Source organism: Danio rerio, chromosome 1 (genome assembly GCF_049306965.1).
Source record: "Danio rerio strain Tuebingen ecotype United States chromosome 1, GRCz12tu, whole genome shotgun sequence".
NCBI lineage: Eukaryota > Metazoa > Chordata > Actinopteri > Cypriniformes > Danionidae > Danio > Danio rerio.
Genome location: NC_133176.1, coordinates 26,056,509 through 26,200,687, shown reverse-complemented (window position 1 = coordinate 26,200,687; position 144,179 = coordinate 26,056,509). Strand labels below are relative to the sequence as shown.

The 144,179-nt window shown below is 34.8% G+C and overlaps 4 protein-coding genes and 1 long non-coding RNA gene across 16 annotated transcripts in view; 2 read left to right on the top strand and 3 right to left on the bottom strand.

The window, feature by feature from the left end:
* Nucleotides 1-26,033: 26,033 nt before the first annotated feature.
* On the bottom strand, nt 26,034-36,535 carry LOC137490662 (uncharacterized). Of its 3 annotated transcripts, XR_012383617.1 has the most exons (11): nt 35,985-36,129; nt 34,712-34,879; nt 34,366-34,500; nt 33,246-33,322; nt 32,831-32,906; nt 32,417-32,494; nt 32,013-32,096; nt 28,611-28,701; nt 28,432-28,483; nt 28,145-28,222; nt 26,034-26,821 (listed from the first exon to the last, which is right to left on the bottom strand). It is a non-coding gene; the product is annotated as an uncharacterized lncRNA (long non-coding RNA). The 3 variants fall into 3 exon arrangements; XR_012383615.1 differs by lacking the exons at nt 26,034-26,821; nt 28,145-28,222; nt 28,432-28,483; nt 28,611-28,701 and adding exons at nt 31,275-31,685; nt 36,423-36,535 and having other exon boundaries at nt 34,366-34,427; nt 35,985-36,152; XR_012383614.1 differs by lacking the exons at nt 26,034-26,821; nt 28,145-28,222; nt 28,432-28,483; nt 28,611-28,701 and adding exons at nt 31,275-31,685; nt 36,423-36,535 and having other exon boundaries at nt 34,366-34,427; nt 35,985-36,148.
* A 10,214-nt stretch (nt 36,536-46,749) lies between these two features.
* Nucleotides 46,750-48,086, bottom strand: dctpp1 (dCTP pyrophosphatase 1). The gene is given in 1 exon segment (NM_200771.1): nt 46,750-48,086. A coding segment is annotated over 1 exon segment (492 nt). The 5' UTR covers nt 47,971-48,086; the 3' UTR covers nt 46,750-47,478.
* Nucleotides 48,087-48,232: 146 nt separating this feature from the next.
* gatb (glutamyl-tRNA(Gln) amidotransferase, subunit B) lies at nt 48,233-82,713 on the top strand. Its single transcript, NM_001013446.3, is given in 13 exon segments — nt 48,233-48,406; nt 51,606-51,756; nt 54,190-54,303; nt 62,123-62,321; nt 62,398-62,520; nt 67,024-67,137; nt 71,096-71,180; nt 75,929-75,973; nt 76,788-76,980; nt 79,095-79,228; nt 79,716-79,794; nt 79,902-80,036; nt 82,134-82,713. Coding segments are annotated over 13 exon segments (1,662 nt in total). The 5' UTR covers nt 48,233-48,242; the 3' UTR covers nt 82,260-82,713.
* Nucleotides 82,714-90,132: 7,419 nt separating this feature from the next.
* On the bottom strand, nt 90,133-133,680 carry fhip1aa (FHF complex subunit HOOK interacting protein 1Aa). 6 transcript variants are annotated; one of them, XM_073951454.1, is made up of 15 exons: nt 126,532-126,635; nt 124,349-124,433; nt 122,509-122,626; nt 120,205-120,332; nt 115,960-116,167; nt 113,563-114,255; nt 111,603-111,761; nt 109,359-109,445; nt 109,115-109,282; nt 107,004-107,083; nt 106,583-106,782; nt 101,382-102,323; nt 99,295-99,473; nt 95,000-95,114; nt 90,133-91,686 (listed from the first exon to the last, which is right to left on the bottom strand). In XM_073951454.1, the coding sequence occupies exons 5-15, from the start codon at nt 116,062-116,064 to the stop codon at nt 91,490-91,492; spliced, it is 2,925 nt and encodes a 974-aa protein (XP_073807555.1). In that variant the 5' UTR covers nt 116,065-116,167; nt 120,205-120,332; nt 122,509-122,626; nt 124,349-124,433; nt 126,532-126,635; the 3' UTR covers nt 90,133-91,489. The 6 variants fall into 6 exon arrangements, with proteins under 6 accessions (XP_073807555.1, XP_073807551.1, XP_073807540.1 ...); XM_073951450.1 differs by lacking the exons at nt 124,349-124,433; nt 126,532-126,635 and adding an exon at nt 133,450-133,680; XM_073951439.1 differs by lacking the exons at nt 124,349-124,433; nt 126,532-126,635 and adding an exon at nt 133,450-133,680 and having other exon boundaries at nt 115,960-116,147.
* Nucleotides 133,681-140,194: 6,514 nt separating this feature from the next.
* sh3d19 (SH3 domain containing 19) overlaps nt 140,195-144,179 on the top strand; it is a 39,492-nt gene continuing 35,507 nt past the window's right edge. For 4 of the 5 annotated variants that reach the window (XR_012400996.1, XM_073944492.1, XM_073944478.1 and 1 more), the window contains exon 1: nt 140,195-140,466. Coding sequence is in view for 4 of the 5 variants with exons in the window: in XM_073944492.1 (XP_073800593.1) it covers nt 140,391-140,466 (76 nt within the window). In the remaining variant the exon portion in view is untranslated. 5 annotated transcript variants of the gene reach the window in all.

The following is a 144,179-nucleotide window of genomic DNA, read 5'->3' as shown; positions in this document are numbered from 1 at the left end:
CAGGAGCCAAACAGGTGCTCAGCACATACAGGTCTTTGATGACAAAAACACTATAAAATGTGTCTTCAGAGGGAACTGTGAGGTTAGTTCTTCAAAACCACATTGGTAAGATGACAGTGAGAGGAATATTCTCATCAAAGAGGGATTTATAAATTTAGCTAGACGCATGAAGGATTATTTTCAGACACTTGCATTTTGCAGTGATGGAGGTTTATCTGATGGATTAGAATTCTCAGTGTTTACATCATTTCTCTAAGGGAATTTACCCACTGATTCAACTTATTAGTAGAACACGTATTTATCCATAAATTGTTGGTAACTGTACAGTTTATGTTTGAAACTATTGATTTTTATTATAAACATTTACTACTGTTACTTCTTAAAATGTTTACCTACTTAAAGTTTGCAAGAAAAATCACAAAAGAAGTGCAGAATAAGTCAAGCCTAAAAAAAGTAATACCACAATGCTGAAAGTCCATGTGTGGGTTTTTGTTTGTTCTCTTGAGATTACTTTCTCCTTTCCAAATCAGAGAGCCTGCAAAACAAGACAATGTGTCAAGAGTGTTCCCAAATTGTGTGTTTGTCTGTTTCTATTCTCATGTAGTTGGATGAAATGTCCTATTTTTAACTGCGCATTCACATCTCAACCACAAATAAAAATTCTTATACAGCCTTTTTCTTTTCTTTATTAACTACTGCAGCATGTTTTAGTAAGTATTATTTTATTGTGTTTTCTGTTGTTTCTATTGTTGCTTTCTATTGTATATTTCCATTGTTAAATACCACAGAACAATCTTTAAATCTGTTTAAATATGGAAAGATAACTGTGTTGGTAAATCCTTAATCTAATTCATTTAGCATTACGTGGCATTTAGAGGTCTTCATGCTGAAAAAAGCTAAAAAATAAAAATAAAAAAGCTGCTGTCCCAGCTAAGGAATTGACCAAAACTCATTTAAACCAGCTAAAACCAGCCTGAATTATCAGCTAAGACCATCCTGGCCAGTTTAGGTTGATTTAAGTAGTTTTTAAGCAGGATGATTTAAGAAACAGCTTAGTCAGTCTAGTGTAAGATTGTGAAGGATAATTTTAATAATTTTTACAATTTTAAAATTAATAATTTTAATAATTTTAATATTGGATAATAATATTTTAAATGAATTTCGATCAGGTTTTTGATCAGGGTAAATTACGATCACAGCTGCTATGTCAACTACAAAGGATATTATTACATGCTTAGATAATAAACAGTAATGCACTTCTTTATTTGTTGATCTCTCTAAAGACTTTGATTCTGTAGACCATAAAATCTTATTGCAGATACTTAGTTGTATGGGTTTTAGTAACAAATAGGGTCCCACTTTATATTAAGTGGCCTTAACTAATATGTACTTACACAGGAATTAATAGTTTGTTACAATGTACTTATTGTGTAAATACATTTATTTACTGTGTACTTATGCTTGATTAAATACATGTATGTAATTACATCTGTAATTAACTTTTGTAATCACATTTGTAAATACACTGTTGACCATCCCTTACACCTTAACCCACCCTTAAAACTACCCTTGCCACCAAACCTGTCCATAACCCAACCTCTATCTCAACTCAAAAACACCACATGTTCTCAAATACATACATTATAAACACAGTAAGTACATTGTATTTATTTTTTTATGTAAGTACATATAGTACTTAAGGACACTTAATATAAAGTGGGACGAAAATTTGTATAAACTGGAACAATAACTATGTGACTGACAGAGTACAGTGTGTCTCCGTTGAAAATGTTACCTCTGCATAATTGAAAACAAATAAAGTTATTTATTTTAGCTCCAATTTTAATTTCATTTTATTTAACTGACTTAGATCAAGAGAGTTCAAGAGTTCAAACACAGTTAAAATTCATTTACATGCCGACGACACTGTTATTGATACAGTTGCACAATCTATGAATCAAGCCATAGAGATGTTACAAGACTCGTTTAAAGCAACTTTCACTGCTGAAATTGAAGTTGGTTTTAAAAGCAAAAAAAGTAAATATATGGTTTTTAATTGCAATCGTACAAAAATGAATCTTAATCCTGGAGAGGGAATGTATTGAAAGAGTAAACAGTTACAAATATTTGGGCAGATGGCTTGATGAACGGTTTGGTTTTAATATATTTATATTGAAAATCTCGTAAAGAAGCTCGGGCCTAAATTGGGTTTTCCCAGCATCAAAGGAGAAAAATGGATATGCTTATGCTTCTATTCACCACTAGGGCATTAATGGGTAAATTGCCATCTTACATTTGTAACCTTTTATCATATTATACTTGTAGTTATAGTACACAAAATTCCTATTAATTACATTTAACTGTTCCTAGAGTACAGAGTTTGGTAAAACTTTGACCCTACATTATGAATAAAATGCAGAGTGTTATCATGTTAGAAACAATTCCATCTCAATTTTTTTTTTTTTTTTTTATCTTTTGAAGTCTAACCTGGAAAAATCATGTGAATGTTTTGTGTAAATTTTAATTCAGACCCCCTGGTAAAAGAGGTGCTTATCTCAATGGGAAATTCCTGGTAAAATAAAGGTAAAATAAATTAATTAATAAATATGTTCATTGTTTTTTTTATGTTGCCAAAACAGCAAAAACTACAGTGGCAGAGAAAGCTTAACGCGTTGCAATTTCAAAAAGCACTTGCAATTACAAAAAACACCAGCAGTACAGAAACGATCTTGTACACGTGTTGCAAATTGGACACAACACAAACAATTGAAGAAACACGGTGCAAATTGGTCACAACACTTGCAAATATCCACGTAACATAACGGAAATGTTTCTAGAGGACCCAAAAACATGACGGACCTTGCTGAGATATGCATGTGTTGTTATATTGTGTAATCAGGCTATTAAAATAAATGAAAAACTACTCACCTTTCAAAGACCACCAAACACTTCAGTCAGCAACAGTCACGGCATAATAAACCATCCATATCTCAGCAGGGTTCGTCATGTTTTTGGATGTTACGTTATGTTACGTGGATGTTTGCAAGTGTTGTAACCAATTTGCTGCAAGTTTCTTCACTTGTTTGTGTTTTGACCAATTTCGTGTGCTCTTAAATTGATGAAGATTGTTTCTTTATTTGCTAGTGTGTTTTTTAATGGCATATGCTTTCTTAAATTGCAGCACGTTAAGCTCTCTCGCATAAAACAGCTAAACTGTGGTAAATGATTGCAAAATGCACCAATGAATGAGCACAGAAAGCTAGAACATAAATTCAAACAAGAGGTCAAAATGAAATCATTATAGTTAAATGTCTCATCAGATTAATTGTGATCACATGACCAAATCAGGCTCTTTGTCTCTGTGTCCTTCTACTGGTTGGATGCGCTTCTTTCATCGCCTTTGTTTCCTAATTCAGTATTTGAATTATAGATGGAGGTCATGTTTTGTTCTGTTTAATCAGAACGCCATTACAGTCTCCATGGTTTCCAGTGAAGTGGGGTAGTGTGTGTATGTGTAAGTGTGTGTTTTGTGTGGGGCGAGGGGTGGAGGCTGATAAACAAGCTTCATGTGTGAGGACAGCACTTTAGTGCACTCCGCTTTTTTCTGACTGTCCAGCGCGCTCTTTTCTACCCCTTTTTTTTCTCTGAGTCCTTTGAACATGGAGGCCTTGGATTTGTGAAGAGTTGTGGGAACAGCAGGCTTCTGAATAGGTGGCCTTCACTCTCTGGTGCTCTGAGCAGCCCTTTTCCACAGGGAGCGAAGCCAAAAAAAAGTGCTTTGAGCTTTCACTATGACTCTGAATGAAAGACCGAAAACAGATCCCACGAACAAGAGAGGACCCATCTATGGGGCCCTACTGTAATTAGTTATCTTTTTACCTGGCAACCCTCTTGCTCACACTGCACTTTCTATTGAGAGCAGTTCAGATGTGGCATAGAGATTCAGGGTTGAATCTCACTAACTCTCCTCTTATTTGTACCGCCGGGGCCCCTCTGAGAGATCAGCAAAGACCCTTGATGGGCTGATTTGTGTCTTAATGAGGCAGGATTTAATTGCTATTTAGAGCACTGACAGTTATCGGGATCATGAGTGTCATGCACCCCCAAGTGGATGCCCCACTGTATTACATTCTGTGCAATTCACCAAGGAGCTTAATGCTTTGCTGGTTAATATGGCTTAATTAGCAGCTTTTGCCAAATGTTATTTATGTAATCTCTATTCTACACAAAAAGAAAGAGAAAACGCTTAAAGCAGTGTCGAAACAACATATTAGTATTAGTAACAAAATAAAATATAACACTTTTTTTTTTTACTTTTTTTTTCCATTTACATGGAGCTCAATCATCAATTTTGATATTGACAAATCTTGTGTTTCTACCTTCTAACGTACAGGTTTTCTCCTTATATGTACTTTATGTATCTCATGACGTAATATTTATTTGTACTTTTTTAACTTTTCCTCTTAATCATGTACTTACTGCAGTAAATTATTCAACAAATCTTAAAATCAAACCTATTACTAAGCCTGTATAGAAAATACTTTCACTTTTTTTGATGGTCCGACTGTTGAATTTAAGTTACATTGCATTTACATGCCAACTAAATCTCCTTAGATTATAAGTAGACATTTATGTTGGGGTTAGAGTTAGGGTTAGTGTAAGTTGACATGTACTTGCAAAGTTTCTTATATTCAGTTAAATGTCTGTTGAAAGAGCAAAATCAACAGATACTAGCCAGGCGGTCTACTAATACTCAAATGAACCATCAAAATAAAGTGTTAATGAAAATACACAATGTGAATAATTTTTTTTTTTAAGTGGAGATAAAGTAGTTGCCATATGGTAACACTTTACAATAAGGTTCATTAGTTAATGCATTTACTAACATGAACTAATCACGAACAACACATGTACAGCATTTATTAATCATAATTGAACATTTACTAATGCATTATTAACATCCAAGTCCATGCTTGTTAACATTAGTTAATGCACCATGAGTTAACGTGAACTAACAATGAACTTCTGTATTTTCATTAACTAACGTTAACTAACATGAACAAATACAGTAGTAAATGTTTTGTTCATTGTTTGTTCATGTTAGTAAAGGCATTAATTAACATTAACTAATGAACCTTATTGTAAAGCGTGACCTATTATATTTATAATTGTATGGTAACATAGACACTGTAACATAGGCAAAGTATTGCTTAATAAAAAAGACATAGCCTATAGCTAAATGTAAAAGGTACACTTTGTTAAAGGTGACATCTTCCACCATTCCTCCAAATGGTTATAGTTTACTCAATAAAGTGGTTCGAAAACTTTATGAGTTTCTTTCTTTTGTTGAACACAAACTAAGATATTTTGTAGAAAGCTGAAAACCTGTAATTAATTATTTCCATGGGAAAAATGTTTACAGATTTCAGGCTATCTTCAAAATATCAAAAAGAAAGAAACTCAAAAGGGTTTGGAAAAAGTAAAAGGTGATTAAAATGTTGACAGCATTTTCAGTTTGAGGAGAACAATCCCTTTATTGGCTAAAGAAGTTTGAAATTCACATCAAATTCATGTAACCACTGGAAAAACTTTCAATTATGATTACAAATGTCATAATAGCAAACGCTGTTTATTTAAGTTGTATAATTTCACTCACTTAACCTATAGCTTCTGCATCTAATGAATGGAATTGCTGAATAAAATCCTGAATTATAAGCTCTGGTTTTCCCCACAGTCCAAAGACATGCGCTATATGTGAATTGAATATACTAAATTGGCTGTAGTGTGTGGAAGAGCATCCACTGCTTAAAACATTTGCTGGATAAGATGGGGGTTCATTCCACTGTGGTGACCCCTGATTAATGAAGGGACCAAGCCAAAAAAAATGAATGAATGAATGAATTAAGTAATTAACTAATTAATTAATTATAACCTTTACATTTAAAAATAGTAATGTAACAGCATTACAGTCAAGGCCTTCTCATTCAAATGTTTTTACATCAATCAATTTATCATTATCAATTTACTTTATCTTGTGTATGTTGATATTTTAATGAAATCATAAAAGTAAAATGAGCATAAGTATTTATTAAATGTGTTGAGATTAAATTTTTTGTGCCATATGATAAAAAAGAAGGTTGTTGTGAGGTTGTACCCTAGGGAATGTGTTGAATATTTTCCTATTTCCTTTGGAAACATGAAATATGATGAAAAGTGTTGAGGCTCAAGAGATTTGGTGAGCGTCAGAAACTTTTACTGCTGAAATAGACTGGCCTGCAGAAAAACAGAAACTGTGAGGAATGAATAATACAAACTATGACAAGCTAATGACAAAATCAACAGCCCAAATGTACTCTTACATAAGCTTAAATAGTCAAGGGCCCTTTATCAAAGCAGTATTTCTAAATGATGCAACTTTTAAAAGTTATTAATTACAGTTCTGAAATGGTTGGATCTAATATATTGCCACAATTCATTTAAAATGACTAAATATCACTGGAAGATTTCACTAATTCCTAATTTCCAACTTTCACAAATGGCATGCCACAGACAAGCTATTTCCTTTATGAATGCGTTATTCTTCAGCTTGACTGTCCAAACTACTTTACTAAGAACAAACAAACTTCAGACAGAATAGCCTGTTAAGTGAGCGAAAGATCAACTGAGACCAGCAACGCTCATCAAAAATTCCTTTTCCACAGATGAAATGACTAATGGTCCAGAAGGCTGGGGAGAGATGGTAAATGAATGAAAACAACCTTGCAGCAAGAGGAATGTGCTGGTGGATCTTGTATTAAGCAGAATGGGAATGTAAAGCAAGCATGAAATGAAGGCGGGCAAGCAGCAGTCAGTCCCATGCATGGAAAGTAGGTCAAATATGCTCAGAGAGACTCATTTTAGGATTTAATTTGCTGTTAATCCATCTTCTCCCATTTCCATATGTAAACATCAGTAGTTAAACACCTAAGGGGGAAGTGAAATGAAAAACTATTTGTTGCTAACAGATACCCCAAACCAAATAGATTAGACATTGAAACTTTACTAAAATGTGACCGGCTCAACCAATCTGCAGTGTTGAAAGAGTTAAAGGGATGGTTTAGTTGTAACGAATATGGCCCATCACACACATAATTATTTTGCTTTTATTAAAAAAATAACGGTGCCTGAACATATATATATATATATATATATATATATATATATATATATATATATATATATATATCATTATAATTGATCCATATAAATATATATTTATAATAAGTTTATAGTAAACATCAATTCCTATTTTATTTATTTGAATTGTATTAATATATATATATATTTTTAATATCATTTGTTTATTAGCATAAATGCAAGATTTGCATTATGCCATTAACATTACATTAGCTTACTACTAACCTGTGGAAAGGCTGTCATCAAAATCAGGAGCACCTTTTTTCTGGGTTTGGGGCTTGTGACTACTTTTACATGGACATCAGGGATCTAATGATTTGCCTTAATCTGAATAAGACAATATCATGATTCAGGTGTTTACATGAGTTGCTTTTTGAATTTTACATTCATGATTCCCAGTTACATATTATAGCACATAGATCCATCAACGTCATTGCGTCACCAGCCTATAAATGTTTCCTCCGCAGTTTGTGTCTGTGGTTCTTTAAGATATTAAAAATTCACTGTTAACGTGGTAGACTCTTGATTAGAGTATTGTCTTAATCATATTAAAATCAGAGTATTGGTGTCCATGTAAATGTGCCCAGATAATGTGTCAGATGATGTCACAAGCTGTCAGAGATAGTCCATTTCTCACCTTTAAGGTGATTCCATGAGCCCTCACATGTTATAAGTTTAACGTGTTTCTCCCTTACACGCAACTTTTGTAACATCTGCTGCATGTTGGTGTGTCAGAATCCTTGATTTTAAAATATAGCCATACTGTAGAATGCTTAGTTTAAGCAAATTAGCTGAACACGATCAAGCATGTTGATGAAGTTAGTCGCTTGCCGTATGCGGTGTATTGTGCGTTTTGCCTTCTATAAGCTACAATAACAAACGCCTAACACCGCTGACATCTGTATCCCTCAAAGCTGTTTAGAATTAAACATTTAGAGATACGCACCAGACGTGCACATTCGAATGTTATTTAAAATAAAAACTATTCACATGGCGCTCTGTGGCATGGCAGAAATATGAACAGTCATGACAGTGGACAGCCGCTGACTTGCGAATTCTAAAATGCATGGCTCTACGCTTCGCCGAAAGGTGCTTCCAGTGCACGACCTTTTTTACGTTCTTGTTACAGCACCAAAATTAGGCACCGAAATTCATATGCTGTTTTGATCCGGTGCATACCGGTTCCAAAGGTACCGGTGCCATAATAGCACCGAGTTTCGGTACCCAACCCTAATGTTCAGGGAGTAATTAGATTCCAAGGTATTTATGACACAAAGAAATACGCTCAGAAGTAGACACACAGAGAACCTCTACAAGCTCCTTGCTTAGGACTGATGCTTTTAATGTAAACTTTTATTCTCTTTATGTGTAATCAGGTGTGTAGTAAACTTCGTTGTTGTGTGGGAAGAAGAAGACAGGGTCAGCGATATAAGGTCAGTAAAAGTTTCTTTATTTTATATATGCACAACACGCGTGCAGCTATGTGTGTGTGTGTGCCCTCCTCTCCCAACTGCTCCTCTCGTTCTCCTTAAGAAGGGAGTCTCTCCGGCCCAATCACTAGAAAGACAGGAGTTATTTATCATTTCTGATTGACCTGCTGATTAGCTGCCGGGCTCCAAGCATGCTCTCCCGTCTTTTTGGGTATTCAATCACGCTTACCTATGCACATACAAGCCCCCCAGCCCCCAGTCCCCGATCGGACGCATCCGTCTGTAAAACAAAGAAGAGCACAAAGTCAGCTGCGTGCAATAGCGGCCCCCTGCAAAGTATAGACTTTACCTTCAAGAAGGCCTGTTAGCACTGCTCCGACCATTGGACAGTATCCGGTCCCTCCTTTTTAGTGAGCTGTCAATGAGCTGACGAGGGCCGAATAATTAGACGCCTATAATATCCTGCCAGCCCCAAAAACTGTCTCACCTCCTTTTTGGTCTTAGGTCTCGGACAGGTTGCAATAGCTGCAGTCTTTTCAATTTGGGGCTGCACCTGCCCATGACCTAAGTGGAAGCCCAGATACCTTACCTCCACTTGCCCAATTGCGCACTTCCGTGGGTTGGCCGTGAGCCCAGCCTGTCACAGCTCCGACAATACTGCCCTCAGATGTTGCATATGCCGCTGCCAGTCATTACTGTAAATGATGATGTCATCTAAATTAGCAGCGGCATATGCTGCGTGAGGGTACAGTATTTTATCCATCAGACGCTGAAACGTCGACAGTGCCCCGAACAGCCCGAACGAAAGTGTCACAAATAGGTGAAAATCCGAACGGCGTAGTGAAGGCTGTTTTTTCGTAGGATATAGGAGATAAAGGGATCTGCCATTATCCCTTTGTTAAATCCAATGTCGAGTAATACCGAGCAGCACCTAACCGGTCGAGCAACTCGTCAATATGCGGTCTAAATATGCATCAATATTTGACACTGTCGACCGCTGTCGGCCGGTGCTCTCTGGCCTCAGGTCATCCTCTTTTGTAACCAACGTAGCCAGCATCACCTCCTCCGGCTCCCTCCACTGCTTTAGCAGATTAATCTAACGTGAACCAGCCCTATCTGAATGAAATACCTCATAATCGAGATCGCTGACTTGTCATGTGACCACAACTGGCCCTTGCCACTTGGCGAGTAATTTGGCGCTGGAAGCAGGTAGTAGTACAAGGACTTAATTCTCTGTGAAAATTTACGTAGTTTAGTGCCCCTATCATAACGCCGGCACTGGTCATCCTGGACCTTGAGCAAATTCTCAGTAGAGAGCCACCCCAGTGTGCGGAGTTTTGCTCGTAGGTCCAGGATATATTGAATTTCATTTTTGATCTGCGAAGGTTCGTCCTCCCAAGATTCTGGCTTGGGGAACCTCCCGCACAGCGAATAATAAGGGCTCCAACCACCAATTTACAGATCATTGATTTAAGCGTGCGATTAAACCTTTCCATCACCCCGTCTTTTTGTGGGTGATAGACGCGAGTGCGAATAGATTTAACGCCCAATAATCTGTAAAGTTCGCACAATGTGCGTGACATGAACGCAGTGCCTTGATCAGTGAGAATCTCCTTGGGGATTTCCCACTCAGGTGATTATACGAAACAGAGCCTCCGCAACACTCTTTGCTGAGATGTTACGGAGCGCTACGACTTCCGGGTATCGGGTTGCATAATCCACTGGGACTAATGCAAACCGGTGCCCGTGTGCGGATCACTCTAATGGCCCGATGAGATTCATGCCAATTCTCTCGAAGAGGATCTCCATAATTGGTAATGGGCGCAATGGCGCTTTTGGGGTGGCCGGTGGATTTACCAGCTGACATTTATGAGTTCATGAATCGGTTCATGAGGCGATTTAGTGTGGCTGCCTGACCTAAATTTTCGGCCATAGGATTAGAATGAGCCGCCTGAAAAGCATTTCCCGACGGCTCTTTAGTACTTATAATTGGGTTGTATCTTCTTTTGTCTGAGCGTCTTGGGTCACTCAATACACCCTGTCATTAATGATCGCAAAATAGAGATAGGAGAGGGGCCGATCGAGCTGGAGGTTTTGCCAATCTATATCCTGCACTCTTTCGAGTGCATGTCTTGGCATGTCATCACACGATTGTTCCAGGGGAAAGTCTTTACACCGGGACATTCCCAGCCCTTCCCGAATCAGTGCGTGACGTCACTGCTTGGTATTCCCTCAGCTTAGCGACACGCCCCTCTATCCGCCGATTCCTTTTTCCAAGAAACAACCGCACATAAGAACCCTAATAATCTATTAAATCTAGGCCAATTGGTTCCAAGAATTAGCGGGTGTTTGAGGTGCTGGTTAACCGCTACCTCTTCTTTTTACCCCAAAATTGAATATCCATTGCCGTTAGCGGGTAGTGAATTACATCCCTGTGCACACACCTTACCCTTACCGTGCGGCTCGTATATGCTGGGTCTTGAAGCAGGCTTTGGTGAATGGAGGTCTGGTTACACCCTGAATCCACCAAAGCTTGATATGTACCCCCTTTAATACTCACAGGTATCCGGTATAGCCCGTCTCAACCGGGGGCGATGACTGGCGTGCCGGGGACGCTGTTCTAACGATGACTGGTGGAGGAGGGTGATGAACTGTTCCAGTACCACAGCATCCACCAGCTGGGAGGTGGTCCGGCCATCCTGTACCAGCCATCTGCGGCAGGCGTCACAGAGCTGCTGGGTGAACACAAAGGTCCGTGGTACTCCCTGCTGGAGAATCGCTCGCTTCAGGTAAGCGTACTCCAGGAGATTCTGGGCCGGTAGCTGCTGGGCAGCGATCTGGGCTTCGCCCGAGAGCAGAGGGATGACTCGTACCAGTCACTTTGTCCGCGGACAGCCACACGCATCTGCCATCTTCTCAAAGAGATTGAGGAATGCTTCCGGGTCATCCCCCGATGCCATTTTCTGTAAGGTGATGGGAGGGTGGGTGGCAGATGTAAAAGCAGGCTGGATCTCCAGGGACAGCAGCGCATCATGTTGTTGCTGGTGGAGGACCATGAGGGCATGGATGGCTTCCGCAAATGGCAGTCTTGACGCAGTTTCTCCGGCCCAATCACTAGAAAGACAGGTGTTATTTATCATTTCTGATTGACCTGCTGATTAGCCGTCGGGCTCCGAGCCTGCTCTCTCCCCTTATTGGGTGTTCGATCACGCTCAACTCTCCACAAGGTGTTTTGCAACAAGTCTTTTGCTCATGTATTATTATTATGATTTTAATACTTCTGCAATCAATGTTTAACTCTACCACAGCTAAACAAGATCATAGATGGTTCATGTTTGATGTTCCTGCTAAGCTAATTTAGTGTACTAAACGATTGTTTACATTTTACGTTAATAGGTGTGCAACATGTTAACACTTGAAGAAGCTTTGAACATTTCTGAACATCAGTTTACACACAGAATATTTATGCAAATCACTGCGCTTTGGAACAAAGACTATAAAACGTGCCCTGGGAGAGTTAACTTCTCCTTGGTCAACTTGGCTCTGGAGGGTGGGTACAAAATCATTCTTATAAAAGCTTGTGCCTAAGGCCTCTGCCCAGACCAGAGAAAGACTTGAACCTAGAACTAAAACCCAGACCAGAATCCAGAAGAATCCAGGAGAACCCCAGAAGGACTCTAGGGATTAACCGCAGAGCTCAGACATTCTTTCGTTCTATATCTTTCTTTCTTTTTTGTCAAGATTCTAGTTAAGTTTAGTGCACCACAAAACCAGTAGTCATCACGTCTAGCCCCCTTGCCGCTTCAAAACTTAAAATGATCAACTCTACCCCACTCCAAGCCTCACGGGGACAAAAAACTGGCGACCACCTAACTATGTGCTCAACAGAAGGAGTTCTTCACATCCAAAAGGGAACGCAAGTAACACTTCCAGATTAGCACTAAACTGGTGTAAACTAAATGCAACTCCAAAAAGACGGGTTAAATTGATTATTTTTGGTTCACTTGGTTTGGTCTGATAAAATCCAAGGTTTTTCCCTTATTTCACTCACTCAAACTCTTATTTTTCAACTGTATGAATGTGTGTTTGTGTTAGGTGTTTGTTAGATTAGCCAATGAAGTTTCATTTTGTATAAAAAAGTTGCCTGTGCATGTTTATAAATCTATTGTCTTAAACTTCGATCTTGCTACCCTGCTTAAACATAAATGGGTTTTTATTTTAGATAACAATAGCCGTAATTGAAGACAACTGTTCATTTGAACGATCGCTGGATGATTTGTTTGTTCAGATTTAAAGAGTCAATTCTTTTGAAGTTTTCAACTTCGAAATATCTTCTATTGTGTTCAACAGCAGAAAAACAAAGTAATAAATGTTCGGAACCACTTGAGGGTGAGTAATTTTTTATGTCTTTTATCTCTTAAAAGAATGAATTTGTTACACTGACACCAGTGTTCCACACAATTGCTTCATGTTGTCTTAAAACAAATTAAGTTAACTGACTTAAAATGAAATTAACTGACTTAACTGTTGTTACAAATTTAAGTTAATTGAACATAAAGCCATTAAGTTATCCCACAAAAACCCTCAAGAATTGTGTTGATTCAACTCATTATAAATACATAGTTTAAAAAAGCAGCAAAAACTTTTTTGAGTGTTTGGCATGCTTAATAAATGTTCAGATACCGATTTGATAATTAATTTACTCATTAAAAACAAATCCACTTACTAATTATGACTAAATCAGTAGCAAATGTACATTTTATTTAGAGATTAATATATGAATTGTTATTAGTTAAATGTGCCCTAATATTTCAGCAATTACATATATTATTACCTAATTGCATCAACTTATGTTAAATTACACAATAGGTCAATGCCAATTCAACTTCAAGTTGTCTGCTTTAATTAATCTTTAGCTAATGATTTGCAAACATCAAGTTTAATTGTTGAAGAACATCATGACTTAGCAATTCAAAATCCATTACCACAGTGACATATTACTTATGAATTGATAAAACTTGCCTCCACGTGTAATAACACAGTGAGATACCTTTGCAAATCATTAGCTAATTATTAATTGAAGCAGACAAAAGGAAGTACATTGGTTGGCCATTAATTAACATGTGGATGTTTCTTATTAGTTAATATAATATGATTTTAAGGAATTAATACATCATGACACATTTGACAATTTCATAATTTATTCATTACACAATCTATTAATAATACAAATGGCTATTTTTTTGCAGATGCATTTATTAATAATAAATTGTTCAGTTCTTCACACATTAACTCAATGATTATCTGTGCATTAAATATACATTGTTTAGTGCAAACTAGTGCACCCATATTATAAACGATTACCAATTTTGTTTTTTTAAAAATGTACTCTATTTCACAGCCCTAACAAAAAAAGTGAAGAGATCTGAAGCTTCTCAGCATGCCAATAAAATATGCAACAGACATGCCCCTTGCCACAGGCGCCATACATAATCTATGACCTCACACACATAAACCAGTGCCCAGCCATGACTCCATCATAGCTGCTTGACGCCATGCTGGATAAGAACTGCATGTGCTACAGCTGGCATGGATGGCGCCTTACATTGCACTGGGCCAAGTTTCCCCTCAGTAGTGTTCACATTTTGAGGACCACTGGCTGTTAAAAGTAAATTCCGTGTACAAAAGAATGACAATATATTTTCTGATCATGTAAAATGGTATATGGCAAAAATGCCAAGTATAAAAAACTGGCTAACTTGTATATTGAATTAAATTGGTCACACCATTGAAAATTAAACTGGCAATCAGAAAGAGAAATATACTCAATGAAAGTTGACAAAGATGATATATTCTTTATAACTGCAGTGTTATTATTGTTACTAGAACTAAAGCTATTATGCAATATCGTCACCTTAGAATTATAAGGTTCTGCTTATTCTCTTGATACTAACATTTGACAGTCCTTCAACAGACATTTAACTAACTATAAGAAACTTTGCAAGTACATGTCAACTTACACTAACCCTAACCTTAACCCCAACCCCAACCTAACAGTCTACTTATAATCTAATGAGAATTAGTTGGCATGTAGATTCAATGTAACTTAAATTCAACCATAAAAATAAATTCTGGGCAGCTATTTTCTATAGGTGGCACTTCAGTCACATGTATCCACCTATTAGGTCTTTAACTTTTCGTTTTAGTGTGAAAGTATTTTTGCTATTTTTATTTATTTATATATTTGTTTCTTAAAAGAATTACATTACAATTACAGTTAAACACTGTAAAAGCATATTTTAAAAAATTGTCATGATAAAGACATTTGAATTTTAGTCCATTTTAATCATACTTCTTTTTCCATTAATTCACGTTCAAACTGGAATATAGCATTTTATTTTTTACCCTTACACTTCAAAGATGTTCTTTTGAAACAACCATGGGAATACACAGCTCTGCAGAGGCAGCTTCAGAGAACCTGTTGCATTTTTTCCACAGAGACTTTAGCAGCTTGATTTAATAAAGCTTTGTGCCCTCTTAATTATTCAGTACATGCTACAATTTGATTAATTGCAATTAGCAAAAATCTGTTGCCTTAGCCATGATTGGCCCCACTCTTTATTAGTGTTGTTTAGAATCCATCAGATTCCAATGCCTACTTCTGAATTTAATTTCATTCTGAGAGTCAAATCCTCACTGCTGTTGAGTTTCTTTTGCAATTCTTTATACTCATAGCTAACAAATAACCTAACAGGGAAACACAGTCAAGCATGTAACATTTGTTGATTGCATAATGCACTAGTTTGAACAACTGTCAGTTAGAAACAGCTAACTCTACACTAAAATACAACAGTGAAATAAGAGCATGCAGTTTATCTGTCAATCAGATGTGTGTAGGCTTTCTGCACTATTCAAAAGAAAAATAAAGCAGACTTTTATGTAAAACAATGTAATCTTTTCATGCATTTAGAGTGGAGCTCAAAACCTTGCTTTTGGATTATAATACAGTTTTCACTATGTAAAGCATGCCATTTGAAATGCATCATTTGTGTATAAAAGTCTGAACCAGGTATAGAAATAAAGTAAAAAAATATATATATTATTATTAACTTTAGTAAATAATCATCAATAACCATATATAGAGTCTATTTGGATATTGCAGCAAGACATATCATCATAACCAGCTGATTAGCAATATGCAATGGTAGTGAATCACAGATATGGTATTTAAATCAACTCACTGAAGTGAACCAACCAAATCTGTTTTGTGGAAAGTCCATTATTAGCAAGTGACATCTGATCAATCCTACAAAGACACAATATTAATTAGTTATTTTACAGATTAAATGATTCAGAATCGATTCTCCTTATGGAATCGATTCTGAAATCGACTTTCAATTTGATTCTTTTTGGAAATGCCTCCCAGCCCTACGCTTTAGTGTCTGCAGATAAAGTTCCTCAGTGAAAGTTACTGTCACGCTCTACTCGCTTTCCCATTTCATCAGCAAACTCAGTGAATCCCTCAAACGCCAGCTTCTCAAGTTAAGCTGTTCTCATCTAGTGGAGTGGCCACATCACCAGAAAATATTTGGAAGTTTTAATGCCACTATCACAAATAAATTGATAAGGAGCCTCTTATCACTGGCATTCCTCACCGTCCCAAGAGGAATTGCACAAGCTGTGGTGAGAGGGCATTATCACAAAGAGATATCCAGCTTAATTAGCCAGTATGTTAACCTGCATATAGCAGATAAATTCACTCTGACAAATTAAGAAGTGCTTGTCTATTGAAATTCAAATAGTATAATGAATTGATAGGCTGCATTAATTAGCCAAACCATAACTGGGGACTTCCCAAGGCAACGTTGTAAGAAGAATGGTACAGTATCTACACTTAAGCTTGTTTGTCTGTCTCTCCCTTTTCCAGAGGTTAACATATTCACTTGGATCTAGTCCATATTCTGCTAAGATAGTTGACTTGTACTGAGGACGATCACAACACAATCATTCAAGATCAGGGGGAGCTGTTCTTTAGCAAACATGTTGATGACTGGACAAGTCCTTAAATCATATCCCTATGGACATCTTGAACGCACCCTGTCCAGGATTCCTGAGACCTGTACCTTAAACAAGTTTGACACTGATTGCCCTCAATGTCACTGATGTCCTTCACTTCTGACGTCTATATTTGTTTGCTTAGAGGACAACTGGTCAATCAACTGAGGATGGTTAATAGGGGGAGCTTTGTTCTGTTTTGTTTGTTTCTACTGACATTTGGCTTGTCTAATTGTGTTCGAAGGAGCTGCCCTACACTGAATCAAACACTCTCTCAGAAATAAAGGTACTAAATTTGTCACTGGGGTGGGACTTTTTCAAAAGGTACATTTTTGTACCATACAGGTGGACATTAGTACCTTTAAAAGCTTACTTTTGTACCTTTAAGGTACTGTACTGTGAGATACACATTTGTACTTTTTAGGTATTAATATGTAGGGGAAAGCAGGGTAAGTTGTCACAACTTTCATATTGTCTAGCTTTTACCAAGCACCATACATTACAATGTAATAAATCACATACCAAATAAAGGAAGGAAGTCTTGGCACATATTTTGTATTCTTTACATTTTCATATCTTAGCTCATTATGGAGTTATAGACTGTTGAATGGAGAATGTGCACTTCTGACAATTTGTCCTATTGGCAGGTAAGTTGTAACCAGATTATCTAAAAATTAGAAGACAACTACTTAATTGTGATTATTGATTTTAATTGTTAAATTTAAAAAAAAAAACTTGAAATGTAAACAATCATGCCTAGAGGATTTTAAAAAATATATTTCAATCAATTATCATTTAAATCAAAACATGTTAACTGGCTAAACAACTTTACTTTGAACTTTAAACTCAAATATTCTCTGGCATAGATCCATGATAACTGAATGGAATGCTGCAGACAACTTGCATAACTTAACATCTGTTAACATCTGTGTCTGATTAAGGACAGAGTTGTTGCTGGGGCCTGGCAGGGTAGAGTTGGTGCTGAGGCTGGCAGTGCAGAGTTGGTTCTGGGACCTGGCAGGCCAGGGTTCTGAATAGGGTGATCTGTGATGTAGGAGGGTGCAAATTGGGTTTCCAGAAATACGTTTCTTGATACATTTCTCTTGTAAAGTTAAATTCCAGCCACCATAAAGCAGCCTGATTTTTTGGGGGGGTTGCAGCCCAAGGACAGGCAATTGTCATAATCCCAGGAATTCACTTGGTAAAACTTGAGACAACTTTCTGCAAACTGACATGTGTGCTAATTTTGGCTAAATGTCAGGGTTATAGCTCAACATAGCATCTGTTTTGCGCAAAATAATATATATTTTTTTACATCTATACCTAAAAATGTTGTACTGAATACAATTTAAAGTGATTTGTTTATATTTAGGCAAAAATATAAAAAATAAGAAAAGTGTGCTAACCTTAGATTAGAACAATCTTGGAGGTTGACTATAAGAGATAGAAGAAGACTATAGAAGAGTCACTCAAAGTGGCTATTTGATTTGTAAGATAGCACCTTTAGAGTTGGAGTTATGAATAGTGTGACAACATACCCAACTCACCCTACCTTTTAGGATCTGTTTGGAACAACAATGTTACTTTTTAAAAGATTTTGCACCTTTATTTCTGATAGTATGCTTACAACAACACATACAACAAAAGATTTGTTTCAATATCTTAAAACGAAAAAAATCTTTTCAATATTCACAAAAAAGAAGGATAAATCTCTTATGCAAATAGGGTGCATTTCCATCAAGGTTTTAGAGTGTCTGGCTGTAGTACTGACAATCAACAGTAAACAAGGCACGCATAATGAATACAGGTAAAGTTTGTGTAATGTTCGCAGTGGTGGAAAGAGTACTGAAATATCATACTCAAGTATAAGTACCATTGCTTGCTTAAAAAAAGTACTGCAAGTAGAGTAAAAGTATAAAGTGGTGACTACAGGTTGAATAAAATTAGCACAGTAAAAGTACAGATACAGAACTGAAAAATATAATCAAGTAAAACACATTTTTAAACTACTTAGTACAATTCCTTAGAAAAAAAAATCGATTACAGTGATTCAAGTATTTGTAACTTGTTATTGAAGACCAGTGCTTCTCAACCACGTTCCTGGAGGACCACCAGCACTGTATGTTTTGGATGTTTCCTTTGTCTGTTACACCCATTACAGGTATTTAAGTGTCTGCTAATGAGCCGATGATTGGAACCAGGTGTGTTTGGTTAAGAAGACATGGAAAAAATGTGTTGGTGGTCCTCCAGGAATGTGGTTGAGAAACACAACTTTAGACTATTGAATGTTGGCTACATCTGAGTTTATTTATTAGGCAGATTCATCTACCTTCATTAATTACGTTAAGCCTTTTCCATACAAGTCCAAAACCACCCCAAGCAAGCTTTTAAACTTTTTTGTGAATATGAATTTTTTATTTAAAATTTACTTTCCATCATTCTTTTCTCATGTGATAGCCTACTTTAAAATGTGCATAAACACAGGGTGATAGAAACCCAGCTGACATTTAAATTGAACTGAATTGAATCATCAAAAACAAAACCAGCATTCTGTGGAACAAAATCTGCCTTTTGAACTGATCTTCATTTGCACTGATAAATCTTCACACCGGATATTGTTCTTTTTACTGCTTTGTTTTCATATCATTTCCATTAAATAAAGACTCTAAATACAAATGTCTATTGCCATTCCTTGACAGTTCATGTCTGGAAGAGGAGGTGTGAGGTTTCCTGGCCCTGAATGGTATGAGCAATGACCTGTCAGATCTGGAGAAAATGCAGCGGCTGGGAAATGATGTGGCTAGGGAAAAAAATAAAGCACGGAGGTGTGATACGACAGACAGAGAGGAGGACAAAATAGCTGAGAAGACTCCTCTATGAATTGCGACAGATTTGAGTTTTTTTTTTTTTTTTTTGAGAAAATATTGTTTTGTTATTTGGTTTTAAATGTCTTGTTGCTAAGGGTATACACATATTAGGTACCAATTAAATGTTTAAAACATAAAACTAAAATGTAAATCATTTTGGTCTCAGAAGCTTAACAATCAAATGTTAACCATGTTTTGTGACAGCTATGAATATTAAAATGTATGTTTTCCTCTTCTGTTCAGATCTTCTGTTTTGCAGGAAGTTGCATTCTGTCAGTGACTCAGCACACAAACTGTTACAGGCCCAGTTTGGGTCTTGAATATTAATGATATTCAATTAAATATGTGAAGTCTGTGATTTACTGAAAGATGTTGGGGGGTATATGTAACTAGCCTACCATTGAAGGGGCATTTAAATTTTTCTTAAATAAATATGCAACAAGACTTGCAAGACCAACAACAATTTTTGAAGGAATATTTTTCCTTAGTTATAGGTTTCAATGCAAAAAGATTATAATAAAGTGTTTCTACTGCATTACCATACTGACATGATTGACAAATACTGTACATCTGTGCTGCATACATACTTTGATATCGATCACTTCAGGCACATGAACTGCTGTGCTACAGTGTATTTATTGTGAGGGTGTCAATTTTTCATCTGTATTCAGCTTTAGTCTCGAGCAACATAAATACTGCCTTCAGGCCGTGCTACCTGAAAGTTCTGAAAATTCACATGGCGCGCACACACACACACACAGACACACACATACTTGTTTTTGTGCATTGTGGGGGTCACCTGTCACGGTGGTTACGTAATGGGGACCGCCCTTTCTGATGATGTTAGAGACATAAAAAAAATAGTTTGCCACACAAAAACACAAACTATTTCATGAAATCACTTCAGATTTTGGATATTCCGCAAATTTTTTTTTAGACCTGACACAGTGGTCACTTGTGGGGACATTTCAGGTTTTGTGTAGAAGTGGGGTCCGCCACATACACAACCGATTTTTAGACAAAGTGGGGACCAATTCTACACACACATTACTGGTTTTGAGTCAAAGTAAGGACCAGGTCTACACACACATTACCGGTATTGAGTCAAAGTAAGGACCAGGTCTACACACACATTACCGGTATTGAGTCAAAGTAAGGACCAGGTCTACACACACATTACCGGTATTGAGTCAAAGTAAGGACCAGGTCTACACACACATTACCGGTATTGAGTCAAAGTAAGGACCAGGTCTACACACACATTACCGGTATTGAGTCAAAGTAAGGACCAGGTCTACACACACATTACCGGTATTGAGTCAAAGTAAGGACCAGGTCTACACACACATTACCGGTATTGAGTCAAAGTAAGGACCAGGTCTACACACACATTACTGGTATTGAGTCAAAGTAAGGACCAGGTCTACACACACATTACCGGTATTGAGTCAAAGTAAGGACCAGGTCTAAACACACATTACCGGTATTGAGTCAAAGTAAGGACCAGGTCTACACACACATTACCGGTTTTTAGGCAACGTGGGGATCAGATCAGCACCCTTACTAATATTAAATTTTAAACCTCAATCAAGTAATTTGACAGTAAACTGCTTTAGAATTTTCATTTGAAGAGCAGGTCAGTTTATAAAAAATGTAATTTGAATACAGAAGGAACCTCAAGATCCAAACAGGAAATGGTCCAGAATAGATTTAATAAATGTTATATTTATTATAAATAATTTCCACAAAACCTTTAAACACAAAAAACAGTAAACACAAAATCCATGAAACTCTCTTGCATGTCTAAAAGCAGTTCTCATTGGGTATAACAAGCTTCCACATAACTCTTCCATGTCTGTATACACATTTAGTTAAGTGCAATAGCAAACAATATTAAACGGTTAGTTCACCTCAAAATGAAGATTCTGTTATTAATTCCTCTCCTTCATATTTTTTCAATCCCTTGCTGTCTAAGGAGGATGAGGAGTTCTTGCACTTTATCTAAGTTATCTTTCTTTGAGTCTGAAGATGAATGAAGTTCTCAGGGGATTAGAGTGAGATGAGGGCAAGTAATTAATAATATAATGTGCATTTGGGTAAACTCTTAAAACCCACCAGTATGTTCTATTTCTGTTTCGGTCGTATTTTAACTATTTGAAAAAAAAAACATTAAAAATATTTAAAAATGTATTTATAAAGAACTGAACCCCACAAATGCAGAGACCTTCATCATATAACCAAGCCACCAAAACTCCAAATAGATATCATTTGTTAAGCATTAACTCTACATTAATAGTAAGCAGTTTATAAACACAGCTAGATGCTCTATTGTTGACTTATAAGCATGTGTTATGTGCTCAATTTTTGTGTTTTCATACTTTGTTTATAATTCATTTTTCATTACTAAATGAAGTCTTGCATTATTTACAAACTAGTTGTCTAAGAATGGTTGGTGTTTTTTAAGATCATTAAGAATGAGTAAATGATTAAAAAACTATGTGAATGAACATTTATACATTTACTATTCAGGCATATAATCAGGGCAAAAAATAAATAAAAAATACAATCGGTTCACTCTAAGCAGAATTTATATTTTTTCGGTTCTGTTCTTGCGTTGTTTAATAGACAAAATATTCCGAAAACAGTTTTCTAGAAAAAAAAAAAAAAAAAAACTTTATTTAATTACAAAGTATTGCAGGGCTCTAGAGTGCTCTGTTTTTTTAATGGTGCAACTAAAAAATCTATACGAGGGGTAAGATTAAATGAATTTTCAATAAGTATCATTAAAGACATATTTATAATATGAACTTGCTTTTGGTTATTGATTGACACGCTGTTTAAAGGTGCTACACACAGCCCCACTCCTTGGTATCGAGCGCAGGCCCGGCGCTACATTTAGATGTTGTATAATATGAAATAGCAATAAAAATTATGAAAATTGTTATGAAATAGTTTTTCAGTTATGTAGCCTAATAAAAATATTTAGTACACTGCAAAGTGCAATTAATATTTAAATGTATTATATCCATTATTATTAATATTAGTAAAATTGACAAAACACAGAACTCTTTTGAACGTTTGCTTTCATTTTGACATGCTAAAGCGCACTTTTACAGTTTTGTAAAGAAACATCCCATTATGCAGCAGCAGTCAAGTTAGGACACTTAAAAATGCCTTTTGCACTTAAAGATGAACGGCCTGCGAAGTCAAGTTTACATGGTTATAAATTAAATAGATATAGCCTAATGTGTAAGTGAATTTGCTGCAGATCCATGTCTCACATGTGCTGTAGGTAGGGTAAATGATAATCTTTTTAAAAAATTTACTTTAGGCTATACTGCTATTTGCTCATGCAAAATTAAACACCAGAAAATATATCGTAGGCCTATATTAAGAGCTAAATTACAGTTAGCATCATAATTAGTTCAATTATGTGCTGTAGGCTATTGATTGACCAACACCCCCTGTATACAGTTTACCCACTGCAGGTCTACAGTTCTGATGTGTATTTTAAATTACTTGTTTTAAATGTTGTTTTTAATGGCCTATTGGCAGCGTATAGCCGTTAAGCTTATAGTCTAAGCATGTCATTTTATTATTATTAACATAAATTACAAAGTAGCATCCTTATGATTTTATTTTGTTTCTGTATATTTTTATCAAATGAAAAATGCAATGAGTTATACTTTGGTTTTAATTTTATTAGAAATTTAATAGCCGTTTAGGCAACACTACTTCTACATGTCATTGGCTCTGATTGCGTTTTTTTACAGATAACCTATTTACAAAGATTTTTATTAAACAAGTGCACTACCACAAGATATTTTTGTAGGTGTAAAAATCTAAAAAGTATCATTATTCATTATTTATTATATCATTATTCTTGCCTTATTCATCTTTAATATAAATATTAAATTTAACACATTCATTCATTAAACTAGGGATGCTAACGATTACTCGATTGATTTATTGTCGGTAACCCTTTAAAACCGATAGACCTTATCGATGACCGATTAAGCATGGGCATTTAATAAGTTATGCTTTGCTCTTTGAGATGCGTCCACGATTTCACACATTACATAATCAAGTGTGCGCTACGTTACCCTATGGAGTCGTGCACTCTCTTGACTTTGCATATTGGTTATGCACATACTGGTCATTATGCTCAGATCTCGTTTATCCACTGGTGCTGCCATTAATCCGCTGGTCAAGTAATCAAAAAGTAGGCTGCATGACGTTTAATTATGGGCAGGTTATTAAGACCAAACATTGGTTGTGCAAACTGTATTACGTTCTCTAAAATTTTAAAGTGTTTTAAGCTACATTATCTTTTTATAGACTGGCATAGGCCTAAATACGCATCACGACATTTATAGTTTATATAAAAACGAGCGTCACCGTCGCATTTGTTCACATGCTTTAAATTAATGCTTTTTGTCTCCCAAATTCATATAATAAAGAGAACGATAAAGTAACATTATTAACCGTTTAACTGTAAACATTTCTGTTCAGAACGATTAAAGTTGATCTTTTTTTTCGGTTTTCGTTTCTGTTCCTAAAAAATGTCATTTGATTCTGTTTTTCGTTTCCGTTCCTTGAACCGGTTTGGAGCCCTGCATATAATACGTTTTTCTGCATGTTAAATAATGCTTTATTAACTCAACTTCATGCAGTTTTGTGATCTAATCTAAAGTGAGGAATATTGATGCTTTATAAATCCCTTATAAATGACAATTAAAAGCTCAGAATCATTCATTTATTCATTTATTTTCATTTTAGTTTTCTCTCTTTATTAATCCGGGGTCGCAACAGCGGATTGAACCACCAACTTATCTAGCACGTTTTTATGCAGCGGATGCCCTTCCAGCTGCAACCCATCCCTGGGACACATCCATACACATACACACTCAATCACGCTCAATTACTACGGACCACTTTAGGCTACCCAATTCACCTGTACCGCATGTAGGAGCACCCACACCAACACAGGGAGAACATGCAAACTTTACACAGAAATGCCAACTGACCCAGCCAGGGCTCAAACCAGCGACCTTCTTGCTGTGAGGTGACAGCACTACCTACTGTGTATCAAATAAACAATAAGTAATTGCAATCGTACCTAAACAAATACAATTACTGTAAATTTTAAACATTGCTGAATAACAGGAGTGTCGAAATACAACATCATTTGATAAAACAACAATATAATAATTTAACAATACATTACGTGTTAAGCAATTTTATATTTAGACAAGATTGCAATGATTTACTTTTCATTTGATACAGTTTCATTTGAGCATCTTTTAATAAGTAGAAATTAATAGTCATTTTTTTCCTGTATATAATGTAACTGAGCCTTATATTGTCATTTATAATGGATTTATAAAGCATGAATAGCCCTCGCTTTAGATTAGATCACAAAACTGCATGAAGTTGAGTTCATAAAGCATTTATTAACATACTAAACAACTTATTATATGCCTAAATAATAAGAATTATCAATGTTATTTTGAATAGTTTATTAATCATTTACTTGCACATTCTGAATTATCTAAAAAAAAACACCAACTACTTTTAAATATCTGGTTTGTTAATGATGTATTTTTCATTACTAAATTAAGTATTGCATTATTTACCAAGTATGAAAACAATCATTAAGCACATTATAATTGTGCTTATAAGTCAATAATATTTGTAATTTATATTTATAAATATAATTTATAAACTGCTTACTAATGTCTATTAATGTAGCGTTAATGCTTAACAAACGTTCAACTAACTATTTGCTAATGTTTCATAAATAATTCATTGTGTGCAGTTATTATAGTGTTACCCAACATTTATATATCTTATTAATCAGGCATATAGTAATGGTTACTCTGTCTAATAATAAATGCTTTATAAACTCAACTTCATGCAGTTTTGTGAGCTAATGTAAAGTGAGGACTATTCATGCTTTATAAATCCCTTATAAATGACAATTAAAATCTCAGCTATATTCTACACAGAAAAAAAGAAATAAATTAAAAGGGGGAGTGATTTATAGCTTTATATATATATATATATATATATATATATATATATATATATATATATATATATATATATATATATATATATATATATATATATATATATATATATATATGGTGAAGCAGTGGCGCGGTAGGTAGTGCTGTCGCCTCACAGCAAGAAGGTCACTGGTTTGAACCTTGGTTCAGTTGGCATTTCTGTGAGAAGTTTGCATGTTCTCCCTGCATTCGTGTGGGTTTCCTCCGGGTGCAAAGGCACAGTCCAAAGACATGCTACAGGTGAATTGGGAAGGCTAAATTGTCCCTAGTGTATGAGTGTGACAGGCCCATATGATAGGCTGGCCGGAAGGTGTAAAAAAGTCGTTATCATATGGACAAGTCTAAAACTGAAGGACTTGTTCCAAAAAGAGCCGACCCCGCAATCATATGGGACTAAGGCCAAAGAAGATATATATATATATATTTTTTTTTTTCATTCATTTCAAGATACACAAATGAAACTATCTAATGAAAAGTAAATCTTTGCAATCTTATCAAAATATAAAATTACTGTACAGTGCAAACATCACAGAAACACTGAAATGAATATTGTCATGTTGTTAATTGTTGTTTTGAAATGATGTTGTATTTTTATTTTGCAATGTTTAAACTTTACAGAATTTTTTTAATAAGATTGCAAAGATTTATTGTTCATTAGATACTGAGCCTTAAATTGTCATTTATAAGGGATTTATCAACTATAAACAGTCCTTAGGTCACAAAACTGCATGAAGTTGTGTTATTATAGCATTTACTAACACACATGGTTACAATTACTATATGCCTGAATATAACATGTATAAATGTTCATTTGAATAGTTTATTAATCATTTAATAACTCATTCTGAATTATCTTAAAAACCACCAACTACTCTTATATACAAATAGTTTGTAAATAATGCAATACATAATGTAGTAATGAAAAATGAATCAGTAACAAAGCATGAAAATACAATTAAGTCAAGTCAAGAATACAGCGTTTGAAGCTGTATTTATAAACTGCTTCCTAAAGTCTATTAATGTAGAGTTAGTGCTAAACTAATGATGTATAGTGTATACTTACTATAAAAGTGTTATTCAGATTTTTTATCTAAAGAGCCGAGATTCAGTTTTTAATATAAACAATCCAAAGCTGACCAATCTCTGGTTTTTAGAGCCAATGGTTCAGCTTTCACCACAGCATGTTCTTCCTGTTTGCTCCAGGATCTTCTCTTTATGGGACCTATGGGTGGTTAAAATATAAAAAAGTGGTTTTAGTTGCATAAATGTTCAGTCATTTTTACAACATGTGCTGTTATGTTAGTTTAATATTGTGATAGAAATTGCTAGAAAAATATGTCTTGCCTATTATTAAAAATACTTAAGATGGAGATGGATTAAAAAATACTTCCTATTAACTTCAAATCTGGTTTATGGGGTTACACTTTATTCCATAGTCCAGTTTAGACATTCTTCTAACTATGCGTAACTCTGCAACTACGTTAATTATCTCACCGTAAAGTATTATGTATTAGAGTATTTGCATACTGTTAGAATGTTCAATAAGACTAACGCTCATCTGATTATCAGTAGAGTATTAGCAGACTGTTAGCTCAAGTTTAGCTCAAAACACTACACTGTAACACATATCTGTTCATTACCAGTTCCTGTATTTTGTGATTTACAAGTGGGGTTTTTTTTGTGTGTGGTGGTGAATTGCATTATGGGATGTTGATCTCTGCTCTGTGAACTTTTGATGTTGAAAATTCAACTCTACAGTTTAACAAAGTGACTTTTACTGACATTTTAGTAGTTTGAAATAATATAATGTATAAGAAATAATATATAGAGATAAATAAGTCTTTAGAATAACAGAAAATGTACCGGCAGTTTATTACAAGGTTTCTGTAGCATAATATACAACAACAACCCAAACAAAAAGTCACTTTTTTTTACTTTTTAAGATTAAAAGTTGTTGGAAGAAAGATCAAGATCCCATAATGCAATTCAAGAGCAGAAACAAACAGATTTCATAAAAACAAATTATGAAAAACTGCTAATTTAATTATTATTACTTATTTTTATTAATTTTAGAGTGTAGAGTATTAGCTGACAGTTAAGGTTACCTCAATAAAACTGACTCTCATTGGTCTCAGTAAATAGTACAGCAGACTGTTAGGTTACGCTCAAAATTTGTACAATATGACTAACTCTTTATAAATTTAGTAGAGCATTAGCAGTGTTGATTCTAACAGACAGTCTAATGGCTGTTAGTTGACAAGTAGTTGCAGTTACTTGTAGTTAGTAGTAGTAGTAGTAGTAGTAGTAGTAAAGTAAATTATCAAAATAAAGTGTAACCAGATATGCAATTAGTATATTTTTCCAAAGTATTTAGCAATATTGTTTAACTAACATGAAATGAGACATCAAGTGCAACTGTACTGAAATCATCATAGAAGTAATGTGCTTCTGTCCTGTTTTAACCTACATGTTATGTAAATGAGCTTGTGCATTTGGACTTGTACAATAACACAAGTCAGTCACAAATTAACTTTAATGATCATACCTCTCTTTTTTGTGAATGCTGGGTCTGCTTCACTATCTTCACAGACACTGTACCATGGTGATGATACTTGAGGGGACTCTGAAAGTAAAAATCAAGTCTGAGAGTTGACTTCTCTGCATAAAGCTTACCAAAATATTTATTTGATTTTGTGTTGTTCTTTTTAATGGGTAAAAGCGTGTGATGGTAGCTTAAAAATAGTTTTCAAACATAGCACATACATATCATGATAAAAATAAACATTCTGAAAAAAGAAAAATTCTGATCAGAAAAATAAATAATATTTTTACCTTTTAGACTGGACTTCACCTCCTCCAAAATCACAATCCACTGTAACTTTCTCTGAATGTAAAAACCCACACAAAAATATATCATTTAAAACAATATGATAAATATGTTTGCAAATACAAATGTGTATATAACATCCAGAAAATCTTGCACTGTATTACATGTTTGTGTGTAAACCCACGATTTGATCAAGATTCCACCCTTTAAAATCTTCTGAGCGTCTGTTTTCAAGTCCCAGAAAAACTGAGTTGTGGGAACAGAGCAGTTCTCTTCTGCAGTCATACAGTCATAACACACATACATATGAAGAGTTAGGTTGCAAAATGCGATAAACGGCATTTTTTGACATTTGGATTTTATTATTGGAAATCACTGTTCAGATGTACCTTAATCTATGTGTGAATTGCTGCCATTAATAACATTTAAGAATGCACATTTTAGGCCAAGTACAAAACGTATTTTTTTTCACAAAACGCAATATCCGTCAGACCAGTTTCTTTACAAAGTGCGATATAACAGTTAAGAGAGCGTTCAGGATGCGGCGCGAGCTCAGCATCCCCTGGGAAGAGAGTCATCGCCGGTGAAGTGCTCAGAGTTTGCTCATTGATTTAGCGATAGAAGATGAAGTCTTCAACTTCACAAAAAATTATAAAAAGGCCACAAAAATGGACCAGAATAAGATACTTCTGCGTCAACAATACACAAATGCAGCAGGGAACGAGTCTCCGCTGATGTCAAGAGAAGGCCTAGGAGCGCCTTTTTTCCTACTCCCCATCACAAGATACCTGTCTGCAAGTGTCCTTTATAAGTTTATTTTTTAAATAATTTCTTACATGTAGCTGAGTAGCCTATCTGAAGATTTATTTATGCGGTTGCACCTATTATTTAAAATTAATTCTTGTTGTTGTTGATTTATTACAAAGGAACTTAAAGGGCACATGTTGTTATGGAGAAAACGGTTTAGCTTTTTCACAACCAAATAAATAAGCTATTATTATTATTACAGTGAAATAATTCATTAAATATGACATAGCGAGGCAAGTTTGTGTCACGGACTCAGCTCCGCCCGCTCTAATCATACAGGTTTGGTTTTCTGCAGCGGTGTGGAAGGAGCCGCCCCCCACTCTTTCTGTACCAAGCTAAAGGTCATTTATCTAACTAACTTAATCTTACTTATCAAACAAAACATTGATTCACTAGCTTTTGGTAATGGTATTAATGTAGTATAATATAGCCTAAGGTGGATGTAGCGTTTTGCAAAAAAAAAAAAAAAAAAAAGTTATGTTATGTTATGTTGTGTACATTCTGGCCAAATCTAACTTAGAATCTTATTATTATTAATCAATCTTTGCATATATTATTCCATGTTTGACAATGTGGGTTGGATTAATATGTAGCATTTTGGCATGTTTTTTTTACTTAATTATAGACATAAAATTAAATAAAAAATATCCTGGATTTGAAAATATTGTGTTCCTGGCCTTCACTGAGCTCAAGTTATAGTTTAATGTACAGAAATTGTGAATGAACTTGACTGTTGATGTCCTGAAAAATAATGTCAAAATTACCAACATTTTTTTAAATGGATATATCTCGTTCTGCAATGAAACTCTTTATATACAGTTGAAGTCAGAATTATTAGCCCCCCTGAATTATTAGACAGCTTGTTTATTATTTCCCCAATTTCTGTTTAACGGAGAGAAGATTTTTTTCAACACATTTCTAAACATAATAGTTTTAATAACTATTTCTAATAATCATTTCTAATAATGGACTTATTTTCTCTTTGCCATGACGACAGTAAATAATATTAGACTAGATATTCTTTAAGACACTTCTGTACAGCTTAAAGTGAAATTTAAAGGCTTCACTAGGGTAGTTAGGTTAACTAGGCAGGTTAGGGTAATTAGTCAAGTTATTGTATAACGATGGTTTGTTCTGTAGATTATCGAGAAAAAAATATAGCTTAAAGAGGCTAATAATTTTGTCCCTTAAATGGTGTTTAAAAAAATGTAAACTGTTTTTATTCTAGTCAAAATAAAACAAATAAGACTTTCTCCAGAAGAAAAAATATTATCAGACACACTGTGAAAATTTCCTTGCTCTGTTAAACATCGTTTAGGAAATATTTAAAAAAGAAGAGAAAAATTCCAAGGGGTCTAATAATTCTGACTTCAACTGTATATATATATATATATATATATATATATATATATATATATATATATATATATATATATATATATATATATATATATATATAGTTTAATGTACAGATATATATGAAAGTATATACAGTTGAAGTCAGCCCACCTTTTTAAAACTTTTTTACAAATATTTCCCAAATGATGTGTAACAGAGCAGGAAATTTTTTCATAGTATGTCTGATAATATTTTTTTCTTCTGGAGAAAGTCTTATTTGTTTTATTTCAGCTAGAATAAAAGCAATTTTAATTTTTTATGAACCATTTTAAGGTCAATATTATTATCCCTCCAATAACTTGCCTAGTTACCCTAATTAATTTAGTGAAGCCTTTAAATGTCACTTTAAGCTGAATAGAAGTGTCTTGAAAAATATCTAGTCAAATAATATTTACTGTCATCATGGCAAAGAGAAAATAAATCAGTTATTAGAGATGAGTTATTAACACTGTTATGATTAGAAATGTGTTTAAAAAATATGCTTTCCATTAAACAGAAATTTAGTACAAGAAATAAACAAGGGGGCTAATAATTCTGACTTCAACTGTATATAATTAAAAATATATATTTATATATAATTTTATAAATACTTTATATAAAATTATTTTATATATTTTTATATATAATTTTTTATTTTTATTTTGAAATATATAATTTAGACAGTAGTACTCAAGGGTCCAGGGGTCTGTTCTTCGGACCTCGCTAAAATAATCTAAGAATATATTACAGATCCTGGATCTTTTAATCTTGATAACTCATCTTAGGCTAATTTGGTTCTTCAAAAAAGTTTGCGAATCAGATTAAACTGATCTGAGAGGTGTTGTGACTGTGTGTCGTGACAGATCTATCGATCCTCAAAATCATTATCAGCAATGCAACGATTGGCTGACGGCACAGCAGCGTGATGACATCTGATTAATGGACAGTTATCAAAATTACATGAAATCCGTAGTAAACGGTTCGTTAAATCTGATATGCAATAACAGAGTTATGAGTCACTAGCTGGAGCAGAGCAGTTCTCTTCCCCTGTCATATGGTCATCCTTCAATATAAGCTGTATATAAAAAAAATATATATTAGTTAGACAGCAGTACTCAAGGGTCGCGGTCCCCACTATGTCAGACCTTACTGTGTGTGTATTGAGGACTAAGTGTCTTTCACAGCTTCTCTAACATGCCTCTGGTCCCCACAATGTTCACCAATTAGGACACACACTCTGTTTCATTTCTATATTTTGATTAAGTTAAATAATTACAATTAAATACACCACTACTACAACAACCACTACTATTACTACTACAACTAATAATATTAATAATAATAATAATAATAATAATAATAATAATAATAATAATTGTTATTATTATTATTATAAACACACCTCATCAGAGTTGTGGGTCTCCTACTGGAGCAGAGCAGTTCTCTTCCTCTGTCATATGGTCATCCTTCCATCCTTCAATAAAAGCTGAATAAAAAAAATATATATATATATATTAGTTAGACAGCAGTACTTAAGGGTCCCGGTCCCCACTACGTCAGACCTTACTGTGTGTGTGTTCAGGACTAAGTGTGTTTCACAGTTTCTCTAACATGCCTCTGGTCCCCACAATGTTACACTAGTGCATACATTCATACATTAGGACACACACTCTGTTTCATTTCTATATTTTGATTAAGTTAAATAATTACAATTAAATGCACTACTACTACTACAACAACAACTATTACTACTACTACTACTACTACTACTACTAATAAAAATAATAACAACAACATTAAACACACCTCATCAGAGAGTTGTGGGTCACGTACTGGAGCAGAGCAGTTCTCTTCCTCTGTCATATGGTCATCCTTCAATCAAAGCTGAATAAAAAAAATAAAAAAATATATATTAGTTAGACAGCAGTACTCAAGGGTCGCGGTCCCCACTATGTCAGACCTTACTGTGTGTGTATTCAGGACTAAGTGTCTTTCACAGCTTCTCTAACATGCCTCTGGTCCCCACAATGTCAGTGCATATGTTCACAAATTAGGACACACACTCTGTTTCATTTCTATATTTTGATTAAGTTAAATAATTACAATTAAATACACCACTACTACAACAACAACTACTATCACTACTACAACTAATAATAATAATTATAATAATAATAATAATAATATAAATAATTGTTATTATTATTATTATAAACACACCTCATCAGAGTTGTGAGTCACGTGCTGGAGCAGAGCAGTTCTCTTCCTCTGTCATATGGTCATCCTTCAATATAAGCTGAAAATAAAAAAAATATATATTAGTTAGACAGCAGTACTCAAGGGTCGCGGTCCCCACTATGTCAGACCGTACTGTGTGTGTATTCAGGACTAAGTGTGTTTTACAGCTTCTCTAACATGCCTCTGGTCCCCACAATGTCAGTGCATATGTTCACCAATTAGGACACACACTCTGTTTCATTTCTATATTTTGATTAAGTTAAATAATTACAATTAAATACACCACTACTACAACAACAACTACTACTACTACTACTACAACAACTAGTAATAATAATAATAATAATAATAATAATAATAATAACAACAACAACAACAACAATATTAATAAACACACCTCATCAGAGAGTTGTGGGTCTCGTACTGGAGCAGAGCTGTTCTCTCCTTCTGTCATATGGTCATACTTCAGCAAACCTGAATATAAAAATATATATAGTTAGACAGCAGTACTCAAGGGTTCCAGTCCCCACTATGTCAGACCGTACTGTGTGTGTGTTCAGGACTAAGTGTGTTTCACAGCTTCTCTAACATGCCTCTGGTCCCCACAATGTTACACTAGTGCATATGTTCATACATTAGGACACACACTCTGTTTCATTTCTAGATTTTGATTAAGTTAAATAATTACAATTAAATGCACTACTACTACAACAACAACTACTACTACTACTATTACTAATAATAATAATAACAACAACAATAATAAACACACCTCATCAGAGTTGTGAGTCTCGTACTGGAGCAGAGCAGTTCTCTTCCTCTGTCATATGGTCAACTTTCAATATAAGCTGAATATAAAAAAAATTATATTAGTTAGACAGCAGTACTCAAGGGTTCCGGTCCCCACTATGTCAGACCGTACTGTGTGTGTATTCAGGACTAAGTGTGTTTCACAGCTTCTCTAACATGCCTCTGGTCCCCACAATGTTACACTATTGCATACATTCACCAATTAGGACACACACTCTGTTTCATTTCTATATTTTGATTAAGTTAAATAATTATAATTAAATGCACTACTACTACAACAACAACAACTATTACTACTTCTACTACTACTACTACTAATAATTATTATTATTATTAAATTTAAACACACCTCATCAGAGGGTTGTGGGTCTCCTACTGGAGCAGAGCAGTTCTCTTCTTCTCGTCATATGATCATACTTCAATGAAAGCTGAATATAAAAAACAAAAAATAATAATTAGACAGTAGTACTCAGGGCTCCTGGTCCCCACTATGTCAGACCGTACTGTGTGTGTATTCAGGACTAAGTGTGTTTCACAGCTTCTCTAACATGCCTCTGGTCCCCACAATGTTACACTATTGCATATGTTCATAAATTAGGACACACACTAAGTTAAATAATTACAATTAAATGCACTACTACAGCAACAACATCTACTACTACTACTACTACTAATAATAATAATAATACTAATACTAATAAACATACCTCATCAGAGAGTTGTCGGAGCAGTTCTCTTCTGCAGTCATATGGGCATCCTTCAATGAAAGCTATTTAAAAACAGCTTTGTTATATAAGTCATGTCATGACTATAAAGCTTTCATGACAGTCTTATGAACCCCCCTTTAAAGTAAAGCATTACCCAATTAATTAAACTTTTTTACCCATTAAGACAAGAAGAAGATATTAAGAGATTGATTTCATTATCTCTTATGGATGATGCAAACTCTATATTTTTTAACAGATTTACCCTTTATCTATATTAACATTAAAAAACTCTTAGCTTTGCTGAATGTATTAAGGATTAAAGTATTAAGTGATCAAAATGTCAAACCTTTCTCCAAGGCCAATCACATGCGCCATAGTCAAATGTTATTTCCTCTCCAAAGAAAATATCCCTGATTGCAAAATGGCACAAATGAGGTTTTCTCTGAACAACGATCTTATTGACAGTGCAGTTAGGGTGCAGATCGTCCTCATGATCGGCATCAATGCTGCAAAACTAAGAGAAAAGAGCAAGCAACATTTTAATTATGCCCTCTCATAGCAATAAAAAGCTAAACTATGGCATGAATACAAACAGAATGAATATAATATATACATGTACATTTGAATGGGGAAAACACTTAACCACCTGTTCTTGTTTTACCATATAAAGTCAAACATAAAGACAGTATTTTTATTATTATCTCATCTATGCTTTGCTTCCACAAGCTCTATCATTTGTACTCAACCACAAAACTTCCTTTAATAAATGTGGACAACGCAAACTCTGACCTAAAAGTTTTAATGAAACGTGTAGGGTTAAAAAACTACAAAAACCTCACATTAGCATCCTCTCTGTGTGTGAATTATAAATACAGTAAACCTTTTGAAGTGGATCAGAACCTTTCAACAATGTTGTTCTAATACTATTGAACACCTGTTCTTCTTTCTTAGGACAGTTTTAAAGAACTTTTTTTCCACTTCAATTGTTTACAGGTCACACTTTACAATCAGGTTTTATTAGTTAATGTACTTACTAACATGACCTAGTAATGAACAATGCATGTACAGCATTTATTAATCAGTTTAACATTTACTAATTACTAATGCATTATTCAAATCTAAATTCATGCTTGTACCAGTAATAATGCATTGCAATAATTAATGCATTGTGCGTGTTCAACTAGTAATGAACAACTTTTTTTTCATCAACTAAAGTTAACAAACATGAACAAATACTGTAATAAAGTATTATTTATTGTTCATGTTAGTAAATGCATTAACCAGCATTAACTAATTTAACCTTATTGTAAAAGGCTACTAGTTGACAGCAAATAAATAAATAAAACACACACAGTGATCATTTATGTACTTTTATATATGTTTTACACTAAGTTGGAGTTTATTATAATTATTTATCTAAAATAAAACGTTTCTACACGTCATAGAACAATAAATTAAGTACATTTCTAGGACCAGATAGCCCCACATTTTAATTATAACCTCTATATTACTACATTAACGTATAAATAGTATATAATAGTGTTATTTCAGGATTAACGTTAAATGTTTAAAGCAATTAACCATTTAAAAAGTACGATACAAGAACTATGAAAACATACCTTAGTAACCTTCTATATATTCGGTTTCCAGTGAATGGGTCTTGTCAGTGGAGCTGGTGATGTGTTTCTCCGCATCTTTTAATGGTTTTATCCTCCGTCGATCCATTTAGCCGCCCGGTGATTGGTGACTGTCTGACCGCGGCTCATGCACTCCACCCCGGCCTCTGACTCACGTAGCACCGGGCAGTTAGCACGTTAGCACATTAGCGCGAGTAACTTTTACTCGTGTAAACAAGTTAAATTACATACCGAACTGTAGTTTGTGTCTTATCAGTGTTATATTAATACGTAATTTGAAACAACCTCGATTAAAACACCCAGGAAATTCGTTAAAACATTTAATTAACTATACCTGATAACTGTCAAAATATGCAACATAAGTATTTGTCATATAACCTATTTTATTACATTATGATGGTGAAAAACATTCTAACTTACCCAAAAATTCGAATAATTTGATGATAGATCTTAATTAAGTTTATTAAAGTCGGATTCATTTATGAGATTGCGCATGTGCAGTAGGCAGAGTGTGTGAATAGCGCCAAGTGTGTGTCAGGGTGCAGTACCGACATCCGACTACAGGACCGCTATAGAGCAGTGCGCCGACACACACTTACACACTCAATTCAGGTAAATGGTCAAGGTGGGGATCAGTGAAAAAAACTGCACTAGGCATATCAGCAACGCCCCCTGAGTCTTTTAAAGGCAAAACATAGTGGGGACCGGGCCATCGGTCCCCACTATGTTTTTGGTCCCCACTTTGTGAGTGTGCTATCATGCTGAGGTCCCCACCATGTAATAAAAACAAACACACACACACACACATACACACAAATACACACACACACACACACACACACACACACACACACACACACAAATGCTTGATCAGGAGCCCATCTGTTTTTGACAGCTGCAGTTTTAAAGTGATAATGACATTGTAAAGGTTGCCTCTCTGGAGCAACAGACTATTTAACACACACAATGTTCAAATTCAGTCCAAACCACTGGGTCTGTGTGCCATGCTCTATAGAAGAAATTAGCACAGTCTTTTGTTTAGAATGGAAAACCACACCATCTGTGATTCAGCAGCTTTGCCTTTGATACAGTACACTTTTACTGACAAGATTACAGTGCCATAGACAGCTGAAATAACAGGTTTTACCTCTTGGTTGGTCTAATGTGTGTGATAGATCACTGCAAAATGAGGTATTTGTATGAGTATGATTACATTCATTCAGGTCTGCACTGTGCAACATGAGAAAGATCAGGTTTTTCTTTTAGCGCATGCTGCACAACTTTCTGTCAAGGCCATTGTCATTTTAAGCTTGGAATATCCTCCTGACTATAAAAAAAATGTTTGTATATAAATATAAATAATTTAGGAGGAAAGTCTTTACCTCAGGTGGAGGAGTTAAAGTATCTTGGGGGTTTGTTTACGAGTGAGGGAAGGACGGAGCGTGAGATTGACAGGCGGATTGGTGCAGCAGCAGCAGTAATGCGGTCGATGTACCGGTCCGTTGTGGAGCTGAGCCGAAAAAAAAAATCTACGTTCCTACTCTCACCTATGGTCATGAGCTTTGGGTCATGACGGAAAGGACAAGATCTTGGATACAAGCGGCCGAAATGAGTTTCCTTCGAAGGTTGGCAGGGCGCACTCGTACGGATAGGGTAAGGAGCACCTGGGAAGAGGGTGACACCCGGGAAGACACCCGAGAAGAGCTCGGAGCAAAGCTACTGCTCCTCAACATCAAGAGACGTCAGCTGAAATGGCTAGGGCATCTGTTTTGGATGCCTCCTGGATGCCTACCTATGTCCCAGAGGATGGAGGCCTTAGGGAAGACCCAGGATACGCTGGAGGGACTATGTCTCTCGGCTGGCCTGGAAACGCCTCAGGATCCCCCTGGAAAACAAAATGAATTGTGAATGAATGAATACTTTATTTCCCAAGTTCCTAACTATTTCCTAATTACTTAAGAAAACATGAAAATTCAGTGCATGTAAATTTTTTTTACAGAAAGTAAATCCAAAGAACATAGCAAAGTTAACAAAAAAAATAATAATTAAGTATTTTAAGTGTGTTATAGAAATTGAATATTTTACAAAGTTTTGCAGAGGCACACAAAATTGTTAAAAAATGTGTTAGGCCTGCTCATTCTGAACACTTAAGAACAGCTGCTCTCAGTCAAACTGTTCATTAAATATTTGCCAATATTAAAAAAAAAAAAAAACTATTCCTATATATACACACACACACACACACACACACACACACACACACACACACACACATATATATATATATATATATATATATATATATATATATATATATATATATATATATATATATATATATATATATATAGGTTTAACTATCCCATTTGAATAACTAATGGGTCATTTACAAAAAGGGCATGACTACAAACACTTACATGAATTTAAACCATAAGTCTCAAACTCAATTCCTGGATGGCTGCGCTCAGCACAGTTTTTTCTTTAACTCTATCAAACACAGCTGATCCAAATAATCGAGGTGTTCTAAAAAGTCATGAACACATTCATAAGTTGGATCAGTGTTTGATCCAATAGTATGGATGCAGCCTTTATGATGCAAGCTGAGACTGCATCTCTCAGTGATTCAGCGTCCGACACAATGCACTCAATGGAACTAGTGACGTTACTGTGAGGGGTATGGTTAGGGGTGGGATTAGGTGAACCCATTAAAAAGCATTGGATGTAGCTCAGATTGCACTGCACCAAGTCTGCATCCTGACCCCTCTTGTTTGATCAGGGTTAGAGCAAAACTCAAATCTTTTCTAAATCCAGCACATTTGACATAATATAATTGTAAAGATCAACCCATAGCTGGTAAAAAAGTTGAAAATGTCTCAAAAACTCTGTTTTCTCAGTTCTAAATTACCTGAAATTGCAAATTAGATATATGACAAATTTGTTCATCTGTAGCAAATGTTAATGTAGCACATTGAAACTTAGATTTTTTTCTGATTTATGATCAATAATATTTCTGAAAGGATCTTTTAAACACAATGGATTTGCTATCACTCAGTAGACATCACATGAGTTTTGTTTTTAAAACCAGATTTACGACACCTTGATGCATGTGCTTTGTACACAATCTCAAAATTCTCACTTTTCATCAAAAATTTACATATATTATTTCGCCTCTAGCAGTGAATGCCTTCCTGCTCAATAGAAAGAATTGAGAAAAGGTAATAAACTTATAGTGGCAATAAAGTAAATAAAATATAATATTGCAATACATTACAAAGTTAATCAATCTTTTGAAGATTCATAAACAAATGTCAACATGTCAAGAAAACAAATTGCTCAATAAAAATTATTAGGCACTTACTTTTCATTTTCCCATATACTTGTGGTGATAGATGGCATAATTTTCTAAGGAGGAAAAAAATGTTGCTTAACCCCACCTCTATAAGTCCTAAATGCCATCTTTACAGCAGGAGGTGGGAGATATTCAAGTTTGCATATGCCCTCTAGAGAGGACAAGTTTGAACTGCTAGTAGTCGGGAACATGAACATTATAGAATCATTTGAAAATAAAAAAACTCCCTATTCTGGCTTTTATTATCTAAAAATCGTTGAAACTTTGTATTTCATTTTACCTCTTTATGGCAAATCGCTTGTTGTATCCCTCACTTGAAAGTCACTTTGAATAAAAGCATCTTTTAAATGCATAAATTTAATGTAAATGCAATGTAAATGACTCTGTTTGTGTATTCAAATAAGTCTCTTAATGTATAAATGTAATAATCACACAAGCCAAGAAAATATCTCCAAACTAATTGCGTTTACATGAATCTACATGTATCACAAACTCAAACTTGATTCATTTCAGTCATATATTCCAAGCAATGCACCGCATGTGAAAAATGCCCTCTAGTGGCAACTTTCAGGCAACCGGTGGTCCGTTCTGATTGCTAGTACAGCAAGTCAATTGGAATCTCTTCCATAGCAACAATCCTACATGGCAACAACTATCTTGAATACAAGATTGCCATTATGGTCTGCCGCCCTCTCAAGAGAGACGTCAGTTGGAGTCTTTCATCCTGAGAGGGAAACTACAGAGCTACAGCAGCAACAGCTAGATAAAAAGACACTCTCTGTGTGCATCACTCAAAAGTATGAATAATTAGAATCTGTTATTAAATTCTAATTTAAACTTATAGTATATAGATAGATGGAAACATGAGAAAATAAGAAAAAAGCAGATTTGGTTGGTAATTAAGTCAAAGTAAATGAGTAGAAAATAATAAATAAACAGCAAATGATTGAGTAACATAATTTTGTTTTAGAAGGAAACTAAAACGCACAAGTAATGTTTGTTTCTAGAGCACCTCCCAAGAAAATGCATAAAGTGCTTTACAATTAAATTGTAAAATTAATACTAAAAACATGACAGTTTTTTCTTTTTAAAAAACTTGAAATTGTCTTTAAAATGGTTTTGAATGAAAGGTTTTGTTGATATTGTTAAAATTATTTTATTAAGAACTTTGACAAGGTTTTTTCCTCAATTTTATAAATGTTTTATTATCATTTATTTTATTTTATTTATTTATTTATTTATTTATTTATTTATTTATTTATTTATTTATTTATTTATTTATTTATTTATTTATTTATTTATTTATTTATTTATTTATTTATTTATTAGTTTTAACCATAAAACTATTTCCAGAGTGAAATATCTTAAATTAGAGTTTTTCTCAATCGCTTTGGTATACAATTCTCAGATCAGAATTGAAATTTTGCAAAACAACACATAAAAATAGCAAAACACCATGGAGAACCTGCAAAAGCCAGTCTCTTGCTCAAAATGAATTGAGATAGATAGATAGATAGATAGATAGATAGATAGATAGATAGATAGATAGATAGATAGATAGATAGATAGATAGATAGATAGATAGATAGATAGATAGATAGATAGATAGATAGATAGATAGATAGATAGATAGATAGATAGATAGATAGATAGATAGATATTTTGAAACAGGGACTCTGTAAATATTACTATAATCTCTAATTAAATTGTTGCTGTGTAGTACACTTTTACTTCATCTTTGATCCTGTTCTTACACACCTTTGATGGATTTGTGAGAAATAAGTGATGGAATCTGAGTTGCGTTTGCCCCATGCTTTGGTCCACTTATATTGAGACTGAAGTCATCAGAGCCATTACTGAAAATGTGCTGATGTTATTGCTCTGGGAACGTGTGCCACTTTAGTGTCATTGTGAGAAATTCACTAACTGCTCTTTCCCCATACAGGGCTGTTCCATCTCCACAGTACAACGCTTTGATTTGACTGACTGGATGTTACAAAGTGCACTCTTGCCTTTCATTTTCATCCTGTGGGAAAAGGTTGTTCTGTTGGATCTATACGGACGACACCTCAGAACAACAGATTCAGAGCTGCAGGGGGATTAGTTTGGATCCGAAAGGAGGCATGGAGCTGAATATAATAAGCAGTTAGCTGACAAAAAAAAATAAAAATAAAAAAAAAAATATATATATATATATATATATATATATATATATATATATATATATATATATATATATATATATATATATATATTAAAGACAATTAAAGTTTGAAGTTCAATCTAGAGTCAAGTTTTTCTGTTAGATTTTACAATATTGTGGCTTTCTTGAAATTACAACCTGTTTATTGGTGCAAAACAAAAATTTTTAATACAATCCGTTTGTTAAGTCGTGATGTATGGAATACTGTTTCTGGGTCCAAGCCGCTACTCATTTGAATTGATGAAAATCGTGATTAAGAAAATATTCGTTTATTTCCAATTTTTATTCCTACTACACATTAAAGTGAATTTTATATAACAGCATAGTGTACACATCAATCTCCGGGCTTGCTGCATCACAAAAACAAATATTTTAACAATTTATAAAAAATGTATCACTTGCAGGCCATCGGATATTAGGGATATATATATATATATATATATATATATATATATATATATATATATATATATATATATATATATATATATATTATTTTTTTATTTTTTTTTTTTTTTCGCTTTGTAAAAGTTTATTATTAACATTTGTTGAGTCTCCCCATACAGTTTGATAGAGCGCTTAGACCCAGAAGCCGCTTTGCGGGACATCACACTTAACAAGCGGATAGAAAAAAAAAAAAAATTGTTTACACAAAGTGCTGTTTAAGTATGTTTTTTTTATATATATATATATAGCGAAGTGAATGAACTTACTAATAAAAAAGGGTTCTTTAAAACTGTACAGGGCTTGACTAGAAACACCTTTCCAACTGCTGGTTAATGCAAATTTCTAATCAGCCAATCACATGGCAGCAAGTCAATGCATTTAGGCATGTAGACATGGTCAAGATGATCTGCTACAGTTCAAACCAAGCATCAGAATGGGGAAGAAAGGGTATTTAGGTGACTTTGAATGTGGCATGTTTATTGGTGACAGATGTATTTCAGAAACTGCTGATATACTGGGATTTTCACATACAACCATCTCTAGGGTTTGCAGAGAATGGTCCGAAAAAGAGAAAATATCCACTGAGCGGCAGTTCTGTGGACGCAAATGCCTGTTGATCCCAGAGGAAAGAGAAAGGCTAGACTGGTTTGAGCTGACAGAAAGGCAACAGTAACTCAAATACTCGTTACAACCGAGGTATGCAGAAGAGCATTTCTGAATGCACAACACGTCCATCCTTGAGGGCTACAGCAGCAGAAGACCACACTCCTGTCAGCTAAGAACAGAAAACTGAGGCTATAATTCGCACGGGCTCACCAAAATTGGACAATAGAAGATTGGAAAAACGTTGCCTGGTCTGATGACTCTCGATTTCTGCTGCAACATTTAGATGGTAGGGCCAGAATTTGGTGTCAACAACATGACAGCATGGATCCATCTTGCCTTGTATCAACAGTTCAGGCTTGTGGTGGTGGTGTAATCGTGTGCGGGATATTTTCTTGGCACACTTTGGGCCCATTGGTACCAATTGAGCATTGCGTCAACACCACAGCCTACCCGAGTATTATTGCTGACCATGTCCATCCATTTATGACCACAGTGTACCCATCATCATTGTCCTCAAATGGCTTCCACATTCAACAGATCTCAATCCAATAGAGCATCTTTGGGATGTGGTGGAATGGAATCGAGAGATTCACATCTTGGATGTGCAGTCGAACAAATTTGCAGCAACTGTGTGATGCTATCATGTCAATATGAACCAAATTCTCAGAGGATTATTTCCAGTACCTTTTTAAATCTATGTCACAAAGGATTAAGGCAGTTCTGAAGGCAAAAGGGGGTCAACCTGGTACTAGTAAGGAGTACCTAATAAAGTGGCCGATGAGTGTACATATTGATAGATTGTCTCTTTATGGGAGTTTAGTCCTCTGGCACAGTTTGTTGGTTCCTTACTAGTGAAATAGAGTAAGGTTGTTGTATCCATGAAAAAAAAAGAATAAATGGATTCAAAACCAGACAATTGTTTCTGTCTTACAGTATATTATATTCTGCTGCTGTGGCCCTCTAAATTTGACCTCTTTTTTATATGCAATTCTGAATAGCACTATTGTAATCTTGACATTTCAGTCAAATTTCAGAGGAATTCCATGTTTATATGTCTTGTGGTGAACTGAATACAAATAACAAATACAAATCTTATCAAAAATCAGTCTGTTTTGTGGTATCTCCGTTAGAATGAGTGTAATTAGGGGAAATTAGGAGAAATGGGATGAAATGAGAAGCCTGTGAAAAGGGCAAGAGAAGTTGGTGTTTTCATTCCCTGTGGACTTCTCTTTCAGGGAATAAATAAGACTTGATGATACGACTCAAAAGAAAATAGCCCCATTCAAAGAAACCGGTTATTGTGGATTTGGAAAAACGCCTATCAACTCTTAAGAATAGGCCAAAATAAGCTTTTTAAAAGCACTATTTCAAGATTTTTAATTCTGAGAATGCTTTCAGCTGTCAAGAGAGAAGAAAGAGCATGTTGGATTTTGACATTTGTGTACAGAACTGAAAGAGTGACAAAGACTGTGGCAGGCCTTCCATAGTCAGCTCTGAATGACATCAAATGAAAAACAGATGCTGGGAAAATCACTGTCTGGCTACTAAAGTCTGAGTGGCATGAAAAATCACAGAGCGAGGGAGAAAGCAGCAGTACTGCGTCCCCTATGGTGCAAGATGCTGACAGCTCACTCTGCCCCCCACCATGGTGGACCCATAGAGAGAGAGATACACACAATAGATCAACGGTGTCTGGGAGATGCAAGTTCTTAGCATCATTTGGATTATGCTGTTGTTGCTTTGAAACTGCAATAAAAACAGCTTCATTTGCTGAGGGCTTATCTAACAGTCTGCTCATCTGATAAAACAGATGAATCTTTTAAATCCAGTCAGAATGGAATGCTGATGATTGCCCTCTTCGACCGGCAGCAGAGAGCTGGAAGAAGATCAAATCTATTGATCACACCCTGCTCTGATGTGTGATCAGTAACAGGGCAGTGAGAAAATGCAGTTCTGTAAAGAAAAGGCTCTGGGAAAAAAAATTAATTATGAAAATGAACATTTAAATAATCTAATGATGAACTTGAATATGCTATACATGCACCGAAATCATCTGTGCCACAATGGCCAGCTTTGCCTTTGTCAAATGGTTCATCTAACAGTCTTCAATCTTAATGTTGCTCCTGAGTGCATGAGCATCTTAATAATGTGACACTCAGCTCAGGAGACCAAACATCTACTATTGAGCCGTTTTAATTATGTGTCCAGAACTTAACTTTGCTAGTTAGAGTTCCATATCCATCTTTTCCCAAAGTAACCAGTGAGAGCTGTCATGATGGATTTTAGCTTCCATATGAATGTTGACATGTTTTGTTCTCAACAACAGGTTAAGAGTGACCCAATTTGAACCAAAATACTAAAATATGAAAGAAGTGTAGGGTTAAAGTAGTAGTTCATCTAAAATAGAGAATTCTGGCATTATTTACTTTATTATTTATTTTTTAAAAACAGGAAAATGTTTTAAATCGACAATAACCATTGGCTTTCATAGTATATGCTTTTCCTGCTTAAAAAAAGTCAATGTTTACAGGTTTCTAACTTTCTTCAAAATATCTTTGCTAGCGTTCAACAGAAATTAAAAAAAAAAAACTCAAACGTTTGGAACCAATTAAGGGCGAGTAAATTGTCAACTTTCAAATTATTTCAATCAGGAGTTCACTAGCGAAAACAGATTAGCTAGTCGATAATTAGCTGATAACCGATATACCAACTTCAGGCTGCTTCATGTAATCAGCACTTGTTAACCTTTCACATGTGAAACACTGAATAAAAAGGGTCAATGCAACACTGTGATGAAATATGGAGCCATGTGCTGTTTGGTAAACTATTTTTACAGGTTGATGTTGCATTATCTCCTATATGCTAATTTAAAATACAACTCTTGCTTTACAGGTCCCTGATCCCCGCAGTTTTATGAAGATTTTTTTTTGTTTGTTTATTGTACAAATTATTGTACAGAAAACAGATATTTATTGTGAAACATTACATTGTGTAGCCTAATTTTAGCTTTTTACTCCACATTATTTAGTCCAGGGGGTGTTCAATCTCGGTCCTGGAGGGCCAGTGTCCTGGAGAGTTTAGCTCAAACCCCAATCGAACACATCTGAAGCAGCTAATCAAGCTCTTACTAGATATACTATTCTTCCAGGCAGGTGTGTTGAAGCAAGTTTGAGCTAAACTCAGCAGGTCACCAGCCCTCCAGGACTCAGTTTGGACACCCCTGGTTTACAGTTACTAAAAGCAGTGCAGATTATCATATTGAACAAAAGGTTTAGTCATTCTGCCATAACACAAAAGGCAAAGTCCTATTCAGCTTTTGTTGAGGCAACAAGTCATGCTAACTTTCAGGTTACATAATAAGCACAGTACTGCATTAGTTGTGATTGTGTAAGTGAAGTATGCAAGTGGACAACAAGGTAACAGTCATTATGAACTAATATATTCAGTATTAAGAAATGCATTTCTGAATATCTCTTAAATGTGTACTTTCACAAAATATTTGTTCTTACACAAAATTGTGTTGGCTTATTTGGTTTTAACTATAAAAGACATAAAAAATAAAAATTACTATACAAACTTTTTTGACAGGAAATTGGATCTTTTAAAAAACATTTACCCAAGTTAAAATATATTACTAGGCTGCACGGTGGCACAGTGGGTAGCACGTTCGCCTCACAGCAAAAAGGCTGCTGGTTCGAGTCTTGGCTGGGTCAGTTGGTGTTTCTGTATGAAGTTTGCTTGTTCTCCCTGTGTTGGTGTGGGTTTCCACCTGGTGCTCCATTTCCCCCCAAAGTCCAAAGACATGCGCTATAGGTGAATTTGGTAAGCTAAATTGTTAGCAGTGTGTGTGTGTGTGTGTATGGATGTTTTTGTTGTCCAGTGATGGGTTACAGCTGGAAGGGCATCTGCTGTGTAAAACATACGCTGGATAAGGTTGGTGTTCATTCCACTGTAAAAACCCCAGAAAAGAAAAGGAATGAAAATATTACTAACTTTCAAAAAAAAAAAAATATATATATATATATTTTTTTTTAATTAAAAAAAAAGCTGTTCTAGCAGTACTTTGGGAGCTCTGCCTAACTTTAATGCTGAGGCCAAATTAAATTGCATACAAATGCACTACTGGTACAGAGATTTCCTCCTTTAAAGTGTTTTTTTTTTTTTATTACCAACCACATAACCGATGACATGTCTTTGCGGAAACAGTTTAATCAATAAAGACAGATTGTTAGAATAAAGTTTAACTGCAATCCTGATCATAATCGCACATGCAGTTTATATATATATATATATATATATATATATATATATATATATATATATATATATATATATATATATATATATAGACTTGAGTGCAGGTTCAAATCTTCTGCCAGAATAGGAAGCATCTTGAGGGACCATATATTAAGATGCTATACTGTTAAGGGTTCATGCACATCCAAAACACTGAACACTTAGAGAGCCAACGTATCTAGCTGTTATAACAAAAACATTCCAGTTTCCAGAGTAAATATCTGCAAACAGACCATGTGTGTTGCAAAACACTTTACTGTCATGCAAAAACACTACACAGTACAAAGTAACGTTGTCCAGAACAGCTTTGGTAAAATAATTTGGAAAATAAAAGAAAACAACTATAAAACTTTAGCTGCTTACAGTAGGAAAATGTGCAAACAAGTTTCTTGCATTCAGATTTTTAAAAGATCAACCTAAAACAGAGTAGAGTGTCCACCTGTAGATTAAACGAAGAAAACTAGGACCTTTAGGAGCACGGTGATTTTAGGGGGGTTTTAAGGAACTCGGTATCAGCTCCATCTGTTATAAACTATTCAGTAACGATCGTCTTTGTCTAAAATACATCATCCACATCAGTCCTTGTATTCAGTGTATTTCTTAGCTGATCCGTGAACTTTGCTAGCTGGGTACTTGAGTCGGTTTAATGCCATTTTGCGCAGGACAGCTCGAGGTAAATCAACGTGGCATTTCTCGGCCAGTTCAACCAGATAGATCAAAACGTCGCTGAGTTCCTGGGCCAGATGCTCCCGCTCCGGTTCGGTCCAGTCAGGTAGACCCTCCGCCACCTCCCCACGCCACTGGAATAGCTCCGACACCTCGCCGACCTCTCCTACCAGAGCCAGAAGCAGGTTCCGCGGCTGGTGAAACTGGTTCCAGTTCCTCTCGTCCGTGAACTCAGCCTGCATGCGGCGGATGTCTTCAAGTGTTGGTTCGGAGGTGAAAGTGAACCGATCAGCGTGTTCGTGCTCGGCTTCTTCCTTTCCGTTTGTAGAGGGGTGATGATCGCTAGTTTCGCCGTTGTGTTTGGCCAGTTTGGAAGCGGTGCCGTTGTGCTGCAGTGCCATTGTTATTGAAATAAAAAGTTCTGACGATATAGAAGTGCCAAAAACTGATCGTTCACGTGCAGTACCGTGCGTGAATCTCCCGCCACCAGCTGCCCCTCAGTTATGTATTCGCGGATCGTGAATGCCGTCATAAGTAACCGCCGGAAACTCCGCCGTTGCGCTTGTGGCATTGTGGGAGTTGAGTTTTTTCCTTATCATTCAGCAGCAGAGTTGCGAGTTTCTGAATGCTCCGTAAAACTACATGTCCCAGCTGCCCTCACATAAACACAAGCATGGCAGCCTCCACTTCAGGATACAGCGGTGTACTCTTCAGGCTGAGGAAATATGCTAATAAATCACAAAGTTTATGCCATATTGGTAATTCTAACTTCATAATAAGGACAACATGGACAACCGGATGCAAACATCAACATCAGCTAAATACACAGACTGAAAGGTAGGCATCAAGTGTCCTGCAAAGTGCTCTGTAGGTAGGACAATCACTCCAATGTGACCCGTATGTAAGCAGTCTTTCTCGGCTCTGATAAAATAAATCACTGGACTGCACGTGTGTTATCAGACTGTGTGTACAGTACATCCACACTTTAATACTGACCTTGACTTTTTGTGTGCCCTGTTAATGTACATGTTACTGTGTCATTAATGCCACAATTGCTGGCTAATGTGCTTGTTGAAAAAATATGTAAAGCTTTATGTGCCTTAAAACAAAATATATGATTATATTCCTTTAAATTATTAAATAAATGATGAATGAATTTAAATGATGGATGAATTTAAATGATGGATGAATTTAAATGATTAAATAAATTTATCACAGTTCGTTGATAAAAGTACATTCTAATATTTAAAGGGAAGAATGTCATTGTTAGTTTGCCGTCTTTTATAATATATATATATATATATATATATATATATATATATATATATATATATATATATATATATATATATATATATATATATATATATATAAAGAATAAAGTATATTCCGTGAACTGTGAACTTTGCTAGCTGGGTACTTATATATAAGTACACAGCAAGCATTTACCCAGCCAGCTTTTATTCTTTATATGTATATATATATATATATATATATATATATATATATATATATATATATATATATATATATATATATATATAAAGAATAAAAGACTGCAAACTAACATTGCCATTCTGCCCTTTAAATATATTTGAATGTACTTTTATTAACGAACTGTGATAAATTTCATTTAAAGGAATATAATCATATATTTTGTTTTAAGGCAGATAAAGCTTTAAATATTTTTTTCAACAAGCACATTATTAGCCAGCAATTGTGGTATTAATGACACAGTATAATGTACATTAACAAGGCACACAAAAAGTCAAGGTCAGTAATCAAGTGTGGATGTACTGTACACACAGTCTGATAACACACGTGCAGTCCAGTAATTTATTTTATATACATGTATATATGGGAGTAGGGGGTGTGGACTCAATCAGAAAGAAAGGGGTTAAGCTGAAGAGTTTGGCCATTTTTTGCGAAGGGGTTCTCACAGTTTAATGAAAATAGTTTAGATGAATAATTGCCTAGCCAGAAGGGTTAAGAAGGCTACAAACTCTAGCAAATGAGAGGGTAAAGTGTGCCCGGGTAGGATAACCCGAAATAAACCAATAATTGGACAAGGTGGAATTTGAACAGTGGTAATAGCAGACAACAAGAGTAAAGGACAGGACCAAAACATATGGATAAGAGTAGCTGAACCAGTATGACACCTGTCGCACTCAGGGTCAATAGACAGGTTGATGCAAGCTAGCCTGCTCTTGGACCAATGAGCTATATGCACTACCATGTATTGTATGGACATGTGCCGTGCACAGAGGAAGAATTAACCCTGTTCGAGACCGCTTTCCTTGTCGCTCGTTAATGTCAACTCCAATGTCTCGAGACCAGATGGACCAGTAGTTATCAGAAGAAAATTGCAGATTAACAATTATATTAAATAATTTAGAAATTGAACATTTAGCACAGGGATCTATGCCCAGTATGGTGTCCAGATCTGAAGCAATTATTTTTTGCGCACAGAATCTTGAATTTGTAAATATCTGAAAAAATTAGCTTTAGGGACATTAAATTGAGAGGCCATCTGACCAAAAGAGACAACAACAACAACATCAATGCAATTTGCTTCTCTTCTTGTCGTACATGTCTAATTTGATGAGTAGTTTACATTTTTTTCTGTGTATAAATTGTCTTTTGATGGCTAATGTCAAAAACCTGACTGTGATGTTGATGCTAATTTTGATGCTAAGACATAAGCTATAATGATTTGTTGTAGACTATACTTTAAAGTTATTCATATGTGAAAGAAATCCACTTTTCCACTTGAGTTTTTTTTTTTTTTTTTTTTTACAAGAGTTATGCTTAAGAAAATTCTTAAGAACTCCTCAGAGTTTATCTTAATACGTGAAATTAAAAATTGGATGTGCCAAAATTTTCTTCAGTTAAACAAAGAGAAAACTGAAGTCATTGCGTTTGGGAACAGAGATGAGGTTCTCAAGGTGAATGCGTGCCTTGGCTCTAAAGGTCAAACGACAAAAAATAAGGTCAAGAATCTTGGTGTGACTCTGGAGTCAGATCTGAGTTTCAACAGTCATGTCAAAGCAGTCAGTAAATCAGCATACTATCATCTGAAAAATATTGCAAGAATCAGATGCTTTGTTTCTAGTGAAGACTTAGAGAAACTTGTTCATGCTTTTATCAGTAGCAGGGTGGATTACTGTAATGGACTCCTCACTGGCCTTCCCAAAAAGACAGTCAGACACTTGCAGCTCATCCAGAATGCTGCAGCCAGAATTCTGACCAGAAGCAGGAAATCAGAGCACATCACACCTGTCCTCAGGTCTCTACACTGGCTGCCAGTTACATTCAGAATAGATTTTAAAGTATTATTACTGGTCTATAAATCACTAAATGGCCAAGGACCTCAATACATTACAGATATGCTCACTGAATACAAACCTAACAGATGACTCAGATCTTTAGGATCATATAAACTAGAAGTTCCAAGAGTTCAGTCAAAGCAGGGTGAATCTGCCTTCAGTCACTATGTTCCTCACTGCTGGAATCAGCTTCCAGAAATGATTAGATGTGCTCCAACATTAGGCACATTCAAATCAAGACTGAAAACACATCTGTTTAGCTGTGCTTTTACTGAATGAGCACTGTGCTGCGTCCGACAGATCACACTATTATGTTTTTCGTTTTCTTTTTCATTCTTTTATAACCTATTTTAACTCATTTTAATTTGTTTTTATCTGTTTTTAATAATTTTTATTGTCTGCATTTTATGTTAATAAACTTGTCTTTTTTATTCCTGTTTATGTAAAGCACTTTGAATTGCCACTGTGTATGAAATGTGCTATATAAATAAACTTGCCTTGCCTTACTTGCCTTAATATATTTCTTAACGTACCTCTGTTGAAGGTTTTAGTGAATCTTGCCCCTGGTCTCACCAAAATTAAATCCTTATGAAACCAGCATTTAGCTTTATAATTTATTTAATCATTTTATAATATTCTCGAAATGCCTTAATTATGAAAGAAACTTTCAGGTTTGACCTCCTCATCATTAATTTTTCTATGTTTTCTAGTCTTCCTCAGATGGTCGGTGTTGTGGGTCTAGAAATCCATGCTCAGATTCACTCCAAATCAAAGCTCTTTTCTGGATCTCATGTTAGTTTCTCTGATCCACCAAACTCACTTGTCTCTCATTTTGATGCTTCATTACCAGGGACACTGCCAGTAAGTGAATCAATAAAATAAACATATTTGTTTGTATATACAGTGCATCTGGAAAGTGTTCATAGCGCTTCACTTTTTCCACATTTTTAATGTTACAGCCTTCTACTAAAATGGATTAAATTCATTTATTTTCTTAACATTCTACACACAATACCCTATAATGACAATGTGATTTTTTTTTAATTGTTGCAGTTTTATTAAAAATAAAAACTGAATAATTACATGTACTGTATAGAAGTATTCACAGCCTTTGCTTAATACTTTGTTAATGCACCTTTAGCAGCAATTACAGCCACAAGTTTTTTTGAATTTGATGCCACAAGCTTGGCACACCTGTCTTTGAGAATTTTTGCCCATTGCAGAACCACTCAAGCTCTTTCAGGTTGGATGGGAAGTGACGGTGTTGTCAGGGTTCTGCCACTCTGGTCTTGTAAATTCTTGTTTTGGTGGCAGAGTCCGGACACTAGCTCTGTCTTGTCCTGTTTCTGTCGTTGTGCGTGTGTCTCTGTGTGTACACACCGTCGGAGGTGTCGAAGCTCTGCGTGCCTCGGACGCGCGCTCTTGTACTCGTGTTTGTGTTTTGTTCTGTCGGCATCGTGCTGTTTCATTCTCAGCATCTTTGTCTAGTTGGTTTCGGTTTTGGTTGACGCTGAGATGAGACATATGTGTGAGCGCACGGTAAGGTGTTCATCTATCGTGTGCTCGTGTCTTGCGTCTAAGCACATGGCTCTGTGTTTACATTGTGACCACGTGCTTCAGTCTTGTCCTGTTATTGTGAACGCGTGGTTAATGAGTTCTCTCATTGGCTGTTTGTTCTTGTCCTGTTTTATGTGAGCACATGGCTTGTGTTGTCTCTGTGTCATGTGCTCTCCCGTCTATTGTCTAATCCCACCCTCCTTGTTAACCCATTATTAGTTAATTATGTTCATCTGTTTGTGTTAATTTGCTTCTGTTTATATTCTCCTCATGTCTGCTGTCCTGTGCCAGTTTGTCTTCTATACTCCCGCTGTGTTCCTGCTCCTGCTCCAGTCTTGTCTTGCCAGCCCAGCCAAGTTTGTTTGTGTTATAGTAATGTTTTCCCCCTCGGGGTAGTTTGTTTAGCCTTTTTGTTTTATTTGTATTTTATCATTAATAAAACCCATATCATTTTCTGCAATTGAGTCCACGCTCCTTTTTCCCAACCACAACAGTGACAGGTGTACAGTCATTTTTAGATCTCTCCACAGATGTTCAATAGGATTTAGGTCTGGGCTCTGGCTGGGCCACTCAAGGACATTCACCAAGTTGTTGTGAAGCCACTCCATTGATATTTTGGTGGTATGCTTTGGGTCATTGTCCTGCTGGAAGATTAACCATCGCCGCAGTCTGAGGTCAAGAGCACTCTGAAGCAAGTTTTCATTCAGGATGTCTTTACATTGCTGAATTCCTCTTGCCCTCTATCCTAACTAGTCTTCTAGTTCCTGCTGCTGAAAAACACCACCACCATGCTTTACAGTAGGCATGGTATTAGCCTGGTGATGAGCGGTGCTTGGTTTTCTCCAAACGTAACGCCTGGCATTCACTCCAAAGAGTTCAATTTTAGTCAATTTCATCAGACCAAAGATTTTTTGGTGGCTTCCAGGTGGCTGTGGTGTCCATCTGGCCACTCTACCGTACAGACCTGATTGGTGGATTGCTGCACAGATGGTTGTCCTACTGTAAGGTTCTCCTCTCTTCACAGAAGAGCGCTGGAGCTCAGACAGAGTGACCATCGAGTTATTGATCACCTTTCTGTTTAAGGACCTTCTCCCCCGATCACACAGCTTAGATGGCTGGCCAGCTCTAGGAAGAGTCCTTGTGGTTACAAACATCTTCCACTTACGGATGATAGAGACCACTGTGCTTATTGGAACTTTCAGAGCAGCAAAAACTTTCTGTAACCTTCCACAGCCTTGTGCCTCGGGACAATCTTGTCTCGGAGGTCTACAGACAATTCCTTTGTCTTCATGCTTGGTTTGTGCTTTGACATGCACCGTCAACCCTGGGACCTTATATAGAGAGGTGTATGCCTTTTCCAATCATGTCCAATCAACTGAATTTACCACAGGTGAACTCCAATTAATTAATTAATGATCAGTGGAAACAGAATGTGCCTGAGCTCAATTTAAAGCTTTACGACAAAGGCTGTGAATACTTATATCCTTGAGATTTTTCAGGTTTTTATTTTTAATAAATTTGCAACAATTTAAAAAAAAACTTTTTTCACATTGTCATTATGGGGTATTGTGTGTAGAATTTTAAGGAAATAAATTAAATGAATCAATTTTGTAATAAGGCTGTAACATAGAAATATGTGGGAAAAGTGAAGTGCTATCAATAATTTCCGAATGCACTGTATAATGTATTTTTGCATTTATAGAGGTTGTTCTATGTCTTACCACTACATTTCCTAAGGTGCTGAACAGAAGATGTGTGGAGGCTGCTGTATTAACAGGCCTTGCTCTCAACTGCACCATAAACAAGAAGTCACTGTTCGATAGGAAGCATTACTTCTATGCAGACATGCCTGTGAGTTGTCCTAACTGCACACATGTGGGTGTTTAATAAATTGGTCAGCACTTCTTCATTTTATCTTCCTTTTCCTAAGCATAGAAGTGCTGATGACACAAATGCAATAGACAAGAACATCTTTCTTATACTTCCCAGTCTGTGTGGTTGTTATTTTTGATTAGCTGCTTTATTAATCCATCGTTTGTCAAACAGACACACACGCGCGTATATTCAGTACATCACATTCTCTTTCTTCGAGCTTTAATAAAGAAGTGATGGCAATCCATGCTGAACAGGCAAGAAACAGAATAGCTGCCACTAATGTAGATGAATGAACAGTCAGTTCTTAAAAGCTTAAAACAGTCAAGTTCTGGTATTGGTTTTCTCGATCTGTATAGTATTCATGCAGAAAAAAAAATTAATTTTTATTTTTGACAAGAACTTTTTCCCAGTTTTTTCCACTTGTAGCCTGATTATATTTTTAATGTATGTGAGTGCTCAGAAAGTTTAACCTGGTGCTATAAAATGAATGTGCTGCATCTGGCGCTATTGCTTTAATATATATATTTAATATATTGTCTTTAATATAACGTAATCACCCTATGGGTTGCAAAAAAAAAGATAGAAAGGCTGATGGCTTTTTATTTGCATGTTGTTTTTTAATAGTTATCATTAACATTTTAACAATGTTACTATTAACTACTATTTTGTTCTTCAATAGGTTATGGATAAATATGCTAATTCTAATAGTTTAATAAAAGGAATTAGATTTTTGGAAATTGCCAAGCGACCCTCCCTCATTGTCCTGTGAAACCCCCCTTGGGAACCACTGGTCTACCGAAAAAAAACAATGACTTGCCTAATTACCCTGGATTAACTAATCAAACTAATTAACCTAGTTAGGCCTTTAAATCGCAATTTAAGTGGAATACTCGTGTCCTGAAAAATATCTAGTGAAATATTATGTACTGTCATCATGGCAAATATAAAAGAGATCAGTTATTAGAAATTAGCTATTAAAATTCATATGTTTAGAAATGTGTTGAAAAAAGGTTGTGCTTCAGCCTACATTTTTGTTAAACAAAAAAAAACTTATTTATATTAACATACATTTAACTGCAGTTTCTAGGTAAAATGAACGCAACAGGGCAACAACTTCTGTTTCTTTTCACACTAATAATATTTACAGGCTTATATTATTGATGAATAAAGGATTATTTTCATGCAGTTCTTTAAACAACACCAAATAAATACCACAAAACAACTTTTGTCTATCGATGCACTGATTTTAGATTTTGTTTGTACGATTAAAGTCTGAAAAATAATCATGGCTTCACGGTTATCATAAATATTAGGCATTCATTTATTTTTAAAACACTACTAGTTTAGAAAATCATGTGAAAACTCTTTAAATTTTAAAGTGTTATTTATTGCTGCTCAGTAACCAATTAATACAGCACAAAACAATAAATACATTTTAAAAAGAAATAGTTAATTTCTCTTTTTTGACTTAAAAATAAGTGAAAAGTTTTTGGCATTTCAACATAAGTAATACTTTTACAGTGAAAATAAATGACAGAACAATGAATAAATAATTACATTAATTAATTAATAAAAAAATACGAATAAAAAACAAAATGTAATTGTCTAATGTAAATCTAAGCTATTAGCAAAATATTTCCCTTTTAAAGAGAACAAATAGTGAAATACTGCTGAACCTCTGTCTGAAAGACACTTATGATATAACAACTACATTACAAAAATGTTTGGTATTTTTCTTTTGTATTTTTTTTCTCTTTAGAGTAGAAATGTGTATACTGTATGTATTCCATACAAAGTGTGAAGCTAAAGTCAGTTCTTGTCATAGGACTCACGGTGCGCTCACTGCGTTCTTTTAACTAGGTGTACCTGAATAACACTTGAGCATCATGGTACTCATTCCTTGTTTGGAATTAACAAACTTGCGCTTACGAAAGATGGGATAGGCCCTTAGTTAATAGCCTCGGCCATAGTTTAAATTACCCTTTAATCCTGTTTGCATGTGTATTAGCCTTAGTGTACAAGCTCGGAACTTTAAACTAATTGGCATAACTTTGTTTAATTGCAGCAGTTTTGTTCCGTGCAGAAATGCAGTGTTGAGAAGCCTTTACAATTAATTAACCATGACGAATTAAAGCACGATTAATAGTGAAATTGGTTAATCATTGCATCCCTACTTGTGTTTATAATCTGTAATCTATTATGTTTGCCTCACCTTTCTCTATATGGACATTATCTCTGGTATCAGTTTGCTCAGTAGTTCACTTTTTGTCATGTACTTGTGATACAAAGTACTCTGGTGAAACATGGTTTAATAAAAGAGGGGGGAAAATGGTAAAACTATGTGGTCGTACTAAAGAAACCACGTTATGTTTACTTTTGAAAACAATATTGGTTGGGTTTAGAAAAGGGTTTGAGTCATTGGTTCGCCTGTCTTGGTGATCTATACAACGATCCTTGACTTCTTTTGAATGTGTACAAGGGACAAGTACATGAATCTTACAACAATATGTACCATATATAATATTCATATTCGAATAATGTAGACAGGGCCCTCTAGTGGATTTTTCATCTGAAACATGCAACAAAATGCACACAGACAACATTATTAACATGGAGAGGCACGTATTTCCGATTAGCCAGGGCTGGTTTTATGGCCAGCTTAACTGAAATTTTGTGACTGCACAAATTCTCATTTAGCTATGGTTTATTAACTATACTGTTAATAAAGGTGAAAAAATGGCATTCAGAGAAATGACTCGCATAGACTGACCTTTTTGCATACTGTATTTATTTGCTGGAGTTTTTCAAAAATGATTGGAGGAGAGTATTTAAATGAGCCATGCATGCAACTGAGGTTTGCAGTTGCCAATTTACCAGTAATTGCATCATTATTAAACTCCAAAAAAGCATGTCTGAATTAATTTTACCCATGCCATGATGTGATAGCTGCCGGAGTAGAAGCTAGAAGGTTTTTCTTTACTGTATTTGGTTTGCAAATGAAGATTAATGTTTATAATTTTTGCTGCTTTTGGTTAGATTGTGCTGCACTTTATGGAAAGGAGCTGCTGCCTCTCTGGTTTCAAATTTTGCGGATTGTGAGTAGTTACTCACAGTATTTTAAACTCCCATCTATGCTTATAGGGGATTGTGTTCTCACACTAATTTGCTCTTTTTATTTAATATGGTACTTAATAAGTTTGGAAATCATTTTGAATAACTAAATAAACACAGTATTATTAAACACAGTTAGCTTTAACTCTGTAATATTCACTATATATAAACAAATGACTGGATTTAAAATGTAGAGAAATTAAGTTTTAGCGATGACAAACAATGCTTTCTTTTTACCGGTTTTCTTTTGAGCAGTGTGGGTAATGTAGTATTTAATTTGGAATTCTGCAACTGAACAGAATTTTCTTTATATATATATATATATATATATATATATATATATATATATATATTTTTTTTTTTTTTTACTGTTTTACATAATGTATCAACAAAACAAACAAAAACAAAAAAAAACAACATGTGAGGGACATTTAACATAACATAAAGCAAATTCGTGAATTAACAACAGAGGTAATTCAGTCATGACTGTGAAAGTAGTAGTGCACTATTCAGTATTAAGGAAATTCAAAAAGGGTTGCCAACTTGCCAGAGAGTTTGAAATTGGAGATGAGATTTGGGCTCTAGGTAACGTATCCTCTCCAGTTGTATGATACAATTCACCCATTCAAGCTTTAAAACATGGGCAGTCTGTTTCCCAGTTTAATAGAATTTTTTTTTCTTGATGAATGATGTCCATTAATAGAGGTCGTTGTTGGCAACTTGGAACAGTGTTTGACTCAAAGTATCCAAGAATTGCTAGACAATGATCTGGCTTAACCTCCTTTGAAAAACCTTTGTAAAAAATCCAATATGGCCATCCCAAAAAATAAACAATTTAGGACAAAACCAAAACATGTGTGACAAGGAACCCTTGTGGATTTTCTTAAACTAAACTAAACTTGAAATAACACTAATTTGTAGCTCCCCACACTTGTAAATACTCCACCTTAAAAATGATTATGTTTTGTAATACATTCTTTTATAAAAGAAAATAAATGGGATTTTTTTTCTAAAAAAAAAAATCAATCTGTTATGCTCACAGTGCCTCACAGGTTGATTTTTGTTACATTAATAGATCATAATTAAAGACAAGATACTTGGATAAATCGTGAGATTATTTATAATTAAATTATATTGTAAACTTGTTAACCAAAAAGCAGCAATGCAAATAAAAACTGATTTGTTTTCTATTCATTTGTTTTTTTTAGGCCTATCCTTTTTTCTCTAAAAATGTTTTTTGTAATACGACATATATTAGACTACAAAACAGACGGCTGCACCAATTTTAAGCCAACATAATTAAAGATAAAGAAGAACTTAAAACAAATGTGAGTTGGCAACTGAGGAAGGAATCTTTGTCTTTGGAGTGATCTGTCACTCTTCATTAAAGCTAATTTAATTTCTTTAGTGCTTACATTTGTTATTGTTTGTTTTGTTTTTTTGTTTTTTTGTGCTGGTGATGAATTAGTTGATCAGGTATACACACAGATGGTAATGGCTAATTGCTTATTTTTCTTTCCTTTACTCTTTTGCATGCCAATAACTATGATAAATTTCTAGTGGCTTCTGGTCATGGAGTTGTCATAGCAACAGCTATGAGTGCTCTGTTTTGCTTCACAGTGAAACTGAAGGAGGTTGAATATGTAGCCAGATCACAAGTATCTGTATGTGGTTTTGTCTGGTCATAACTGTAACCCTGGCTTTTCAATCCTACCCAATCCCTGGTTTTATTCTGTCTATTTTTTTTTACATATATCTTCTTGCTTATACAGTAGTGATGTGATAAAGTCACTCAATTCGATTTTTTTGTATAATTCTTTGTAGTGGTCAAGTGTATTGATGCTGTAGACACACATATATGATATCAATCTTATCAGTCAGTTTTTTTTTTTTGCAAAGCTCTTGTTACAGCATTTTAATCAAGATGAGATCTAGGGCCCTGTCATACACCTGGCACAATACGGCGCAAGACTTGTTTCCAAGACTTGTTGCTAGTTTCAGACCAACGCAAGCCTAATTTTCCCAATTCCGCCACGTTTTTTAAATTGCAAATCCATTTGTACCACTTTGTAGACTCATAAATGTGATGAAAGACATTCAATGCTTAATTTTAATATCTCAATAATAGCTTTGAATGTAAATATGTTGTTACAATATGGCGTTTTATATGAGAAGGGTCAGAATAAGCAGTATGGTAATTCTAATAGTTACAGAATTCTAGTTCCACCGTTAATATAGCCTACTCTCATGTTTGTGCTAACGCAGAATAAAGAGAGTGCACCGATGCCCATTCTGACCAATCACAGATGTTTCTGCTGAGCTCCTGAACACACAGGCATTCAGCTCATGCTGATATGCTCTCTCATTGGCTGCAGCTCGTCACTACATCTGACCACACGTGGGGTTGAGTCGGCCGACTGCTCTGGAATATTTAGCATGCTGAATGTTGGATTTCCGTCTGCGAGGTGTCAGCAACGTGCTAGCGAGCCTCGTTGATGCGTTGTTCAGTAGTTCACACATAAAGAGCGGCGAGCGCTGAGCACCCGCAGATTTCTTCCTGATCACAGCCCGATCTGTCGGCGAGCTCGTTAACTTCCAAATCCGGCTCAAATCAGGCTTAAAATCCTCTAGTGTGAACTAGGCATTAAACGTTGCTTAAAACGCCCAGGATGTAGAGCAATTCAAAAATATTCTACAAAAATATAAAAACCACTACCTCCATGCCTTCTTCACCTCAGGGGCTTTTTTTAGTTTATTCACAACAGCTTGCTTTTTTATAATGTTATAATTATCCTTATTATATTATATTATTGTTATATGCATATTTGTATTTGTTGTATTAAAAACAAGCTTAGATTTGCCCACCTGTCAGGTTTTAGACCATATAGGGCACAGCATATGTGTTTGGATATAACTCAGTTTTTTGTACACGCTTAGTTATTATTGTTCATTTATTCGTTTGCTGGAAATTAGAACTGAATTTAGAAATAGTTTTGAAACAAATTTTTGCGTTTAATAAACTAAATTAATTATGTATAGGCTAATGGATGTTTGCACAACACGGTCCCTATCCATGAAAGTGAAAGTAAAGAATGAGGAGGCTCATCTCTCATTCTCACGCTGTAGATGCTCTGTTTAACTGTTTTCTTACTTGTGAAAGCGCTCAGTTTTTCAACTTACAAAGTCCACCATGTAAATAGCAAATGGGAATGGAAAATGAGACTCTGATTGGTTTATTCTCAAAACACACCTATAACTCATTAAGACAATAAGCTCAAACCTGTAAGACCATGCGCCACAGCGCAAAGCAGATTTTTCCATCCTTAAAATAGAAAAATTGGATTCTGACACGCTCTTAATGCGTTTACTCCCTGCGCTTTGCACTTTGAGCATGGATTGTCAAAATAGACCCCATAGTGTATCCACAGTCATATTGGAGCAATGTAAACACAAGACGTCTCTTTAAAAATATCCTGATGTTAAAATAGTATACAAACCCTACCGATTTTGAGGCCCACTGCAACGTGACGTTGCAGTGCAGTTTTCCCCACCTATTGATTTGATGTCTCCATAGTAAAAGATATAAACATGTCCACAGATCAGGATTTGCAAAGAAACTGGGATTAAAATATCTGTTCCAACTCTCAGTGATCATATGCACCTCAAGAATAGGTTTTACACAGTTTAAAACATTTTTAAAACAGTTCATGTCTGTAATAAAAAAACGACTGTAAAATCACCATGTAATTCATAGTCGCTGAAATCACCACAGCCGCATAGTGTCAGCACAACTATATATTACATTTCAACTGCACAACAGCAGTGACGATTTGTGGACATTAAATCTGCTTTATTTTGTACAGTAGTATAATGGATGTCGCAGTATTTATTGACTAGTATCCTGTCACATTTGTCATAAGTAGACGTGCAAAACACTGCAAAGTTAAATATGTGTGTCTACTACAAACTTTGTAATGACAATTCGTCAACTTGGAATTATAAGGTTTTATCTGCGTTCTGAATGATTTTGAGCTTCAAAGTTTTTGCATTCCGAAGCAAACAGTATGTGTGTAACATTTGTTTTTTAAATAAAATTCTTAAAATGTAAACAACTTATAAAAATAAAATATCATAATGTAAATAAGTTGTTATTGAATAAGAATATGTCAATAACTCAAGATAGAAGCTTATAATTCTAAGGTGATGGTATGTAAACTTGAAAAAACTCCACCACAAATACATGGATCTCTGCTTCATCCATGTCTGTCACATTAATTGACTGCTGTTTATCTGATGTAATGCAGGAGAAGCAGACACGCATGTGGGAAGAGTGGGCAGGGAGAACCAGCTCATTGGTTTTAAAGGCACAGGGTACAAAAACAGCTACACTTTCTATCCACTCCAAAATGGGCATTTTCAGTGTTGTATAATAAATAATCGAATGAGTAGTTTGACCTGAAACGTTACAGATTACTCTGCATACACCAAAGACTTCTTTTAAAAGTGGTAAAAAAGGAGCCCCTTATTAATTTTACATTTTCTAAGCCTCTCCTGGAACTCTCCTGCTGTTTAAAAAGACCTGGTCAGGAACAGAAAGCTATTACTGTAACACGTTTATTTAGGTCAATATAAGCATCAGTTGATTGCGTAATAGTTTGTGTTGTGTCTGTGTGTGTGTTTTCAGGCAGGTTACCAGATCACTCAGCAGAGGCTTCCCATTGCAGTAAATGGCACACTAAGCTATAGTCATTTTGAAGGTCGTAAAAGGAACCATGTGGTAACCAAGAGTGTGAAAATCAAACAGATCCAGCTTGAGCAAGACAGTGGAAAGAGTCTCCATGATGATGAACGGAGCCAGACTCTCATTGATCTCAACAGAGCAGGTGCTGCTTCTTTACTATTATTCAGAGACGCCTTTAAGGACAGGGACAAATGAAGGCTGTGTTTGTCTGTCTGTAGGTGTGGGTCTGATGGAGCTGGTGATGGAGCCCGAGATGTGTTGTGGAGAGGAGGCAGGCGCTGCCGTCAGAGAGCTTCAACTCATCCTGCAGGCTCTGGGCACCTGCCAGGCCAACATGGCTGGTGATTTAATACACCCCTACAGCTAGCATTGATCTGAACCTTAATGTCTGTACACATTTATTCCCCGGATTGGAACTCACACACATATCACCTTGTTGTAACAACATTTTTACAGTTGTAATCCATTCAGTATTTATACTGTAAGTATGAAAATCTTTTTTTTTTTTTTTACATTTGTGTGGTTGTAGTTAATATTGATGACTCAGTATGTATGAGCTACCTCAGAAGTTAAGAGAAAAATATATACTGTATATATAACTACACACTTTTATTAGAAAAACACAATAATAACATTTTATTTTTGTACGTGAACCATTAACACAGCCCATTATATATTCAGTTAACTAAACCTTAATGTATAACTACTACTTTTACAATGTATTATATTCAAATTTACATCTATGTCTTCCCAGAACATTTTTTATTGATGCAAACAAATATTTGAATGTTTAAAAAGTTGTTTAATGTTCATTAATCATTGAATCTTTTTTCTAGTCAGTAATTTCTGATTCAACAAGATGATTACATGATCCTATACATGTAGTAAATGAATTTTAACTCATTTACTCACCCTCCACTTTTTCCAAACCTGTTAAGAGTTTTTTTTTTCCTGTTTGAACACAAAATAATATATTTTGAAGCATGTTAAAAACAGGTAATTTGATTTCCATAGTTTTTTTTTTTTTTTGGATGTTAATGGATACTGGTTTCCAACATTCTTCGAAATATTTCATTTTGGGTAACACTTTATTTTAATGGTCCATTTGAGTATTAGTAGACTGTGTGCTTAATATCTGTTGATACTGCTCCTTCAACAGACATTTAACTGACTATAAGGAACTTTGCAAGTACGTGTAAACTTACACTAACCACTAAAACAGTCTACTTATAATCTAATGAGAATTAGTTGGCATGTAGATGCACTGTAACTTAAATTCAACAAACGGACCCTCAAAATAAAGTGTGATCTTATTTTTTGTTAAACAGATAAAGGAAACATAATAAAAAGTTTGGAACCACTTGATAGAGAGTAAATTTTCATATTTGTGTAAACTATCTCTTCTAAATTAATAATAAAGGCAGATGAAGAATTACAGAAACAGTCAATGGACAAGTAATACTCATTATGGCTAGATCATAATGTTGCTTAATTTTATACTGGCAACAGAATTCATACTTGTATACAGTATATTGTTAATAATAAGTATTTTGCAGTAATATTCCAAAATGTCTGTTAAACAATGTGTAATTTGGAAAGCCTTGCATTCTGTTTTTTTGTTCAAACATCTTCAAACAGATCAGGTATACTTTAAAGTTCTGCAATTTTGCCATATTATTTAATTTATTTTTATTTGGAATAACTAGTTGGTCAATCTCTGTCACAAAAAAATAAAATTATGAGGATATTCCCCAGTTGTAATTTTATACTTAGTTTGTGTGTCATAAATTAGCAAGGGCTTGTGGCAAAAAAATGCCTCCAAAATGAACAAAAATACTCTACAAATTGTTTGATAAGGGGAAGCAGCATGCATCATTGTCCTCCCACTTTTTTCTGCTTGTCAGTTCCAGAAGTATTTTTCCCATTTGTTTTTTCCAACCTGCAACAAGAAGAACAGATGACTGATAACTCATGATAACTGCACAAAGGCACTAAATGTTCTAAATGGCTTTAATAAGGGAAAGGACTGTAATTCTGTGATTGACATTATGCAAATTTAATGTGTAGATCTGTTGATCAGTTATGGAAGTGAAAAATGAATTGCATTGAATTTCAGTATTTGAGAATGTGTTCATTATTTCAGGGTGTAACTTTATATTTTGTATACTTTGTACATAACTTTATGTTTGCAGACCTGCACCTGCTGACACATGGGTATTACAAAGGCAATATCTAAAAAAAAGCAAAAAGGTAGTTTGTACACCATACAACTGTGGTGAACATCCCTCTTTTGGCTAACTATGGCTTTGCCAATTGTTAAAAATTTATGTATTTATTTATTTTTACTTTGTCCAGATTCAAAAGTATTATGCATTGCAATGTTCGGGGTTCTTATAGGTCATGGAATTTATGGAATATCATGAAATTGTAAAAGTTCCATTCCAGATATCAAAAGTCGGGGAATTTTTATAATTTTCTTTAAGTCATGGAATATCTGGGATTTTTGTTTTTCGCTTTAAATTTTATTTTTGATTTATCAATATTTATTTATAAAAAAAAAAATAATTGAAACCATGAAAAAAGGTGTGTGTGTATATACAGTGCTCAGTTTATATGAATACACCCCCTCACAGATGTGTAATATTTTCTATAGAATGCTTTAAAATAATATATTTGTGTAAATACATTATATTTACTCAGTACCAAAGCCAAAACTGGAACTAGTCTAACAAAAAATATAAGACCATAGTCCATAAATTAGTACAACCCAAATTAATATGTTGGGGAAAATATTAAATAAAATTTTAATAAACATGATAAATCAAAAGAAAATAAATTGATTAAAGTTAGTTGAAATGTTGTAGTTTTATTTATTGATTTATTTTTATAGATTTTTGTTTTCAATAACTTATTAAAATTTAAAAGATATTTCTATTCCTAAAGATGTTAGGTGACCATGCGTTTATTTTAATAGATTTAACTGTTTAACAAAACTGTTTTGTTTAAATGCACCAAATATGTTGGCTATATTTACTGAAATACTGCTTTAAATATACATTTTCAATAGGCTATACTCATTTATGCTGATTGCTTTATACACAGTTGAAGTCAGAATTACTAGTCCCCTTTGATTTTTTTTTGTTATTTATTTTTGTTTTATATTTCCCAAATTATGCTTAACAGAGCAAGGAAATTTTCAGAGTATGTCTAATAATATTTTTTTTCATCTGAAGAAAATCTTATTTGTTTTATTTCGGCTAGAATATATACACTTTTTTTTTTACATTTTAAGGGCAAAATGATTAACCCATTTAAGCTAACTTTTTTTATAGTCTACAGAACAACCATCATTATACAATAACTTGCCTAATTACCCTAAACTGCCTAGTTAACCTAATTAACCTAGTTAAGTCTTTAAATGTTACTTTAGGCTGTACAGAAGTGTCTTGAAAAATATCTAGTCAAATATTATTTACTGTCATCATGGCAAAGATAAAATAAATCAGTTATTAGATATGAGTTATTAAAACTATTATATTTAAAAAATTGTTGAAAAAATATTTACTCCACTAAGCAGAAATTGGGTAAAAACATAAACAGGGGGGCTAATAATTTAGGGGGCCTAATAATTCTGACTTCAACTGTATATTGTGCAGTAGATATGATTGTGTATGTGTATATTTACTTTTTTATTTGTTGTATCACACCTATTGTTTTGGTTAGGCTATTTTTCAGCTCCATTTTATTGTTCTGACATTCAAAAATCTCTTGCTGCACAAAACAACTTACATTGTAGTCACTTAAGTCAAACACAATCACCAGACCTGTACTGTTAACACGTCAGGATAATATACATTTTAATCATAATGATCACTTCAAAAAAATTGGGTATTAAAAGTTGATGAGAGGAAAAACTAAAAAAAAATGTTTGTAAAACTTCTATTGAGTTATCAAACATGGGGGAGGGAGCGATTTGCAGCCACACAAATAGCAATTACTTTGGATGTTTTTATTAACTTATTTCAATTACCTTGTAGTTATTCAAACTCTGAGGTAAATGAACCATTGATGTTGTTATTTTGGCTATTAAAGTAATGCAAAATTATATTCAAGCTTAAAAACCATTTGAATATTTAGTTTTTATTTAATCTATTATTCATTCATTCATTTTCCCTTGGCTTAGTCCCTTTATTCATAAGGCCACAGCAAAATGAACCGCCAACTTATCCAGCATATGTTTTACACATTGGATGCCCTTATAGCTGCAACCCATCACTGGGAAATTAAAATATTATTTTGTATATGTTATTAGTATGTATAAGCACAACAGCTGCCTGCTCATTAGATGTCATAGAAAATAAGTTTTTTAGTTAGTGAATGTCAGGGAATCTGATATTTGGAACTGAATGTTTGAATATTTTATTATGAATATCCTGGTTTCAATTACACATTTTAAGTGAGAACATTAAGAAATATGAAGGAAATCTAGTGTTTGTGCAAGAGACACAGTTTCAAATGAGAAAATAACTGACCTGTTCCTCGACCCTTCTTAAAGCCTCACCACTCAATCAACCTATTGTCTTCCTGTGATGAAAAATGCAGTGGCTCTTGTTTAATCAAAGCAAAGCCCCCTGAAGCAAAATGCAGCAAATTGTTTATCTGTTTCAGACTATTCAGTGGTTCACAGGGCCCTCCAGAATACAGTATTTCATGCAAATATATCATTCAAATTCAAATATATGCACTGTTTGTTAAGCAAGGGTTTGAAGAGCTGTGGATGGTTGAACTGTAATGACTGTATGGTGTGATTCTCAAATCAGATCCCTTTTTCTCTTTCCTCACAGAGGGCCAGCTTAGGGTTGATGCCAATGTGTCCGTGCATCATCCCGGAGAACCTCTGGGAGTGAGAACTGAGGTCAAAAACATCAACAGTGTGAGGCATCTGGCCAAAGCTATAGGTAAGGATGTCTAACTGACACCAAGAAAGAATGTGATGAATTTCAAGATCTCTCAGCTGGTTTCAAGAAGGGTTTTTCTTGCTTAACTAAAAGTGCGCAGTAAAATCTCTTTGACATTCCTCAGTACAGCTTGACATGTCAAGGGAATTAAATAGACTTTTAGCCAGTGGGTTTCAGAAATCTTTTAATCATGCCGCATTTATATTCACACACACATGCAATTTAGTAATAGCTGGAAGTCACTTTTCCAGTATGGTTGTCACATTTAACTCTGCGTCAGTTGAAGGAAATGAGTGTCTGTGTGTAATTATGGCAGAGCGGAAAGTCATACTGCAAACTCCAGATAAGAAACTCGAACAATAAGCATTTTCACCTCACTCCATCTCTGTCTCGTGTTAAATGCACTGTCAAGATGTGCGCCATTGAATAAAGGCTGCAGAAGCCAAATTGCTGCTACTTCAACACACACAGATACACACATTTTATTCATTTAAATCACAAAGTTGTCTTTTTGAACCTAGGAGTTTGACTCAAAAGAAAACCTGACTGATTTTATCCAAGCAAATAATAGCTGTTAAAGACACAAAGTCTAGTCTATCAAGGAAGAGAAAATTAAGTAGTGCTGTCAATAACAGAAAGAGTAAACAGAAAGATCTTTAACAACTGAAAGTGAAATGATTATTTTAAACCTATTTTATAATATCCCCTTTGCAAAATACATGCAGTTTCATTATACAGGGCTCAGCTTATACAAGTACACCCCTCACAAATCTTTTAAATTCACATTCTTAATAGGAAGCTATACAATATTATATTTGTGCTTATACATTAGATTTGTCAGTAGTGAAGCCAAATCTGGAGCTTATTTAACAAAATAACTTACAATAAGTCTAAAAATGAGTATACCAAATTTTATGTTGTAAAAAAAAATATTTAATACAAATTTTAAAAAGAGGAACAATCAAGTGAAGCAAAAAAAGAGAAATATTTAGTTGACATTTTGTAGGTTCTAATTTATTTTTGCAATATTTTGCTTGAATTTAATTGTATTTTATTTCAATTTCTAAATATGTTTGGTGACTAAAATATTATTTACATAAATATATAAAACATAAAAAATCTGTTTTATTTAATTGTAACAAAATGCATTCCCTATATTCACTAAAATGAATAAAAATACTCCTTTTCAAATTGGGGTGTACTCAATTATGCTTAGCACTATATATAATTTTTTTCTGGAATATAAATAATGTTTAATAACACAATTAGTGCAATTGTAATTAGCATAAATCATCCAGAACATAGATTATGCAGAGTTTGCTCATATTTGGATTTGTTCCCTATGAAAGGAAATTGAACTTTTGTATTACACATGCCACTACACTAACAAATAATCGTAAATTGCCTGTTCCTTATTTTGTGATTCATGTTTTAATTTTTTACTGTTTATTTATGCTTTTGAATTGCATTTTGGGACTATGATCTTGGGATCATGAACTTTTAACCTTGAAAAGTTTAAAAAAGTGTCTTTTATTAACATTTGTAATAGTTTAAAGTAATAAATATAGTTTTTGATATTGTTTGGGGGCGCTCAACCTGCCCTCTGTGTGGGTCCTAATGCCCCAGTATATTGATGGGGACTCTATACTGCTCAGTGAGCACCGTCTTTTGGATGTTACGTTAAAGCGAAGTCCTGACTCTCTGTGGTGGTTAAAAATCCCAGGTCACATTTATTCAGCTGGTGTGGAGTGTGCGGTCTGACGCAATATGGCTGCCGTCGCGTCATCCAGATGGATGCTGCACACTGGTGGTAAATGAGGAGATTCTTCCCAAAAATGTGTAAAGTGCTTTGAGTGTCCAGAAAAGTGCTATATAAATGTAAGGAATTATTATTATTATTAATGTAAACTGTAATAAACTGGCAGTATTTCCTGTTCTTTTACTGACGTATTTCTCTATATATCACTTATTGTACAATATATTATTTCAAACTACTAAAATGTCAACAAAATTCACTGTTACACTTTAGAGTTGAATTTTCAACAGCAAAGGTTGACAGTGCACAGATCAAGGTCCCATAATGCATTTCTCATCCGTAAATAAAGAGAAAACAATAGTGAATCACAAAATACGCAAAAGAATACAGTTAGTGGAAATGAACATGCATTTTTACTGTGTGATTTGAGTTTATCTTTAATGCATTGATACATTGTTTAAATTGTTCAATGCATAGCTACAAAGAATGTGCCTTAGGAAAGTGCCTGAAATGCTTTTACAATCCCATTTAGAACCCTAGTAATTGTGAAAGCTGTGTTTTTACCTTATTTGGAAGTGTCATGAATCTGAATGAGCTATTCTGTCATGCTCCCACTCCCACGCCCTCTTCTTTATGGCCCTGACTCCTGCGACTCATCTCTAATATGTGATGTACTCTGAAATACATATATGCAAATTTATCATACTTTAGTTGTAAAAAAAAGTAAACAAATTGAGTAGATGTCGGGCGGCATGGTGGCACAGGATGCTCTGGTTTCCCCCACTAGTCCAAAGGCATGCAGTATAGGTGAATTGGGTAAGCTAAATAGTCTATAGGATATGAGTGTGAATAAAAGTGTATGGGTGTTTCCCAGTGATGGGTTGCAGCTGGAAGGTCATCCGCTGCATAAAACATGTGGGATAAGTTGGTGGTTCCCACTGATTGATAAAGGAACTAAGCCGAAAAGAAAATTAATGAATGCATAGGTAGATGCCTTGTTGATTGACATTCATTTCAGCTGAAGTGGGGAAGAGGCTCAGATTAGGATTTAGTGAGCTATCTGTTCCTAACTGCTCCTGAGTTATGTTTTGTTGATGAAGTATAGGCAAAATATATGCAAAACCAAATGTAAACAGATAAAACAGATGCTGTTGCATTGAATTTCCCCAGAGCTAATGCTGGATATAGAACATAGAACCCCTAGACATGGAACATAGAACCCCTGTGTTAAAAGTAGAACCTTATTCATTCATTCGTTTTCTTGTCGGCTTAGTCCCTTTATTAATCCGGGGTTGCCACAGCGAAATGAACCACCAACTTATCCAGCAAGTTTTTTTATGCCGCGGATGCCCTTCCAGCTGCAACCCATCTCTGGGAAACATCAACATCAACATTCACACACACACACACACGCACACACACACACACACACACACACACACACACACACACACAACGGACAATTTAGCCTACCCAATTCACCTGTACCACATGTCTTTGGACTGTGGGGGAAATCGGAGCACCCGGAGGGAAAACATGCAAACTCCACACAGAAACGCCAACTGAGCTGAGGCTCGAACCAGCGACCTTCTTGCTGTGAGGCGACAGCACTACCTACTGCGCCACTGCTTCACTCAAAAGTTGAACCTAAGCAAACAAACAATTTAATACATATAATTGTTGTAATATCTCTTGAAAATTTTGTGAGCAATCAAAAGCTGCATATTAATGATCCTGTGAGTAATGTTAGTCTGTGTCTTGTCCACTGAGATATTGCACTCACATTACTTGCATGAGAATGAGGAAACAATAGTGTTTGAGGCTCATGGTATGTCATTTCCATGTACTGGACTCTTAGTTATTCAGCTATGCTTACATATAACCATTTCTGTGGTATTTTTAAATTAATCATTTTGTTCCATACAAACCAGTGTAGCTGTCACAGCAATGAACGTATCTGCATGCTTCTTTTCTCAATAATTCAGTTGGTGATCTTGTTTGTTAATATTCATTGATGGAAAAACTAAAACAATAGGAATAGTATTCTATACATGAATATCATAATTTCCCTCAAAAGCTCATTTAAACAGTAATGCAGAAAAATGCTGATCCACAGCCATTTCAAAAGCACTTTAGGGTTTTTGTTGGCAGAAGGTTGTGGTTAGGAGTTTGATTGGTCCTCTCTTGGTACATGTTCCACAGACTATGAGATCCAGAGACAGATGGAGGTTCTACAGAGCGGTGGGACGGTTCTTAATGAGACCCGGGCATTTGACAGCAAATCTGGGTAAGGAGGCCCAGAACAGGCAGATTTCTACAAGCACTGCATTCTCATGTGATATCAACTGGAACAGAGCAATGCAATTAGAGGATCTGCGGCTTAGAGGGTTTGAGTCTCTGATTTTATATTGGTTTCTTATTACATTTTAAACCCACAGCCACTTAAAAATATTCATGTCAGATTACATGTTTAATGTCTCACAGCTGAACACACATACTGAGCTTCAGGTTTAGTCAGTGTCTCTGCACAGATTTTCAAAGGAAAAGCTGTCATTTTATGCTAATATTGTTCAAACCACCTATCTAAAATTTTATTACAATCATTTACAATTGATAACAAAAAAAAACATTCATAATTTAGTTTTTAAATTTTTTAAAATTTAAATTACTGTCATGTTGTAATTTGATTGGGACGCTGACAATGGAATTGCGGATCCAAATGCAGGTTTCATTAACAGGATTGGTCAGGCAAGCAATGGTTCACACAGGGGCAGTGAGGTACATACAGAGAATCCAGAGTTGTTGTCAAATAACAGGCAAGTGGTAAGAAGGCAGGCAGCAGACAGGAATAAACACTAAAACAAAGCGAGGATCAAACACAACAAGGCATAAGAAACATATTGTAAAGTCCCCAAACAGATAAACAAGACTCAGCCCTGATAAGTGTGTGTGTGCGCTGTATAAATAGTCCTTGTAATCAGTTTGTGAGCAGCTCAAGCTGCAGTCACACTAGAGTTTGAGGTTGTGAAATTCTGTTGTACGGCGCTGTGAAAAGGGGCGGGATTAAACAAGATACTTAGATATTTAAAAAAGCGAATTAATGGACAATATTTTACATTTTTGTTTAGAGAGTTCATGTTTTGATCCTCAATTGTTCTCACGCAGTCAAGTGATGCGATTTCGCTGGTCAGAGTTCAACAAAGCTTGAACTCTGCAATGCAGCGAACTGCGAAACTTGTCGCATGTGCTTGCGTTTATGGTCTAACGCATTCGCGTGCATATGAATGGAAGACTATGGGGAGAAAAGTACAGTGTGACCGCAGCTTCAAAGCCGTGAGTGTTCTACTGAATGAGGAACAGGTGCATGTGCATGGTGCATGACTGGAACTTGTAGTCCATTTACCGGCAGATTTGTAGTCCTTTGGCGAACTGCGTGTTTACCAGCAACCTGCCAGGATTAGATTCCTGGGGATTGTGATGCATATCATGAACAGTCTGATAATAAAGGTACATTTACATTTAGTCATTTAGCAGATGCTTTTGTCCAAAGCTACTCACTTGAGGAGGTATTCAGCGATTCAATAAGATGAGGCAATACATACATAGTGCTATTTATTAGGGGTGTCAAAATTAATTGTTTCTTCGGTGCACCACGATGCAGACGCTGACAATTCGGTATCGGTTCAGTAATAATCACAACCGGTTATTATGTAGTGACGTCATTTACCTCATATACGCTCTGTCGTGAGGGAGGCGAGCGCAGGTATTTACAACACTCCAAGCGCCAACTACTTAAAAACGCAGACACTGTGCACAATTTCACTGCGTGTGTGTTTTCTGGACAGACTTTCCCTGACACTTACAGCAGAAGCCCCTATTTCTTCATGGCAAATACATTTATTTAGATAGGATTTATTAAATTGATCCAAAGTTAAAGTAATCATGCGTGCATAGCTACATATAATTCTATTTTAAATACATTTTATTCTTTTAAATGATTTAAACAAACCAAAGAAATGTGTTTGTATACACAGATGCAAACAACAATACATTACGTTTCTGAGGAATCATGTCACCCTGAGGCTGGAGTAATATCTGCTGCAAAATGCAACATGGCCATCACATGAATAAATTGCCTTCTAAAATATATGGGGGGGGGAAGATAAACATGTCCTGCTGTTTTGTTGTGTGCAGCCAGTGCAAACAACACAGTAGACGGTGATGTATTGGCATTATTTTGTGATACACTATCTATTTTTATCTCATGTTCAGTTCTCACCATTTTCTTTTGTTTGTGGTGCTGTATATTCTTGCAGCACTGGTGAATAGTGATTCAGGAATTCATTTATTCATGGGCACAGACTTTTCCCTTGCTCTTTTTCCTGTCCATCTGTGACAGAAGATGAATGTGGTCATTTGACCTCAGTAGTTGTGTCATGTGTCGACTTGTACACATGGCAGCACCAGACACACACACACACCATCTCATGCTCTCTACAGATGACAGAGCAGTTATTATTGCGAGCATCTGCCCATGAAATAAAAGTCCCTTCTCACAGCTGCGTCCCCCTGCTTTTGGATATGATATGCTAGCATAAACCAACAATCTATCAGTGCTTAGTACACAAACTTCTGGAATACTTTAATCTAATTGGTTAATTGCAGCAGCTGTTGTCAGACAGTGGTTGTGAAATTGTACCTGACTTTACTATCTTCTAACAAGATTTGGTATCTATTTGTTTGGTTTTTAGCAGCCATGTAAATAGCAGGTTATTGTACACTGCCTGACAAAAGTCTTGTCGTCGATCCCAGTTGTAAGAGCAAAAATAATAACTTGACTTCATCATTTGAAAAAGTGGCAGAAGGTGGATTTTTCCAGTAAATCATCAAACACTGCAGAAGACCTATTGACCTCGCATGTACCCAAGATTCTCATAGAAATCGATCAAGTTGGGTGAAGAAAAAATCATGGTTTGGGCTTACATTCAGTATGGGGGCATGTGAGAGATTTGCAGTGGATGGCAGCATCAACAGAATGAGGTATCATGACATTTGTGCTGCCCATTATATTACAAACCACAGGAGAGGGCAAATTCTTCAGCAGGATAGCGCTCCTTCTCATACTTCAGCTTCCACATCAAATTTAATGAAAGCAAAGAAGGTCAAGATGCTCCAGGATTGGCCAACCCAGTCACCAGACATGAACATTATTGACCATGTCTGGTGACTGGGCTGGCCAATCCTCGAGTGCCTTGACCTTCTTTGCTTTCAATAAATTTGATCATCTACCTTTCATATAAGCCATTTCTAATACCAAATTATCAACTAGAAGTTCAGTTATTATTTGTTGTTCCTCAAACATGGATCGGCAACAAGTCTTTTCTCAGGTAGTGTATAGTAGAGCTGGACAATATTGCTGAATAAACTCCTTCAGGCGTGATACAAAAACAACGGTGTATCTGACTGTCCTGGTTTTATTACCAACATCTAACAAATAGTTTTAGATTTGCAAAAAAAATTAAAGTTTCCTCTATGTATTGCTGAACTGAAAATGCCTTCTTAAATGTTTTTTTTTTTAGCTTTGTATGTAGTTTAATGTATTTAGTTTGTCAACTTTGCAATTAACAAAGAAAAGTGGTGTCCGTGATTTTTCTAAATCATTGTAATAATGAGTTCACAGTTCATAAAAGCAATCACACCATCACATAATTTGTGAATATGTGTTTTCACAAATGTGTTTTAAGGCAAGTTTATTTATATAACACATTCCATACACAATGGTAATTCAAAGTGCTTTACATAAAAAGGACTAAAAAAGACAAGTAGAAGAAAATAACAAAGAATAAAAGTGATTTAAGCAGATTAAAATGTTTTAAAATAGGTTTTAAAAAAATGAAATAGAAAAGAAAGACATAATAATGGGATCTGTCAGACGTAGCACATTGCTCATTCAGGAAAGGCACAGCTAAACAGATGTGTTTTAAATCTTGATTTTAATGTGCTAAATGTTGGAGCACATCTGATCATTTCTGGAAGCTGATTCTACCAGCGGGGGAATAGTAGCTGAAGGCCGATTCACCCTGCTTTGAATGAACTCATGGAATTTGTAGTTTGTTTGATCTTAAAGATCTGAGTGATCTGTTAGGTTTGTATTCAGTGAGCATATCTGTAATGTATTGAGGTCACTAGGCCATTTAGCTATTTATAGACAGATTTATAGATTTATATGACTTTTTGGAAAAGCCAGTGAGGAGCCCAATACAGTAATCCACCCTTCTTGTAATAAAAGCATGAACACGTTTCTCACTGGAAACAAAGCATTTAATTTTTGCAATATTTTTGCGATAATGGTATGCTGATTAGTTACTGCTTTAACATGACTAACGAAACTCCGATCTGACTCCATAATAACCTTCTTGACCTTATTTTTTGTTGTTTGACCCCTAGAGCCAAGGTAAACATTCAGTAAATGTAATGTACTATTGGACTTCTGCAGCACATTTTAGTGTAAACAAATATTTACAAATTTGAATCATAATTTGATTTAATATTATAGCTAAATATACAGTATATAGCTTTATTAGCATATTGCAGCATGCTGTATTGAATTTTTGTCAGTTTTGTCAAATTAGTCAAGTTGCACAAATTCATTTTGTTGTTAACGATGTTGCTATATACTGTAAGGGTGTCATATCAAATTTGAGGACATTAAATGCTGTAAGTACAATGTCCAGGTTGTTATCTAGTAATTACAGTAATTATGACATAAAGTAAAATGACCATCACACTAATGTTGGCTAATGTTGATATTTTCAAAATGGATGTATTTTAATGGTCTCTAATATTATATTATATTATATTATATTATATTATATTATATTATATTATATTATATTATATTATATTATATTATATTGTATTATATCATATTATATCATATTATATTATTAGATTAGATTTGATTATACTGCTTTTTAAACATTTATTTTAAACTGAAAATTACTGTATTTACCATCTCGTCTTTTTACTCACCAGTATCACAATTCCGATGAGGGATAAGGAAGGCCTGCAGGACTACAGGTGAGCAAAACTCTAAACTGAACCCTTCAGGTGAGTGAAATCCATGTAGTAAAGGAAAAGAAAAACAGTAAAACACTGGAAAAAGTAATGGAGCCGGGTAAAATGAAAACTGTTGAAAGGATGTCAGCAGTAATACAGGTGCTGTGGAAGAAGAGAATGTGATCAGGAGATAAAACAGGAGGAGAACAGGAAGAGTAGATCGAGTAAGTGGCAACATGAAGGACAGAAGACATACTGCCTGTGCTCTGATAACGCGGCTGTAGATCTATATAAAGTAGGAGGAAGAGTAAGAATGTAATAACAAAATCATGTAGTGCCATCTACAGACTATGGGCAAAATAAACATGCTGAATGATACACATTTATTTGAGAAAAAAAAAGTACTATTATTATTTTTTTTTATATTTTTATTTTTCTAACAAACCTGTATTTTATTTTTATATATATATATATATATATATATATATATATATATATATATATATATATATATATATATATATATATATATTAATTTTTAACATATTTTTAAGAGAGCTCAGCCGCACAGGCCTCTGATGTACCACCACAGCAGAGGACCCCAGGCACAATCAGTTTAACAGAGGCTGGGTATATGTGACTGGTTGGTTCAGGTTGAAGAAGTCTACGAGAAGGCTCTGACAGAGAGACAGGAGGTCTGAGGATCAGGCCATGAGATGACACACTGTCTGAACACAGCAAACGCTGGCTTATCTCTGCACCTGATAAGAAGAAAACACTCTCATGTTTCCCCACATGACTGCATGTACATTCTGTCATCTCCATTTACTCTCAGGTTCATGCCAGAGCCCAACTTGCCACCACTGTTTGTGTATGAGAGTGAAGCCTCGGTGCCCGCTGGTGCTGACTCCACCCAGCTCGTGCTGATTGACAGGCTGAGCTCCCAGTTGCCAGAGCTGCCATCTGTGACCAGGACAAGGCTTGTGGAGACTTACGGCATCCTGAGAGAGCACAGCTTCACACTTGTGGTGAGACTGTTAACATGCTTGTTTTATAAAACAAATTTACTATCAGGCACATTGGTCCTTTTTATAATTGTTTTTAATTGTTTTTTTACTTTAGAGTTTGTGATTTTGAAGAGTGGGATGCATTTCTGGTTTAACATCAATGTTGATCCTGAAGCATCATTCCTGTTTAAAATTGTAATCCTTAAACTATACCCCAAAACTAACCATAACTCTAAATAATTTCCAAAATCAACGATAAAATCAATGATATAGCTAAATTGTGAACTGTATCCCTTAAATATGATTAGCTGGTTGGAATGTTTGAGAAACATGCCCTATTTATCATGCCGTGTGTTTTACTGTCTATGTGTGCCTTGTTTAGCTTACCAAATAGATTAACACTAGTATACTAAACTATGTGTGCCTTGGCTATTTTGCCAACCGGCTTGACTTAAATGAACTAGTTTATGTGTACCTGGGCTACCTTACTGTCTGGCTTAGCACTAAGAGCCAATCCCAATTCTACCCCTTAGCCATTGCCTTAATGTCCCAATTCTCTTTAGCTTGAAGGCATAGGTCTTAGGGGAAGGGCTAGATAGCCTATGAAACAGAGATTTTTCACTACGCTCGAAACCAAGGGGTAAGAGAATTTCCCTGAGTACACCATCTTCAACAGTAGCATGGCTTCACACGGAAGTCAGGAGATGCACAAATTAGTATTTTTTTTTGTCATTATTAAAAATTTTTACAACGAACAAGCATATTTTAATACTAAATTTCGCTATCTATAATCCATAGTAATAACTCCTGTACAGCAGTCCCACAACATCTGACACTCAGACACCCTGTCAGAAAAGACCAGTGGCTGCTTTTAACAGTGTCTGGTATAACGTTAATGTTCTTTTCGTAGATGAATAGATGAATATGGCCATGGTGTAAATGCACAGTACAGTTACAAGCTTATTGCCACATTATATTGTTATGATAACATGATATCAAGGCCTTCAGTGATCTCCTGAAAATAAATACCTACAAATAGCGCTACTGGAATAACTATAGTAGTCGCAATCGTCTGATCTCATATGAAGCAAGAGATTCGGATGACATATGATGACGTGTGGAGGTGCTGTAGAGGTGTCCCATTTCTTAGGGGTAAGTTTTAAAACCCTTCCCCTTCACACTCTGTTTCAAGGGCCAAGAGAAAGGGCACAAAAATAGAATTGGGATTGGGCATAATTATGCGTTCTTGTTGAGCATGTATATATGAGAAACTTGAAAATGCCATAGACATACTTCTAGATAATTCCAAAACACAGTGTTAACATGAATGTTTGTTGGTGTCCCCAAAGTAATATAAATATATCAGAGGGAAAAAAAAGTAACAAAATAAACTATAGGAAACTATCCTGAATTTTCCTTCACTTCAAAAACACAGTGCTTCTCTGCACCACATGAACACACAAACAAACCACAAACGAATCCACAGCCTCAAACAAGATCCTTCTTTTATTCCTGCAGCAATTAATGATTGTTTTTAAGTGTCTACAATAAAAAGACAGGATTTGAGACCACTCCCGGGCCACTCACATACGGCATGCATTCACAATATCATGTGTTATTAATATGCCCATATCAAATCTGCACCCATAGAAATCCACAACATTATAGCCCATCATACAATCTATTAATTTACTTATGTAAATCTGTGTAAATATATATTTGTTCTGCTTTTATGTTTTATTTCTTTAATATAATGCAATAAAAGGCAAAGGTTTTCATGGTTTATGCACAATACAACATAATATATATATATTTTTTTAATTAAATAATCCTGTAATGGATAAACTAAATGAGAACAACCAATTTTACCATTTCTTTTCACCAAACAAGTTCTATTGGATTTGCACTGTAACTATAAATAAAAGTTAAAAAGTTTTTTTTTATTATTTTTTTTATTTTATCTGTAAAGTTCTCAAGTCTTACTTTTAAAATCAATCCAAAGAGGTAGCAAAAGAAAAGCCATCAGAATCTGCCTGGCCCTGGTTGTTAATCACTCATGCATTTACATTTTTTCATCAGAAATATTAGTACTAATTGAAAAGACTTGAAATGATAACTCATGATAACTGTTTCAGAATGAGGATGGCCTTGTGGATTACTTTGAGAGCGTTGTTAAGATGACTAAAACTGAACCAAGGAAGGTGATTGGCTGGGTGATGAATGAGCTGATGGGAAATCTCAATCTCCAGAATCTGAAAGTCTCTCAGAGGTAAGCCTGCATTCAATAGCTGCAATACATCCCGAGCATTGGAAAAACAAATTAGAATAATTCCAAGAAAAAGGAAGAGAGGAAGTGTGTGTGTATGTGTGTGTGTGTGTGTGTGTGCAATGTGCATGTGTGTGCCAAGGGCTTATTTCCAGTCTGTTTGCTTTATTCCTTCTCAGCAACATTGTTTCCAGTCAGTAAATAATAAATAATGGAGGTTGTGTAGACTCATCGCCTGGGGATGTATGTGTGTGTGTTTTTCTGGACTTGTCCAGCTCACTGATCAGAAACGGCCTCAATGATCACCTCTTGTTTTCTTGACTTCACTCAAATCTGAGTGCGCCCAAAATTTGTAAACACACAGAGACAAGCCTTGATTAGCCTATCTAGTAATTAGTTCTCCTAAGTTTTAATGTTTCTAATTCTTGTTCTCCAGAATATTACTTCTTATGTCTTTGATTGTAATCTATTCTTTCCAACCCGTTCTCAGTCCCGTCTCTCCATGTGCTCTCGCTGAGATGATCAATCTTGTAGGATCGGGTCACATCTCATCTTCAACTGCCAAGAAAGTAAGACAAAAATAAAATAGAAATGTACAAAATACCCGATTGTCAGATGTTAAAGGTACTTTTTGGTGACTTTCGGGCTGTTTTGTGTGTGTTTGTGGCGAGCACAGGTTTTCCAGGAGATGTGGAAGACCCCTGAGAAGACAGTGGAACAGATAGTCAAGGAGCAGGATTTGTGGATGATAAATGACAAAGAAGAGCTGCGACAGATCTGCCAGAGGATTGTGGACAGTCACTCTGAGGAGGTACATTAACACATTAATCTTTGTCTTTATCTTTTTTAATGGCAGCACAAATATATTATTATTATCATTGTTATTATTATTATTTTATATTATTATTAATATACTTTATTATATAAAAGTTTGGGGTCAGTAGGATTTTTAAATGTTTTAAAAAAAGCTTTTCCTGCTAGCAAAGGCTGCATTTATTTATAAAAAAAAATAGAGAACAAATTGTAAAATTAGGAAATGTTATTGCACTATAAAAACTGTTTAAAATGAGTTTAATTTTTCATTTAATTTAATAATTTATCCCAGTGATTTTAAAAGCAATAATGACTGGAATAATAATTTCATTTGAAACTACATACAATAAGTAAGAAATAAATAGTTAATAAATAAGTATTTAACAATTAAACTATTTTTTTAACCATTTTTAAATACTATCTTGATGAACAGAGTATTTATATTTAAATTATTAAATAATAATAAAAAACTGCCGCGAGGCAGTGGCGCTGTAGGTAGTGCTGTCTCCTCACAGCAAGAAGGTTACATGCGGTACAGGTGAATTGGGTAGGCTAAATTGTCCATAGTGTATGACTGTGTGTGTGTGAATGTGTGTGTGCATGTTTCCCAGAGATGGGTTGCGGCTGGAAGGGCATCCGCTGCGTAAAAAACTTGCTGGATAAGTTGGCGGTTCATTCCGCTGTGGTGACCCCAGATTAATAAAATGACTAAGCCGACAAGAAAATGAATGAATGAATGAATGAATAAAAAACTGGCCCCAAACTTTTGATTAATAGTGTATAAATATCAACACATCTTTTATTTTCTTTATTTTAAATGTTTTATTTGGCTTGAAGAAATTGTTGTTGCAGTTTCCGATTCGTATGAACTAAAATGAGCCACTACAGATATATTGCAAATATGTTTTTCAGTAATTATTAAATTATTTTTTTACTGTTTGCCAATGCCAGCTTTTTTAAATGACTTTTGTTGCAGGTTTAGATAATCACTACTAAATATTTACTATAACTTGAAGCTAAAATAAATGTATTATACAACGTGAGCATAAAATAAAATGTACAGATTATTTTACAGATTAACTGTCTATTAAGATTTAGTTTAAGAACCACTAAATGTGTCAAAATAGAAAAATTAGGTTGTATCAGAAAAATCTACTTTGTCTTTATTGTACTTATAAATTTATACAAATAAATAAACAAACAAAAATAACCTGTACAAATATATTTAATTACTTTACCATTAAATAGAAAACTATTTATTTACATACAGTTGAAGTCAGAATTATTAGCCCCCACCCCCTTTAATTTTTTTTCTTTTTTAAATATTTCCCAAATGATGTTTAACAGAGCAAGATAATATTCTCAGATAATATTTATTCTTCAGGAGAAAGTCTTATTTGTTTTATTTTGACTAGAATAAAAGCTATATATTTTTTGATAGTCTACAGAACAAAAAACCATCGTTATACAATATTTTGCCTAATTACTTTAACCTGCCTAGTTAACCTAATTAAGTCTTTTAAATGTCTCTTTAAGCTGTACAGAAGAGTCTTGAAAAAATATCTAGTCAAATATTATTTACTGTCATCATGGCAAAGATAAAATCCATCAGTTATTAGAGATGAGGTAATAAAACTATTATGTTTAGAAATGTGTTGAAAAAATCCTCTCCAATAAACAGAAATTGGGAAAAAAATGAACGTGGGCTAATAATTCTGACTTGAACTGTACGCATTTATCTTTATTTTCTTATTTATGTATTTATTTTTTTTATTTTTTTCTTTATTTACTAATTAACAGCATGTAAACTGGTCAACTGTGCACTCATTTTTGCAAAAGAAGTTTGTTGCAGATTCAGAAATAAAAAGTTTATATATATATATATATATATATATATATATATATATATATATATATATATATATATATATATATATATATATATATATATATATATATTGAGCTAGTGAGACAATTATGTTATTGCTCAATATTTCACATTAACAATATACAAATACACAGTTTTCCATGTAGCGATCCCAGCCGACTTTTAGAACTGTTGCACAAATTTTGCAAATGAATGTTGTTATTGCAGGTTCAGATTATCAGAGGAGGTAATAAGAAAGTTCTGAACAAACTGATGGGGGAAATTCAGAAGGAAACCAAAGGCAAAACCAATCCGCTCCAAGTCAAAGCCATTCTGGAGGAAATGATCTTTTGAAGTACTTACAGTACCTCTCTTTAATAAATGGGATAGTTTGGCCAAAACTGAAAATTCCTTCACTCACCCTTCACTTGTTACAAACCTGTTTAATTTTCTTTCTTCTATTGAACACAAAACAAGTTATTTTGAAAAATGCTGCAGATGGGTAACCATTGACTTCCATGGTATTATTATAGTACTACTATCAAGTTAATAGTTGCCAACATTCTTCAAAATCTCTTCTTTTGTGTTCATCTGAAAAAAAGGAACTCTTAAAGGTTTGGAACCATTTGAGGGTGTATAAAAATGGAGTACATTTTAAACATTTGGATGAACTATTCCTTTACACCTGTTCTCTGGACAAGAACCTTAATGCAGCAATTTGTCTCTGTAGCATCATTTTAAAAGATGTCTATTGCAGAGCTACACCGCCTGTTCAGATAGCATACTAATAAACAAATGTTTCATGCAGCATGGCTGTGTTTTGTTTTATTTTTAAAGATTTCAGGACTTAATTCTTCACAGCTCGTTTATTCCGAGCCGAGAGACATTTATCACTCAATGATCATCGATTTCTTAATAGTCAGCCCTCGTGAGGAAATTGCGGGTGTGCACAGAATCTTTTTGTGCTGTGTTCAGTTGTTTGCAGCTCTTTATGGATTTTCCATCAGAAATGGATTTTGTGGGATTATTCCTCACTTTTAGCAGGTCGGATCAAGGTTGCTTGAAACTTTGGAGTGTTTAATCACCATTAGCCGTATCAGCGCAGTTCAGGTCAGCTTGCATGAGAGCCCTGACAGGAGGATTAAAATAAATGTAATATATTACAGAGACTTTTCAGTCAAAACCAAAGCATTGAAGTGAAACTGCACAAAATATATATATATTTGGGTTTTAAATATTTGTCTGATGGTGCCCATGAAGGTCATGAAATATGAGTAACTGGCGCCCTCTGCTGGAGCCTGAGTTTTACAAACGCCATAAAAGATACCAGTGGTGATATCACTCTTTCAGCTAAAATATAATAAAAATACTAAGATATCACAATATGAGGACTTAAAAAAAAAAGGGGGGGGGGGGGTTGTTATAGAGAACAGTGGTCATTAGGACAGTTAAATCCAATAGTTTGACATGTTTTTATGTGTTTGAGTAAAGTGTATTTTGTTTTGATTCTATTAAAGTCTGATAACATTATACAAGTAAATCCTTGATTTTCCTTGTAAATACCAAATATTTGTGTTTGGTTTGATTGAAAATTCCACAAAATAGTACTTTCTGAAAACATTGATATTGTGTGGACTGCAAATGAATATAAAGGCCTTTTTAGTTGTTGGGCAAATGTCATTTTACTCTGTAAACATTTTTATTTGGAAATTTCAAGTTTCATCAGATACTTTGCAGAACAAAAATAATAATAAAGAAAATATGATCATATGAAAATAATTAGATTGAAAGAACTGAACTGTCCATAGATACTTTTTAGTGTACAAATCAAATTAAAAAAAGTGTCCCCACTTTGAAATTGTTTTGTATTTAAAAATGTATTATATATTTTTTTTTCATGTTTCCATTAATATAAAAAAGAAACAGCATAATCAAAAGCTAAAAGCTGTACCTACTGTAAATTAAATTGTATGCTTAGAAACTATGTAAAAATGTATATATGAAAATTATTAAAATTTTATTACTAAAAAGAGAAAATATTTTGGTATACACTAAACCTGAACTTTGACTGAATGAGTGTCTTTTGTAAATAATGGTAAAGAATGTACATTTGCTAAAACAAATGACTTTAAACAACCTTTTGCTCTTCTGCTGACAATTCTGTAACACTTTACAATAAGGTTCATTAGTTAATGCATTTAATAACATAAACTAATCATAAACAACCCTTGAACAGCATTTATTAATCATAATTGAACATTTACTAATGCATTATAAACATCCAAACTCATGATTGGTAACATTAGTTAATGCACCATGAGTTAACATGAATTAACAATGAACAACTGTATTTTCATTAACTAACGTTAACTAACATTAAAACAAATACTGTAGTAAATGTATCGTTCATTGTTTGTTCATGTTAGTAAATGCATTAAGTAACATTAACTAATGAACCTTATTGTAAAGTGTGACAGATAATTCCATCTTTGGGTTGCTTGAAACAACATTTTGGATTTATAAAGTTTAAGAAAGTTGTCATGTTCAACTGCTGTCCCGTTTGCATTCTAAAGTTTTCAGCATCCTAATAAAAGAGGGTTTGAGCGTCTCTTCTGTGATTAATTATAGATACATAAAAAACACCAAGTAAAAAAAGCAGTAGAAAAAATGATGCTCACCTCCATTCCAGCACAGATTAATCTTCACTCAGTCATACTGTATGCCAGGTTCAAGTTCTTTATTTAAGATATCATACTATACCTCAATATATTTGTGAGACAAAATTCCATTTAGTAAACAGAAAATGCTTAACAGCTTCCTGTCTAAATATAAACTGATGAGCTGGTGAAGTTTCTACAGATTGACAATTCTTTTTACAACCAAGAACATACAGAACTGTACAAAGATGTGTAATAAAAGCATTGCTCCAACCCTCAGAGCCAATTGAATCTAACATTTCTAATCTACAGTAGCCCTTGTCCCCCTCAGTAAAACCTACAATTCATAAAACTGCATAATGAAGATCTTTGGATTAACAAGGTACATCTGGGGCCTCGGGATGTTTGGTAATAAAGTTTTGATTGACATAATCAGGCAGGGGTTTCAGGAAAGACATTCAGCCTCCAAAAAAAGACTTTGAATTATTCAAAGCCTCCTGAGTACATTTAAGGAAATGAATCAAGTGTCTTCATTTAAATTATTGCTGGTGAAAACAACCAATGCTTACGTGCACCATGTAACATCAGTTTAAACTAAAAACAAAGGTATCAGGTGATCTCTTGATCTTTTGATATATAGTATAACATTACATCTGGAGACAGTAAACTACAGTGAAATCAAGGCAACATATCTCTGATACTAAGGACACATTCTCATGCATTTGGTGTTTTGATGCACTGAAACTGCATATTATTCATGCATAAGTAATTCATTCTGAAAATACAAAGCTAAACCTTAAAATAGTTTTTAAAAGGAAAAAAAGTATTTTAACACACTAACATTCAAAAGTTTGTGGTTTATAATTATTTTGAAAATATCTTGTGCTCACCATTATTCAATCAACAATACAGTCAAAAATAGTGTTACAGTTTAAAATACATTTCTCTATTTACCCCTTGTGTACTGTTCAAATTTACTACACTTTCAATATGTTTGTAGCTGTTTTTGCCACATTGACTTCATTATAATGACATTTTTGATTGCAAAGCGATGAAACCATAAAATCATGCATTCTTTACTGTTGGTGGATTTTCTCTGTTGGGAAAATGTGTGTTTTTTTTTTTTTTGACTGTTGATCATCAGTTGGCACCATTAACCCTTTAGATAGGTCGGTGCAAAAAATATTTCTGGCTTTAATATGGAGTTCTAAAAAGAAAAACAGCAGATTATAATGTGTTTGTGCAAAAATACACTTATTATGTTTAGAGAGCTGAGGTGCTTATTTTAATTTTCTCAGACATATCAAGAGCACTAAGGTCTCTCTCTCTCACACACACACACACACACACACACACACACACACACACACCAAATAGAAGGCAGAAACAGCTTTTTTTTTTTTTTTGCACTGCAACTGAAGATCAACAGTAAGAATAAAAAAAAAAAACCTGTACCTCTTCCCAACAGAGAAAACCAGCAACAATCAAGAATACAGATAATATGGTGTCATGACTTTGCAATAAAAAAAAATGCAAAATTAAAAATAGAAGTCAATAGGGCTAAAACAGTGACGAACAAAACAAAAGGGTAGTAAATTTGCCCAGAGTGTATTGTTAATTTTTTACATTTTCAAAGCATTTTTCAAATATACAAGTGAAGTCAGAATTATTAGCCCCCCTGATTTATTAATTTTGACCTTAAAATGGTGTTAAAAAATAAAATTTCCTTGCTCTGTTAAACATCATTTGGGAAATATTTAAAAAAGAAAAAAAAAACATTCAATATGGGCTTATAACTCTGACTTCAGCTGTATATATATATGCCAAAATAAGATCTGTCACCAAAAATCATTCCATTTGCTGAAACAGAGAAAGTTGTGGCCAAATTAAGACTCAAAATCACCCTAGAGTAGGGATGTAACGATTCAATATTCAATATAATTCACAATACTAATCCCATGAAATGATTTAGTCACGGTTTTTAAACAAAATTATTTGAAATAAATTTAAGGTAAAGAGCCTTTTCTTTTTCTTAAACTATTTTGAAAATTCTGTAACAGAGCAACTTTCTCTTTCAGTCTGAAAAACATGTTCAAACTAACACTGATGCACAGTGTGATGTTCATTGCAAAACTGCAAACTATCCGGTCCGCATGGTTTGGCTAATCAATATTTTTTTTTTTTTTTTTTGTCCCTGCTGAAAAATCCAGCTTAAACCAGCCTAGGATGGTTGGCTGGTTTTAGCTGGTTAACCAGGCTGGTTTTAGAGGGGTTTTGGCCACTTCCAGGCTGGTTTCCAGCCATTTCCAGACTGGTTTTAGCTGATCATGCAGGGAGATGACCAGCTAAAACCAGCTTGACCAGCTTAAACCAGGATAGTCACGCTGGTTTTAGGTGGTTTTAGCTGGTCACTTTCCAGCCTGACCAGCTAAAACCAGGCTGAAAACCAGCCTGGAAGTGGCCAAAACCCCTCGGAAACCAGGCTGGTCGACCAGCTAACCAGCCGAGGCTGCAATTTTCAGCAGGGGTTTGTTTTTTCCATATAGACTGTTTTTCCGCTGTGCTGACAGTTTATATGCATCATATTCCTTGTGTTGTTAATGCAAGTAAACGTCTTTTGAGGGATCTGCACACAGTTTGTCTGGTGCACTTCGCTGCTGTGATTTTACTTTGCCGTCCCACCTCTTGCTCTATGCTGATGTGCGGGTAAAGCGAGTTTGCATTTGTAAACATCACCCCCTCTGCTCAAAAAAAGATATCACAATTGATTCAACATTTCTACTGTTTTTAATCATCATATATTTTAAACGATTTTCAACCGGCTCAAGGTGAATCGTAAATTCCCTACCCCAGAGTGGATGAAATCCTCCCCAGCAGATGCTATAATTCTGGAACAAAGACCTTTTTTTTTAACATTCCATCAATTTTCTGGAATATAAACTATTCATTAAATAGATAGTTCACCCCAAAGTAAACATTCTGCCATTGTTTACACATCTTCAGATTGTTCTAAACCTGTTTGAGTTTCTTTCTTCTGTTAAACACAAAGGAAAATAAAATGAAGAATGTTGTGAGACTAAAAACCATCATTGACTTCCATAGTATGTTAATAGCTACTTTTTCCCAACGGTTTTCAGAATAACTTGTTTTGATTTCAACAGAAGAAAGTTTAGAATCACCTGTATGTGCGGAATTGTTCAATTTTGGGAGAATTACCCTTTTCAAAAACAATTTAAAATAACAGTTTGACAATGACCACAAACTTTTGAATGTTCGTGTAAATCTTACCCCACAAAAGAAAGTTACTTCTGTGCTGCATAGAAATTGTGAAAAGTACTATGACAACATCAGTGATGCCTTACAAAGAACCAGAAAGTGTCAGAATTGTAGAGAAACTCCCGGGCTGCGTTCCACTCCACTTTTAGACACACTTAAGTTTTCAAGTGGACTTTGGACTAATAGACGAACCCTAGATTTTGACAGAGAGCAAATTTACTTAAAATGTACAGTACAGACACATACATGGCCTATAAAGCAATAAGACTGTTACATTACAACAGCAGTTTGCATTTGCAGTGCATAGTAGTTTCCAAAAGCTGAATGGTGTAGGGCATTCTATTCACTTCCATTATAATTAATGTAAGGAACAACATACAAGTCAACTAGATGGAGGAAAGGACATAAAAATGGAAAGCAGCCCAGAAGTCCCACAGGTTGGTCAAATGTACTGTATAAAATGACTGTTGTACAGGTTGACAGAGTATCTTTACTGTATATAAAACTCTTAAGGCAATGTTGAAAATTAAGGACGGTAGGAACAGGCACTGTTTAGAGTAAGGGATTAAAATCCAGCAAAAAGACAAGGTCACTGTACATTCTACAAACAATCATCATCATTGGTTTTATTAAAGGGAAAGATCAGCCAAAAATGAAAACTTCATCACCATTTCAGGTTCTACACTGTACAAAAAGGCTGCGTTCCACATAAATCCTTCATGTTGTCTCACCTCAAATTGATTAGGTTAACTGAAAAGGTTTGATTAGCAAACTAAACATAAAACCCTTAAGTTGTCAAAAAAAACCTTAAGAAAGATGTTATTTCAATGTTATTAGTTTGAACAAGCAGCAAAAGAAAACTCAGTTTCTTACTTCTGAGTAAAATCTCTTTTGTTGATAGTCTGAAGAATGTTGGGGAAACAACACAGCCATTGCCATGTATAAATATAAGTATAAAAGTCGGTGACTGTTTTTTCCAACATGCTTTAGTATATTTTTCTTTTAAGTTTAACAAAAGAAATAAAACAAGTGGAGAATGAGTAAACGATGACAGAATTTTCATTTTTGGGTAAACAATCCCATGTAATCTCCATAATCTAATGCTTCGTTAGTTACCTTTAGTTTCAGTTACCTGTTGTCCAGCACTTGAGTCCACAAGTCACCTTGAAATGGCTCTGTTTAACGGCAGGTGATACTGAGGTGCTCTTTGCACTAGTGCGTTTTTCGTTTTAAAATGCTTACGTTTTGTTATGGTCTAAAATGATAGTCTATCATATTTAAAATTGGTGGGTGAAGATGCCAAAGACCCTGTTTTAGTTTGTGAAAGCTGGTAATCTGTTTCAGTCCATCTATGCTGAAATGAGCTTATGACCATGAGCAACTGGCAGTTTGAATATGAAATACGTAACATAACCATACTCTATATGTAACTAGTAGTTCAAGTACAAATACGAAACACAAATACAAAAATACACACATGTCCAGTGAGCATGAATGGTCAGATTTTACTGTATGCGTTTTAGGCTGTATAGTGTTTAAAAAGAAATTGTAATTTGTGAAGAGCATTTTCATACAAAAAAAAACTATTTAAAAGAAAACCGTACTTGTGTAAACAACTCCTGATGTTTGAGTGATGATTTGTGCTGCAGCAGTGATTGCTCGGTATTGAGATTTAGCTGTTTACACGAGTGTGGTTTTGTTTTAAAATCTATTATTTTTGTTAACGTTCAACCAGCCGTGCACACGACTCCAACACTTTCCAACACACCATTTTTGTTTGTCAAAGATGCTGAAGATGCTGTTTTTGTTTGGTAATGCTAGTGTTTGTTTTCAGTGTAGATGGATTGAAACGCAAAGATTTGGGGCTCTATATTTAAAGATGTAGGCACAAAATCTAAGGGGCCTACCATACACCCAGTGTAATAAGACACAAATGTGTTTAGCATGATTTGTTGCTATTTTTAGACCAGTGTAACCCTAATTTTCACATTTTGCGCCACATTGTTTAAATAGCAAATCCATTTGTGTCACTTTGTCAAGGGCAGAGAGCGTTTGGTATGCGCCTATGTGGGTTCAAACACTTTACAGGCAAGAAAACAGTTAAACAAACCATGTGCGAAAATAACTTTACTTTCTCTTACTCTTTACTTTTTGACTCTCTACTTTTTTTACTTTGGTGAATAAGGAAACGGTGTTGTACGCACTCAGCTGAAGACATCCATTAGCCTACATATTTAATTGTGTTTGTCAAGCGCAAAGATTTGTTTCAAAACTATTTTTAAATTCAGTTCTAGTTTCCAACAAACAAATAAACGAACAACAACAATGAATTGTGCTCAAAAAACTGAGTTTTATATCCTATGTTTATGCCCCATATGGTGATGCAGATGTCACCAAAACCAGACAGGTGGACAAAACTAAACTGATTTTTATTAAAGCAAATATAAATACAGTTGAAGTCAGAATTATTGACTGAATTATAGGTTAAAGAGACTAATAATTTAAAATGGTGTTTAAAAAATTAATAACAGCTTTTGTTTCTAGCCAAAATAAAGCAAAAAAATGACTTTCTCTAGAAGAAAAATATTATCAAACATACTGTAAAAAATTCCATTGCCCTGTTATACATCATTTGGGAAATATTTAAATCAAATGGGGGCTAATAATTCTTACTTCAACTGTATGCATATAATAAATAATACTGCTAATAATAATAACAACATTATGCAAATGGAGGCAGTGGTTTTATATTTACAGTATGTAAAAAATAATGTTTGTAATATTTAATTCATTTTTCATATGTAAAGCTATTTGTGTATTGCTGTACATCCTGTATATTAAACCTTTGAACCTACATAGGCGCATAACTAACGCGCTTTTTGCTATTGACCAGGTAAAATCTTGTCTAAAGTCCAGCACAGTCCATTTCAGTTCCTCAAAATAGCAACGCGCTAACAATGCACCTCAACATGCCTGCTTTACAGAGCAGCACACCCAATGTGTCCACAATGTGGCAAAAATGATTTTGCTATTTAAACAATGTGGTGCAAAACATGAAAATTAGGGTTGCGCTGGTCTGAAAACACGTCTTGTGATTCATTGCACCGGATATATGATAGTGCCCTTGAAAAGAGGCATAGCTTGGAATACAATCGCTCTCTGACTGGTCTTCTGGACTTTCACATACTGTTCATTCGTCAAGCCCTGATCATATGACCATACAAACAGTATACAAATAGTAAACAGACTGAGGCATGCAGTGATTGGGAATGATAACATGCATTTTAGTCTATATAGTGGAGATGGAGACTGTTTTTCTGAAAAGCAATAAAATTGCACATAATTTTTTTTTCAATAAAAATGGCTATTTTAAAAAGAAAACACCAGTATAAATATATGATTATATGAGTGATCATTTGTGCTGCAATGGGTATTAGTAATAACCAAAATGATGGAAATTTAAAGACTGTTCACACAGCAGACAAACAAATGCCGAAAGGATACTCCCTCAAAATTATTTACAACAAGACATTCCCAAATTAATTTAGAGGCTATAGTTCTTGCAATAAAAACTAAAATTCATTCAAAATGTCAAAAGTTCTGAGGTTTCCTGGTAACATAAAACAATAAATTTAAAAGCACAATTGAAGGCTACTGCTCTGTGGGAAGATGAGAGAGGATGGAGTGTTCTTGTGCAATGGCTGCCAGTTCTTTTAAGAATTCGGCGAACAGAACTGTGGCGTATACCTCTGTTTTGCTTAGGGGAACCACAGTTTTGGGTTGAATAGCGGAGTTCCTCTTGATTCGGTCGGCCTCAGAAGCATCTTCAGCTTGTGAACTTTGAGGATCTAGATTGAAATGAATGGGGAGGAAAGTCAGAAACATCTTTTGTGATTTCTAAACATTCTTATTGAAAGGATTATCTCTCTAATTCAAATATATACAAAACTCAGTGAAATAGAGCAGATTAAACTCTACTCTTACACTACAAGGCAAAACATATACATTCCTAAAACATAGTATCTGTTATTTACCTTTCCTGAAGAATCTAACATGCTCAATTGGTGCGCAAGAAGCATGAGTGAATCAATCGGGATGGCAATTTCCACCCAGAGAAAAAGCATTTGCCATCCCAGGTCTAGTGACCCGGTGTATTTATTTAATACGGTGTATAATTTAATGCAGGTGTGTATCATTTTAAAAACAAAATACCATATGCTTTTAAAGGATTTTAAATTACAGTTTTTTTCAATTGTTTACAAACAATTACTTGTACTTCAGACACAATTTCTACAACATGTAACTGATGAACCACCCCCTGAACCAATTCTGCTAAACTACAAGCACAATTCCTGCTTTACACTCAAATTGCATGTTTACAACAAACATTTTTCAAAACACTACACACAATTCTCTGCATTTTACACAATTTTCATGCAGAAAATCTTTTGTTTTCACAAGGAACACACTGTCATTCACAATTGTAAAGTCAGTTGCCTTACTTTACACATACTAACTCATCACATGAGTAAACACTTGTCTCACAGAATTTCAATTTAGAAATCAGAACTCATCTGGATCATAACTGGTTCACTGCCCACCCTCAATTTTTAGTGGTTTATCTCCCTCCATATTCTCCATTCCTCAAACCTATTGAGTAATTGTTTTTCTGTCTGGAGATGGAAAGTGTATGACCGAAATCCACACACACACGTATACCCCTTTTCCAAGCAATAGCAGTTGATGCTTTTCATGGCTGGATTCGCCATGCAAGGTGACATTTCCCCCACTGCTTGGCCAGACCAAAACAGAAAAGAGGATGCAGTATAGCTGTTTTTTTATTTTTATTTTTTTACTGTAACTGTATTCTGTAAATACTTCTGTTGATGGTACATGTAGACAACGTTATCTACAACTTTGTGTTGGCTGGGACGAACACTGTGTACACAGTTTTTGTGGGGGAAATACAGTAAAATGTATTTGGTATTTGTGTGTTTTGTATAAAACAATATTTTAAAATATTTTACAGTGCACTTCTGTAGGCCTATGTACTGTCTGTCTGTAGTAAGCGTAACACTGAACAAAAAAGACTGACAGTAAGTCATTATGATGAATGGTCAGAGTGTTTTACATTCAGCACATCAGTGTTCAACTGTTCTTATAATTGTCTATTGATGTGATGGCTTGTGTGTTTCATTTGAAAACAAAAGACCATTTTGACAAGAAATCACATCGTTTTGAACGTAGAGTTTCATTTTGCAGAAGGATTGAAGAGTTTTGCCCAATGTGTGTGTGATTTGTGTGTAGAGTTCTGACAACATGAGACCTGCTTACAGAAAATGTGTGTAAACAATTGGAAAAAACTGTAATACTAAGACAGTGTTAATAAAGTAATTTGGGCTTTAACTATTTGGGTGGGAATATTAAGTTTAAAGTAAGCGATTCTGTATCTTGTTCGGTACGTTTTTTAGGGGGTGGAGGGGCTTGCTTTAGTTAGTTTTTTTTTTTTTTTTGCATAATACTACTTGGCAACTCTGCCCATGTAAAGAAGTATACCTTATTGTTATCAATTTTGATAATTTGTATACTATGTGATTTATATTTTCAACTTTAAAAATATGTTTGTAGAAAAACTTTATATCGTTTGTTGTCTTTATTCTTTTGTACTTTCATGCATGCATATTTGCGTACTTATTATTAAATATTAAAAATCTTTTTTCCCCCAATAGACCCTGTTTTTAAATATAATTAAATACATTTAAGTTTATTTTTTTCTTCTTTTTTTTGAGATCACTGGTTTAAATTTGTCGGTTTGTCAGAAAGCCCAAAGGCCAAACAACTGAGGCCTCATGTATCAACACTGCGTACGGCAGGATTCACGCTCGCGTTTGGATTTACTAACGATGAAACTAACGTGAGAATGTGCGTAGGTCTGTGCCAACTTCATGTCTGGCATACTGGTATTTCTTGTGTGTGTTTGTTTTTTCCATTGGCGACTCCTAGAGGCAATTATGATAACGTATCATGTACAACATATCGCACCAACTCATGTGAAAAACATTGCTATTAATTTATAATTGACAAAATTTGTTAATTGACACAATATATATTTTTTACTAATTATGTGATTTGTAACATAAAAGCATTTGCAAATGTATACAACCCTTTGTCTATGGCAATGGCAGTGTTGGCCTTATTAGAGGACATTGTCAATGGTCGAATCTGAAGGGAACGCATTTTTTTGGGATCACTGTGATTTTCTGGGCCACGATGATGTGCGGTGCGCGATGGGTTATTTTATTTTATTGAGCATAATTATTTAACTGCATATCAGGAGACAGCAGTTATCCATTAAAGACGTGGCTGTTAACCCCCCTCAACAACCCACAAAAATACATCTGTGTCTCCCACAGACACGGATACTACTTCCGACAGTAAAGTGTCACCCACAATTGAGGTAACTCTCTCCTTAAAGGGTGTTAGTTCAGCATCCCCTGTTTTTTTTCTTGCTTGCTTTTGTCATTGCTTTTTCGTTTGGTTTTGCCAAAGTGGAGTCATTACCATATTTATACAGGGGAGGAGGCAGGGTGGGGTTTTGCGCTGCTGCATGTTGGGCTTAATTTCACGTTAATTCGGATGTACAAAGAGAATATGCATGGGATTCCACATACGCAGTGTTTCATACATCAGATTTTTTTACTGCGTACGCACATGCCCGTGCTCAATGTTTTAGTATTAATTCAATGCAAGTCTTTGAACATTAGGCCCTGGTCTTCTGAAAATTGCGGAAAATTCATATTAAATATCAAACTGCTAAACTAAAAGTGCAACAATAAACCTGGCTAAACCTTGTCAACTTCCCTATAGGATTTTGTTTCTTGATTATTTTCAAGATGTACACTGTGTATGAGACATACGCTGCGATTTGTACAAGACATACACCAGGAACAAGCTAACCACACCAATTAAGTACAACAGACTTCTTCAGAAAGCAAGAATGTAGCAGACAGCCACTACAGGTATGCATATGAAATAAACACATTTAAAACCTCAAAGTTAACAATTGATTAAGCCGTGCATTAAAAAGGTCAAGTGTTTATTACATGTGAATACACTATGTCTTTATGAAACATGGCTGAAGGAATATAAACATACTCTGACCTCTTAGTGAACTCTCTCTGGCCAGTAGGCAGTGCTGAGCGGCTGTGAGGAGCTCAGAGGAGTCTTTATTTTTTGATGACCATACATCTATCTGGTTCTTCACTGAGGCCAGAACCTATAAAATCAAAATGGAAAGGCAAGGGAAATGAATAAATAAACAGATTCCATGTTCCTCTCGATGCAACAATGACAATATTTAAAGCCATGTGGGTGATCATCACACAGTGACAGTGCTATATAGAGATACAATAGGTAAAAAAGTCTATGTTTGGATCACTCAAACCACTTCATGTGATTTATTAATTTTGTCCGTTATTAGAATGCAGTGACTCCAATCATGTGAATTCAATCATGTAAAGCTCAAGTTCTGTAAAACTGGTTCTTAATTTCAAAACAGTATGTAATTCAAGCTTGAAATATTACATATTATTATATTAGTATAGGCTACACTACCTTTCAAAAGTTTTAGAACAGTAAGATGTATATTTTTTTTAAAGAGGAAGAGATAAATACAAGTAATTGTTTGTTTTTACCATTTAAATAAACTGTTTTGACATTAAACATCTTTTAAAATGTCATTTATTCCTTTGATTTTAAAGCTGACTTTTTAGCATCATTACTCCAATCACATGATCCTTCAGAAATTATGCTTAGTTGCTGATTTGCTGCAAAAAAAAGTTTTTTTTAATCAGACTATAACGTTGACAACATCAGAGTAAATTTTTTTTCATATTTTCTTTCTTTGATTAATAAAAAAGGTGCAGAGAAGAGAATTTATCTTAAATCAAAATATTTTCACTTTTGTTTAATTTAGAGCATCATTGCTAAATAAATGTAAATAAATGAGAACACTCACATTCAACTGCACTACAAATCCCACCATGCACTTCACTCATACACCTGTCCCAGATTCCCCTTGACTTCAAACATACACAGCTGAAGTTATTCAGAATAACTGTAAATGAATACTATGACAGCGTTAATAAAGTAATTTGGGCTTTAACTAGTGGGAATATGAAGTAAGCGATTGGGGGGGCTTGCTTTAGTTTGTTGTTTTTTTTTGCATAATACTACCTGGCAACACTGCCAGGATATAAAGAAGTATACCTTATTGTTATAAACTATAAACAGCGCACACACATAATTAACGGGTCTTGTGTCTGTTTTTGTAACACCACAAAGCATTTTCTTGTGTTGACATGTCTAGCTGTGTTTTTGACCCTTTGCCTTGTTTTATAGTTTGCATTGTTTTTGCTGCCTGTCCTAAACATTCGCCTGTTTTTAACAATGTTTTTTTGGATTACCTGTATGTACCCGTTTGCTCCTTTGATCGACTTTTGCCTGGTCATTCTCTGTATATTGATTAATTGTGATTGGCAAAGCAAGGCTTCATGAAACACTGAAACAGTCAAAGCAAATGTGTCGAAGCTTAGAAGCGTTTTAAAACCCATCTCTGCAGTTATACTGTAGTGGTCATTTTTATGTATTGCTCTGGAACAAGAAAGCAATACAAAAGAAACAGTTAAGCAAATTGAGGTATTAAACCCCACATTGTAGAGTTGAGGTTTTAAGTGATTTAGTTGAGAGAAGAGTTGTGAGTTCTTGACTAGCGTGCAAATATAATAGGTTCGAATGCAGGATGATGCAGCTATAGATGTTTTTAAATGCTCTGTTTTTGTAATGTGTTTTGTTTTAACATTGGTCTGACACCCAAATGAACACTTGTCAATAAATAGGTCTCGTTTTGGTTATAAAAAGTAGCATTATTAAAATACATCAAGTCATAATTTATCTCTTACAGATAAATATTGATAACAATATTAACCTTTCCTTGAACACCAAATCAGCTTATTAGAATGCTTTGAGGGATCATGTGATTGAAGTAAAGATGCTAGAACTTCAGCTTTAAAATCACAGCAATAAATTACATTTGAAAAGTTATTAGATATGTAAGAAAACTTTTTTGGTTTGTTTTACTTTTTTAAATAGTGAAAGAAATAATTCAAAATATGCAGATTTTTACTGTACTCTGCAGGCTTGTTAAGCAGTAGAGACTACTTTATAAAATCTAAAAAAAATCTTACTGTTTTAAATATTTAGACTGGGAGTGTATGTAATATAAGTGTTCACTTCTTCAAATTCGTAATGCTTTATTCACTGAATTTCAATCACAAGTGACAGTATAATCTAAAAAAAAAAAAAAATCTGAAAAAAAGTCTGTTCTCACCATCTTGGGCATACTGTCAACTTCCATAGCTTTATTTATTTATTTATCGTTTGTGTTTGTTTGCAATGAATTTCCCGTCTATATAAATCAATGTATACAATCACCTTAAAAAATAAAGAAAAAAATATACAAACTAAATTTTCATATATAAAAGGGATAGCTCCAATACTTGATTCTGATTGGTTAAGCCACATTCTGAACTGTTATAAATGACTCTAAGACTATACACATGACTTGGCTGCTATAAATTCACTGCATCACTTTAAACCATGACACCTTAGGATTTATCTCTTTATTTTGGGAGAAATTTTAAAAAGGTGAAAGATTTGTTTAAAAGCACATCTTTATGAGGCATTTGTTAGATCTGTTGCTTTATTTGTTTATCAACAGACACAAAGTTATGCAGATGAACGTAGATTGACAGAATTGTAAATGGAGTCAGAAGGCTTTTTTTTTTTACTATTGTGCTATGCATTTAAATGTATCTGCTTTTATCTCATGTAATGATATGAAACTGGGTTAATTTGGTTAATTTATTGAAATAGATATCTGTAGAGACACGAACTAACTGGAAGATGATGATATTGCTCTGTTTTATGACATTTTGAGGGCCGCATGTTTATTTAAGAGACACGTTTTCTACTATTACCCTGCCAAAGGAAAAATCTCAATAATACTGCAAGTATTGAGTGCATACTTTTAGCACTTCTTTATATAATGCCACTGATGATGTTTTAGTTGGTTTGATATTACAGGATGTGTAATGTTTTATAGTTGCAGACACAAAGGTTCCTTTCACACCACATCTCAGAGTGGCCCAAATACTATTTTTTTTCCTCAAATCCAAAAGCAATGTTCGCAAGCTCTTAAAGGTGCCCCATATTAACAGGTAATTTTTCTAAACTGACCTACATACTGACCTGAAAAGCACAAACATATCTGAAATTTAAAAAAATGATAGCTATTGTATTGAATCTGAGGATTAGCAAAAACCAACATTGCTTATCAATTAAGTGAGAGCAGATATCTTTAAATAAAATGCTAAAATTTTGACATTTGAATTAAATAGAGTCATTTTTTCTACTATAACTAAAATAAAAGGGATAGTTCATCCCAAAAAGTTAAATTTACAAGTAATATACTCCCCCCTCATGCCATTGACGATGTATGTAAATTTTTTTAGAACATTAAAGAAGCTTTTTAGCTGAATGTGTTATCCTTGGTGATTTAAATAAAATCACAATTATAATATAAAATATTCAATGGTCACCCGTTTTTGAGATTCAAAATAAACACTTCTGAACAAATTTAATTCAATCTTCATGCTTCCTGATGATAAGCTGAGATCTTATGAAGCAAAATAAAAATTGAATACTCAATGAACATTATTTACAATATTATTAGCTTGTTTGCATCCTGAGAACTTTTTGCCAAGGATGTGGATCCAACACAGACTGAATGTTCCACATCAAAAGACATCAGTGTGTTGCTAGGAGCTTTGACTGTTGATTTGGACTTGTTTGTGTATATTTATTGTTAATCTAAAGGAAATGGTAACCAACAATGACTGCCATTATAGAAATCAATAAAGATTTCGGTCACACTTTATTTTGATGGTCCGTTTGTTGAATTTAAGCTACATTACAACTAATTCTCATTAGGTTAAAAGTAGACTGTTAGGTTGGATTAAGGGTTGGGGTTGGGGTTAGGGTTACTTGCAAAGTTTCTTTTAGCCAGTTAAATGTGTTGAAGGAGCAGTATCAACAGATAGAAGCAGACAGTCTACTGATACTCAAATGGACCACCAAAATAAAGTGTTACCAAGATTTCTAAACTACAAATTCAGCTAAAAATCATCTTTATTGTCCTACTTGAGGAAATGAAAAGTCACCTACATCTTGTATGACGTGAGGGTGAGTAAATTAACAAAAAAGTTTCAATTTTGGGTGAACTATCCCTTTAAGAATGTGATTTGGGAAAATAGATTTGAGCCACACTCTGATGGATTAATTTCTTTTAAAACTCATGAATGGAGATTCATATATGTAGATTAGTTAGTGTTTAATACCTGGTATAGTGAGCGGACACTAGGCTGGAACACCAAGTTTGTGTTAAGAAGGAAAGATCGCAGCAGGGGTTGAGGGTAAGCGGCTAACTGAGCCAGGATGCCGGTCAGAAGCAAGTTCACATGGAGAGTGTTACTGGGCATGTTTTCTAGTCGAGACAACAGTACACTCACAAAAGGCCCTAAGAGAGACAAGAGGAATGAAACTCTAAAAACATCAACCACTATGATACTTAAGCAAAAATAATATAAATGATTAATAGCAGCATAAACTCATATTCCACTGAACTTTTGAGTGTACACAGTTGTTATTGAGGTGCATTGTGAGATTTACTGTAAATAATGCATTTGATAATGTCCCCTATAGTTAATGACACCACTGCAAATGGTTATCTTCTCAAATAGTGTACCAGATGGGGAAACGGACCCTTTTTATATTTCCAGGTTTCTCTATAGCTGAAGTCGCTACGGTTGGGTAAATTTAAGAGTGCAGTGAATGGGAGAATACAACAAATATTTTTTTACAATCCTATTTGCTCAAATAATAGAAGACAAACTCCACAATGTTGTTATCAATACCTTCAAAAAAAGGAAAAAATTGTGTGTGACAGATGACGATAGCCAGAAGAGAAAACATCAAATTTACTGTACTCTCCATACACACTTTAACACCTGCCACAATCAGTTATTCATTTTGTGTAATTTGACGAAAAGATGTTATAATCCATACATAAATACATATAAATGTTTATACGTTGTTTAAAAATCTAAATATTAAAAACTTTCAAAAGATTTAAGATGCTGATGAACTCTAAAAGCATCATGACAGTCTTGTGAAAAGTAGGGATGCATGATATATCGACAGCCACATCATTATCAGCCGATAAATGCTATTTTAATTGTTATCGTTATGATCTGACATCAAAATTAGGCTGATATCTTTAAGCCGATAGATTACAGAATAGTACAGAACTGCCAGCCTCGTGCATGCATGGGTCAAACTTGTTCAGACCTTTCCCGTGCACTATAAAGGCGCATTCCTCACATTTATTATTCCTTCAAAGTCCGTCATTTCTTTGTGTGGTATTGCTGTGCGTTAACATCTCAGTAAGTACCCATATTCCTTATCATTGTAGACCTGTTTGATAGAGTGTCATTGTGTATTTTGCTTTAAATCGCCTCAGAAAAAAAAATACATGTGTAAACACAATAGCACCGAATCACACATGCTAAACAACTCTTTGGGTTGTCTGTAATCTAATATGATTGTTTGTTCTTATCAACACATTGCTTGCCATGTGTTGTTGATGTAAGATTGTATTCAAGTTGATTGGCGTATTTATTATGATTATAACGAGCGCACATGATGGCTATTACCACACGCACACACATATAGTGACTAGTTAGCCGCCAGAGCCTTCACAGCAGCAGGGGAAAGGTGCGCCAGTCACTGAATCAAGCATAGGGGTTCTCAACCCTCCACCACGTTCTGTCTTTATTCACTGTGTTTGTCATAAAGTCATCTGTGCTCAATGCTCAGGTGTTGTATCAAAATGTGACTGCGGGAACAAATTTGATTCATGTACGCGCAAGACTCATATCGGTTTATCATAAACGATAAATAAATTGAATCGATAATTTTTCCCGCAATTGACTGCAATAACGCACTTGGAAGTATTGTCTGATTTACAAGCAGAGCCTCTGTGTGTTCAAAAGAATCTAAAATGCCATATAAGATGAATTTATGCTGCATTTTCTGAAGTAAATCATACAATGTGTATTTAGTTTTTCACTTGTACGGTGGCTCTGAACTGTCTGAACACAAGATCAGTTCAAACTTTTATGAAGTTTTTAAAATAAAATCAGTTGTTCACTGTATAAAAATATAACATTTTAAAATACTTATATTTACTGGCTATAGTATATCGGTTATCGGCCTCCAAATCCTAAGTGTTATCGGTTATTGATATCGGCCAAAAAATCCATATTGGTGCATCGATAGTGAAAAGGGTCCACTGGAGAAATGTCAGACAGAAAAAGAACAAAAAGGTAAAATCATTCTGTGGATTAAGTAAAACATGTTTTCTGACCTGTAAAAGGCACAGCATGACCCTTGCTCCCACTGCGAGGTTTGGTTCCAAAAGGAGAAGGCAACTTTTCTGCTTCTGGTGTCTCTGGCGAGAATGAATTAAAGTCCATTTCATCCTCCTCGTCATCTATGAGGTCAACACGACTCTTGAGCTCACTGTCCGCTTTTGTTGGACTATTAGGCTGTGCACCTAGAGTTCTAATCAGTTCCTCATACTGGGCCATAAGATCCTCCCCTTCTGGGCCTTGTAGCTTGTGGTCTGATTGTAACCCCCTCTTTTTACTGTCCATTTCATTAACTGGGGAGTTCAACCCATTGTTTATTGAGGATTCTGAATTTTTAGCCTTTTGATCAGTTGTTCGTCCATCTAAGACCTCCTGTTTTTCTGGTTCAGTAGGTTTGGATGGATCACGATAATTATTGCCAGAATCATTGGCGTCCTTCTGAGCTACAAGGTTATAGACCATAACATCGTTCTGAAACTCAGACTCTTCAATGTAAGAGCCCTTCACAAACATAATAGCAGTTCTCCTCAGTTCTTGAATGTGCTCTGGGGGCTCGTCCGGGATGTGGCGAGTCTCCTGATCTTCTTCTGTATGCACTTGTGCAGGACAAGCATCATAACTATCATCCCACTCCAGATCCAGCAATCCAGGAGTAGCAGAGAGGTCTTTGAGGGGTGGACCAGAGTTATGCACTGAATTAGTTTTTTTCCTGGTGGCAACTGATGACCTAGTTCTATTTGCTTCCTCCAATGTGCTGCGCTGGTATTCCTCTGGAGGAGGGTTCTCACCATTGTAAGGGGCAGACCACACACTGCATGCTCGCATACAGTGACTAATGCTGTTTCGAGCATCGTACAAATAGTGTAGGTAACTGACATCCAGGTAGATCTCTGAGCCAATTACACAGTCATCCTCTGCTAAGAGGGTCTCCTTTGTTTCTAAGGGAAAATTTAAAACAGTTGTCAAGCAGTCCTAACACAATCAGAGCTCAGGAATTTGTTTGCATTTGTAAACATTTTAATAACAGGCACAGACATAAGCAGATTTAGTCTAGAAAGAGGAAATGGACTTTGTGCAGGCACAACTTAAGTGTGTTGCAGATTAATTAAGAACATGGAAGTCATTGAGAAATGAACGGCATTTCAGTCTTCAAACAGCTCACAAACCAACTGGACTCCAGTAAGCCGAATTTGTTTCAAACAGTGCAGCACAAAAACACTTACTTTTGACATTAAAACCCTAAAATCCTTTGAAAAACATCATTACCAAACTATTACTTCTTCAAAAGCTTTGCATAATCTAGGTCAGAGGTCTCCATTTCTTGCTCTTTGAGGCCCAGTGTCTGGGAAAGTTTACCTTCAGCTTGTCCCAACACTCAGGTCTGTAAGATTCTAATCATTCTTAAGATCTTCAAATTGACCCTAAATGGATAGTTCATGGGGATGGACATTTTCTCACCAATTACTCACACTTGGTTCCAACATTTTTTGAATTTCTTTCAAAACAAGATATTGTGAAAATTTTTGTAAACCAGTAGCCATACTACGGAAGAAAAATACTATGGAAAATATAGTATGGAAACTAAAACCAGTTTGTAACAATTGGAGGGTGAATAAATGATGACAGAATTTTGAGGTTTGACCTAAAGTTTGCAGGACAGCTGGTTTCTGGGAGCAAGACTGAACATAATTTTGATGTAGGTCAACATTTTAAAATTTTAAATGTATTAAATTAATTCAATTACACATTATGAACACTACAACGTCAAATGACAAGAAACGCCACTAGCTATGTTTCAATCCACCTATTTTATGTGCATTTTGGAATATCGCATAAAAATACTTAATGGAAACACCAAGATGTGTAGAAATTTGGAAAATACGCAACTTGTTGGTACAACTGAATCAGATAAACATTTTATCCTATAAGAAAAAATGAGCACAAACTATGGAACAATGGAAACTATGGAGTGATATTGCTTTAACGGATCATGTGATAACAAAAATGGGTGCAATGGGATAGTAGACTGGCAAGTGGACCAACCACATTGCAAAAGATTTGAAATGTTGTTTTGGTCATCCTAAAATCCCTAAGCCAAAGTGTGTCAAAGTGGTATGGTATTATTACCTTCTGTCTTGAGTTGCTGCGATCCCAATAAGCAATCTTAGGCCTCAAAAAGCAACTGCACAGTCGTTGAGTTTCATCTTTGTCCTTAATTTAATATATAAAAAAAGGCCACGGTAGCTTTTCCTAATGAAGCAAATTCCTTTTTTATATTTGGTGCCAGCTACTTCGCTTGAGTGCGCGCGGCGAATGTGACCTCATCAATGTACTGGCAGAGGTTCACTTTGAATGTGCGCGACATGATTTCGGCTGGCCAAGCACACAAAATTCTTTAAGACTCAAGCAAACATTTTGCACGGTGACATATTTGATTTGAGTTGAATATGAATCACTTTAAAGAGAGTTTTTCTGAAACAGGTACGCCTGTACAGACATCTTTATGATCCGTCCATGTGTGATCATAGGGAGAACCAGAAGGACAATAATTCTAGGCTAGAAATTGCAGCAGCCATGGGAAAGGATTTTTATTATCAAAAAGTTTAGAAAAACCTGAAGGATAGTTGGTTAAAGCCAAAAAGAGAGGCCATGGCAAAAGTGGAGACCCAGGTGGTTTTAATATTGCAGTATATTTTTCCACCATTCATTTACACTGATGTATACAGTTGAAGTCAAAATTATTAGCCCCCCTGAATTATTAGCCCCCATTTATTTTTTCCACATTTAACAAAGAGAAGATTTTTTTCAACACATTTCTAATCATAATAGTTTTCATAACTAATCTCTAATAACGGATTTATTTTATCTTTGCCATAATGACAGTACGTAATATTTAACCTAGATATTTTTCAATACATTTCTAAATACCTTAAAGTGACATTTAAAGGGTCACGAAACACCAAAACACATTTTTTGAGCTGTTGACAGTCGTATATGTGTCCCACACTGCTAAAAACACTATTAGGACACCTATATTTCACTAAAAAGTGTAAATTGGTTGTTTTTTGCGGTATTTCAAGCAAATTCGTACTTCCGGTTTGAAACGAATTTTTGAAGCTGCGTCACGGTCATGACATAATAGCGTTGTATTCCAGCGTGCAGACTGGACGTCTGTACCAGAGTGTGTCTTATTACGTCTTACAGTGTGATGCATTAATGCATGAGTAAGGCTTGGTTCAAACCAATCAGCGCGCTCTATTGTGCAACTTCATTAATATTCATTACTGTCACAGTGTTTAGATGACAAAGACGCCACGTTGTATTGGCAAAACAAGCATGAAGTGTTGCTTTTATAGTTTGCTGCAGTTAAGTTTCATTTTCATTTTCTCTCTGTGAGAGCTTAGACTCACGTGTGGATTACAGTGTACGCGACGTGCGACAACAATAACTTACGTGTCTAAGGAGGATTATTGTTTACCTGAGAGCTGTTCTCATCTGCAAACGCTGAGATCCAGATTCGCTTTTACTCTCCTCTTAATAAAGACGCGGCTCTAGTTGCTGGTGATTGTCCTGTCTCTACAGATTTGGTAAGTGAGGAACCAGTGCTCTTTGTTTATTCAGTTTGTTCGTATCGAACAAACTATTGCACAGATTGTAAACATGTTAGCACTACAACTAAACTTTAACCTCGTGTAGGATTTTTACCGCATTTTGTGACCGGAATAACACGCGGCTTTCTGACGCTACCTGCGTGTGCATCTAAGTTTCCGGGAAATGCTGAGTTTTTTTCTCTCTCATTCGCCGTGCGGTATCAAACATTGCATAAAAAATACACGCTTACAGCAGCTCCTTGAATCAAATATTTCGTTTGTCGCGAGGGGCATGAATGAATTCTCTGAATGAAAGACAGTTAAAGTCCACCATTTAATAATTTGGCAAATAATTCGACTACAGATGCCCATGTAAACACAGTCGCGCGCCCAAATAGAAACTCCCACACCATGCCTCTTTTATTCCTCCGACACTCCCCCCTAAACAGAGCTGGACACGCCCACTTTTCTGGCTTTTTCCAAAGTAGAGGTGTGCAAACACACTGCTGAAACGAGGGGGTTTCATGGCCCTTTAAAGGCTTAACTGGGTTAATTAGGTTAACTAGGCAGGATAGAGTAATTAGGCAAGTGTTTGTATAACGATGGTTTGTTCTGTAGACAACAAAAAAAAAAAAATTTGCTTAACGGGGCAAAAAATTTACCCTATAATTATTAAAAAAAAATTTTATCTGTTTTTACTCTAGCTGAAATTAAACAAATAAGAAATTATTTCTCTAGAAGAAAAAATATTATCAGACATACAGTGAAAATTGTCTTGCTCTGTTAAACATCATTTGGAAAATATTTAAAAAGGAACAAAAAATTCAAAGGGGGGTGGGGGGGGGGGCTAATAATTCTGACTTCACCTGTATATTAGTTTTAAATTTAAAACAATTTCAAAGTAAACAAAACTGATGGTGTTTGATGAAGTAACAAAATTATTTCTTTGATAACTGGAAAATAATATTTGAACTTATTGGTTTACAATATACTGATGGCATATTTTTCTAGGCTTTACTAGTGATAATGGTTTATTCTTTCCTTAATAAAAAATATAATTGTAGAGCAATATTCTGATTGAATATTCCATTGTCATTGATATTTTATTAACTTTAATAGGTAGAACTATCCGAGATATGAATAAAAGCAAGTGATGAACCTTGAATAGTTATAAAAAAAATCTTTACAGTCAATAAAATTATTTATAAAAGTAACAAAAATTATTTGTTTAAAAATCTTGAACGATTATAATATGATGTAGTTTCAGTAAATTCCTACTTCTCAGTTTATCCGTCTGATATTACGGTGGGTTTCTTTTGACAGCCCATGTCACTTTAAAGAATATCACAACAGTGAGCGCGTCAAGTATAAAAGCCTTGTCCTTTTCGTGATGTGTGCGAGCAGGCAAAAGTATAAATCAGACTTGACTCATTGGCTAGAAACGTTGCTTTATTCTCAAATGTTTTATGTAAAATTCCAGTTTTGCACATAAATCTAATTCGCATCTTTGGGTGGAAACATAGCTAGAGTCTTCCACAAGTAGTAACAAAAGCAAAACTTAATTTTATTCTGAATTTTATTAAAAAATAAGTAAACGACATTCATACCCATAGTTCCAGTTTGGGAGCCATCAGTGCCTTTTGACCAGAGAATTGAGTCCAGCTGTCTAAGAGGAGGGGGGAAGATCTCGGGAGAGCAGCAAGAGGGTGTAAGGGCTAGAATCTTGGCGGCCGACACGGAGTAACAGTCTCTCTCATTCAGGACTCTACGCTGACTCAACATCATGTGGTTACAGGGGATCAGGTACCTGTCAGGAGTGCAGAGAGTCCAATTATACTGTCGAAAAAAAAGGTATAGAAAAGCTACACCCAAAGGAAATGTGATTAGCCCGTCACAAAGACAACTGACTCAATGATACTGCAGTTCATAGAATACCAAAAGTGAGACTATGATAGTATATTAAAAAAAAAACATATGATGTACAACAGATGAGTAATAAACTTTAAGGGTCTGCAGAAGTAAACTTACTTGAAAATCAACTGGAGCATGACATCCTCACAGTATAAGCCGATGAGAGTGCGGAACAGAGCCAGAGATACAGTGCCCAGCTGGAACAGAACACAACCTATAAGTATACTAACACAAAACAACACCCAAGAGAGACACTGAAAAATGTTGTAAAATCAACAAAACTAATTGATTTAAAAGATTATTTATTATTAATTGTGGATAAAACAGTGTTTACTTTATCATGTTTAACAGGATCCTTGAGGCTCAGTGCTGTAGGGCGTTCCGTTTGAATACATATGCTGTGAAAACTAATATTTGACTTCATATATTAGTAACATGAATTAGAAAAGGACTGCAGTTGGAAAACTCCTTAGTCAATAGTTATGATATTATTTCTAGCCGAACAAAATATTGATCTTGTTTTAAGATAAAAATTATATGCAAGATCAGATTGTGTAAGATTATTATATTTGTTTAAAGATTTTTTTTTCTTTCTTAGTAAAGCTTATTTCACTTATAGGCAGTGATGGAAAGAGTATTGAAAAATCGTACTTAAGTAAAAGTACCATTACTTGTCTAAAAATGTAGTGCAAGTAGAGTAAGAGTATCTGTTGTAAATATTACTCAAAGTAATAGTAGACCTTTCAAAAGTACTCAAGAGTAGTGAGCATTACGCTATAAAAGGCTGATGCATTTACATGTAATTTGTGGATGTGTAAACGTAACATTCTGTAGTGCATTTAGTTATTGCCCAGCAGGCACACAACATCATAAGTCATCAATATTGGGTTAAATTTAGGTTGTGATGTCAGGTGAGCAGCCAAGGTCTAAGGACAATCTTATTTTGATGTTCAATAACGACATCAAATGATGTTGATATTTGTTTGATTTGAGGTTGTGTTGGAAAGTGACCAAAATCCAACATCAGGCCAACATCTTAAACCAATGTCATTTGGATGTCAAATACTGACATTTATTCGTCAGGTATGGCAACCAAAATCCAGCATTTGATAGACATCATATTGATAACATCCACACAACATCAAGCTGTAACATTCTTATTAGACATTGATATTTGGTTGATTTTAGGTTGAATGTTGGACTTTGACATCAACCTGACGTTAAATTCTGACGTCAACCCGATTTTCATTTCAAAAAAAAATGGAATGTCCCCTTGATGTTGAAGTACAATGTCAATCTAACGTTATGTTGAGGTCTTGTGCCTGCTGGGTGTTTAAGGCCATTTCAGTCATCATACAGTAAACATCCTTCAGCTTCTCATCAGTGACATGCATCACGGGCAATCTGGGCATGTCTATAGATTTCATTACCTTTGTTTATTAAAAATATTTACCCATCTATCCAAAAAAAGGTATCATTTGAAAGCTATGAAACTAGATTCATGAATATGTTTTTGAAATCTATGCACCAAAGGGGAAAAAAAAAAAAAAAGTTTAAATTAAATCAATTTAAAATTAAATCCTGAAAACTATTTTGATCATTTAAGACTAACCTCATTGATTCATTTTCTTTTTGGCTTAGTCCCTTTATTAATCAGGGGTCACCTGGGCGGAATGAACCGCCAACTTATCCAGCATATGTTTTACGCAGCGGATGCCCTTCCAGATGCAACCCGTCATTGGGAAATATCTATACACACTTACACACTTACACACTTACACACACACACACTTACACACACTTACACACACACACACACACACACACACACACACACACAACGGACAATTTAGCATACCCAATTTACCTATACCACATGTCTTTGGACTGTGGGGGAAACCTAAGCACCCGGAGGAAACCCACGTGGGGAGAACATGCAGACTCCACACAGAAATGCCAACTGACCCAGCTGAGACTCGAACCAGTGACCTTCTTGCTGTCAAGCTAGAGCAATACCCATTGTGCCACCACCCATGTATTTTTAAAAATTTATTATAATTAATAATATTTAAATTATTCCTGATTTATCCCTTAACCCTGCTTTAACATAACTTCAACCCTTATTTGTAGCTCTATGGTACAGTAGTGCTACTAACAGCAGTTCAGTGGTCCATTCTCTCATAATGATTAAATAATGATAAATGTGAAGGAATAACATTCTGGGTTACCTGAAAAGGAGTGTTGATGCGGCTGACTAGTGTGTCCAAAATGTGCACACTGTCATGGCGATGGAGCAAGATGAAGCTGAGGAAGGTGTGCAGCAAGGCAGGTTCAGAAACACTGCGTATAAACAGGTCCAGGTATGCAGTTGTGGTCATCACCTCTTCTAGTGTCAGCTACAGAAGTTTAGGTTTCATGTTATAAAATATTATTTGTATTAGCTGTCAAATCTAAAAAAAAATGCCTACTAACCTTGTGCAATGCTGGTGCTAGAACAGGTACCAGAAAACCATTGTGGATGTAGCCAACCAGCTGGTCTCTGATGGAAGGATGAGCCACCTGCACACAGAGAAAGCTGAAATTAGATACATTCCCACTATTTATATGCATTTCACTTTCTTGTATGTGTGCATATAAAGATAAGGGAACTAAGATAATGTTTACTTAAAGCTCAACCTTGCGACCTTTATGTCACCTGACATAAACCTCCTCTGAGTACCTTGCACACATTCTTCCTGATGTCTAGTTTCTGATTGTAAAATGATTGCAGGTTGTTTTGCTTTAGACCATGCACATCCAGTTGTGTAACTAGAAGCCCAGTTTCACTGTAGCACTAATTAACACAACTAAGCCTGTTAATTTAGCCCATACTGTGCCCAAACATAATTGTCCTTTCCCCACTTCCATACTGGTCTGCACTCACATTGATTGCTTTTGTCATTACAAATGAAACTTTTTTGGAAGAAAACAGAAAGAAAAGGCAATTCACTAATAGATTGGCCAATAGATTTCTGATTTGTAAAGTTTCAGCCTCGGATTTCATGCTACAGATCACTGGCTGAATGTCTGATGAATATGGCATGCACAATTGGCAACACTTCAAAGGGAATGTTTCATCTGATTGGCAAATCTGGATATACTGTACCAAGGCATAGCTAAATAATAATAAGAGTTTAGTACATGATATTCAGTGAGCCTGAAAGATGTAAATGTAAAATCCACCCCCCCCCCCCACCCCCCCCCAAAAAAAAAACAGGCATGAGGCATGTGCTTGTAAACCACTGTAATGAAGTGCAACTATATCATACCCATGTCATTATGAAAAACACTGTCCTTGTAAACCACCAAAACCAGTACAAACACACACTCACACATGAACAGGGTTTCTGCAGGTTTCATCAAGTCATCAATGCATAAACACTAAGGACTTTTTATTTTGTTTTGTTTGTTTTTTTTTTGCCACAAAAATGAAATGTAGTTATAACTTAGCCAAATATATTTAATGTGTCAAAACAAGAAAACTGTAGTTGTATGCACTTTTTTCAAAATACAAGTTGTTGTTTGTTGTTTTTGTTTTTTAACCTTGTTGAAAGTATTTTTATTACAGAAAAAATTACATGAATAATCAAAAAATATATATACAGTATTTGTTGGCTTTTGGACGATAGAATTGAGTATAACTCCTATTCAGCCTAATGTGTTTCTGTTTTATGGCTATTTATAAATAAATTTATTTATAAACATGTTCACTCCCCCTCATTTCTGTAAAAACTTTTTGTAAATAAAAGATCTTGTAAAGGGATATGTTGCATTGTTGTTATCATAAGTAATTGTGTAACTGTTTTAGTTTAAGGATTTTAATTTGGAGATTTTGCTGTATTTCTTTGCAATAAAAAACTTTTAAAAAGAAGATTTATTGAGATGGATTATTGGTAATTGGATGAATATCTGCCTGTTGGGTAGCTTTACTTTGAGAGAGGGAATTTAAGACCTGTTTAAAAGTTATTTAAGACCGACAACACATTATTTCAGTGAATTTAAGTCCTTTTAAGGCCTAAAATATTGTTTTGAAAAAGTAAGACTTTTTAAGACCCCACGAACACCCTGATACAAGTAAAAGCAGTCTCAGCCAAGTTAATAACACGTAACTGAGCCTTAACTAGGCTTAATATGTTGCTGTGTCATGACTGCAATGAAATTGATAAACCGATGAATTATTGCACTTTAGGCATGCTATGGGCATGCTTTTCTCGAAGTGACCTGATTGGTTTATGTTTTTATTTAAAAATAATAAAAATGTATTTTAAATGTGGGTCAAGTTAAGCTAAACTTGCATAGCCCACATATCAGTTAATAACATCTAGCTAAATATTGTGTGCCGCCTTAAAGACGGTGCCACCTCTGCCAAACCAGGGCCATGTTTGGCCCACATGCTTTATGCCAGTGCTAGATGAATGCCTGCTGTGCCAGATTGATGCCAAATCTGGGCCAGAATTCTTTACTACATGGGTATGCATCCCATGGATCTCAAATGGTTTATATCTCATAGTTTATGTGCACTTAGGTCTTAAGGATCAATCTAAATGAAACTTCTAAGGTGTGCTGGAGCTATGTAATAAACTCTGCAATAAATGTGCTCCACGGGAGCAAGACTGGACACCTCTGATGTATACAGACACACACTTGCAGTACAAATTAAGCATCTCTAGCACAAACCTGTATGACGGCATTGCAGAACTCCAGAGAGTTAAGAAACTGCACAAGAGCAGGCAGTTGTTGCCAGTCGTCACGGTGCAGACAGTGCCACTCTTCACTGGGTACATCCAACTTGGTAGGCAAAGATGAATAAAGGCCGCTCAGACCTGTAGCCAAAACCTAAGATGAAAAAAATGTGTGTTAGTCTGTTTGATTAATCTGAAATAATTTTTAAAATTCAACTGGGAAAACACGACTAACAATCTGAATGCATTTTCTTACGCTGAAAACACAAGGATTAATTGATGAGCACTACTGTTTTAGTGAATGTCAACATTAAAACGCATGAATAATGAGTTAATTTAATGCCCAAATAGTTCACAATGCAAACTTGAAGAAAGAATTGTGGAATAGCACAGAAATCTTTAGCTGCATGTTTTCTAGCTTCGTTCACTGGCAGAAGCATGTGAGGTCACAAAGGGCTGAGAGTGCACATCAGCTGCCAGACTCTGTTGAAGTTGAGGGTGATGTCATCTTAGTAAGAGGGGTACTCATCCATGGTGCAGCAGATTATGCAATTATCTCTAATGACTTTACATAAGAACACACTGTGCTCCTGGACGCCCCGAGAGTGCCCACGGTGGCACAAAAAAATTGATAGTATTCAACAACAATCTGCACATTCACTGAAGATATAACCAGTTAAAATGTCCTGTTGGTTTCACTCATTGTGGATTTCATTTTGATTTCATAAACAGTGAGATAAGATGATCAAAGGTTTTATTCATGCTCTTGCTCATGAAAATCCATATAAAAAGTCATATTTCTTCTGCGTGTAGTTTCATTTAATGATTATCATGTATAGTGGGTGTACATTCAGTTTGTCAATTGTCCTGTCCACTTTATCCCTTCATTCCAGGAATTTTACAATGAGCAATTATTTAAGCCCTACTCAATAAATTGCTCACTAGAAAATTCCTGGAGTATTCTGCGAGACAAAAGGGTTACTTTAGGTTACTTTACAAAAAAAAGTTTATTATAGAGACATCAATATTAAGATCCCCAGATAAAGAAATAAATGAATAAGTTTTAATCTGTCTGTATGTGTACTGAATTTAACATGTCAGAAAATAGCAAATTTTAAGTGTTTCTTTTAAGTCAGTGGTCCTCAACCACCGGGCCACAGACTGGTTTTGGTCCATGTATCAATTGGTACCAGGCTGCACAAGAAATCATTATTTACTTCCTTTTTATTTATTATCTGAGTCTGAACAATCTTTTAAAAATCTTTATTTTGAAAAATGCAGCAAAATGCACACAGTAAAATGTGTAAGAAACTTCTTTAGAAGGTTTCTTTGTTTTGAGGAACAGTGACTGACCCACAAACTGCCAAGGAATGGATCTGCAACCCATTTGTCAACAAATCAGGTGAATCCACCATGTCTGTGCAAGAGACTGCTGGAGATCGCAAATGACGGCGGCCTTTTAGAGGCTCTTCGCATTTCGCTTTTCTATTTTTAATTTTAAGTTCATTTTTTCAGTGGGGATGTGCAACTAGCACACTTAAGTAATGTGATGCGCTCGTGCCTTCCTTTTTTTTTTAAGTTGTTTACACTTTAAGACTTTTTATTAAAAAGAATTTTTTTTTTTACACATATACTGTTTGCTATGGAATGCAAAAACTTTAAAGCTCATTATCTCAAAATCATTCAGAACGCAGATAGAACCTTATAATTCCAAGATGATGATTTTTCCTACATAATACCAATATACAGTATGTTACATTATTAACACTGGAGTTAAATACAGTTTTTACACGTAAAAGCACCAAGGTCCCTAAATATAATTTAGGCAATGCACATAATTAAATAAACAAAACACCACATCAGTAACTCTAATTCTTTCCAAAAGTGTTCACAATTATTTAAGTAGCTTAAAAATAATAAATAAAAAAGGAAAGCTTATAATAACAGACTCATACCGGACAGAAGTAGGTGTTCTCTGCAATGTGTTTGGCTACAACATGATTTTCAGCAGAAAGAGCCATAATAAGTAGAAGAGCATCTCTGGCCTGCTGTCCGACTGATCCTTCCCTGTGTATGAAAGGGATGAGCAGGGAGAAGATGAGGAAGTTAGCAGCTCCTTGGTCCTCACTGGTATGGAAAAACAGCTCCAGGACTGAAGGATCTTTAGCCAGGACACAGCACAGCTGGTTCAGGAGCAGCACGAGTTCTGTCTCCACTGCGGGGGAGCTCGGACCTGTCGGAGAGCCGGAGCAGGATGACAGAAGCATCATTAAGGGCTTCAACACAGGTTTATGATGAAGCAATGGCTGCCTGGCTTGACCGATCAGCATCTCATACATCTTTAGCTGCTCTAATTTCATGTCGTCTGTGAATTCTCGTCTCAAGCTCCAGATGAATAGCCTCTCCAATACATTCTCCATCACTACAAACTCCAGGATGGGCCCCATGGCTCCATTTTGACCACATTCCTCCTCCATGAGGAGAAAGAGCATGTGTTCTACATAGTTCTGCACAGCGCTGGCCTCATCACCCGGGATTGGTCCAAAACGAAAGCTGCCGAGTCCTCCTCCTCCAGCCAGACCATGGCCTCCACCCAGACCACCAGTATTACTGCGCAAAGGGTCATGCTTCTCTAGAATCTTCACCACCTGAGGAAATGTGAAGAGATCAGAGGGTGTTCATACTGGACAGGCTTTAGACTATAAAAATCTATAAAAAAAAGACTTCTATTCTCAGTATCAAGTTGCACCATGAAGAGACTATCTTTAAATTAACTGTGTATTAAATTAAATTAAATTAAATTAAATTAAATTAAATTAAATTAAATTAAATTAAATTATTTGTAGTAGGAAAATATCACTTTGATATTATGTAAATAAATTCAGAAGTAGGAGAGCTGCTAATCCAGATCAGCTGAAACAATGCATCCTCTGTCCTGGTGCTGATAAATTACCATGGTGACAAAATCTCAGTCTGACACACCTGACTGAGAGCAGGGTGATAAACAGTAAAGGCATAACCTGGAGACTTCAGGAAGAGGAAATACAAGCAGGGCCAAATGACATATTGTTTTAAACAAAATGTGCCATTCATTAATGCAATGCAAAGTAAGCAGGAAAAGGTTAAAGGACTCATGCAAAATATTAAAATGATCTGATACGATGTTAACAATTGTGTATTCAGAAGAAAAAGAAAGAGAATCACTATAATTTCTGTCTGTAGAGTTTCTCTAATGGGGTGAACTTGTCTTCTGTGCCCAAACAATGCCTCCTATGTTCTGGAGCATTCTGCTGAATCAACAGGAGAGGTCAGGAGCCTTATTCACAATGCACGATTACAACAGGATTGTCTGTTCTAGAGCCAATTCGGGATTGTAAGAACTTGCAAAACATTCCATTTTAATGCGCTTGTTTTGAATTAGGAATTTATATTATAATCAAAAATATGTGTATTTGTAAATTATTTTAATTAATCATATAATATAAACAGAAATAACATATTACCAACAGAAAAATAGATTCATATTGCCATATAGGCCAAATTGGAGGCACTATGGAGTCAATCTAGAGCCATATATGCTTGCAAAATAAAAGGTTTTGCAAACAAAAAATAAATCATTGAGCAAAAAAATCCAAATCTGCAAAAATCACAAAGCGAAAATAAATTTATGAGAAATAAAAATGAAATTTGCAAAAAAAAAAAAAATGCAAATAAAAAACAAGCAGTGCAAATAAAACTAAAATAGTTACAATTAAAAAAAAAACTTCATAGATATATTTGCAAAACATTTTTTATAGCATTGCCTTTACAAAACCCCTCTAGTCACTTGTTATGCTCATTTTGATTTGCTTTTTGTCAACCGTGAGTTTATGATGCTGTTATCACATCACGCCTGCCGTAAACGCCCAAGTTCCCTTGACTCTGCCTCCTTGTCAAATGAAAATGAATAAATTAATAAACTATTGTCAAGTTTAAGCCTGTATTAACTGGTCAGACAAGGAAAAAAACATGCCAAAAGTTATAATAAATTAAGCGGAAGAAAGAAAAATAATATGTTTAAAGAACAAAAGAAGTTTTAGTTTTCTAAACTGAACCAGGATTTTCAAGGAAAAGAATGTAAGTCAAAAAAACTTTAAGTTTCGATATTCTGTTTAGCACAAAAGAAGATATTAAATGCTGAAAACCTTTAACCATTAACTTCCATAGTATTTGTTTTTTCTATTACAGAAGTCAGTGGTTACAGGTTGCCAATAGTAGCATGATAAGCAATGGCTGTTGCTTATAACTGTTGAGGAGAATATTAATATGTGGAAGAGCAGCAAAAAGTAAAGAAGGTAAAACGCATTACATACCTGTGCCCAGTGGTTTTTGAACACAATCATGCATGTTTCAGGATCCACTCCTGTCAGGACCAGTGTCTGGCCACCACGGTTCCCATTGTAAACCATAGATGTCATTGTTGCACCTTCACAGCAATATTAAACCATCATGTTCACTTTGAAGGATGGAGTTGAAGCCAGTTTCAACCCAGAATGATTATCTGGATGGTCACATAAGATACTGAGAATGAGAACATGTAGAGAAATAAACAAAATGTTTAAATACTATCAGCATCTCACTGGAAAAATAAAGTAAAATGAGACAAAATAAAACAAAATTCTGCACTCTGAGTTACTGTGTGAAGTAGTACTTGAACAGCACAAACCAAACACTGGTAGTAACATCAGAAAACAGTGTATTTTAAATGTGCATCACTGTTTCAGTGGCTGTCTTGGCAACAGCATTGTGTCATCTTTACAAAATCAAAGCTTTTAAAACGGGATTTGCTGGATAAAGAGGCTGCTCAAACATAGGAGATTTCTTTATGACAGTGAATGAATGAACTCAGCTGCCATCACTTAAACATGCTAATTAACAGCATGTGGACGCATGCTTTGTGAGTTATGTAATATCATACATGTTAAGTCTTATATAATGCTTCCTAAAAAAGAAAATGTAGCAGGACTGCAAAGCTTGCTCTCTATACTGTATATGCCAAGCTATTTTTACCAAATCAATAAACAAACCCACAGCCTTAAGCATTTAGATAACAGCTATTGGCTTTAAACCAAATGTGTGTGCAAGCAGCAGTGATTATACGCGGATACAGAGATACTCTCTGTCTCCAGTCAAAAAAATGCATGTGTGGGGAGTATTATCTATAGTTTCAATGGTATGTGTGTGTAAGTGTGTCCGATGTCTAAAAGAGAAGCAAAGGCAATAACATAGCATTCTTTACAATCCATGTCATCTGGAGTCGATCTCTATCTTAAGAAAGTTCACACTTCTAGTATGCATAGTGAAAATCATGAAAAATGGTAAACAAAAAACATTTTATAGTATGCATGCTGGAAAACTTTTCCCTCAATTGTCTGACATACTCGTCAATTTAAAAATTGTAAAATTGTTTTTATAATGTATTTCTTATGCACAAACTCTATTAATATACTGTTTCAAAAGAGCTAAAACAGAATATTTTAATATTCTAGTATTTAATTAAAATATAAAAAGAAAAATATTAAATAAAAATAGTAATGGAGTGTGTTCGACGAACAATCGTATAAGTAAAAAATATATATACTGAAATAACCCAGTGACATTATTTGTATGTGTGAACTTGGTACACAGAAAAAGTTTGGGGATATTTTCGCATGACCAAGAGTCTGAATTTTAAACATTAAAATAGCCTCACACGCAAAAATCATTTATGTCACCAAGAAGAATAGAGATGCCCCTTTGCTGTCATGCCCGCTTCAGACTTTATAAGACAAATCCAGACATGAACAAATGGAAGGACCGAGTAAGGAAGGTTTTGAGAGATGCTGGGAAACCATATTTAAATAAAAGAGGAGAACGAAAAAAAACTGAAAAAAGTATCGACCGTATATGTGTGAAGAAGGGAAGAACCGTATATGGGATGTGATCTCTCACTTTCTCTAAACGCATTGTGTGCTAAATGCTACAAAAACAAACATAAAACAAACCACATACCATATACAATAAAGCAGTATCAATGCATATTTCCAGCCCGTCTTGTGTAAACTATGACAAGCAGAGTTTATTTGTTTATATATTTATGTGCAAGATGGCGAAGCGTGAGAACAGCTTGAAGTAGCACATACACCAGCTAAACTATGTATATTCTAAATAAACAACAATATTAAGCTATGATTTATGTCTGCATTTTATGCATTTATTGTTGTATTTATTTATTTATTGTTTATTGTTAATAATTGATGGTTATCGACTGTCCTTTAAGAAGGTCTATGTATTGTACATTGTTTTTAAATATTTTAAATACTAATAATAATAATAATAATAATAACAAACTTGAAAGAAATGCTTAATATTAACCTGAAGTTTCTGTAACTGTATTAAAACTAAGATGAAAAAATCAGATCTCTAGTGGTTTCAAGTGATATGATGATATACTGTTATTCCACACTAACTGGACATATACTTCCACATTTGAGAAATATAAAAAATCACAATAACTTTTGATTTTTAACACTGACACTGAAAAATATTTTCTATTGAGAAGCTTTTATTGTCTATCGTCAAGTAAAATAGAAATATATAATATAATGTTCCCAAACCAAATGAAAAAAATCGTATTACTCAGAATTAGAAAATATGGACTTATATGGTTCTTCGTCTCAAGGCCTCAATTGTTGAATGCTACACTAAATAAAACACTTCAATATAGATTTTTAATCCTAATATTTATTGTTATTCAGTGTTCAGATTGATTATTCTCTATATCCCTAATTTTAACCTAAAATCTAAAAACTGGGTTCAATTTGACTTCAACACTCCCATTATTTTAAAAAAGATTTGTGTCAAGAAATTCAAGCTGTTTGTTGACAACTTAAATATTCCTTTAATTAAACCATGTATTTACAGATGTCAACCTTTGAATGGTGTCAAATTGACCCCTTTGGTAAAAAGTGATTGACGCATTAGATTAACTTTTGTTGAGCAAGATCAACGAGCTGTTCTCAATTTCATCCTCAGAATGAGCACGCCTCTGTAACCACAATCCAAAAACTATATCTATACTAATCTGGATTCATTTGCAAACATGCCATTTTATTTACATTTTAGCATTCTATCCACATTAAGACTTTTTCCTTTGTTGATAGAGGTATTCTTATCATGTGACATGTTGCACCATCTGATATTCATGCATACACCAGTATGTGCTTTCCAATGCTGTTCATTTTTACAGTGTTACTTAAGATCACTGTCTTTGTACAATCTTCATATTACATTCCTCCATAAGGAATGTAATATGAGGACAGCTGCATTACACTACATGAAATGGTGATTAAGTTTGACATGGATACACCAGTAAGTGTTCTTTTTCAGCCCTCTGTAAAGGATCATAACACCAGTCATAGATCTACACTACCTGACAAAGGTCTTGTCGCCTATCCAAGTTTTAGGAATAACAAATAATAATTTATTGTGTACACAAGTGATGGGTTGCAGCTGGAAGGGCGTGCGCTGTTTAAAACATATGCTGGATCAGCTGTCGGTTCATTCTGCTGTGGCGACTTTTGATTAATAAGGGGACTAAGCCAAAAAGAAAACGAATGAATGAATGAACATAAAAAATAAGAAGAACATAAAAAAACCTTATGTCTGGTCTAGGGCTACACAATATATCGTTTCAGCATCGCTATCGCAATGTGATCATTCGCAATAGTCACATCGCATGTATATGCAATGTTGATTCTGGATTATAATTTATCATTTTGCTAGTGTTTTTTGAGGCCTGTGACTGTGTGAGGGTTTTAAAAGCATTGAGGCCTATGAAATTGTACCATTTTTAAGTTTGACAAATTAATAACAACAAATTTTATTGAATTTTTTTTTTTTATAAAACGGGGACCATGTGGTTTTATTTTACTTTTGAGTATTCAATTACTGTATACCTTAATACGGTTTGACTCCTCGGAAAACAATAAAAACAATGTTTATTTTCATTTGTAACTTTTTCTTTATTGAACTTATCAATGCTTGTAGATTGTTTATTATATTTTATGCCGAATTATTCCAAATAATCTAAAATTTTTAATTCTTTCCAAATGGTTATTCAACACCATTTAGTGAAATTGCATTCATATCTCAATATATAAATCGCAGATTAAAACAAATATTGCAATACTGGATATTTTCAATATTGTGCAGCCCTAGTCTGGTCTCTGTACAGTATGTTTCCGTGTGTACGGAATACTTTTTTACAAACACAAATACATACTGTAGATATATGCTTTAAAATAGGTACTTCATTATAAATTAGATTTTTAGTTTCTAACATAATTGAATGTACCAAATACTACATCTGTGTTTTTGCTATGTGAGCAACACAATCTCAACCAACTAATCAGTAGACACAACCTGTATTCAAAGTCAATCGCTGTAGAAAGTGCAATCTGAAATGTGCCAAAAATAGGCATGGATAGGTTTCAGTGTACACACGAGCCATCAAGCACCACAAATGCACAGAAACCAAGAGGGAAGACAGTCAGAATGGATTTTGAATTTCCACCTACCTCAGTCAGACCACTGCTGAAAGCTGCTGCTGGGAACACAGTACTCCACAAGGCTGGAAACATTCGCATCTTCAGAGCTTTCCGGAGCTCAATGAGGCATGTTGATTGAGAACTTTTCAAAGGGGGTCCTGAAGAGATGAAAAATGAAGAAAAACAGCTTAAATGTGCTAGTAAGAGCAGTGTGAATGAGACGAGCCGGGCCAGGAAATGACTAGATGGATCAGAGCATGACAAAGAGCTTTAGATTGGAAGTGCGGGAAAGAGAATGAAGAACACGAGAGAAGAGGAGGTGAGAATTGAAGAAAAAAAAAGAAAGAATTTGTGTGTGTGAAACCATCTGAAATATAAATGTCCAGATCCACACACACAGCACGAAAATACTGATTTCATAAGCCACTGCAAATAGAGTCATCAAGTCACTTAGCATGGCAACATGAATGGCAATTTTTGATATTTATGATAAATAAAAGTTACAAAGAATAAGGAAATAAACAGTACATAGTTTATCAAATACACTCTCAACTGAAATATAAAACCAGATATAACTTTTGGTATATTTTTTTTACTAGTGGGTTCAAGACATTGTGGTTCATAAGTACCACATATGTACAGTGGTGGAAAGAGTACTGAAAAATCCTACTTATGTAAAACTACCATTACTTAAACTACCTTAAAATGTAGTAGAGTAGAGTAAAGGTATCTGTTGTAAATATTACTCAAAGTATGAGTAAAGAGTAACCCTTTTACATAATACTCAAGAGTAGTAAGTATTATGCTGTAAGAAGCTGATGCATTTACATGTAATTTGTGGATGTTTGTAAATGTAACATTCTGTAGTGCATTTAATTATTGCCCAACAGGCACACAACATCATAAGACGTCAATATTAGGTTAAATTCAGGTTGTGATGTCAGGTGACCAAATATCTAGCCAGCGTCTAAAGACAATGTTATTTTAATGTTCAATAATGACGTTAAATGATGTTGATATTTGGTTGATTTTAGGTTGTGTTGGAAAGTGACCAAATTCCAATGTAGAGCCAACATCTTAAACCAACATCATATTGACATCAAATACTGACCTTTATTCGTTAGGTATGTCAACCAAAATCCAGCATCTGATAGATGTCATATTCTTAATGTCCACACAACATCAAGCTGTAACATCATTAGATGTTGATATTTGGTTGATTTTAGGTTGGAGGTTGAGTTCTGACGTCAACCCGATTTTCATTTCAAAATGCAAAAATGCAACGTCTCCAAGACATTGGGGTACAATGTCAATCTGATGTCGTATTGACATCTTGTGCCTGCTGGGTGTTAAAGGCCATTTCGGTCATCATACAGTAAACATTCGTCATCTTCTCATCAGTGACATGCATCTAAACAGTCTCTGGGTCATGGTGTGTGACGATTTTGGACATGTTTTGGACACTTTTATTGCTTCTGAACAGTTTGCTGCAATTATAAAATCGCCCATGTTGTTCATTATGATGCAATTTACCTTCTATGTGCAATTTGATTGGACAGGAATCACAGAATTGATTCTTCTAATCCCCACAGATAATCCCCAAAATAAAGTAGTGACTGCAGGTTGAAGGAAAGTAGTGGAGTAAAAGTACCAATACTGCACTAAAAATGTACTCAAGGGGAAGTAAATGTACTCATTTTTAACGCTACTTAGTAAATTAGAATTCCTGAGAAAAACTACGCAATTACAGAAGTTTTAGTATAAGGTGGACTTAAACACATTATCACAGCTTAATCCCTGTATTTTAGGAAATGATATGACAAGAAATCAGATCGTGTCAACAAAATCCTCTTGATAATGTCAAATAACCTGGAAGGTGTAATAAACCAAAAATAATTCAAGCAAACTGTCAGTATGACAATATTTACAAGACTATCAATACTTAGTGAGCTCACTATTATCCTTAATGACAGCTTCTGCTGTCAAGCAGCTTCATGCAAGCTTGAACGTCAATATTGTTTCCCAGACTCGCAGAAGCAGCTTCAGCAGATCCTGCTTTTAGTCCACCAAAAGAAAAAGAACACTCGGTTCTAAAAGGATCATGGATTTCTTTATATTGCTATACTCACTTACATAAATTAAAACTATAGAGTAATGCACAAACAAATCCCCATAAATCTCACTGTATAGACAACAAAAATTCTCAGAAACAGAAAAACTCCTAATTATTTACATTTAAAAAGGATATTTAATATTATTTAAAAAAATATAATAACAGTCGGCACCAATAGCCTAGTGGTCAAGTGTGCCAACATATAGTACCATGGTACTCACAGTGACCAGAGTTCATTTCCCGGTTCGAGGTCTTTTGCTGACCCTTTCACTCTCTCTGCTCCCAATACTTTGCCGTCTGTAACCTCCAACTGTCCTTTCAAAATCAAGGTGAAAACCCCTAAAAAATAATTAGAAAAAAAACTATTTATTATATTATATTATATTATATTTTATATTATATTATATTATATTATATTATATTATATTTTATATTATATTATATTATATTATATTATATTATATTATATTATATTATATTATATTATATTATATTATATTATATTACTACTAGGACAGGAGCCAATCATTAATCACTATTGACTGAGGTTGACCAGAGGCGCTCGGACCAGACGTGAGTTTCTGCAGATTTTGTGTGATTTGAATGTTTAGAAATGAAACTAAAGAGACATTTTTGTTTGTTTGTTTGTTTGTTTGTTTGTTTGTTTTTATTCCTATTATGAAATTTAAGTGAGCTTGGCAAGCAATTTTGGAGAATTTAATGTTTTTCTATTCAAACAGAATATCAGAGCATACTGCCCGAGATGCGTTTTAAAGATGGCCGCCGAGTGAAATGACTTGTCTTAAAGGGACTTTGTCTTTAATTAAAAAAATACGTGTATCTAAACAAAATGTTTCAAATGAATGACACCATATTTCTTACATATCATTTACTAAGATAAACTTCTAAAACATTTTATAGTTTAAAGCATGTTAATCAATTCGATTAACTGAATAATTAATAACTCAATCATTCATTAACTATTAACTCAATTATTTTTTAAAGAACAGAGTTAATAAATTATAAATGTTTTCAATTGAAAAAATAGAATTATTCTGCAAAATACTCTTTATATAGACCTGTTGAATTTATGTACAGTATTTAAGGCAAGTACATTGTAAGTAACTAACTTAATTTCCTAAAAATGAAAAGTAATCTCTTATTTCACTTTTTAGTGGAAGAGTAAATTCAATTACAGCAAATATTTTCCTTGTAACTAAATACACCCGGCATTGGTAGCAATGCAGTCGGCTTCAACTTTGAACACTGCAGCTGTGTGTCAATGCAGAAACAATGTGCCAGTGTGTGTTCATGACTGGTGGACAAGTGCATCTAATGCTGGTATATGAAACTGGATAGTAATCAAATTCAGTGATTTTTGCCTGAAGGTTGTGAGTAAAATGAGCTTCAAATAAAGCTTGTATTAAACATCACTAATGTATTTCAATAAAGGCAGCTTCTTTGCAAGTTAATGACTGGGCTTAAACTCATCCGAGGAGGTCCAGATGTAATACAGGAAATGACCAGCATAAGCATTGTCTTATAAAAAAAATTAAAAAAAATGACCCCAATTGCACATACCAGTTCTTAATCAGCATAAGGGGGGCAGAGAAAACCTCTAGAGAGAAAAGAGCACCACTGGATTCTTGATCTAGATCTGCTTCTTCAAAGAGATCAGAAGATATACTGGGACAAAACTGGGACAGTGGCTTTCAACAGATATTAGAAAAAGACTTGCAGTAGCAGCACAGATGTCTTATCTTAGTAGTGGTCTAACGTGGGGGAGTATGAGAATGAAGTCACCCATGAGCACACTGGATCCCTGTTTAGCTCAGATTAACCACACTTATCCAATTAAGGTCATTTAGTTAATTATGTTAAATCCATACTTCCTACTTCCTGAGACCACAGAAGAGAATATTTAGGAGATACATTATAATAAAAAAAATCAGTTTTTACAATACATCACCATTGTTTTGTCTGTTTAGTTCTAAGAAACTGATTTTTATCAGAGAACTATGGCTTGTTACATCCTTTAAAACAGGTCTGATATGACATTACCTTTTGAACGTCGTGCCACACCACTGAAAAACAGGTTCCATATGTTTGTAGTCACACCAAAATTCTCAGGACATTTTCAAAGAACCTGTTCCCATACAAGATTAAAAAAAAAAAACTTTGAACAGTTAAAATCTAAAATGGTTTTCGCACTCTTTCTTGTTTTGTATTTTTGTTTTTCACAAGGTCAACTCTGTAAAAAAAGTAATGTGATACTGGTCAGGCCCAGAGCTATTTGTTTAGAGTCCCTTTGTGACTGACTGTCCTTTGAGAATGGGTTGGGTTTCATGCCCTGCAAGCCAAAGGGAGTGTCCTTGGAGCTTTTCATGCTGAAGCGAGAGGTTGAGTAAGACAGGGACGCAACTAGAAAAGCCAGCACCACCCTATCGCATGGCTGTTGTAACTTGTGTTGGAGATTGTTCTGTGTGCAGTCATCTACTAGCACATGTCCAACACATTCCACACCATATGTTTGACTGCCATGTGTCAGATCAGAAGCTTTAAAACTAGGTTTTAAACTAGGTTGAAAAGAGGTCAGTTTAATTAATCGCAGCATTTTTCACACAAGAACTCATTAAAGACTCTTAAAAGTTGCTACATTTGTAACTTCGAGGTTAAATAATGAAACATGCCGGGTAAAATTCGGAATACATTTATGTAATAGAATTCTATATTACAAATTTAAAATCAATGAATAATTTTAAATGTTACAAGTTAAGATAGCTACTGTATTTACCAGAGTTGGGTGCAACATATTCCACAGTAATGTGTTACTGTATTGTAATTAACACATTTTATTTTATATGTGTGTAAATTGATTACAGTTACCAAAGTCAGTGTAATTGTGTTACAAATATAGAATTTTGGAAAGAAAAAAAAAAGAGCTTTTTTTAAAATCACCTTTTCTGCTGCAACGTCAGTTTATGAGCATTCACTTTTAAATTGATAGAGAACTTGAGCTGAAATACGGTTTCTGTCCAGCCTCTAAACCTTTTTCGGCTGCTTTTTACTTGACCAGCAACGTGTTCAAGCATTTGAACAGAAAGCATTCTACAACAATACTCTTTGTCAAGGAGAACACCAATGCCCAAAAACACAGCGGCCTAACTCAGCCTAAACAGACTAAATTAGATTTTTGTGTAGAATCAGGAGGGAAGGTAACTTTTGAAAATGTGAGGAGAAACGTAGCTGCTTATGGGGCCATTCTCCTGTCTTTTGCAGGCACAAGTTCGATATCTAATGTAGATGCGTGTGCCGCAACGCGCTCATGTATTCCAGATTTCACACATTCAACATTTTAGTGTTTACAGTTTGTCTTCACAACCGCAGACATAGTATGTTCCATAGTATGTGCTATGGATGTCAATGGTTACAGGTATCCAGTTTTTTTTTTTATTTCTTCTTTTGTGGTCAAACGATCGAAAAAAAGACAAATGAGTTTGAAACAAGTGAAGATTAAGTAAATGATAAGAGAATTTTAAGTTTTGGGTGAATTATCTTTTTAAATCTTTTGAAGCTGCTCTGCTAAACCCATTGTAATGTTTTCAGTTAATATTAAATTACTGAAAGAGCAGCAGTTTGTGTTTTTTTATGTATTTGATATGTTTTAAAGGTACCTCCAAAGTAAAGTAAAAAGTAATTATGATTTTTTTTCATGAAGTAATTAGTAAATAGTAAATTTCCAGTAGTAGTCAGTGATTTGTAATTATTATGTTTTAACTAACTTGCCCAACACTGGTATTTACATATTAAATAAGTAACAGACAAATGAACAAGTATAAAAACAGAAATATATTGATATGGTACACACACACACACACAAAGGGAATTTCTATAGACATGATTTTTATACAATATACTATCTTTAACCCAACACAGAAAGCTCATATCAAATTTTTAATAAAAACAAATGCTGTTTATTATGTTTTTAAGTCATTTAGCCTACACCTGAGTGACAGGAAGTGTTCACATAAACCATGTTTACACTGATACACCAAAGTCATTATGCAAGTTTGTCTCTTCATGTTATAATACATTAAAGCTTAATTGTACACGCATGTACACCACGTTTATTTATTACATATGCATTTGTCAAGTCATATACAAACAACACAGAACTTTGAAGAGAGCTATATGAATACCAAGTTTGGCCCAGGAACTTTGACCTAACCTTGATAAAAACTCACCTGCCTGCAGCCTAGTTCTTGCTTGTTCATGTGTGTTTGATTAGGGTTGGAGCAAAACGCTTCAGGACTGCAGCTTTCCAGGACTAAACTTGCCTACCCATGCCCTAACCATTAAAACCAAAAAAAGAAAATGTTTGAAAATGTATTTCTTCTAACAAGAGTGACACTAATATAAGAACTTGCCACATTTACTCCACTTCTGTACAATTGTTTCTGTAAAATATGCTTACAAGTATGACCAACACACCACTTAAAAGTCACTTAAAATTTTTTCAACAGCGAATATTAAATGGATTTAGCAGATCATGAAATTCATTAAACCAAATTCATAAAAGTTACAGAAAGAAATAAGGCAAAACACTTCAAGCTAACCAAAGTAATCTATTAATATATGTTATGAATGAGCAGCACATTACCAATAAAGAGCAAGGCATTGTTTTTGATCTCCTAGTATATGACTTTCATGATGAGAACACCTGGCCTCTCTTTCATGCACACACACACACACACACACACACACACACACACACACACACACACACACACACACACCCCACAAGGAGGGTATCACATAATCTACACATGAAGGATGCCAAAACAAATCAAAGCAGACATGTTCGTCAAGATCAAGCGCCTTCTAAAGACACATAAGAGGAATTTACCAGGAGTCCTGGTGCCCATGGAGACCAGCTGACGTGAGGGCAATTACAGTGAGAGTCTACTGAAATATTTACAACAGACACAAAGAGGAGACAACTAGCAGGTCCTGGTTGAGGTCACGAATTCTGAACTGACAGTACACATTCACATGAACACCTTTTTAAAAGCAATAACTGCTTGTGGTATTATAAAGGCCAGCAATGTGTTGAGAACTTGAAAAAAGAACTGTTTTGATACCAATGTCCAAAGGCTGTCAAAACCTGCAGATAACCAAACCCCTTATCACAAATTTATTGCCTGTGACATTATAAGTGCCTCTCCAGTAATGCTGAAGGTTTTACTGTACGCATGCACGTTAGATGCAAACATGTGCCGTGTGTTTACAATACAATCGGTTTCCTACCCAGAGTTCAAAGCACCTGATCTGCATAAACATATTAACACACCACCTGTCTCCATCGTTGATTGGTGGAAACTGCAAAAGCCAAAAGGTGACTTGGGACCAGTAACTATGGAGACATTCGCCTGAGCGTAACTGAAAAAAACAGGGAAGTGGTTTAGGGAGACAACAACTTTACATAATGCAAAAAGCTATTCAAATTGCATGTTTGTGTTCATCTTGTGTTTAAAGAGTGTGACTGTGTTTCCACACTAACAAGCAAGAAAGTCCTACATTACAATCCTTAGAAACTCACAATTATATGATTGCAAGCAAGGCCATACTTCCCACTTTACAAAAAGAAAGGATTTTATGGAGCTGCCTGTTACGCTGAGATAAAACAAACATGGTGGCCCCATTAAGTCAAACAAAGGAACAGCAGTCAGGTGTTCTCCTGTTCTGATAATGCGCACTATTGTGTGAGAAACACTGGAGGCTTAAAGGTGCACTTGCTATTTTCAAATGCTGCAACTATAAGTTGTTGTTTTTTCTACATGGAGTGGGCCAAGTGTTATGGGAGTTGCCATGTCAAAGGTGAAGTATGAACAGTTTTATTAGTCAGAATAAATTATCATAACCCAGTTAACTGTCAGTGACTACACCTGTGCTATTCATAGATTATTCATTTATTCATTTTCTTTTTGGCTTGGTCTCTTTATTAATCTAGGGTTGCCACAGCGGAATAAACCGCCAACTATTCTTGCATATGTTTTACGCAGCGGATGCCCTACCAGCCACAACCCAGAACTGGAAAAGTAATACTCAGAGTTAATCAATTTATTTAATGAATGGTTATAATCATTCACAAGGCAGAGAAAAAACGCTTAAATGGGAAAGAAATCAACTCCATATGATGAAGAAGCAAGAACACTATGTATAGTGCAGTTGTTAGCACGAATGCCTCACAGTTAGTTGGCATTTCTGTGTGGAGTTTGCATGTTCTCCCCATGATTGTGTGGTTTTCGATTGCGGGTGCTCCGGTTTCCCCACAGTCCGAATGCCAACTGCCCCAGCCGGGACTCAAACCAGCGACCTTCTAGCTGCGTGGCGACAGTGCTACCCACTGAGCCACCATGCCACCAAGAGTCAAATCACAGATTATTATTCTGCGATATTGACAACTGTAGGGTAGCACGGTAGCGCAGTGGGTAGCACAATTGCCTCACAGCAAGAAGGTCACTGGTTTGAGCCCTGGCTGGGTCAGTTGGCATTTCTGTGTGGAGTTTGCATGTCCTCCACATGTTTGCGTGGATTTCCTCCGGGTGCTCCGGCTTCCCCCACAAATTCAAAGACATGAATTCCTGTGTGAAGAGGCAAGCGTGATCGAACACCCAATAAGGGGGGAGAGCATGCTAGGAGCCCGGCGGCTAATCAGCGGGTCAATCAGAAATGATAAATAACACCTGTCTTTCTAGTGATTGGGCCGGAGAGACTCCCTTCTTAAGGAGAACGGGAGGAGCAGTCGGGAGAGGAGAGAGCACACACACACACATACACCGATACATGTGTGGTGGCATTTAAAGATAAATAAAACATTTGCTTACCTGAGTCGCCGACCCTTTCTTCTTCTTCCCTCAACAACAACGAACTTTATTACATCCTGTATAGTTGAATTGGGTAAGCTAAATTGTTCATAGTATGTGTGTGTGAGTGAGAGTGAATGGGTGATTCCCAGTGATGGGTTGCAGTTGGAAGGGCATCTGCTACGTAAAACATATGCTGGATAAATTGGCAGGTAATTCTGCTGTGGCCACCCCGGATTAATAAAGGGACTAAGCCGAAAAGAAAATGAATGAACAAATTGACAGCTGTTTGCTTAGCTTAGCTCTTGCTTCCCTTTGTAGTAAATGTTGCTAATGTTACATCTGAAAGAATGTAGAAATACCACAAATAATGATGTCTTTACTCCAAACATACTTTTAGACTTTAGTCGAGAAATATGTCCTTTTGTGAACAAGCCACATGATTTGCTTCCATAGTATCTGTTTAATCTTCGGTTTCTTCACCAACCGCTGAAAAGGATTTCTTGGGTTTCTTCGGGGCATATTTGGTGTGTCTGACCGTGCCACTCATGAGAGCACGTTCTGGGCTTTAAAGGGTCACGAAACACCAAAACACATTTTTTGAGATGTTGACAGTCATATATGTGTCCCATGTAGCTAAAAACACTATAAAGACACATATTTAACAAAAAAAGTGAAAGTTGGTTGTTTTTGCGTTGTTTTAGAGACAATTCGTTCTTCTGTTTTAAAAAGAAATTTTGAATCTGTGTCACGGCGATGAGATCATTGTGTAAATTTCAGCGTGGAGACTGGATGTCTGTACCGGCCGGTACAAAGTTACGTCATTACATTAATCTTAAAGAAAGACTTGGCTCGAACCAATCAGCACGCTCTATTATGAATGAGATGCAAATTCATTGATATGCATGATATAGCTTCGAAGACTCCTTTTACCTGTTACAGTGTTTAGAGAGATGCCACGTTGTGTTGCCAAACGCAATTCAAACAAGTGGAAAAATAAAGAATTGTTTGGAGAAATGGGTTGTCAGTGTTACGTTTATAAATGTGTCGCATTTTTGCCAGATTTGTCAGGTTTTGTGTCCATTTCCCTGCGATAAGAGCACATCTAGCGTGTGAACTCACATGTGTGGACTACAGTGATCTGCTAACACACGGCAACAATACGTTTGTAAGGAACATTTTTTACCTAAGAGCTTTTTTCAATATGGAAATGGTGAAATCCACTCATGTTTTTTTGCAATCCCAATTGGTGTAGAGACATTGTCCTGTCTCTACGTATTTGGTAAGTGTGTGATCAATGTTTTTTTTTTTATTTATTCAGATGGCAAAGTTAGTATCGTTAGCAGTACTCTTTCAGTTTTTAAAGACATACCTTAGTCAAAATGATTTAGTTACCAAGTTTACAGTATTATCATGACAATATTTTGGACTGAAAATCCTCCACTTCCACAGAGATCTCAGATCCGTTGTAAATGCTGCTCTCCGAATCACTGTACATCTCCCCTGCATCTGTGGTTGTGTTGCCGCTGTGAAAATCAGCTGTAGTGCATGTAATGAAACTCTTTTTCATGCAAACTCTTCCCTCTTTTGCCACTCGATACTCCCACCTAAACAAACTAGAGGTGTGAAAACACCCGGCTGAGACAGGGGGTTTCATGGCCCTTTAAGAGATTTGCTACTGATCACATCACAACACTTTACTCGCATGATGTGCAAGACAATCTCAGCTTTGCTAAATGCAATCCTAATGCAATTTTATTAAGCCTTAACTTATACCTATACATCAAAAGATCTCATGAAAATGGAACATTGAAAACATCTCCTGAAAACACTGCTGCAATCCTGATATAACAGACATACTACATTCATCCCTGATGGCTTGCTAGCATTTATCATAAGAGTGAGTTGTTTCTGTGCACAAAATGAGCAAAAGCTGGTTTCAAAGGGGAAGGACAAACAAAACGAGAAAGAGATGCAAAAAAGTGATAGAAAGAGAGAGACAGCACACAGCAAGCCCTCATGACGTGGTTTGTCTCACAAAGCAGGAGACACACACTTGCTGCAATTACATGAGTCAGATCAAACGCTGAGATGAGAGAGACACAGAATGCTTTTTGAAGTCTGAATGCTCTTTTCAGTCCCATTGAGACATTTTTTTTACCTCTAAGTATTCAGCGCCCCTCTATCACCAGTAGTCTCCAATGATTTAGTCCGAGTAAACAAGATTTATGAATAGAATAAACTAAACCAGAAAATGATTGAAATTACTTGAGGCAGGGATTTAAGAAAATGTTTACCCAACATTACAAAATTCATAATTCAAGTAATGTAATAATCAGTCACTATTCCCGTAGCATTCCCTGGCCCAGCTATGTAGTCTTGAAGGTTAGTCTGTGTATGTGTGTGTGTGTGTATGTTAGTACTGGTTTTACAAGGACATTTTGTATAATGACAAGGGTATGACCTATGTATTAAAATGACGTGACCTTGTAAAATAAATCATACTTAACAGGGTCTTTTCAAATTAAATGTTTTTTCTGTGAGGGTTGGTTTTAGGGGTGATAAAATAAGCAGTTTTTAGAGCATAAAATACATTACGCCAATAAAGAGTCCTCATAAATCACCAAAACAATTGTGTGTGTGTGTGTGTGTGTGTGTGTGTGTGTGTGTGTGTGTGTGTGTGTGTGTGTGTGTGTGTGTGTGTGTGTGTTTTAATCCTCAAGCACAAGACAAGGCTGAACCAGGCTAAGGCATGCCAAGGGGACAAGCTAAGGCTGGAATAGACAAGTTAGATGTAAAAGTTTATCTGTTTACTACTGCAAATCCACATGAATGTGGAACAATATCTACCTGAAGCGTTAAAAAAAAAATTGACAATCCACTGTATTCTGCCTGACAGCTGCTCAATGCGTCACGGACAGGCTTTGGAATAATATTGGGAAGGATATATGTTACAACAGCTAGGATAATGGCATAAGTGACAGCTTAACGGTTATTTTTTTTTTCCTGATAAAAGCAAAAATAAATGTATTTACCTATTTTATAAAATTACTTGGAAATACTTCACTAGCTTAAAAAACATTACAAAAACAATTTGTATTAATTTTCCTTCAGCGTAGTCCCTTTATTCATCAGAGGTCGCCAAAGAGGAATGAACCGCCAGTTTATCCAGCATATGTTTTACACAGCAGATACCCTTCCAGCTGCAACCCAGTAATAGGAAACATCCATAAACATTTTAGTTTATTCAATTCACCTATAGTGCATGTCTTTGGACAGTGGAGGAAACCGGAGGACCCCGAGGAAACCCACAGGAACATGGGGAGAACATGCAAACTCCAAACAGAAATGCCAACTGACTGAGCCGGGACTCGAACCAGCGACCTTCTTGCTGTGAGACTAACCACTGTGTTGCCCAAGAATTTATATGTAAAAACATATTTTAAAAAACACAGTCACATGGTCACATTACAGCTGCATTCATAAGCAAAGCTTCATGCATGCGACTTCTTTTTTCACCTGTTGCACGCCGAGGGACCTTCTCATGTGTTTACTAGCTGCACTCCCTACAGAGCACTGTCTTTAGAGCGCTCTTGGATTGACTTGAAATTGAACAATACATTTTTGACTTTTCCCCATTGTCATATTTGACATCTCTCATCATATTTCACACTGCTACTTGACTCTCTTTTATTTTCTATTCTCAGACTTGTAAACATCTTTTGATTGTCATTTTAAATTTACAGCCAACTATTGTTACATAACTTATTAAAAGTGCCAGCACATATTACACTTTAAACAAACATGATATTTGTGTTTGAAATACAGAATCCTAGTGATTTTTTCAAAAAAGTAACTATACAAAACACTTCTTAACACTGAAAAACACTGAACATTTAACAACTGAGTCATATTGTTGGATAATTAAATGACAAGATTTAAAGACAACATACTTCTTTTTTGTAAAACATCTGTTTTTCATGTCATGTCAATAAAGAAACACTACAGGGGAAGATCTTTAGACTTCTACGCATATAATAACCAATAGCACCTTACTTATAGTTAAAGAATGTAAATAACCAGAATTTGGTTGTAGCAGTCATGCTTCCAGCAAAAGTCCACGAGTGTTTTTCCAGACAACCTAGATCAACCTGTTCATGTTCGGTCTAAAAACAATGTACACAACTGTTCTTTCGAGCAGGAAAACAACCCGTTATAATAGGTTAAATAATTATAAAACATTCACAAACAAAAAGGCAGCAGCATAGATAATAGCCTATGTGAAACAATACATACTTTGCCTTTAGTCTTCAAAAGCTGTTTCTCTTCGACACCTGACAAAACTTCAGTTCAGCAGCTCTCTGTGTTGCTCTGTCATAATATTCTTCGACTGGAGTTAAACCGATCATACCCCCGCGTCATAATTTCTCTCATTACCGTGGTCCAAATGTCGTTGTCGTCGTGGGTTTGTTGATTCTGTCAGAACAGACTTTAAAGATCCAGAGATTTCTGACGACACCGCACAGCGCTCGCTCGGTCACCTGAGCGTGCATTAGAAAGGTGAGCTCGAGTACAAGCCCCGCCCACAACCTCTAGATCAGATCCGTGATTTGCTGCTGCCTGGGCTCTGGCTCATTCCTATTTGAATAATTTATTTTAGTAGTATTTATTTAGTGCGTGTCTTTTTAACGCCACAAGACAAAATTCTGTGTGGACACATTTTTTAAACGTTCTTAAACAGTCTTATGCAACCTTTGTGGGGGATTTAAAAAAAAATAAAAACACAATTAAAACACTTTTGAAATTTAGGCCTAGTTATTAACACAATTTTTAATAAACTATTTAACGTTTTTACATAATTTACATGGATATAAACATTAATGTAAAATATTAAACTGACATTTTTTGACATTTTTTAATTATTTTTATGAAAACATAGAGGACTACATGTTAGAGATAATGCTTTATCTTTCTCAACACGTAACATATATCATATTTCAAATTATTAAGTATTCTCAAAGATTGTTTCATGTAGGCATTTTTTTATTTTGTGAATATTAAATTTCAGTATAAAACTCTTACTTTTAAATAAAATGTGACTGGAGGATACTATTATTATAGGAAACTGTTTATTACAATATTGATAAACAGGAAAATTTATTTCAGTTACACGCATGGATGTACTGCAGCCTACAGAATAAAATAAATAATCAAAACGTTTAAAAATGTAAGCTATAAGTTGCTTATTGTGTAAATTGTTCTAAAATGGTACAGGAAGAGAAATATAGCCTATGCAACATTATAAGGTTCTCAGTGCAGGTTTAGACATTCCAAAAATTTAAATATAACATTTTATTAGTTGGTATTTTCCTATGATGATGTAGCGGAGTTTTCCTTCATTGGTGAAGTCTGCTTCAAACTCCTGTCCAGTTAGTGGCGGTAAAGAACCAAATATCAAACACGTCCTCACAAGAATAAGAACAAGGACAGAAACGCGACTCTCTGGTGACATCTGCTGATTAAACGTATATAGATAAAGAACATACAAGCGTGAATATAAATGGAACAAGTACACAGCGTCTATGAATACATTTTGCAGACAGAGAAAGTTTTTGGGATAGTTTTTCATATATTTTCTTAATTTATTGTTTAACGCAATTTCTCAAACACATGGCAATACATTACTAATGTATATTAAGACGTTTTCAATGGGCTAAATAGGCTAATAGGACTATTATGTCTGAATGTAATCAGCAAACAATTAAATACTATTAAATATGAAGTGTCTGTAAAAATTGGTGCTCATTTAGTGATTAGAGGTTGTTTTATATGCCTGAATTCCTTAATCAGGGCAGGTAATCTCAACCCCTTTTTTCTTACATGTTGTATTCAAATTCACGATCCACAATCAAGCAAACAACTATACATTATAATTTTAAAATGTTATTTTTATTTTTTACACAAATATAACTACAATATAACAATCAATAAATAAAATATAATTAATGCATAAGAAGCAGAACATTTCAATGTCATAATGTCATTGGTCCCTGAACATTTTCTGCTTGTTGTTAAACTATTTTTTAAATGTAACAAGAGGTAGCCTAATTCAATCAAAACTTGACATTAAAACAGCTTTACATTTTACAAATGATGCAATTAAATGACCATTTAAAACCACTCTGAAATATAAATTTTTCAAAGTTAGACAAGCTGCCATTAAATTAAAATTCTTAGGTGAAGCAAAATACAATATGCAACAAAAATAGTCCATACAATTAAGGTGTATTGAAGTAATTAAAGAAAGAGGAATGGAATATGTGTTTGCTATAGGGGAGACCAGATAGTTGTATCACAGGTCATGTAACACTAATCAGGGACTAGTTACAAACCAGCTGATTCACTTCACACATGCTAATTAGTCCTCATTCCACATATGGAAAAGAAGAGGCCTGTGGCAAACACAACAGTTGCTAGAGGAGAAAAACTACATTTGAGCTAAGAATGTAATACTTTTTGCTTAAATTATTTTTGGAATAGAAATGCCTTGTTTGTAGTTAAATCCATCCAAGTTAAATTATGTCAATTTTGTGTCTGTGCACATATTTTAATACATGTTGTTGATGATAATGTTTAGCTGTTAGTTGTAAGGTAGAAATCATAATCTCATCCCAGTAACTATTCAATCAGATTTTGAACGCACTGGCTTAAAAGATCTCAAACATATAGGAAGAAATGTAAAAAGTGTTACAACAAAATGTTACAACTCCTCTACGTCTAGAGCACAGGTGTCAAATCCAGTTCCTGGAGGGATGCAGCTCTACACTGCTTCAACAAACTAAAGCCGTGGTCACACTGGACTTCTCTCCCCATAAACTTCTATATATACGCACATAAATGCATCAGACCGAAAACATAAACTCGTGCAACAAGTTTCTCAGTTTGCTGCTTTCGAAAATTCAAGCTTGGTGAACTCTGACCTGCAAAATCACATAACTGGATTTTGTGAGACCAATCGAAGACCAAAACATGACCTCTCTGGACAGAAATGGACCAGTCGCTCGTTTTAATAATGTCTAATCATCTTTAATCCCACCCCTTTTCACAGCGCCACAAAAAAATTTTGCATGCACAAACTTTAATGTGACCGCGGCATTACCTGTTGGTTTCAAACAAAACTCAAGGACTCAATTAGTTCGATCAGGTGTGTTTAACAGAGCTGTGGCTCTCGAGGAACTGGATTTGACGCCTGTGGTAGAGAGAGAGAGAGAGAGAGAGAGAGAGAGAGAGAGAGAATGGATGATAATGTTTTCAAATGGTTCCTCTCAGATAATACCTGTTACACAACCAGATGATTTGCAGTGAAGCACATTACAGGTGACTGGCTCAGAAATCTGGTGGTTCAAGTTTGATTGCGTTAACCCATACTTTTAAAAACCTTACAAGATGTAAAGATAACTGGATTGTTAAGTGCCTTGAGTTCCTTTACTTTTTATGGTACTTTCAAACTTGCTTAAATGGAAAATGATTAGTTTTATAATCTTCTTTAGTCTGTAATATTCATTGTATTAAGTGTGCACAATCAACAAGCACAGTCTGATGAATGAACAAAACTAAAAACTTCTCAAGAGGCCCCCGGTAAAATCGATTGCGCACTGCCAGCATGATAGGTTACGGAATGCTCTCCCTTACTCTGTAAGAAATGCTTCCACACTAGCTAGTTTTAAGAAGATGCTAAAAACTCATCTTTTTAAGACTGCATTTTTAGATTCTTGATTATTCTGCGTTCATATTTTATAAATTGTTTATGTATACTTGTATTTTATTGCATGTTTGATTTCTCTGTATGTTGTAGCACTTTGGGTTTTAGAAAAGCACATTATAAATAAAATGTATTATTATTATTATTATTATTATTATCATATTCCCTACAGGTCATTTTTAAAAACCAGTTAAACTGTTTTTTGTGAAAAGTGTTGTTTTTGTTCTCCTTTTTGGTTAAAAATATACATAAACAGCATCAGAAGAAAAAGGCTGTTGGTGAGGAAGGTGAATGAGTTGAAGTTTTTGTTTTGTTCTTTTCAATTGCTGAGACAATGGTTGGGTTGAACCAACACATTTCTGGATCCTGAATCAATATGAATTTGCAATCAATTGAATTAAGAGAATACTTTGGGTTCATAAATGAGTTTTTCCTCCTCCTGGTGTTCTTGCTGATCAAATTCAGTATAATTCTTCTATTAACATGGAATTTCAGTAACAAATTAAGCCTGTGGCAAATTGTGTGCACAGCTTTGTTTAGTAAAGGCAGAAATAATGCAAAATGCAATCATGCAGTAACTGCATCAAATGTGCATATTTACAGCAAATTAATACAATGATCAACTTATACATTACATTTTTTATCTATTTCTAAAGTGTTGCCTGTACAACAAGTCTCTCTTAGATGACAATGGAAGACAGGGGTGTTCCCACGCATATATAGCCATAATAGAGCACTTAGCTGTGTGTTTTTGAGAAGTGTATGCCTCCTGTGTAGTGACTCCAGCCCCTGAGTGGGAATAAACCTGACAAATATGACAGGGTCAGCTCCAGAATTTTTGAAGGGATTTTGAGTAACATAAATTGTGCAAAGAAAGTAATGACTAAACCATAGGTATCTAAACTACATGATAGCCATTTAGCCATGTAACATTGTTTATAATGTGGAAAAAAAAGGTTGGAAAAATGTTAGGAATGTCATTATCCTTTCTAATTTCTTTCCTTTATTATTTATTTTTTTTATTTTTTTATTTTTTTTTTGCATTTTCTTAATTTTACTTTTAAAATGTAAAGGTCATGGTGGAATATCCCGTGTAGAAAAAAACACATTTTAAAATGTACAAAAAAAGACAAAAGAATATATTTCCTAGAATACTTTTTTCTTTTTTAAAAACTTGACCCTGGAAAAAAATTTTAGTATGAAAAAGTTAAATCTAAATTTACTTTCAACTTCAAATATATATTGCTTTAAGCCAAAAAAAATAAATCCATGATAAAAATAGGTAACTAGAACTATATAAAAATCAGCATTTCTATTAAATGAAGAATTATTGAGTTTTCAATGTTTCATATAACTTGATACTCTGCATTGGACAGTACAGTCAGCCCATCTTTTTTTTTCAGATGCTTTGCACAAGCAAAAACTTGCACAGTAACTTCCACTGCTAGTGAACATATTCTTTAATTCAAATAAAACAATTACACATTCAAAATACTTGAAAGAAGGATATTCAATGGAGGGACAGAAAAACCTCATCAGCGCATCTGAAGACATGAGAGGAGTATGTGACACCAGTCTAATAATAAACACGTGATTTCAAGAATAAAATAAAATGAAATAATATAAATTGAAAACCTAGTAATACATGCATGAGACTATATATGATATACAATGTACTTTTTCTGATATACAAATTATATTAGTAATTCATATATTAGTCACAATTTTACTTTTATTGTCATCACAGTGAAATCCTAAATAGCACAATCCAAAGTATGAGTAAACTGCATAATATTATACCATGTTGGTATGCTAAGTTATGCTCTAACATTAAACATGTGCACTTTGACACTGATGTAGTTTAGCATGATTCTTTCTGTTTCTTCATGTTTTTCTAGGTGTACTGGATGATGGTGCAGATCACATCTTTGTGTGGAGCATTGGCTGATATCAGCAATCAAAACTGTCACTCGATTATTAAAAGGAGTAGAAAAAATTGTTTTGGAAATGTAAATTGCTATTTACTTCTGACTAACTACTGCAAAAGATAAAAATAACTGACGTAAAAACTGAATTTGTTAATGAATATAGTGGCCAAGAATTAGACTTTGGACAGTATTGTATGTGTATTGCATAAGATGTAACTGCTGCTTTTAACCTTACTCCAATGTTGAGTCACTGTGGCAGTATGAAAGAGAATGGACATTCATTGAGTTGTTATGTGCATAGAAAAAAAATTAAAACACTTCTTTGTAGCCCAAGTGACTATCCCATTACCCACAATGTGCCATTAAAAGACTAGTTCATCAAAAATGAAAATTATAATTACTGTTACTCACCCTCATATCATTCCACTCCCCTGAGACCTTTGTTCATCTTCAGAAAACAAGATAATTATTTCAGGCTATTTTAGATGAAATCTAAGAGCGTCCCTCACCCTACATATACTGTATGTCTATAGACAACAATGGTCAAGTGAAGTTCATAGTCCAGAATATTTAAAAGGTTGTCAAAACATTCCTATACTGACTTCAGGTGTTCAACGGCAGTGTTCAAAAGCTCCATGAACACTTTTGTGTGCCAAAAACTGTAAAAACTATTTTGTTAAAATGCAGTTGAGAAGATAAACAATAAACACCCATACCAAAGAACACTTTGGCCTTATTATATTTTACAGCATTGTGAATAAGAATGATATATTAAGAGTGATACTACATTTATTATTTTAGCACATATTCTAGCAATGACCTATAACTTAATGTAAATTCTGATCGTTTTATAATAAATTTTAAAAACATAGATGCATATTATGCCAATTCATAAAAATAAAATAAACCTTTTGAAATCATGCAGTTGTTCACAATCAGAATATTATGCATGCTTCATTTTAAAACTGATAGAATGTAAATGACAGAAACAGTGAATTGATGAAATGGATATTTTGAATACAACATTTCATATAATTGGGGTTGACATCAAAATAAAAATAAAATACTGAAATAAATAGTTTGCATAAATAATATGGCTAAAAAGAATAATTGTTAACTGTTGTTGTTTATTTTAATTTGACTCTCCAGGCTGCTCAAATTATAAAACAAAGTTCGTTTGGCCTGGACTCACTTCTTGTTTAATGACACTTCTGAATAGCTAAGGATCACAACTTTTTTTTCTTTACGTATTTCTTTGTGTAGTCTAATGTTTCACAGAAAGGTTTAAAATCAATGTAATCTTCTCCGCCCTCTGCTGAGCAGTAAAAGACGCGCGTGCACAGATCTCTCTCTCGCCCTTCTGTTTGTCATGATGCTCGCGCCAACCGCAGGGTTTCGTTCATCAGTCTTTGACTGTTTAACAGTCTTCCTGGCTTTTTGCTGAAACAAAACACACCGCCAGAGTTTGTTTCAAAATCTTTCAAATAGCTTTTTTCCTCAAGTTAAAAAAGTCTAAATATTATTAGAAAGACGTGCGGTTATACCTCATGGCTGAAGCCCGTTGTAGTGATGGAAGTGAAGATTTTTCAAATGTTTCTGTTACGAGGAGAAGAGATTCAACAGGTAGGACAATTGTTGTTGTTGCAATTACTATGGAAAAGTTGAAACGTAGCTTAGGTAGAGTACGGTAACGGATTATTTTTCTGTTGCTTGTAGTTACTGTAATTAAATAACTTGTCCGTTGAAAGTTAAATAAAGAGATAACTTGGATAATTTTATGCAGTTTAACCACAGTGTAATGTACTCAGTTATCCTACTTCAAATAAATTCTGCACTCCTCTGTAAATCAGTTTAGAGAAACTAATTATTGACTAGGCTATTTTTGTTATTCAAATATAGCCTATTTTTCAGAATCATGCCATTTTTCAACTAAGGAATGTTATAATTGTTAAGATAACGGTACATTGTTGACATTAAAGAATCAATGTAAGAAATTATTTACAATGTATTGTATGTTTTGAGATTATTTACTTTTTGAAATTATTTACTTTTTAAGGAACTGACCCAACACTGCCTAAAACAGTAATTAGCCTGCTCTTTTTGACTTTCTGGAGTGCAATTATTATTCATCATTTTTAAATGGTACAAAAAAATAATTGACTTGAACACTTCATTTTTAACAATAAAAAATGTATAAAGTGATTTTTGCAAGTTTTTATCACAAATTTCAGAAACATTATGACAGCAAACTGCATCTCCTATTCTTATTCTATGATAAACAAAAAATACAGACATTTGGGTTCCTGCATGTGTGAAATTAAAAAAAATAACTTAAGTTAAAAACATAACTTAAAATATTTTTAACTGATGCTGCAGACCCATATTTAGTAATAGACAAAGAAAAATACAATCTCCAAGAAATTGATGTTGCTTCCAAGAATAAGTAGAAACCTGTCAAAGAAAGTGGTAAATAATGGCTTGATGCATCAATAATCATTTATAAGTATCTTAAGATTCAGCGGGTTAACAAAAAGTCAATTTTTGATACTTAATGTTTTAATATATTTCGTAAACATTTAACACTTGTAATTGGTTAAAAACCATTATCAAACTGTAAAAAAGTGAATTAGGGTGAAAAGTTCCTCTTGCTCCCTCAGCATTAGTTTCTAGATGTATGGCTGAGTCAGCTGTGAGTGGGAGAAAAAACAGCAGGTTGTAGCTTTCTTCTATTGACACTGAACAGGTGACATGACTCTGAGTGAGGAAACATGAGGCAGCAGTTGTGCTTGTCGCAGCCTGTCTGAAAGTATAGCACCTGTGCAGTGTCATGTGTTTGTCTGGACAGTCAGCATATTAAACATTTTAAACTTTCTCTTATATGTCTGCAGCTTTGTAAAGTGGGCTTAGTTTTAATGCTTGTTCATAGAGGAAAATATCAAATTGGTTTCAGTGGGTATAGATGTGTGCATGTAGGTGTATCCAAAACCCTTTTCACCTACTCATATCCTCATATATTTCACTCATGAAGTCATGAAGAAATGCTCCAGTTTCAACATGTTAGCTGTATAAAATGTGTGAACGGGAAAGTCCCGTGGTCATAAACATGTTCAGACTTATTATACAATATTACATTACTCATTTTCATTTTAGTTCTGGTCCTCAGATTTGGTTGGTGAAGTGTAGTTTCCAGAGTGCTGATAAATGCTCCAGGCAGACTGTCAGTCTTGATGTTAATGATGGGGATTTTTAATTGAACCTATCTCAATGTTGCATTATTAGATAAGTAATAATCAGAGTGAATTTTTGATCAATTCGCACAAAGTAATTAATTGAACAGTGATTCATTTAGATGTAAATTCACTGTCTTAAAAGCATACAAAAATCAACTCCCACTTTACCTAGTAAATGAGTGGCTTTTATTTGCAGAGGTGGCTGCTGTGTCAGTGAAATTTCACATTTAGAGGACTAAAATTTTTGCTTTTGCCTGCTGGCTTCTCTCCAGGTTTTATATAGCAGCATAAAATATTATTTTTATTACATTTATATGTTTAATTTGCACTACCGGTCAAAAGTTTGGGGCCAGTTTTTTTCATGTTTTTAAAAATATATATATATACTGTTCATTAAGGCGGCATTTACTAAATTAAATCAAAGTAAATTAAACGCTTTCTTATTGTATTTAATTTCAAATAAAATTATTACTTCAGTCATTATTGTTTTTATTACAATTACATTAATTAATATTAAGTAAAATGATCAACTACATTTGAACAGTTATTTTACAGTGAAATAACATTTCACAATTTTACACCTTTTCACTGAATTTTTATGAAATAAATGCAGCTTTGGTGAGCAGGAGAAGCTTAATTTAAAACATTTACAAATCCTACTGACCCCAAACCTTTGAACAGTAGTTTATATCAATATTTTAGTTGTTCAAATAAAGAAAATGACATTTAACACATTTGACATATGTGGTTATTGATGAACATAGGTGTACCCAAAACTCTTTTTACCTACTCATATCCTCAAATACTTCACTCATGAAGTCATGAAAAGATGATCCAGTTTCAACATGTTAGCTGAATAAACTGTTCGACCAGGAAAGTCCCGTGTTCATAAACATGTTCAGACTTTACAATATTTCATTACTCAATTTTAGTTCTGGTCCTCTGATTTGGTTGGTTAAGCGTTGTTTCAAGAGTGCTGATAAATGCATTGCTCCAGGCACACTGTCAGTCTTGATGTTAGTGATGGGAATTTTGGAAATTTCAGCTTTGGTGAGCAGGAGAAGCTTATTTTTAAATATTTATACATCCTACTGACCCCAAACTTTTGACCAGTAGTATATATATATTTTTTGTTGTTCAAATAAAGAAAATGACATTTAAGACAGTAGACTTATAATAAAGTTAAAAAAGAGATGTAAAGTTATAAATATAATACACATCTTTCTATACAAAAGTAATTAATTGTTATTGTTCTGAATTGAAGGTATTGTTGATCAAACACTGAAAATCGCTTCCTCTTCAGTTCAAGTCACTATCTAGGGCTGTGTTATATTGAAGAAAAATGCAATACACGATAGCATGCTAAATAATGCATTATCAATATTTTATATATTTATAAAATATATAATAAATATAAACATTTTACTAGTTATGTATCATTCATAAATACAACAAAAGCAATATTATAAAATATTATTACAATTTAAAGTATTTTTTTTTTCAATGTAACATTTTATGAGTGCATTTTATTCCTGTGATGCCAAATCTGTCTTAACAGTCATTATTGCAATTTCCAGTGTCACAACTTTATTATCCTGATTTGTTATTTTTCTAATATTACCTTTAAAAATAATACCATTGTCTACTTTTTTATTCTGAAAGCAGTTACTTGAAAAAGATAGCATTGGTAAAAGAAACATCACTACAACTTCTGAAAGTAAAAAACCATGTTTTACCATTGCATAAAACAAATAGCAGACAAGATATTTAACAGTGATAAGCAGGAAATAAGCCGAAGGACAGTGAGTGATTGTTGTCATCATGTGACTACATTGTCTGATGTGCTGAAAACTCTTTCAGAGGGTGTGCAAATGACAGGCACAAAGAGATAAGAGTTTTAAATAGCTCATTTATTGCAAACCACTGCTGTATGCACATACAGTATATTGCACAGCCTAATCCATCACTGTTTAAGGGTCACTTCAATGGGACTGAAAGATAACTTTATACACGATTTAAGCGACATGTGGATCAATCCATGACCTGTCTATGCATGCATTCTGCTGGGTGTTACGTACTGTATGTTTAATAATGCAGTTAAAAGTT

Coding starts and splice junctions, on each gene's coding strand:
- fhip1aa (XM_073951450.1), bottom strand. CDS start 116,064: ATGACATCTATGGTTTACAATGGGAACCGTGGTGGCCAGACACTGGTC. Junction 106,783..107,003: donor ATGCTCCAGTTGATTTTCAA/GTAAGTTTACTT, acceptor CACTCCTGACAG/GTACCTGATCCCCTGTAACC. Junction 91,687..94,999: donor CAGAGAGAGTTCACTAAGAG/GTCAGAGTATGT, acceptor ATTTCAATCTAG/ATCCTCAAAGTTCACAAGCT.